General features: G+C 44.2%; 8 protein-coding genes across 10 annotated transcripts in view; 2 read left to right on the forward strand and 6 right to left on the reverse strand.

The window, feature by feature from the left end:
- The window catches only part of LOC307089700 (uncharacterized protein), a 47,305-nt gene extending 40,684 nt beyond the window's left edge, over positions 1-6,621 (reverse strand). For both annotated transcript variants that reach the window (XM_079756108.1, XM_079756107.1), the window contains exons 1-3: positions 6,577-6,621; positions 1,219-1,317; positions 520-717 (exon numbers count right to left, since the gene is read on the reverse strand). In XM_079756108.1, the coding sequence (XP_079612234.1) occupies positions 520-717; positions 1,219-1,273 (253 nt within the window). In that variant the 5' untranslated portion in view covers positions 1,274-1,317; positions 6,577-6,621. The remainder of the gene's footprint in view (positions 1-519; positions 718-1,218; positions 1,318-6,576) is intronic.
- A 422-nt stretch (positions 6,622-7,043) lies between these two features.
- LOC307089745 (transmembrane protein 230-like) lies at positions 7,044-9,975 on the reverse strand. The gene is made up of 4 exons (XM_079756160.1): positions 9,847-9,975; positions 9,290-9,401; positions 8,558-8,680; positions 7,044-8,165 (listed from the first exon to the last, which is right to left on the reverse strand). Exons 2-4 carry the CDS (start codon positions 9,386-9,388, stop codon positions 8,025-8,027), a joined length of 363 nt encoding a protein of 120 aa, XP_079612286.1. The 5' UTR covers positions 9,389-9,401; positions 9,847-9,975; the 3' UTR covers positions 7,044-8,024.
- A 7,047-nt stretch (positions 9,976-17,022) lies between these two features.
- Positions 17,023-20,982, forward strand: LOC307089689 (alpha-1A adrenergic receptor-like; the record flags this gene model as incomplete). Its single annotated transcript, XM_079756093.1, has 2 exons — positions 17,023-17,935; positions 20,537-20,982. 2 exons carry the CDS (start codon positions 17,023-17,025, stop codon positions 20,980-20,982), a joined length of 1,359 nt encoding a protein of 452 aa, XP_079612219.1.
- An 11,053-nt stretch (positions 20,983-32,035) lies between these two features.
- LOC307089191 (dihydropyrimidinase-related protein 2-like) lies at positions 32,036-48,290 on the reverse strand (the record flags this gene model as incomplete). 2 transcript variants are annotated; one of them, XM_079755349.1, is made up of 14 exons in its annotated part: positions 32,036-32,127; positions 32,660-32,837; positions 33,290-33,469; positions 36,012-36,182; positions 36,706-36,847; positions 37,334-37,490; positions 37,642-37,762; positions 38,330-38,398; positions 38,520-38,600; positions 39,023-39,084; positions 39,686-39,850; positions 40,160-40,344; positions 40,800-40,888; positions 48,024-48,290. In XM_079755349.1, 14 exons carry the CDS (start codon positions 48,288-48,290, stop codon positions 32,036-32,038), a joined length of 1,959 nt encoding a protein of 652 aa, XP_079611475.1. The 2 variants fall into 2 exon arrangements, with proteins under 2 accessions (XP_079611475.1, XP_079611476.1); XM_079755350.1 differs by lacking the exon at positions 48,024-48,290 and adding an exon at positions 46,536-46,666.
- A 4,881-nt stretch (positions 48,291-53,171) lies between these two features.
- LOC307089297 (BCL2/adenovirus E1B 19 kDa protein-interacting protein 3-like) lies at positions 53,172-66,955 on the reverse strand. Its single transcript, XM_079755503.1, has 6 exons — positions 66,725-66,955; positions 59,618-59,864; positions 57,855-57,933; positions 56,778-56,881; positions 56,241-56,390; positions 53,172-56,020 (listed from the first exon to the last, which is right to left on the reverse strand). The coding sequence occupies exons 1-6, from the start codon at positions 66,807-66,809 to the stop codon at positions 55,972-55,974; spliced, it is 714 nt and encodes a 237-aa protein (XP_079611629.1). The 5' UTR covers positions 66,810-66,955; the 3' UTR covers positions 53,172-55,971.
- Positions 66,956-67,356: 401 nt separating this feature from the next.
- On the reverse strand, positions 67,357-80,376 carry LOC307089670 (serine/threonine-protein phosphatase 2A 55 kDa regulatory subunit B alpha isoform-like). Its single transcript, XM_079756059.1, has 10 exons — positions 80,124-80,376; positions 78,770-78,841; positions 76,174-76,271; positions 75,015-75,180; positions 74,241-74,353; positions 72,071-72,248; positions 71,216-71,380; positions 70,476-70,645; positions 69,483-69,574; positions 67,357-69,097 (listed from the first exon to the last, which is right to left on the reverse strand). Exons 1-10 carry the CDS (start codon positions 80,128-80,130, stop codon positions 68,749-68,751), a joined length of 1,410 nt encoding a protein of 469 aa, XP_079612185.1. The 5' UTR covers positions 80,131-80,376; the 3' UTR covers positions 67,357-68,748.
- A 2,826-nt stretch (positions 80,377-83,202) lies between these two features.
- gsna (gelsolin a) lies at positions 83,203-99,854 on the forward strand. Its single transcript, XM_079756092.1, has 16 exons — positions 83,203-83,340; positions 88,552-88,752; positions 89,297-89,451; positions 89,694-89,855; positions 90,344-90,493; positions 90,840-90,929; positions 92,108-92,240; positions 93,494-93,798; positions 94,176-94,309; positions 94,601-94,691; positions 96,664-96,834; positions 97,201-97,375; positions 97,681-97,802; positions 98,081-98,158; positions 98,269-98,329; positions 98,785-99,854. The coding sequence occupies exons 2-16, from the start codon at positions 88,557-88,559 to the stop codon at positions 98,952-98,954; spliced, it is 2,193 nt and encodes a 730-aa protein (XP_079612218.1). The 5' UTR covers positions 83,203-83,340; positions 88,552-88,556; the 3' UTR covers positions 98,955-99,854.
- Positions 99,855-101,576: 1,722 nt separating this feature from the next.
- Positions 101,577-107,777, reverse strand: stom (stomatin). Its single transcript, XM_079755357.1, has 7 exons — positions 107,577-107,777; positions 106,675-106,784; positions 106,420-106,492; positions 104,436-104,518; positions 103,784-103,987; positions 103,161-103,295; positions 101,577-102,319 (listed from the first exon to the last, which is right to left on the reverse strand). The coding sequence occupies exons 1-7, from the start codon at positions 107,638-107,640 to the stop codon at positions 102,131-102,133; spliced, it is 858 nt and encodes a 285-aa protein (XP_079611483.1). The 5' UTR covers positions 107,641-107,777; the 3' UTR covers positions 101,577-102,130.
- Between the last annotated feature and the right edge of the window lie 17,223 nt (positions 107,778-125,000).

Below are 125,000 nucleotides of genomic sequence, written 5' to 3' on the forward strand. Positions count from 1 at the left end.
TCTTCTCGTGTCTTGTTTCAGAAGGACGTCATGCACCGGAAGTTTGACAGTCAACAACTTTACAGCAAAGTACGCACACAACTCGGCCCTTTTGTGAAATAAATCCACATAAGCTTGTCCAAGTTATTACACAACCTACTTTTTCACCTGCTGTCATTATCAACTTAGATGCAATAAAACAAGAAAGATAGCTATCAAACTAGTGGTATCAGCTCCCGCTCAGTAGAACCATGTATTGTGTGCGCGCTGATATAAACCTTTGTGTTGATTGAGACTAGTTAATTAGTTTAGTATTATTTCAAAACTAACAATACTTTTGTTAACCATTATACATTGTCCCCGATTGTCCTTACGCAATGACAGAAAAAATTGATATATTTTCAAATGGCCCCGCCGGCTAGTGTAACTGTCCTCGCGGGCCCATTATGGCACGCGTACCATAGGTTGCCGACCCCTGCACTAGATTATCTTGCCGCCATCCATCCATTCATTAAAAAAAGAAGAGTGAGCAAGCTTTACCTTCATACTCGGGGTGCACGCGAGAGGCGTGCGCTCCAAAGCTCATCAGAACAGGGGTGTCGTACCCCCGCCGGCCCCACTCCACTATCCGGGGGGAGGCTGAACCGGGGCTGCTGGGGCCAGAGGGCAGGCTGCAGTCCAGCTCCACTGCCCCCCCCTCCTGCCCCTGGACCTCTGGGCTCCAGCCCCGACTCACGTCTGGGACAGAGGGGCAGAGAGACATCGACCTGTGAGTCCGGTTCTGTACCTGAGCCAAACCCATGTGATTGCATGCACCAGGGAGCGCTTTTTGTTTTGGTAGACAGAATACACAACAATAGGGCACGAACGGAGATAAATATCTTCTCTGCGTGATAAAGAAGAATAACGACACGGGATTTGTAGGTCATATGCCTGATGGCATTTTAACTAGACCCTATACATTATCATTACTGTATGAACGCTTTTGTGTGTATTATTCATGGGATAACCCTGGTCATGATTGAATTCACGACCTCGCTACGAAAGATACATTCCATCAATTCGATCAAAGAAGCCTCTGTGGGTAGTAGTATTATGCACACAGTATTATGCGTGCACACATCTGTATACGGATGTGTGCACATAATGTGATTCAGAACTGCATGGGAAATACAGCTATCTTATCGAGTGTGGCTGCAAGCTTTGTAAATCAAAGGCGCCGATGTGATTGATACTCACAGAACATGCAGAACAACGTGACCAGTGTGAGCCTGGGTTGGTCTGGCTGTGCCATCTCCGTCTCTTGTCAGATCTCATATGATTGGCAGCATGTCCAATCTGTCAGTCAGAGAGACAAAACACATTCGTTCCCCTGCTCAATGCACACTATTCCTCAGAGCGAGATAGACTAGGGTAGCGGCGAGGGTCTTTGAATCCCAGATGAGAAGTACTGGGATTCAACCCGAAGGTCCGCAGGATATATTACCTCTTACCTGTGTGACGATGACATGAGTCCAATATCGCAAAAGGTAATCGTTTCGATTCTGAACATCAAAACCTTAAATGTTGGTATCCCTGAGCAAGTTGGCCTAATACTCCCTGCTACTTAATGACCTTTCTCTGTATTGTCTAGGCCCTACCTGATCCTCAATTACGTTTCTGTATACAATCTAACCCCTACCTTCTCCGTAATGACCTGTCAATGTATTCACTGTCGTACCCCTACCTTCTCCTTAATGACTGATCTCTGTTTTCACTATCTAACCCACATCTCTGTTCAGTCTTACCCCTACCTGCTCCTTATTGACAGGTCACTATATTCACTGTCTTACCCCTGTCTTCTCCTTATTGACCTGTTTCTGTTTTCTGTGTCTAACTCCTACCTGCACCTTAAAGAGCGGCCTCTGTACTCACTGGCACCTCCAAACTGCTTGATAATGGCCTCTGACTCACAGAATGTTCTGTCGCTTTGGATAAAATGGCTGAACAGGTAAACAAGGGCGCCTGGGATGATACATCCGCAAAAATCTCACACTGCCGCTCCTGCTGAAAAATGAAAAGCCAAGGCGCCCAATTCTGCAGAATCTCCAATAGCTGGAATTGATCCCATGTCATTACAGTAATGGGCCAGTCCCTTCCCTGCCAGAACCCCCCCTGCCAGAACCCCCCCATCCCTGCCGTCTCCCCGCCGGCCGGTTGGCCTTTTATGGGCCCAAATTTCGGAAATGTCATATAAATCTGGAAGGAGTTGCACGTAGCGGAGTGAGATATAAACCAGGGTTGTTTGGGGACCACCGATGCAGTCATGACACAGGCTACCCATTCCCAGCAGAAGGTGAGCAGATAAGCTGGGGGGGGCGTGTGGAGAAGAGTATTGCAGTCCACAGTCAAGACCTGGTGGGGAGCTCTGGAACTGTGTGGCCCTTCTGAACGTTAGACCTCTGGAGGAGTCTGTGTAGCAAGAGCTCTTTAGGTGGCAGATGCCTCCATGCCATGCCATGTTATTAAGGAGGTAACACTTCGATCATATTCATGCATATTTATACAGCATTTTGAACGCCGCACAGATTAAAGAGGTCAGTTAGTTACGTTTACACATCTTTTGTGTAAATGATGACTGCTTATTCTTTGGGTATTTTCTATTTTTTCTTGAGGAAGCCTGGAATGGATGCATCTCATTGCTCGTAGTGACTGCTTGTATTTCCATTAATGTTTGTATGACAATAAATGTGAAACTTGGAGGCATCGTGCAGACATTTGGGGATCAAACACCATATCTTTCTACCTAGAAACGACCTAGCAAGTACGCTATCCCGAAGTACAACTACAACTCTAGCAGAGGCATTTTTTAAACCACCCCAACAAGGATATGTATTCTGCGTCAGAGAATGGCTTCCGATCAGGCTGGGAGTGGACAGGAAGTGTGATAAACCCTTCATCCTCGGCCAAAGCCTGCGCTAGCATTAGCTCACAACGGCACTGCTGTAGCAGCCTCATTAAGCTAACTTAATTACACACGCTGAAGAGCTAAAGCTAGTGCCAGAGAGCGGGAGTAACGCCAGCGACCAAATCCTTGGTGCACGTGTCAGGTCATGTATGTGCACATGTGGAAGGGTGACAGAGGATATATGCTTGAAGTAATGGATAGGCCTGGTGCTTTGGGACTCTATATGTGTGTGTGACTGTGTGTCCATGTGTGTGGGAAAGGGGGGGGGGAGGGGTAGTGTGCCTATCATAACCAACTTCCTGAAGCAACAGATCAAGAAATATGTCCTTGGTAAGCGCGATTGTATCGCAGCTAACACTACTGTCTCTCAGCAAACACTGTCTCTCAGCTGACACTATTGTTCCTCAGCTAACACAACTGTCTCTCAGCTAACACAACTCTCCCCCAGCTTACACAACTGTCTCTCCGCTGACACAACTGTATCTCAGCTAACACAACTGTATCTCAGTTTACACAACTGTCTCTCAGCCAACACCTCTCAGCTAATACTGGTGTACAATGATCCAAACAGCATGAAAACCCAGTATACAGCACTGTACCACCCAATACTAGTCCATCATAAATATAAAAAGCCTACGAGCAGCACTAGCCCAAGGCTAGTCACATAGTTTATGTTTGACTTCCAATGGAATAGACTGCAATCTGGGAACAGAAATACAGTTCTAATGCTGCTGCTGTTTCGTGAGAGTCTGTGTTGAAACAAACTCAGTGTTTCGTCGGTTCAGACTTTGCTCCTGCCATGAAATAACAAAAAGGCCATAAACCTATATGATTAGGGTGAAGAGATATGAATGCTGCACAATGTTGTAAAAACATTACAACATTTCCTTGTGTCAGGAATAAAAGGTAACGCAATACAATTATTAGGATTCTCATATGATAATTAACTGCCAGGTGAGTTAACAAGGTTGTTAAAGCACTATTCAAATGCCCTGCGTTTTCCTTAACTGGATGAAAACCCGATGGTTGCAGAGGACAGAATTGCATTTGACACAAGGTTGGATTATTTCAACAGCAGTATGAAAAACGGACTGGATTTTATTTATTTTTTTCTTTGTGGCTGTGAGAAAGAAAACTGTTGGGAGTCCAGTGAGCTTCAAAGCACCGGAGTGTATTAGAGCTGATGAGAGAGAGAGCAGAATATAGTAGGAGAGAGAGTAAGAGAGAGAGAGAGAGTAGGCGAGAGAGTAAAGGAGTGAGACAGAGAGAGAGTAAGCGGGTGAGACACAGAGAGAGTAGAAGAGTTATACAGAGAGCAGGGGAGAGAGACAGAGAGAGAGAGAGAGAGTAGGGGAGAGAGAGGAAGAGAGAGTAGGCGAGAGACAGAGGGGGAGAGTAGGGGAGAGAGAGACAGAGAGAGTGGGGGGGAGAGAGAGAGAGTGGGGGGAGAGAGAGAGGGAGAAAGAGAGAGAGTAGGAGAGGGAGAGAGAGTGGGGGAAAGAGGGAGAGACAGTGGGGAAGAGAGAGAGGTGGCGAGGGAGATACAGAGAAAGTGGGGGAGATAGGGAGAGAGAGAGTAGGAGAGAGAGTGGGGGGAGAGAGAGAGAGAAGAGAAAAATCGTCAACGAGAGCAAAACTTTGCTGTTTCTATTTTTAAGTTGATTTTACAAACTCTTATTTATAGATTTGATTGCAATATTTCAATGTTAAACACAGCTTTTTACACATGTTCTTCATTCTTCGACATCATTAATTGTATGTAGAGTATTTTGAAACATGTTTCCATTGCCAATAAAGGCCCATTGAATTGAACTTGTTTTAACTTAATTTAAAGAGAATACGAGAGAAAGTAGGAGAGAGGCAACGTATGACAGAGAGAGACAGAAAGAGTAGAAGAGAGAGAGGTGGAAAGACTGAGAGACTGAGAGACACGGAGAGTGAAGGAAAGGTATAAAGAAAGTAGTGAGGGAGAGAGGGAGAGAGATGCAGCAGCATAAAGGGTAGAAGGGTGAAAAATACATAACAGAGTAAGAACAAGAGATGAAACTATGAGAGGAGACAGGCGTATCTGGAAGGGAAAAAGAACCAGGAAGGGAAAAATAACACCTTGTTAAAGCCCCGGGTAAAATTTATATTTTCTCTTTCAATCAAACTCAACTCTCACTCTAATAGGTTCCACAAACACACACTACAGTTGATTCAGCCCAGCCATGGTAACACACGGTCCCTAGACAGTTCCCCCTGCCTGAGACTCACACACAATAACATGCAGTGGCACTAGCTTTAAATGATCATGTAATAACAGCAGAGGCTACGATACACTGCTGAGTAACACAAGAGTCTGTTCTCGCCGTTAATATGAAATAGAAACATGCCGACAATGGGTTTCAGGTCTGCTGGAGGGGAATTCAGAAGGAATTTAGGGGAATTTAGTGCTACCAGGTAACTCAACTATTCACAAACCACTGCTGCCCTTGCCAAATCCTTAACACTTGAGTTTTAAAGCTTCAGTTTCCCAATCTATGTATTTTTATTTGGCTGCTTTCATTAAATACAAATGGTACTCGAGTATGGCGAGACCATTCAGGTGGTTTTAAATAGTCCTTAATTAAAAAGATTTCATACTGGGGAAAATGTTAAGATGTTCTTGGATTCGTCTTCTTTTGAATATGTGATTTAAAATGGAATTAGGCCAGGGACTTAAAACAATGTATTGCAGGCCACATTCACATTTTTTTTTTATCTAACTCAGTCATAGAATATTGATCATCTCAGAAAACAAGTTGATCAAAACAAGCAAGAAATGCTCCAACAATCAGGAAAGATGTCATCCTCCACAGGGGAATTGATTGTGTTTTCTACTCGTTTTTACTGATCCGACGCTAATTAGACATCGGACTGTGATGTCATCGCACAGATCCTATCTGCCACCAGTGAGCAAGATAGAAAATCGCCAGTGTAAGTTCAAAATCGATACAGGATTGGTATAAATCCACCTGTAAGCACATGTAGGCCTGACATTTACTTCAAGGAAAATACATGCAAGCAAAAAATACATTCAGAAACACATTTCAATGGAAATAGTCAGGAAAAAACGAACAGGACACCTGTATGCCTACTTATATCCAGTGACTCAAACCCTTCATAGCCCTTACAACGAGCTGATTCTTAGCACATTAAATTCAAGGCGGCTCTCCACAACAATTTTCGATTAAGAGCGCCCAGTAGAACCATGCAGCTGCGTGCATGGCCTTCCAGACCTACCGGTGGTCTAATTAAATGGTGAAGAGGGGTTTCAAATAGCCTGCAGTACGAGAATTTCATCACAAAGACTATGACTACTTGAAACTAATTCAAACTGATTCAAGGGTAGGCTTTGCGTCTTCGGGTAAAATTTTATCGTTCAAAACTCTGGGAACCACAATTTAAGTCTTTAGTACTCTGCGGTTACAACGCATCCCTTCTAGACGACCTTCCTACTTCTATTACACACCCGTCTCTCAATAATAAATACACCCAGGACGCGTAGATCTTAGTATATCTCTGTGTTAAAGCAACTTCCACGCACAACTTTTTTCTAAACAATCAACCGGTAACAGCCCAGCCCTTACATATTAAATAAATAAAACAGTTTCCAGTGAGTGACTTACTTGCTTTGCGCTCCGCAGGGTGACTTACTTTGTGCTTTGCTCCATCGCTCACCACCTCCGCCCCCTTCCACATCCACCCCCACTCCTGCAATCCTGTTCGACCAATCAGGAGTCGCCTTTCCCCCTCATCTCGGTTGGACTTCGAACACATACAAACCCTTCTTGTATATTGGGGAGTTGTGTTACCTTTGACTGAAAACAGGTTCAACGTATTTAGTCCGTGCACTCTAACCAGCATCACTTCCCACATTGAAGGGAGATTTATTTTTTGCATGAGGCATAATTCATGGTTGTACGTTGACATAAAAGTTCCCTGACATAGAAATGTGTTTTTGTCCTTGTAACCGCAAAAGGGCCTACTTAAACTCAATAAAATCTATTTGGAAAAAAATCATTTTACTTGTAAAGGAAACGACTCACTCAACTTTCAAATATATATTTTAATTCAAAAGCAATTGGTGTTTTTCGAAAAGTACAAACATTCTGAGGAATATATTACTCACTCAGAGTCAAATCTTGTATAACAATTCAAATACAATCATTGCATCAAAGTATTTCTTCAAGCTTTTCCTACAAGCATACTCAACCTCTATTGTATACCTAATAAACACTTCGAATATATAAGATGTTGCGGATCTAAATCCCTGAGGATGGGATATCCTAAGTAGCATCAAGCACATTGGAGCAGTGCATGGTGCCATGCAATGCACACTAAAGCCTATATTGCCCTTCTGGGTCGGAGAGCAGCTGTTGGTAAACTGCTGTAGGCACGTCGGGTCTCTACCAGGTCGCAAACTAAGTGTCTAAGTCTTGGATCTTTAAGATGTGAAGAAGATGTGTGGTACAAATTAAAAGATATGCAAACTTGGTCAACTCGTCTGTCATAGGAGGAAAGACGCGGGCAGGCTGTCAGTTGTCGTTAGGCATTGTTAAACCTTTGGAGAGGTGCACGCAACATAAAGTAAAGGCCTCTGTGGACTAGGTACCTACACCCTATGCATCTATGCAGTAGTATCATTTGGCCATCATATAATATATATATATATATAGTGCATAACTGAAGCTACCATTTACATCAAATATTTAAATAACAACAGCGAGACTTCTGTGAGTCTGGAATACAGCATTGGTTTTGACGGCCTGAGGGTTGATAATGTCAGTTCAAGCCTTGCTACATAATCTGCAACATCTGTAAACTGCACACACGTCACAAAATAACTAGCAGTCTACTAGAGAAACTCCATCGTACCGCACGGTAAGGCGGTACGACACACCAACCAGAGTTTCCTATAGCAAAAGGCTACCTTAAAACAGAGTAGTCTGAAACAGCCGTATGTAAAATAATCAAGTTAAAGAGGCGCCGAGCCGCACGGTGCATAGGTTTGGCCAGACAATTAGCATTAGCATTAGCATGGCATCAGGACATCTACACTACGCTAACACTGCTCTCAATCCCCAAAGTCAGGGATGTCGTCGTAGGAGTAACCACGGTAGCCCTTGGACGCGTAGTAGGCGATCCTCAGGTGGTAGAACCCGGGCAGGAACACCAGCACCCCTATGATGAGGACGGGAATGGTACGGTCCCGATGCTGAAAAGGGGAGGCAGAAGATTGGGGTTTATGCATTATGATATTCAGATATAATAAGCCGATTTTTATTATTTTATCTTTTGGTCTTCTGTATGTTGATAGAAATGAGAGTGTCTATGTCAACCCACAAAATAATAGTATTAAAACACTTGCCAAAGAGGAATACTATGGGACTAGGTAGCCTAAAATGGCTCATCCTCTTCTATTTCTATTGATTTCGTAGTGGACTGAATCAGGATGTGATCGACTCTAATGCTAGAACAAGATTTTTGATGGGGAAAGCATCATTGAAACTTGTCACTAAGTAAAGATTTCCATTTCCTACTCCAATGCCTGGTTCTCATGTAATCATTTGAAAGGAATGTGTGAGAGGTAAGAGGGTTTACTCCTACCTCAACCTTTATGTATTTTGCAAGCAGAAGGGACCCGATGATGATCAACAAGGCCCCTACTACGAAGAGAAAGATTGCAAGTGCGATCGCCTTGTAGGGAACTTTAGGAGGGCTCCTCTTGAACTGAACACAAGACACAGAAAGCAATTCAACTTTAGCCATCTACCAAATAACTAAATAATTAAGTTATTGAATATATTTAAAAACACTCATATGCAGTGTTTGAGAAGTCGCTATCATGCAACCAAATCTCAAATCAATCAGCATTTATTATTCTGGTCCGGCCTTAAAGTCATAGTTTGTATTGAACAGTCATGATCGATCCAGTAAACAAACTCCCCCTCCATGTCTGACTCTGATTGGAAGTGTTCAACTCATGGCTCAACTACACCATCTGTTGGAGGGTTGGAGCAGTGAATGTGGAGGTGACACGTCATCAACAAACAAAGATGGAGCGACTTTGAGGATTAGTTCTGTTTGATTTAGCTTTATTATTCCCACTTGCCCTATTTCCAACACATTTTAATCCAGAGCTATTAGCAGCGTTTCCCAGAATTCAGAAGTGACGCACCAATAAAATTTGAGCCAAAAGTAAGTAATATTGCTAAATGGATAGGTATTCAGTCATCTCTGTAAAGAGCAGTGGTTGTTGATTGTTAATTTCAGTACCCAGTGAATGTATGCACATCGCCACCCTTATAAGGCTGAGAAACTTTGATTTAAGTTTCTCACCTGTAAGTCTATGTAGCCGTCTTCATCTGCAGCCAGCCTGGAATACTTGACCTTGTTGTTGGATGAGCCCCCTCCAAGTACAGCTCTGCTGGGCATCATGGTGGACACACAGCTGAATGGGAAAGAGCATTTCTTCGTAGGCCACCTTCAATTTTTGAAATTTTTATGTATTTGCAAATGCAATTTTATTTACAAGCACCCTGCTTATGGCTGGGAACGAGGTTACTTAACAGCCTATGGTATTTACACAGAGTTCTCCACCGGTTGAAGTATTGCATCCTCTCTCTCGCCATCGTCGTTAAGTCAATATTAAAAAGTTGACATTTGAGGATCACTGCCATACAACTCAACAACAGGCCTACGTTATCTGGTTTAGGACTAGGAGCTCACTAAATGACTAACATGACACAATATATAAGACACAACAACAAACATGTGGAGTCAACATAACTACCACAATCGCCAAAAAGGTGAAGCACCAAGGTTTATTCTAAGAGCATTAATGTATGCAAATGCAAGCGCCTAGCATCAACGGTATGCACAGAAAAACAACCTACCTTTTACAATACCAACAATATAAGGAAACGTGACGACCCTCTGGGGTCTTTGGTGTTAGTTTCTCGGAGTGCTGCGCTGTTCACATGTTCCAGTGTTGTCATTAAAGTGTTCATGCGCGTTTGTTGCAGTCTGCGAATTCGCTGCTGCACAACTTCCTCGTCGCCTGTATACAGCGCATGCGCATATTCACTGAATGTTCACTGCTTTGTCGCTGTTGTATAGTAGTCCATTCAATGCGTATGCGCATATCCTATATAGCATATTATACACCATATAAATAAGAGCACTCAGGCATCGCATTATCCCGACTGAAAGCAATAACAATGCTGCCATAAAAGCATGTGTTTTTTCCCCTAAAACAATGTATTTAAATGTGTGCTCCAGCAGAGGGCGCCAAAGTCACATACTCTGCTGCGATTAAAAAAAGAAAATCACAGAAATCAGATAAAACCATAAATTTTGCAATCGTTAGAACTAGTTTGCATGATGAACGTCCCTATAAAACCCATATGGATATGGAATTAGTTAATTTGAGACGTAAGACAGAAACTAGGCCTACTCAATAGACACTGCACGTCGTTCACAGAACTTCATGCATATCTATTTCATGAATAAAAAAGTCTTGAAGGACCTGGAGGTTCTCGTGATGTTTTAATAATTGATCATCCATACCCTAGCGTTACACTCAAACTACTCCGTATATTTCTCCGTTCGGGTTCGTGGTGGCCGTTGTTGTTGTTTTAACCGGCAGGGGGCGACCTTCACTTGATTTATGACTCACTTGGAGACACATAGCACAATCCGTTTGGGATGAATACCTTGGCTTCAGTCAACATGCTCGGGAATAATGAAACTGAAAGGTTGGACCACTGAACAAGAACAAAATTCGACATAATGTTCCTCAAATAGGCCTACAAAACTTGAGACACTTTCTGTTTAAATAAAGTGTAAATGTACCACATTTACATACATTCATAACTTACAATAAAACACACTCACAAATGACTTACAAATACAGATACAAATCTGGTTTCACAACAAAAGTATAGGAGGCTAAGAGTACCTCTTTGATGCAATGAAGAGTACCTCTTTGAGTACCTTGTTTCAGGAACTCGGCACAAGTAGTCCCTGACACCTCTGACACACAGGCACACGCTATATCACCTGCAAACACATAGATGCAGAGAGGTTTGTGTTTAAATGAGGTGACCAGAATATATTTCCTGCTCCTCTGTCAAGCTGCCCTGGAGACATGGAAGATTGTGACCAATAGGATATATTCATTTTAGGAAGTGTTACTAAATTTCTAGAATTTGCTAAAAAGGAAAAAATAACACTGTCATAAACTGAGTTTGACCAAAAGGAAACGGGAAGAATAGGGTGTGGTCGCAGTTAACAAAATACAGTCTGTAAATCACTAAGTCAGATGTTTTGGACAACAGTCTTTATTTATGCATTACTATTATTTTCTAGATTCAACAGGCCTACAAATGATTAATGTCTGTAATACTGTTGATAGATTGAAATGTCTATATAAGAAAGAAGAAATGTTGATACAGTTAAGGTTAAAATCCTATATTACATAATGTTTATTGTAATAGCGTAACAATGAGGTTTAACATTTTGCAACATATTTTGCATACAGTCAACATATCATCTGAAAGATTCAGAACTTTCAAAGCCATCCATCCTCTGATCTGATGCGGAGCCGGGAATGCCAGGTGAACAAACTGTTCTTTAGGGCATCCATTGCCTCATTTCGGGGGTAACGGCACCGAACCCAGGAACTATAAGTCTCAGTAATGGAAACAGTCCCGCTCTGCCTCCACGCTATGAATATTTCAGCATCAGTTCAATGGAGGCGGATCATAATAAGAGCATAGCTTTTCACACTCAGTGGTGTTTTCATTGTGTATTACTTTCGACGATGTGTAATAATAGCCTTGGTAATGTGGACTCTGTGAAGGGAGAAAACCGGGAGGGAGAAAGATGGTGTTGTGGTGCTGAATTTATTAGTTCTAGCCATTTAGCACAGTGATGTTCAATCTGTGGGGCGCGACCCATAAGTTAGTCCCAGTTGGGGACCAAAAATGCTGCAGGTTTTCAATTGTATTCCAACTATGTTTGAGGAAGGAAAATGGGAATACTGTCTGTAGTGAATTACAATAGAAAGAAATGAGATGAGAATTGCTTTATATTGATAATGTCTCATGAGAATGAGAAGGCATGTTATTTTACTGCATAAAACCTAACAAGCGGACACCATAAGTGTAGGCCTACTCTTGAAATATGTGAGACTTTAATTGGGCTTTTAGGGCAGCCATAATTTCACCAAACACATTTGCAAAGGTAATATTGTTTGTAGGATAATGTACAAGTGATTAAACAATGAAAATAAAATTGCTGAAAATACCACCTTTACTCAATGTCTCATGGTCATGCCTTTATAAATATTACAAATATGTAGGATATGGTTGACCACTCAGTTATATTGGCTACTACAGCGCCATCTAGTGGCATCTTCATCTTAACTCCAAACGGCTAATTTTAACCAAAATATATTCCTCTCATTTTGTATTATTAGGCTAACTCTTGCACACATAAAATTATTCTGATCAAATTTCCATCTAAGAATGAATAATTAATAGTTTGAAAGCATTAATTTATTATAGCTCAAATTAATGTTTATAAAAGCAAAACCTCCTACATCACATCGATTTACGATTCGATTCAAAGTAGGCATATTCCTCTCGTTCATCAACTTACTTAATTAATGTCTAGGATGACACGTAAAGAGTTATCGGCAGTTTTCTTAACGAACTCAGGACCGCAGAACGTCCCATTAACTTGAAGAGCACAGTGCGTTTCCCTCACGGTGTATCGCGGAGGGCGTTCCTGGTGCCTACGCGCCATACATGCAGGGCGGGATCCATAAAGTAACTTAAGGTGAGGCGGTCGGCAGTCAAAATGCTTCTGTCAAAGTCGGTGTGAGAAAGAGAAGAAGAAAAGAAGAAGAAAGATATTTATCGTCCCCCCTCGCCCTGTCTTGAACGCCGTTACAGGGGAATGGCTGGGGAAGTGGATACCAGACTGTTGCACTCTTGATAAAGGTAAGGCACCTGCCTCTTTGAACTCTTGAAGTAATGGATCTACTCTCTTGGCTTGAAGACTATCGGAGGTCATCGTTCCTCGTTTAACTGTTTGAAAACAAAAGTTTTTAGGTTAGGTTAGGTTTTAGGCTTTTCATAAAGCTAAGTGTCAGCTTGGGCTGTTTTTGTTTTGTTTTTTTTGCAATGTGTTTTATATATTTTTCCTTTAAAAAAATGGTATAATGTATGTAACCCTAAATGTAATTCATGAAAAACGAACGACGGTTGGCAAGAAGATAACTCTAAAGGATGCAACTAATTTAACACACATTTACCTTCAGCAGGTGAAGGTAAATTATCCTGATCTGAGGAACTTCTGAGGAACTATAACCTATTCCATTTTAAAATGACTATCTGGAAAATGTCTTCATAATTTGCTACAAAAGACAAAAGGATTAATTATCAATAGTATGACTTCCAAGTTGACCTCTCACCCCTTTTATCTCTCTCTGTAGAACAAGTACACCTGTACCTAAACAACATCTTTCTGTGTACAGAGCCTCCTAATGATTCACAGTATCTTGGCCAACACATCCTTTCACTTAAGGCCTATTGGCACTTTAATGACATACAGCCAAAGATATCCACTACTGACCTCCTTATTGTTACTTGATATTTTATTCCAACCCTTTTTTTTTAAGAACATTATACTGATGACTAACTCTGCAAATATAGTCAGGAGCGAGTGTATTTCCCGTCAAACAAAGACAGTTATCGGTTTGACAGTTACTTGGTCGAAGGCCTTACTTATAGTTGCTACAGTGGAAGTGAGGTAGCGACACAGGTTCATAAGGATGGAAAGAGAAGAGAGTAATGTATTTTAAAGTTTTGCGTCATGGCTTGAATAGATGCAGCTGGGACAGTCCATGATCTTATGCTTGCCAAACCACTCATGCAAGAGCCTCTATAATTTTGAGTTGAATTATGTGGATTGATGGTGTCTTATCAAATTCTGTCTAAAAGAGAAAGTCATGCTGTAGCACACTTAAGAAGCACGTCTCCCCACCAGACACCCAGCTATAGAGATATAGCTGAAACGGATTCCTAAGTACCCCTACACACTGGTAGTTCATTAAAAGGACTAATAAACATCGTTCTCATGTGCGTATGACAGAAACAAGCCAAAAACAAGAGGGTTGATAAACTAAATAATACAATTGATCAGTATTCCAGAAGCGTACGCCAAACGGCTCTTGCCAAGGCGGAATGTTCTTTCGTTGCCACAGGACCATTATCAAAAAGGCACTTGTCTTCTGGCGCTTTTCAAGGACGTCGATGGTTAAGAATGTTAGATGTGCAACAAGGCACCAAAGGTTTTTGTTCTTTTGTTTTCCAAAGAATGAACAAATTTACATACAACGTACAGTATTTATTCTGGGAAATATAGGTCAACCATAATTGGTTGACAGACATTTGACATGACGTAACGATAGATGGCTTGCTTTTCTAGTTTCTAGCTTTTGGGGTTGCAAGATATTTATTTTACTTGTTCATTTGTTAATTCAACATTCTTTGTTTTCAAATTGTCTATCAATATTAAATATTATGTAAAACAATTATTTGACCTCTCTAAATTGCCCTGCATGAAAAAATAAATAAATATATATATTTGAAAGCATAAGATGTAGCTATAACGCCCCCATATCTACCATTAAAACTTGTTTTAGCAGATATTAACTCTTTATTTTTTTTGTTATTGAAGGCACATTTTTCACCAGCACATAAAGATACACACTCATCCTGGGACATTTCCGGGAAAGACAATTCTGAATAGCAAAGCCTATTTGAACTAATTTTTTAGTTTTAGTCAAAGTTTTAAACAAATAAAAACAACTTTGGAAATGGACAATGTTTGTTATCAGCCAAACAATTATATCTCTGTGTGACGTTTGCTACTGGACACAAAGCTAGTAGTGTCACTGCTATTTGTGAACCAATATACCGATATGAGGGGGAGGGGAGGGCTTGTGAAGTATAGTGCAGTCGGATCTTAAAAGTAACGTGTGATAAGCAGACAGAACATCCTGCATGCCTGTATCTCGGCTCCTCTGTTGGTACTAAGCCAATATTTATCATCCTCCGTGACATGTGGGATCTACTAACACATCCCCCGAGAGGGGGCCTATCAGAGCCAGCCTCAGACCAAAGGAAGAGCGGGCCACGTCGTTTACCCCCTGCTGAACTGTTACTGCTAAGCTCAAAGCACAACTGCACTGTCACTTATCTCTGTGCACCTCAAAACTACTTTACCACGATTGTCCAACTTATGCGTCAATGACGCGTCTGTGTTGTCCACCATCAACAAGGCTTTTTTTGAATGGCCTACAAAGTGGTTATAACTGCCCTGATGTGAGCCAAAGAGATTATCAGTAGTGGAAATTGCACCCTTAACCCCCACGAGTGAGCAAAGCCCCCTCAGTTAAAATGTTATACCCCCTTAGTTTTGTATCCATATTTCCTTTTACACAATCTTCCTCCTCTGTCATTCTCAGCCGATTTGTTGTGTCTGAGCGCTTCATTCAGCCAGCTCTATTGCACACATGGCCGTCAAAGTTAGACATTTTACCAGCTGAAAGAAATATTTGGATTGTCCGGGTTGAAGGGTGGGTTGAATTTGACCGTTTAGGTTTACTTTCAAAGTTATGTACTACAAAAAAGAAAAACTTTCACTGCGCAGCTCAATGAAATATCTGAATCACAACTCTTTTGAATCAGGGTAAGAAGAGGCAGCTTGGTTGGGCTTGTATTATTTTGTAGCTTTTTGGAAACACGTGGGAAATAATCAGTTAAGAAATCAGTATAAGCGTAGACATTATTTCATAATTTTTATTGCTGCCCACAAATGAATGTGATCTTAATGTTTTATATGCTAGAATAGCTAATTGCTTTGCACTACATCGATGAGGTTTGGCAGATCTTGACCAATATTGACCTTGACCCTATTATTGTCATTAGCAGCTTATTAGGGCACGCATGTGGCAAGAGAGCCCGATAGTGAATTGTCCATGTCTTTAAAGCGGTGCAGTAGCCTGTATTCTTTTTGATGCCCACATGCCACCTGTTCTGCATTTTTTCCAGAGAAGGCAAAGATATGGATGAAGTATCCGTGACATCACCCATTGGTTTATGCACCACCATTATGAGGGTGAAGAGCTCACATTTATGGAGTGTCACCTATTTGGGAGGTTCTGACAACAAGCAATGGAAACTTTCCATATTTTGCACATTGAGGGCATAATATGAAAGTGACAAGCCCCTGAGATCCTAAACAAGGGAAAAAATAAATGCTAGATCTTTCCACCCAAAACCCAGGAGGCAAAATGGGCAGAGGCTTGCCTCCTCAATAGCCACCTGTTCATTCTTCCCCCCGCCTCCTGCTGCTTTAATAAAGGGTTGGTTTTCAGGAGCTGTCTGGCCATCGCTGAGCTCACAGATATCACACCTTCAAGGGACTGATGCTGGGCGTCTGCTTCAATATGTCTGCTGTTTATTTACGCCCTGAGAGGAAGCCAGCTATTGTTTGATGAGTCTTGCCGCTCTCCCAGCTCCCGTGGCGGTCTGCAACTTCCATCTGCTGACGTTTTAAGAAAAGAGCTCACAGTGTCTCCTTCTGTTCAATGTTATCCGGCACACTCCCTCTCTTATTGTCCCGGGTTTAATTCGTCATTTTCCATTATGAGTTACATGTTTATCTTGCCAATATTGTGTTGGTCCCAGAAAAACACAAATTCTTCTCCGGTCTCTCCGAAAAAAAGAATGACCAGGACAACCAGAAAATGTTCTTCCCTTGTTGTGCTGTATGAACAGTAAACTGCTGAAAATGTTTGCAACCTATCGACCCGACTTATCAATCTGTATATGTGCATATGGGCTATGTGCTGACTGTGCCTTTTTGTGTTTTCATAGGTAAAGCCAGAGTTAACGTAGTAGAGGTCAAGGAGATCCATTCCATCTTCAGTTCTGGCCCTCGCATTCCCCTGACCACTAGCCTGTTTCCTTTTGTTCATCCTCAAACCAAGGATCAAAATGGTTCACACAGATGAAAACACCACTATCCTCTCCATCATGGAGAACTGCACCAACTCCGCCGATGCCGATCTAGACATGGACACAACCAAGACGGTGGCTCTGTCCATAGTGCTGACGGCCTTCCTCTTCTGCGGCGTCCTGGGCAACGTCCTGGTCATCCTGTCCGTGGTCTGCCACCGCAACCTGCGCTCCGTCACACACTTCTTCATCGCCAACCTCGCCGCCGCAGACCTGCTGCTCAGCTCCGCCGTGGTGCCGTTCAGCGCCATCTCCGAGGTCCTCGGCAAGTGGGTGTTCGGCCGGGCCTTCTGCACCGCCTGGGCCGCGCTGGACGTCCTCTGCTGCACCGCCTCCATCCTCAGCCTGTGCGTCATCTCCATCGACCGCTGCCTGGCCGTCACCTACCCCCTGCGCTACCCGGCCATGGCCACCGAGAAGCGGGGTCTGGCCGCCGTGGTGGTGCTGTGGGTGGTGTCGGCGGGGCTGTCGGTGGTGCCGCTGTTTGGCTGGAAGGAGAGCGGCCCGGAGGACGAGACGGTGTGCCTCATCACCGAGGAGCCGGGCTACGTCTTGTTCTCCAGCCTGGTGTCCTTCTACGTCCCGCTGGCCGTCATCCTGGCCATGTACTGCCGCGTGTACGTGGTGGCCAAGCGCAAGTCAGGCAGGAACCAGGGGGGCTCGGCCGGCGAGGGGGTGGTGCTCCGGATCCACCGCGGGAAGGCCCACGCAGCAGAGAAGGAGGTGGAGGTGGAGGCCGCCGAGGTCGAGGTGTCGACGTGCAAGCGGCGCATGCTGGGGCTGAAGAAGTTCCTGACGTTCTCCCGGGAGAAGAAGGCGGCGAAGACCCTGGGAATCGTCGTCGGTTGCTTCATCGCCTGCTGGCTACCCTTCTTCCTGGTCTTGAGCATCGGTAGATATTCTGTCCCTATGTCTGCAGAGCACACTCGGTGTTCTCTAAAATGTAATGTTTAGATTAGGCCGCTGAAGATATGAAAGACAACAGCAGGAAATGGATAATCTTACAAAAGTCATCATTTTGAGTTTCTGTTTAGTTGATAGACAGCCACTGCAGATGACGTTCAAATGGATCATTTGAGATGTATGAGCGAACATAACCAAAGTGACTATTTACCAAAAGGTAGTATTGCATTATTTCACCCCCAATACCAGAATTCATTCGCAGATCCCCCCAAAATACTCTCTTTATATATTATCTGTAGTCGTTTAGGCATTGACTAGTATTAAAAGGGGCCCATTTTACCACCAGGTGAGAGTGTGATTAGCCATTCAAATCTGTTTCAATATCTGCCCTGACATAGTGAGATCATGATTGGGAGCTGAATAGATCAGTCACAAGGGCAGGGCAGATTTAGAAACAGCTTGTAATTTTACTCACACCTGGTGGTAAAATAGGGGCCCTTTAATACAAGCAGTTTTACATAATCAGCTCTTCACACTCTCCCGGCAGACTCTATGATTGACTTCAGGAATTTAAACCACTGGCAGCAGAACAGGGCGAAGACAACTCACTGGAGGAGGATTTGTTTTTGAGGACAGACTAAACTACTGCCTGGCCTTTCACATGAGGAAGGCTGCTATACATAATCAGAATAACCAGACCTTGTATGTGCTTTGGCTAGCATTCGCCCATGCTAAACCTCCTTTGGTGCCTGAAGGCTAGAATCCATCTTCAGGGGACCATTTCAGCATTCAGATTTATACAAATCTCTTGGCCGCCCAACAATGACAAACAAAAAGGCTCTCAAGTCTCATGCATTGGGCGTGAGACACACGCATTTCAACCCATGCACACGCTCGTATTTCTCACGCCCACCAGCTTGTGCCGCTATTTAACAGTGGAATAGGTAGGAATCAAATGGGTTCCCCGTACGTAGGGTGACCAGACGTCCTCTTTTGCCCGGAATTGCCCTCTTTTTGAGACACTTTTAAAAAAATGTGTCCGGGCGGAATTTCAAAATCGTCCGGGATTTTATTAAAGCCTCATACATGTTCACATTCAATTTGTGTTGCGTTTCTCTGGGTCGTTCACAAACGAGGGCTATGCCCTCCCCTACTCTGTTCTGTTCTCTTTGCATTGGTGGAAGTGACTTTAGAGTTACCGTCATATTTTGTATATATATATATATATTTTACCATTATTGTTTTATAGGGACAAACATTAACAAATTTCTCCTACAGGGGACTGACTCCCCTTGCAGGGGAAAGTTGTTTCTATTGAACAGAAGGAAACACTTGGTCATACTTTACACACACTTTACCACAGCATTGGCCTACTGAATGCCACAGATATATTTTAAGCATTGGACTGAATGCCACATAAATATACAATTATTTTTTTGTTTGCAACGTTTACAAGTTCAGGGAAAAGTATATGCCTCTACTGGTGTTGCTTAGGCCAATAGCCTTTTGAGGCAGTGTTGTTTCTGAATATTAGTGTTAAGGGCCAATAATGCTTATTATCATACATTAGTCACCATGTCCTTATGGCACCACATTTGTATGCAGTCACATGTTAATATACAACCCCCCCCTCTCTTCTGCTCTCCCTCTTGTCCTCTCATTTTGTTTTCCATCTCCCTATTAATTTCTCCTCTCCTCCCCTCCCCTCCCCTCTGTTTTCCTCTTGTCTCCTCTCCTCTCCTCTTGTCTCCTCTCCCCTCTTCTCCTTTCCTCTTCGCTCCTCTCATCTCATCTTGTCTCCTCTATGTTCTCCTCCCCAGCTCCTCTCATCTCCTCTCCTTAGATCCCCACCTCTCCTCTCTTCTCTTCCCCTGTTCCTCTCCTCTCCTTCCTCTCCATATCTCCTCTCCTCTGTCCCCCCCTTCTCCTCTTCTAACTTCAAAACATCTCTTTCCTGCTGCTCTTGTCATCATCTATTCTCTAACTGCCTTCTAATTTTATTTTGCTGGAAAACGATTTTCCTTTCTAATGAGCCCATTGTATTCATGCATTCCCCCCCCCCCCCCGCCTCCATGCACACGCTCACCTATCCTATTTAACAGTGGAACAGTTAGGAATCAAATGGGTTCCCCGTACGTAGGGTGACCAGATGTCCTCTTTTTCCCGGAATTGCCCTCTTTTTGAGACAGTTTTAAAAAGGTGGTCGACAAAATCACACTCTGAACTCAGTTCAAAACTTGAGAGCCCTGTTGGTTAGCTCCTGGGGCTACAAGTGTGATGCTATCAACAGGAAAACAAAGAGGAAAAACTTGGCTGGGCAGTTTTCTTCAAAAGAATCAAACTAGTGTATTCTCTTTTTAATTGGTTTATGTTTTTACTAAACATGTATAAACACATGCAGCTGGTCTGTTGGTCTGTGGGCTGTAGGTTCCATTAGAACGATTTCCTAAAAAAAAAGATGCAAGAAGTTAACTTCAGTATCCACAAAAAGCCTACTATTTGGAAAAGGGTTGACATTTAAATACAAATATTGCAGAACCAGTCTGGGAAACATTACGGTAATATGCATTTTTTGTTTCCTTTTTCCAAGGGTCCTTCTTCCCATCATGCAAGCCGTCTGACACAGTGTTCAAAGTGTGCTTTTGGCTGGGCTATCTCAACAGCTGCATCAACCCCATGATCTACCCCTGCTTCAGCCAGGAGTTCAAGAAGGCCTTCCAGAATGTTCTGTGCTGCCGCTGCTTCCGCCGCAGGCGGAGGCCCTCCCTCGGCCACTCCAAGAAGGACGGTGTTTCCAAGGCGGGCCACATGATGGTGTTAAACACACGGGGGTGCTCCCCTTGCTACCGGGGCCGGGGCCGGTCCACTTCGTCCGCTAGCGGAGGAAAGTGTGCTCGTTCACTTAAGGCCTGGTGCTTCTCTGCACACGACAGCAGCGGGACGCCCCAAAATGACCACAGCACCACCACCACAACCAAGGGAGAGGTGGAAAAAACCATGCAAGCCTCCCTGGAAGTGGCCGGTGATGCAGTGTGATCTAGCTATTACTTCTATGGTTAGAACTACAACATTCTAGTGTTCAACCTTAAACCGTCGCCATTCCAGCGTGTGTTAACAAGACAGGCACTGGATTTCATGTTGCAGCAGCCAAAAGCTGTTGAAGTGATTAGAGATCAGCCAAAGAACGCAAAGTGAATCGACAGTGTACAGTTATCAATAGTGTGTATAAGGTCCCCTTTTTAGCGTTGTTGACATAGACCTAACTCTGCTAATCTGTTGAAGTGGCTGAATAGCCTGCAGCAGAGTAATTGTTGATCATGTGTTTTTGTGCGTTCCTATATTGAATCGATGGACATCAATGTTCAATGGGGGGTTTTTCTTACATTAGGTAAAGGCACTGACTGAGAAATATTGTAACAGACTCTTATCGATTTCATAATGATACAATAAATTATATATCGATCATCCTGGGGTGTTAGCTTAGTTTAGAGATGCCATTGGAAAGAGTCATCTCTGTTCACCGGTTCATCTAAATGACAGCGAAGCCCCCGGCTGGGAAACTAACCAAGATTCAGACCTTGTACATATTCTCCTTGTCTTTCTGTGAACACTAAACAACTCCACTGATTGGTCTCAAGGTGAACAACATTGTGTTTTCTCTAGTCTTATGTTGCGTCAGCAGTGTGAAGACAAGAGCTCTGTAACTCAATACCACGGCAAGTGATCTTAAAAGTCATTTGGATGCTATTTTGCTCCTGTGTGACTCACTCACGTTCCACTGATGAGGTTACTCGCTCTCGATCTGAAGTGCCGAGAGAGACGTTTTTGGTTTTAGCGTGGTGTAATGAGGAAACAGAAAAAATGCATTGACATCAGTTGATGTAAAAGTGACTGACAGGCCACATTATCAGAACAGTAGCCTGATGTCCAGCGTTGCCACGACGATGTATAATTTCATCCACAAACAAACTATATTCGTCTTAGAATGATGACACCACCATTATACAATTCATCGTCACATTAAATTGACGACCAATATTATCATATGTCAGGGCATATGTTATGTATAGGAAATTATCAACAAAGAGTTTGTGAGTGGAGGATCATACGCTGGGAAAAGAGCCAGAACGCCAATCACACCCAGCGTCCGTTCTCTCTGTGAAGGCATCGCTCTTTACTTATTGCTCACTCTTGATGTCGTCTTTAACATTCTAGGTGCACTGTATGATAGCCACACTGCTGATTATTGCTTGAAACCTTTTGTATTGATTGTTGTACAAGTGCTATATCCAATAACTAAAGATAGAATCAGAATTTTGACTTTGTTTCCTTATTCTTCTTTGTTTCCTTATACTAAATTCTAAATTATTCCTTATTCTTATTCACTTTTAGTATTTTCCTGTTTGTTTTTTGTTAAGTGTATCTACACTGTGTAATAAGATGATACAAGTTTGACTTATACTTTGCAAGTTAGGGAATTTTTCTGGTTTGTTCAGACCCCAGGTTAAATGTTGAAATTGTCTAGTCCAAGTTTGTCATTCGGAATATAATGGACGTCAATGACTCGCCATTATAGCAGTTAAGATATTTCTGTATCAAAGTTGAAAGATTTAACACCATATTAAGAATCTCAAAAGGTAACTATGTACTACAATGTGCTAAACTTTGTTCATAAAAAAAGAATAACCGTGAAAAATAATTGTGTTACAATTTACAAAATACCTTTGTAAATTGTAAATTATAGCCACTTTATAATTTACAAATTACACTGTATACTTTACAATTTTAGAATTTAGAATTTATGCTGTTAATACCATCTATATTTGTTTGCCCTATTTGTTGTTGTTGTTGTGTTTGTCTTGTCTTCTGCTTACTTTTATCATTTAATTTAGCATTTACCCTTAGTGTCTACTTTTGTTTGTATTAGTACTTTGTATTCTTATTGTATTGTAAATAAAAAAATAAAATACATTTAAAAATAATAATAATTGTGTTTAAACAAAAGGTGGAGGTAAATTGGCAATGTTTAACATTGAAACAGTTTATGTAAATATTCAGCCCTTTCCATGATCGTATTGATTAAAAGATATGCTTGTTTCATTAATATAATAAAATAATAAAGCTTAAATCCATGAAGAAGAAAGAAGTTGATGAATTTTTAACATTAGATATTAGGTCTCAGTCAAAAAATGTATTAATCTGAGAATAGGAAAGAGAAGGAATTAATGTAATCATGTTACATTATACTTGCATTATACTACACATTAGACAACACTAAATAATATGTGAGAAAGCCAACCAGTTATAGATAACTATGACCTTTCTCAAGTGGTTGACGACCTTAACACATGTTGTTTTGTTATTTCTCGTAGAAACCACGGTTAGCTGCATCATTTTGAACATGCTAACACAAGTACTTATACTTAAATACTTATACTATAAACAGATGCCAGTCCCTCCAATACTTGAATCTGTATCTATATTTTTCGCTGGGATGCGAGGTAATATTAATGTCGCAAATATTTGCTTGTGTTGTTGTCTTCGTGGGGAAAAGCAATATTAATATTTAGTTACTGGGTTGCTATAACCTTAAATATTTAGAAGGGATATATTGCTGATGGTGTACCATTGCTCAGAGCTTGTCAGGCCTGTACACATTAGCCGGAAATACGGGGTGTGGCTATTCATGAGATAGCATCAGAATTGCCCAATACTAGCCCAAATTGATTTTCTTTCAAGAACTTATTTTCAAGAGGAAACGATCATGAGGAAGTGTACTGTTCTAGGTAAACATTCAAATTACAAACAAAATAGCACTTATATATATATATATATATAAATATATATATATATATATATATATATATATAACTTCAAAATGATGCAGCTGTGGTTCCTACAAAAAATAACAAAACAATATGTGTTAGGGTCGTCAATTGCTTAAGAAAGGTCATAGGCCTATATCACTGGAAGGCCTGCTCGCGATGCAATGACAGAGGCATGTGATCCCTCAGCAAACCCAACCTCGACATTACACCTCCGACGCTAAAACCAGCTCTCTTGTTTACCAACTGCCAAACTACAACCTCTAATGCATTATCTGGTTCAAGTTGACAACCACCAAACTTGTCGAGGCGAGTATGTAAATAGTCCTGGAGCCTTCTGCCGATGTGTGACTGAGCTCACTAAGTCAAGTTTACAGTCACGTTTATTTGATTAGGCATATATCCTATGTACAATATGAAAGGGCTCGACAGGAACTTCAGCTCAAGTTCATTTGGATAACATCCCCTAACCATTAACCCTAGGATTTGCGAGCTAATGTTGCCGAAATCAGGGAACAGGGAACAAGAAGTTGGCTCAAGCAAACGTAGCCCTATAAACCAGACTAGCACTTTAGGGTACTTTGAAAAAGGTAATATGTGGCAGGAGATGGAGCTTCTATTAAACAGCATTCCAACCGCATTATTCTTGATCAACGGCAGAGGCTTAGAAAAGAGGTTCAGTCTATGCTTGAGCACAATATCGCTGCGGCAAGCTTTAGCTTACAGAGTTCTCCTTGTCCTTTGGTAGACAAATCTGACAAAAGTGATCGCTTTTGTAAATATTTTTGTAAAAGTGAATGACGTCACAAAGCCTCTCCTAGAGGAATGTGCTGATTGTCTTGGTAATGGTAATTTTGGGCCAAACTGGATTATTTAAGAGGGTATTGGCAAATCCCCTTAACCTTTAATGAAATAATTGATCAAGCCAGATAATACATACAGTATACTGTTGATATGTGTATTGTACCTGCTACCTTCCAGATGTTGGAGACCACTGTCTTGTCTGGTCTGGCCGGTTGTCACTAGGGCTGAACCTGAATATTTAGAACATCTGGATATTCATGAATTAGAAAGGTATTGTTTGATGACTTCTTTTTTTTAACGTTTAAGCATATTTGGGGACTACTGGGTTAGGCTAGGTTAACTTTCGTCTGAATATCCCAGCTTTCAAATATATATGTAGGGCGCTAGACGTCCGAGAATGCTTCACATCAACGCTTCAGTTGAGGTAATTGCAGCCATCATCAGAATGGTCTCATACAGTGGAACTCATGCGAGTTTGGAAACTTGTAGGCTGCGATGAAGCTCTGCCGTAACCAAGTCGAACTCACACTGAGGAGTGGATCCAAAGGCCAATGACCTGATATTGTTATTTTGCTATTTTGTGTTATTAAAAATGTGTTCGTGCCAGCCGACCACATTAAGCAGCTTGCCGCTTTGTTTGATTGTTTCTGCAGTGATTACAATTAATCTCTCAAAATGTGAGTTTGGCCAGGAAACAGTTATATCTTTAGGAAAGGCTTTGGGCGGGGGTCAGACCAGTGCCAACTTTCTCACAATTACTCTACTATTGAAAAATAGTTTTTCAATAGTGCTTTTGCACTGATTTGGCATTGAAAGACTTTGAGGTGTATGTGGGTTTTTGTTCTCCATTGCTTTTGGTGTACATCCAGCAGTTGAAAAACACAAACCAGAGGAGCGTGCAGTGGAGCCTGGGTCTGCAGGACTTGTATGTGGCGGTCAGGCCTATATGTGGCAGGAACACGGGGTTGGCTGACACGCTGTTCGCGCTTGAAGGTCAAATTCACTAAACTGTGGGGGTTTTAGGCACTCCGGCTTTGTGTTCCCTTTGCGTTGTCTCCCTCTACCTGTACCTCTCTCAGTACCTGTCCCTCTCTCGACCTGTCTCTAATATACCAGTCATCATCAGAGACTACTACACTTTGAGAAGTGAGCTGTCTGAGCACAACGGCCTGGTCACAGGGGGACACCGCATGGTAAAACTGAAGACTCTGAGGGAAGATATCCATGATAGAATACACAAGGAACATCAGAGCTAAAACACCTTGGCTTGGTGGCTAGGGGTGTCCTCAAAGATTAAGCCAAGGGTTTCGGTGATGTAAGTTTTGTTGTGAGCCGAGAAGAACAGAGCAGAGAGCTAAAGTTTGACGCAACCATCAAAGGCAGTGCCTGACACCGTAGGACTGAGAAAGAGAAAGAGAAAGGGGAAAGGACTGCCTCTCCTAAGCAGCAGATATCCAGTAAAATGATAGAACACAGAGGGCCCAGGAAACTGTTAATCCCCTGCCTGACTGAGGGCCGATACCTCACAGTAGGTCTGGAAGGGTCAGCCGGCCAGTGGACAGACCAGACTTATGAGTGAGGATAGAACCCAGACCTGTGGTCACACAAACAGAGACTATGGTCTAAATATTGGTAACAGAGGAAAAGGGGGGAAGAGAGTGATTATGTCGCCAGGGTGTTATGTTGAACTGAGAGGGAGAGCAGTTTATGTTCTACAAAAGACGAAACCTCTGTCTGGAAATTGGATATTCTTTTGGACAGTTATTTTATTCAATGGTTTCCAACCTTTTGGATCCCCATGATCCTATTATTGAAGTTCTAAAAATGTCCATACATTATATAGATATAGCCTGTCAACAAGCCCGGGTCCTAACATACCTCTAGTAGACGAGGAACCATTATCCATAGACTCCCCAGCATCCATCTTCAAATGCAGCTTATTCCCACTGAATCACAAAGAGATTCATATACACGCTGTCTTCCAGACGCATTTGTTTACAATATATTCATTGCACTTTATAGAGCTATTTGTTGTGTCATGTCGATCGACATATGTTGTCTTCGACCTTATGTTGTGTTGTCTTCTTATGAGCTGTTTGTATATATATATACAGTATATATATATATACTGTTAGAGGAGTCAACCAGCCTCATCTGTGTGGTCATTAAACATTAAATAAACTCCAAAATCACTTTTATTTGCGTCTCACAAAGTGTTGTTGAACAATTCCCTAATATCATTGACCAAAACCTATGACGTTGATGGGGAAGGGTATGGGGTGGCCATTTTGATGCCACCGTCAATCTTCACACTCAATGAAGTGCCCTGACTTCACATGGTAGCCTACAAATTAAACAACAAGTGAACACACGCTGCCGTCCTGGACTACAGCCGGGTGTCAACAACACAATACACCTATTCAGTGGTATGTATGCATCAACTTTTTAGGATGTTAATGTGATCATGTTAACTCTGTGGACCCTTTCATAGGCTTGTCAGGAGGGTCGATGGAATTGCAGTGATACCACTAGTTTCACCCCCTGCCTAATGTGTTAACATAGAAATTGGAATTTGTAATGATTTGAAAAAGGGGATCTGGGAGTGAATGGTATTGCTGCAATTATAATTGATTTATTATAATCTCTTTCAGGGCCTAGTTCATATTCAACACAACTGCATTTTCTTTAATTGCCATCCATGTTTGTTCTTCTTCGAACAAATAGTAGAACAAAGTCATGCGAGACAAATGAAATAACTGTCTAACGAGTGAGTTACAGCCCCGAGAATAGCATGGCAAATGATATAAATACTATCAGTGTTTGGGTAGGACGACAAATTGGGCCATGGAAAGTTTAGACTGTTTAGTAGCCATCCTTTCAAAGAAGAATTATCAGTTTTATTATTATCATTATATTATTAGTCAAATAATTATTAAATATATTGTTTTATGGAGCATTAACCCAAACAGTTTAGGGAGAGAAATATAAATTAAGCAATGAAAAGAGCAAGTGTATTGTTAGATTTACAAAATTATTATTAATCTGGTTTAAAAATATGCAAAATATTAAAAACATCAAAACAGGCATACAAATATTAATAATAAGGAAACAGATCACGATGGACATCGTCGATGTCTGAGTCAACCTAAAGCCAATCAGAGTTTGCGTTACATCTTGCAGACTTAAGTGGCACAGTCGCAGGCTCGCAGCAACTGTGTTGGTTATTTGTGAGCATTAAATAAAAGGCTCTTCTTTGTTAAAATAGCTTGGGAGATGAATTGCAAAAAGGAAATGCATTAAATGACCTACAAGGAAAAATACTGACAAAAGGGATTAAACATCCTTTTAAAAGAGTGTTTAAAACATCATGATGAATCGACTGATTTAACCATCATTAAATGCATTTTAAAAAAATATCAGTGTCTTTATATCTGCTTTATATATGAAGCTGCTTCTATGTATTTATATAGATATATAATGTATACTTAAATCTGATTTAAAGAAGCAGGGATTTTCAATTAAATACTTTGTTTTAATTTATGCTCCATATAAAAGTACATTAAATAATTGTTTTACCAGTTATTTGTTAAAACAGTCTTTAAAATGATAAGTTACTATGCACTCATTAATTCTCTCTTTCCTCCATAAGGAAGGACCTGCTGCAGGCAGGCCTGCCGCTCCATACACACAGAGTGTAGGGCACCAACTACCTGTGGGGGTACCAAAAATTAAGCTTTGTAAAAAAATGAATAATAATAAAATAAAATTATTACATCATTGAATTAAAAAATATATTTATCAGTTAGTTATGAAGAGGCCCACCGTTGTTTTTTCTTAATTGTATAACCTATCACTCAATTTCGGCAAATTAGATGTTTTTACCTAATATATAAAAAGAGGCTCCCCTCACCCCCCCCCCCCCCCCCACCCCGCTCGCGTAGGGCACCGAAACGACCAGCAGCGGCCCTTGCTGTAGGCCTACCCTGAAAGAGAAAGGACTGACCTTTAAGGAATGACCACTTCAGATGCGCATGGTCATATGTTAGACGAAGTGTTGCTATTATTCCCTCCATTAAATTGGGGTAGTGCGCTTACCTGATTTCAGACAGATGGGCTTGATTGTTGTTTTGCAGCCGGTTGGCTGCAAAACACGGATGGATCGATCCCGATGGAACAGACTTGTGCTCATGCGCACTAACTTTTATTCAATGTTACATGCCTGAAAAAAATTAAATACTATGCGATGCGAACGGTACAGTGGCGCCCCGTAGGGGTACAAAGGGATATAACCGTTATGGTTGGTAGTTCTGTTTTGTACAACAGTTGTCACTGTATGCAATTTGTGGTCCTGAGAACACAATCAAATTGTATGCTTCTGTGTTTTTCCTTCTTCTCATTGTAGTTGCTAGAGTATAAAACTGTTTTACGTTTCTTTTCACGTTTATTAGATTCAGATATATTCAGATGTGCGTCACCACCAATTTACGTCATGCATGGATAAGGTAACACAGAAACACAGGCTTTTTAATATCGTTTATTAACTCATCATTTCTTTCTCTCTCTGTTCAAGCAACCAAAGACAAGCATTTCCTATTTTTAATTTCTTTATTTTTCATTTCAAGTCTTCATACATCTTTACATCATCTATGGGATGCAACCCCACAGCCATCCGGACAAAGAACGCGCCATGAATCCAATTACTCTCACAATGGGAAAGGCTTTTATCGTGGGGGTTACAGTAGGGTCTGCAGCATGACGAAGCACATAATAGTGAGTCTGTGTGTGTGTGCGTGCATATGTGTATGAACTCCAAACCCTCTGAACTCTTGGTTTAAAAACATTTTAAGCACCGTGAGCATGTTGCATGTTAAATAGCAAATGTGTTATAACAACATGAGGTATATCGTCAGGAAATAATGAAGACAACACTGTGTGCGTGTGTGTGTGTGTGTGTGTGTGTGTGTGTGTGTGTGTGTGTGTGTGTGTGTGTGTGTGTGTGTGTGTGTGTGTGTGTGTGTGTGTGTGTGTGTGTGTGTGATCAGCACCAGTAAGGAGGTTTTGGGCCTTATGGTAATCTATTATGGGACCAGCGTTGCCATGACATGATCACAAACAACAGGAAAGAATCCAGGGCCCGGTCGCCGTGACAACCACAGTACACAAAGAAGAAGCCAAAGGGAGAAAGCGAGAGACTGAGAATAAGTCTGTGTGGAAAATCTGGAAAAAAAGGGGTGCATGCTTTCAGTCTCTGGAGAGCCCCCTACCGAGGGAGACCCTGTTTCCTCCTTCTCTCCCTGCCTCACTCCTTCTCCCGCCATTTTCCTCTCTCTCCTTATCCTTCTCACCCATCTTGCCTCCCCTTCTTCCCTCTCCCTCTCCTCCTCCCTCCAACGTCATCTAAGACCCCTTATAGGAGGCGAATAACGGTAGGGGGGCGGACGCCTGGAAACTATGAGGCTGAGACACAAGATTCTTTGTTGAAGCCTGCCCCACCCCAATCCTAACAACAGACATGGACATCCATTTGCAAGAGGGTCAATAGGGCACAGAGTCACCTGGTTTGTGTTTTTATCCTTTTTGTGGTGACATGCAGTTTCAATGTCAGATTTGTATCTTTTTTTTAAGTAGAAAAAGAAACATTTTATATTCAGTGTTTAACAAGCAAAGTGAACTGTGTCTACTGTGTATAATTTAAACTCTTAGCAAGTCAGTCAGGAGTAGGAAACATGAGACGTTGTGGGAAAGGGGTTCCTGTTTATCTTTCAATCTTTCCCTTCATGTTTTCCGTCGGATTCCTTAAATAGATACGCTATTAGTAACGCTAACATGAGAACAGTGTGTGTGTGTGTGCGCGCGCTTCTGTGTGTGTGCACGCACCAGGGTAAGTGTGTGTGAGGGAGTTAAGGCAAAAACAAATGGAAGGGGAGGAAGTTCAGTGATTCGTGGTGATGACATCAACATGGCGTTGACACAAGAGCAAAGGGTAAAGACAAACTGAAGGATTTATTCCTGGCTTAATAAGAACCAGACCCATGCAACAAAATCGAATCAAACGAAGAGCGTATACAACTCTTCCACTTTGAGGCACCAACAGCCCGGCGTATATATACAGCCGTGAGAGTCCTACACACCTCACACACCAACACCACACGCTAGTCAACAAACACGTCAGCTCATGTCTACTTTCAAGCGGGAAATTAAAAGTGCTCAGCCCTAAGGCCCCTATAGTTACAGGACGACACCATGTAGCATTGTAACGACGGCTAGCTAAAGTAAAACAAGAAACATTTCAAGATATCGAGCATAGTCATAACAGAGGCACTACCCATTGTCGAACAGGCCCCTGCGTACGCACAAATCTGGCACCTTATAATCGGTTTATCCTGGCTATTTTACATTGTTTATCTTACAACCTCTTCTCCAAAGAAAGATGCAACAAAGCCAAACGATCAATACATCTTGTGGATTCAGGCACATAAATAGTTAAAGGTTGAAGGATGGATGTGTATAAAAGAGGCAGTTGTAAATGATGATGATACATTCACTACTCTAAGTTTAATGGATGGCATCTGTCATTCTCTAGGGCAACAGTCACGATGGCGGTTTGTTTAATTTCTAGACCTTAAAGGCTAACTGAAATAAATATGTGAAGTTTGAAAACTAAAAGGCTTTTGAAGAATAACTAAATTATTTTAATTTAAATGTGGTTTAAAGTTTTTTTGGATTTAAAGATGTTGTGAAGGTTACGAGGAAGGAAAAGAGACAGCAATGAATGAATAATTCAACTTCGATTAATCCGATGGCACCCTATTGAAGTTGATTTAAGACTGTTAGCATTGGCTAATGCAAGGGATTATCCTATTGGAACAAAGTAATGCTTCTGAGTTCAAATTGAAGAACCAAAGTGTACACGAACTTAATGGCATTATTGAAGATGGCACTGTTTGCAACTCAAAGACAATGTCCCTCAAAATGTCACCTCTTCCAGTGAAAAAATATTAAAATTGATTAAAATCTGTTTATCTTCAGAGAAAGGACGTAAACTTGTAAACATTATCTGTCTTTCCGCTGTACCGTAGAGTACAACAGGAGAAAACGACTTCGTTAACTAAGCAGGCTAGCTTGCTATTCCGTTAGATGTTCTTCCTAAGCAAATCGATACTGATGTCACTTCTTCTTTGCCGATTTTAACTTCACGTGTATCATTCCGCTGCTCTTATCAATCTGAATCAGTTTAATGCTTGTGTGGAAATTTCCCTTTAATTGTAATGTTATCAAATAAAACTACATAATCGAAAAAAACGAAACGCACCGATAAAAAAAATACATGACGGGTAAAAAGTACTGTATAAAACCCTCAAATTATAAGTGTTCATAATACAAAGTGCTCAAATTAGTGTTTTCTTCGTCGTCTACGTCTTAGTTTTTCCAGTTGAGGGTGGGGCTTCAAGTGCAGGGATCTATCCCAGAGTGGTGATATTGGTCCTGCCACCAGGTGGCGCCACAATGCGCTGAGTGTTTCGACGAGGAATGTTGTCGTCAACCTGAGAGCCTAGGTGTCAAAAACAGACCTCACATTATTGTCTATTCACTTATTAGTCTCAATATCTTTGCCCCAAGCATGAAAAGCTTTTAACGATCAGACGTGAGGGAAATTCGTCATTACAAGCAATTTTGTAAAGTCCCGGCTCACATTCCTTGTGAATGGACACTCCCACTTCGGATGTCACAAGTGGATGGATTCTGATATGGCTTGTAGAGACGAATCAACCTCACAATTCCAATCATCTGAGTAATCACGTTTAATTGTTGCGGTCAATGTAGCTCATTAATCAGCGTTTCTCATGCCATGGATCGAACCAAAATTGGGTTTGACAACGCACAGAACACTCACAGGAAACTCAAGACCACACCACGCATCCTTGGTTAAATGAATCTACAACAGAGTTTCCTGTGTGTGGTTGGGTCCCCACAGACGGAAAGAAATTCTCTTTACGGTGCCCGAGAATAAAAGGGTTGAATAAATAAGAATAAAAAGAACAGTGTCCTGATGAGTGCCAGTAGGTGAAGGCGTGTCTACTGACCGGACAGGCTGAAGCCGGACTGGTGGAGGTTGCGAGGGGGTTGGGCGCCGCCGGAGGGGGCGTGCTTGGCCGGGGAGGCGTTGGTGGAGGGGGCAGGGCTCGCGGTCCTACTGGCGATGGACACCTCGCACACGGGGCCGTCGTACAGACCCCTGGGGACGCCCCGCATCTCCGCCAGCTGGGGGACAAGGGGGGGGCGGGTTGGAGAAAACATCCACCCTTTATTAGTAATGTTGTCTTTGGTCAGCATTGCAGCGTTGGGCGGCTTCTTGAACGGCATCTTTGTGCCAGTTTATAAATGCTTTCTCTCACTTAAGTTAGTTACATAGATACAGATGTGTAGCTTCGACTAGATCGTTTTCAAATGATGTGCGACAAATCTGTTTGTTAGGAAATGCTATTATTGTGAGATCGATAATAAGATGATTACTTCAAATACCGAAATAATCTTAATAATCTTAAAGTTTGTCTCACTACAGACTCACTGCCAAATATGTTACACTTTATCGCGATGATCATGAACTTTACAGCATATGATACCTAACCTAGAAATAAAGTGAGAAGCAAACCACACGTGTGGTCCACGCCTGGCCTTCGACAGCCGGGGACGCAGTGGGTCGGACCACTGACCTTGCTGCGGGCCCGTATCCGCTTGTACACGTGGTCGATGAAGGGCTTGCGGACCACGTAGCGCCCGGCCCCGGCGGTGGTGTGGAGGTCGCCCTCGTCCAGGACGATCTTCCCCTGGCTGATCACCACCAGGGGCCCGCCACGCACCTCCAGCCCCTCCAGGATGTTGTACTCCACCGCCTGGGGACGAGGGAACACTCAGTGGCGGGGTCACGAACTGGCTCAGGTCGGAGAAGGCGCATGTTCAGATACATTTTTGTAATCAATTTTTAAATCTTAACATCAATAGATTTAAATAAGAGCGGGAATTTTTGAATGGATGTACGTTTTTCAGTAATGAAGATAATCATGTAATTTCGGGGAGGGTACAGAAGCTGAATGATGAAATTAAGAAAGGCTTTCGTGACAATGAGTCCTGAAAGCAGCCATAATGTTGTACAGTAGTAGTCACAGGAAGGGTAGGGATATATTATTTGTAATTTGGGTAAATTCAATACACACTTTCAACACGACTTCAATCAAACGGTTGTAGACACCCAATATCGACTGATACACGAGCACGTCAGCGTTAGGCGTGGCCATTGTGTCATGAAGACATTATTCTGATGAAGTGGTACTTTCAGCCCAAACCACGCAATCCATTAGAGACAGATGGCCTTCCGGAACATTACCACCGCCCCGGCTACGGTTCCGGAGCCGACCGGTGATTCCCAAGGGCTCCACTGCCGGGGCTGATGGGTAATAATCATAACACCACAACCACATGGAGAGACATGGCTCTAAAGGGGGAGGGTTGAGTTCGATAGCGAAAGAGAAGCCTACTGTTTCGCTGTAATGCTGACTAACAAAATAAAGATAGAAGTCCTGAATGGTGTGATGTGATGTCATGATCCTTCCTCACTGAGGAAACTGGAGCCGAGTCAGGGAGACAGAACGATCTCATTTGGGAATAATTCACCAACAGTACAGGCTTGTGTTTGTGTGTGAGTGCATGCACATGTGAGGTGTGAGTGCATTTGTGTGTTTGCGTGTGTGTGTGTGTGTGTGTGTGTGTGTGTGTGTGTGTGTGTGTGTGTGTGTGTGTGTGCATGCCTGGGTATGTGAGTGCATGCACTTACACATGTGTCTGCATGTACAGTGTGTGTGTGTTTGTGTGTGTGTGTGTGTGTGTACGTGTGTGCGTGTATGCGTGTGTGTGTGTGTGTGTGTGTGTGTGCGTGCGTGCGTCTACTTGCGTGTGCATTGGTGGGTTGTGGTCAAACATCTTGTTTATGTGTGTGTCTGTCATAATGCTGTCGAATGCATGGCTTTTGTTGATACATTTGTGTGTAAGTATGTATGTATCATAGGGGTATGTACGTTCATGTACAGTATGTGTGTGTGCGCGTGTGTCAGTCTTTCATAATGCATGTGTTTATCCTACATGGTAACACAAGCTGTAATGTTACTATTATGGATCTGCTCCCAGTCCCATTGACTTCTTCCATGATGTCATGGGGGAAAGTGCTCAGATGATGTATGAATGTCTTTAGACGGGTGACCTCATCGCCGGGCCTAACTAGCTTCTATTGGCTTACTGGTTGCGCTCACATACACACACTCAAACACACACACACACCCAAAAAACCCAAAACACACCCACACACACACACACCAACACACACACACACCACACACACAAACACACACAAACACACACATACACACACACACACACACACACACATACACACACACACACAAACACACACACACACACACACTCATGCCTGAGCCCTCCTTGCTCCAGGATCTCCAGTAACAAGCTTACGATAGGTTGCCATGTTCTTGAACTGGCAGATTCTTAAGATGACATCATTCCCATGGGCGTCGTACAGCGTAAAAGTACGAAGAACACGCCCTACTTCTGAGGTTTTAAACCAATCAGAAGCACTTAGAAGCATAGAAAACGGTGAAGAAGTCATCGGATAGGCCGGTAGAACAGTGGGATGTATTGTGCTGTCTGCCAAACTGAATTAGAGGAATTACAGGCCAGGGTAATGTCAAGGCTTGTGTACGTGACTAAGGCAACTGGTTAAATGAGCTGTGGGTAAGAATAGTTCTCATACATAAAAATACATTTGCAAACCAGAGGGCATGAGTAAGGTGAATGTACAAGGACAAGAGCTTGTTGCCATGCGTCACCACCAGATGTGTGGGTGATTACACGGGCATCACTAGTGAGACTGTCCATCCAGATGTATGATGTGTAGGTCAACACCTCTGTCACCTCCCTGCTGGCGGACTGACACTCCCACTTGTGATGTCACAAGCGGATAGCGCCAAACAGGCGTGCTGATCTGTGATCCACACACCATTCTTTGGCTTCGGTCTATGACTTCACATTAACTGCCACTACAATCGGCCACAATGACACAGGTAAAGGAAGCAACAGGTATGTGTATTATTATTATTAAGAAATCGACTTACAGAATAGTGGATGTGAAACAAATGGCTACTACTTGTAGGGGAAACCATCCCCCTCGGGTATTTTTAAGTACTGTTCATATGCAAATCTGTTTATAAGACCAGACGCTCAGATGTGGTTCTCAAACTAAAACAAAGGTGGAACCTGGTATAGAGTGTTAATATTAATAAGCCGGATATAACGAGCTGTGGATCTGAAACCCAATGCGAAGGTGGAACCAGGTCTGGTAATTAATATGAATAGGACCAGACATACTGATTGGTGGTTCTTGGCGGAGATGATCTTGGTGACGTCGGGGTCCCAGAGCACCAGGTCAGCGTCGGAGCCCACCGCCACGCGGCCCTTCCGGGGGTACAGGTTGAAGAGCTTGGCCGCGTTGGTGCTGGTCACCGCCACAAAGTAGTTCTCATCCATCTTGCCAGACGCCTGCAGGGGAGGGGTCAGAGGTCAGGGGGGAGGGGTCAGAGGTTAACAGAAACCCAGGGGTGAAGTGAAGATGATAAAATGTTGCTATAAAAATCGATATTACCTCGAAGCCGATGAAGTACTCTATATAAGCTTGTAACCTGTGGTCGCATAACAACTCGTTTTTTGTATCACTGCACTGCCAATCTTGAAGTATGCCAGTATGTGTTGCTTGGCAACCATTCCGCTGTCTTGAGGGAGCATATTGCTGGGCTGAAGAATGATGATTGGTTTTTAAAAAATGATTGCATTTCAGGTTGTCACGTGTTTCTTTTGGTAAATCGCATTGGGCCGTCTATAGTAACCATTTTAATAACCATGTCCCTACACGATTAGGTGATATCCTAATGCTATAAAAAGCCCTCGGCCTGCTCACATCACGGGAGGGCGACCGATTCCCCCAGCCACCCTGGGAACCTGTGGCTCACCGCACGGCCGCAGGCTAGGATCAGGGGGTTTGTACGGACAGGGAGGGGGTCCTCACCACACACTTGTCCCAGATGAGGGCCATGCGCTCCTCGGTGCCGTTGACGCCCTCGGGGATGAGGGTGAAGTCGTCCTTGCCCACGGCGCGCTGGGCGGTCATGAAGGGGCAGTGAGCGCTGCCCGTCACCTGGAGGTCCCCGCTGCAACGCGGAGGGGAGGGGGTGAGAGACCGCCGCGCAGGCAGGGAGGGGGGGGGGGGGGGGGCAGCTCGCTCGCTGAGCAGGTAGAGCGGCACAAAGTGGCGGTGTGCACGACCACGTTCCGTCACATTGGTCACACGACCATACCTGAGGTTGCTCTATCTCATGGGATGTCACGTGACCCTACTGGGATGTCACGTGACCCCACGTGCCTTCAGGTGTATATGGTGCTTGCCCTGGTCATGAATCATTCCACCGTTCTGAATGACTCTGCTATGCTGTGCGTTTTACAACATGCACACCTTGACCCTGTCTTTGAGACGTTCTAATGATGCAATCATGCAACAATGGAAAGCTTGCTACTTTGATTTCTGGAAATGGTTATCTTTAGACAATATAACATTAAGTCAGTTATACAACCTCCTGCAGTGTGTGTGTGTGTGTGTGTGTGCGTGTGTGTGTGTGTGAGGGGCGCTGGGGGGTTACCAGGAGAGCAGGGAGGTGAGGTAGTCGGGGGTGGTGGGGTCGGGGCTGAGCGGGGGGGAGGTGACGTAGGCCGCCGCCTTGGCCCAGTTCTTGTTCCAGTAGTGGGAGCCGTCCGTGCCCAGACTGGCTGTGATGGCCTCCCCGAACACCACCGTCCCTGAAACACAGCCAGCAACCGCCTTCAGCCGGATGGAGCTCTCTCCCCTCCCCTACCCTGACCGCTTGCGTTAGACCGATCGGCGTCGCGCTCGCCTTGGGTGTATGTTCATGGTCAATGGTTGATTTTTTTTGGACGTTTCAGTCCTCACCCTTTTTCCTGGCCTGGGCGATGACATCAGCAGCACTCTTGCTCATCACCTTGGTGATGTAGAGAGGACAGTTGGTCTGATTGGCTACCGTCACGGCCCGGTTCACTGCCTCCGCCTCCACCTGAGGAGAGGAGGGAGGGAGAGGTGGAGGTGCGATACATTACATTCGATTACATAAGATGGGGAAGAACGTATTGGGATGAATAAAATACATTAGAATATGATAATATAAAACCAGCAGCGGCAAGCATTCTGAGACCATGTGAAATATGAACATAGTTATGATTTTAACACGGGAGGTGATTTGGTATAAAGTGAGTTGGGGAAATAAGTGTCTATAATCTGCACAGCTCGTTTTTTGCATTAGTTTAGCTACCCTGCACTGTGTCCAGGTGTCCTTTAGAAACGTGCTTCTTTACTCTAGCCAACGGGACAGACCCGACTCCACTCCCTGTGTCTCGTTGAAAGAGAAACATGTGCAGACAATCTTCAGCAAAGCACACAATCTTTTAATGATTTTCCTATAAATCTGTAAATCTAACTTTAAACCTGTCCTTTTTGACACTGTAGTTTTGATACAGAACTTTGTCAATAAAGCAAGTTTGACTTCAGCTGACTTGACTGGGGCTTCACCGGTCACCTTGGGTTATTGATGGATGAAGATCATTCATGTGTTCATGTGTCTCACCTCCTCTGGGTGGCTCAGGACGTGGCCCTCGGGCCCGGTGATCCCCATCTCCAGGACCCTACGCTGCTCCTGCACACACACGCACACACACACACACACACATCATCATCATCATCATTTTTAGTATTAGCCTAAACTCGAATGGGAAATATCTGATATCTGCTAATGTTTTAGAGGTCTGTTGTCGTACCTCAGCTATGATGCTGCCGTTCTCTGCATGGACTTGAGCGATGGCTCCCAGATCACGGAGAATGCTGAACAACTCGTACACCTGCAGGATCGATGGACAAGTAAAAACATAGTAGGACATATAGTATAACTAATAAATCACCAAATTAGTTCATATCAACTAGCACACGCTATATATGGTCAATATATAGTACATATAAATACTATAAGTATTTAATAATCTCAAAAAAATCAAAGTGATTATACTGGGCTGGTTATGTTATATAGATAACATGATGGATCATGCCATGACCTATTTTATTCACGTGTAAAGGGTGATATTTTGACTTATGGTTTTCATGTGTAAAGAGTGATGTTTGTAATTATTTGGTTCATGTGTAAGGGGTGTTATGGATGTTTTGACTCGTGTTATTCATTAATGAAGGATTCACATCATTTGAATGCAACTATCCACATAATTTCATTACTGAATCAAATGAAATCCTTTCACAGTAAAAGTCTCACCTGGTTGTCCGCGATCTGCTGGTCTTCCTTCTGAGACAGATAGACCAGGAAGGAGTTGACACCTGAGGAGGACAACACGCCCCGTGATTAGGGGAGTCTGGCACTCTTTATCGCTGCTTGCGTGCCTGTATTTCCATTCCACGCCACACTGTGCATAATAGAGTGTACACAAATGTCTTCTGCTGCAGGAGATATTTATATGAACATCTGGTTGGGATCATATTATAAACATATGCTGTAAAGGAATGAACACTCAAATGAACATCTGGTTTCAGCCGGAGTGTGATTGGTTGTGGAGGAGTAGGTGGTGGTGGTGCTGCAGCACAGGGGATGGGATGGGGAGGAGGGGAAGATTGGGGGAGGAGGGGAAGATTGGGGGAGGAGGGGAAGATGGGGGGAGGAGGTTGAGATGGGGGGGAGGGGTATGAAGATGGGGGGTGGGGAGGAGGGGAAGATTGGGGGAGGAGGTGGAGATTGGGGAAGGAAGGGGGTGGCGGAGGAGGAGGTGAAGATTGGGGGAGGAGCTGGAGATGGCGGGGAGGGGTATGAAGATGGGGGTTGGGGAGAAGGTGGAGTTGGGGAGTCGGGTGGAGGTGAAGATGGGGGGCAGGGGGGTAAGGTGGGGGCGAGCGTGCGATAGGGGGGGGGGGGGGGGTAACGCACCGTGGTCCTTGACCAGGGCCTCCATGTCGTCCAGGAGCCCGCGGTGCCACTCGGTGATGTCCACGTGGAGGGAGTAGTCGCAGCACACCTTGCTGTCGGCCCACTCCCTCCACTGGTTGAACGCCGACAGCAGGCCGACTCCCGGCTCCGCCACCACATGGTCGACTGGGCGGGGGGGGGAGAGAGACGCGGAGCTCTGAGAAGCTGTTGGTTTTCATTGAATCAGGTGCTACCGACTGATCCACGAATGTCTCTCTGTCCACCCCTCCCTCCAGCCGATACACCATCCAGCCATCCGTCCATTCCATTTTCCACTCATCTATTCATCCGTTCGTCCATCCCCCCCAAACCCCCCCCACATCCACCCAACACACAACCGCCCCTCCATCCCTCCACCCTGCGGAGCCACAGCCTGGATGACTCCGACGGTGACCTAATGAGGAGCAGAGTGGAAGTGACAGCCCCCCTGCTCACTGATCATGGTGGTGCCCCCGGCCAGGGCAGCCCTGGTGCCCTGGTAGAAGTCGTCAGCCGAAGTCATGCCTCGGTCGGGCATCTGGAAGCGGGTGTGGACGTCGATGCCGCCGGGCATCAGCAGACGGCCGTGGGCATCGATGGTCTTCACCCCGCCCGGGACGATCAGGCTCTCCCCGATTTGCCTGGCGGAAGGAGAGGGCAGAGATACCAGGATGTAGAGGGACAGAGAGAGAAAGCCAGGGTTGGGCTAAAGCAGAAACGTGGATGAGTGGCTGTAGCTTCGCACCAGAGGAAACCGTGAGATTAACGTATTTTGCAATGACATGAAAAGGGGCTGGCCCCCGCCTGGGGACATGGGTTTCACTGCTTGAAGACACAGGGTTGGACCAGTGTTTTCAAACGTTGTCGTCGCCACAAAGTTGTCGTAGGATGTGCGTAGGGAGATTGGCTTCTTAAGAATCGTAGCCATAACTCAATGACTTCTTAAGTGTGGTGCGATGTACATACACACAGGGTCATTGTCCTTCCGATGTGGGGCCAAGCAGATACACAAAAAAAGATGCATGGGGTGACCTTGTCAGAGCTAGAGATGAAGTCACAGACTGGAGAGAGGTTGACGAGCCCTGGATCCACTCACTTGATGACTCCGTCTTCCATGTAGACGTCGGCACAGAAGGACTGGTCATCGTTCACGATCTTTGCCCCCTTGATCAGTAGGCGGTCGCTCTGCAGAAAAACAGAGGACATTTTTAATTAATTATCCAATTAAATAACTAGGAGGGCCGGCCGGATTGGTCAGAATATGAAGGAACACCAGTGAAAATGTTTTTGAATCTTTTTGCTTTCGTAACAAATTGAACATTCCATGCACTTGTTTAAGAAATACTTTGAATAAAGCTGCAATTTCAAAGATTCTTCTGTAGTTTGGTGTATTTTGACAATAGTCCCACTTTTCTTTGCCATATTTTCCTAACTTATCTCTCCTGTATTACGATGACTGCTGCAAGCTCCTTATGAGGTCTGATATCCCTCTGTTCTATATCTATTCCACATTTGTTTTAAGAACAATTTAAGAACCTTTGTCCACTTTCAAATGTGCATACACAACAAATTAGAACAGAACCAGGGTATGCAGCTGGCGTAACAAAGACAGTGTGAACAGTCTGTGTGTGTGTGTGTGTGTGTGTGTGTGTGTGTGTGTGTGTGTGTGTCTGTGTGTGTGTGTATTTGTGTGTGTTATTTTACTGCTGTACACTGGTACAGCTTATGACAGTACCATACAAATGCTAATGGTTATTCTTCTCAAATACTTATTGTCCGTTATAATTCCATCTGTGCATTCATTGCAGCTAAACTGCTCCTTTGAACAGGCTGGCATAGAAACTATCCAGGGGGAGAGTCTTCCTGTATCAATACATGCACACACACACACACACACACACACACACACACACACATGCACACACTTTGTCTCAGATTCTTTGTGTGTCTGTCACCGACACACACATACACACACACAATCACAAATATACACACAGCCTCTGTTACCCTCTTCCGTTCTTTCTGACACACAAACACATTGAAACTCTCTCTCAACCCCCCCCCCCCACAAACACACACACACACACACACACACGCACACATACACACTCAAAGTTGTAGTCACAAGGACTGAAGCATCCTGCGGTAACAAAGGCTGCAGTGTTAGAGGTCTGTCTGGAGCCTGGTTCCCATCCAGTAGGACAGGCTATTCAGCTGCTCGCTGTCTCCTCCTCTCCACAACCTCCTCCTCTACTGCCCTCCTCTCCTCATCTCTAAACCTGCCTCTGTCCTCCTCCTCTGAGCCTACTTCCTTGTCTCTTTCCCTCCTTCCCTCCTTCCTTCCTTCCTTCCTTCCACAACTTCGCCCAAAGCCCACACATTCAGACCCCGGAACCTCCTCACTGCCACGGAATAGTCAATATGCACACACACGCACACACACACACACACACACACACACACGCACACACACACACACACACACAAGTACGGCCTCACACAATATGGGGAACACCAGGGTCATGACCACTAATCCATTAGCGTGAGGGGAGTGGATGTGTTCTACAAGGTGTGGCACTTCACACAGTGGTATGACGAGTTGAGGAGCATGTGGTCGTGTCTCGGTACAGAGAAGACCCTCCTGGCAACGAGCTCTGCAGAGAGAGAGAGAGAGCTCTTCTCTCTCTCTCGTCCTCTCTCTCTCCTCGGCACGCTGCCAGACAGCAGCAACTGCACTTCAAATGTGCTTTCAACATCACCCCACGTAGATCACTTGACCCTCAACAACACCTTGACAGGATATTATCACATTACTGAGGTTCCCAATCCAGCAAAGAAACACTGTTCTATAGTTCTATGCTAACCCGGTTCTATACTTGGCTGTTCTATGGTTCTAGACTTTTCTGTCCAAAATGTTCAGACAAAGAGTCACTCCTGTTTGTTGCTCACAGAGTATCATAGTATAGAATTATATTAACACCATGTATGGGAGTGCAACTCAGAAAAATATGTTCCTGTTTCAGTTTTAAACGGGTGTTCTCCAGAAGAGATCCATATTGCCCTTTTATGGCTGGATTGTTGACCTTATTTTGAAGGAAGAAGGGAATTGGTTCTGTCCCGCCCACTGGGACTATGTGATGCAGGCCCATCATACAGAAGAGTCTGTTTTAGAGGAATATACAGTGAGTTGAAGTGTGATTGAATGAATGCTCCAATGTAAACGTAGAATGACAATAAATGATTATTGTTGAATCAGCACATCACAACAAAGGTTTTGAATGCCAAATAATTCATTGCTGAAGGAGGGAAAATGAAAATACAGTTTTTCCTCAGTTGTTTTTAATGCAAGAAATTGCTGTAAAAAATGTGGCAGTGTTAGCATTTTACATCATGCTAACATCTAACGTTTTCCTGGGACAGGTCATGCCATTGAACCAACACACATTATATCGTGCGGAAGGAGATTTGCTTTCGATTCTGTTGGCTTATTTAGATGTAACCGCAGCAACCTGGGAAAAGTGTTGTCTTCCAAACTGAATGCTCAAAGCAAACTGCTGAGTCAGGGGGGAGTGATGCTGAGTCAGGGGTGGCCAGTGTTTATCTTGGACATTGAGCACTAAGGCAACGGTGGAAGTGCCACATAAATCCACTAACGTCCTCCCCAGGGTGTAGACAGCAAAATAATTATTCATACCTGTATAAAGAGGACATGTATAGGTCGCCACTAGGCACTGCGGTTTGGACACATTTATTTGCTACATATTCGTCAGCATACAATTGTTAGAATTGGGCCATCGTTAAAAAGGTCAATACAAAGCATTGGAGGTTTTTGTGAAACACACACACACACACGCACAAACACACACAGTGCATTGGCTAAGTGATGACTACAGCGGAAAAACAGCATAGTGCAGGTTCCAACAGTCTATAACATTTTACAACCGCAGTTTGTATATGAGCAGAAAACAGTGCTGTTTTCTGCTCATTTTTCTGCTGCTTTTCTGTCAAAATATGACAACATGAACGTTGATATTAGTAACGCAAAGGCCCGGTCTGCACCAGAGTGGACCCACCAACCCGACTCTGTACTATGTCATCTCCAGCTCCGTGAGTCACCATACAGGCTATGTTTGGTTCATGGTATCAGTTTCCAGGAGATGGCTGAACTAAAACAATGTTGAGATTGGATAACATTGTAGGAGAAGTCTGAGCTCACCTCAACTGAATTTAAACATTTACATGGAAGAAAGATTTCATTACAATTTACTTAGCATGTTCAAGAAAATATCAAACATGCACTCATGCAGGAACGTTAATTCTGCCTGCCTTACAGAAAGAAACGGTTTCCTCACACTCACAAACCAACGGCCTAACTATGGTGCTCTGTCATTTTCCCACACAATGTTTACTGATGGAATTGATAGAGTCACAAATGACCTTTCAAACTTTGGATGGCTGCCTAAAATTCCCGAGTGAGTTTTTTAAATGAATCAGGTAAAATCCATGACCAAAATTCCCAGACGGCTACCTCAACGAACTATAAACACATGCCATCTGCAGAAGAGCTTTGCGCGATGAATCAAAACATCGTTGGCCCTTTCCCACCCATCTCTGACACTTTTGTTCAAGAACAGACGCCGCAAATCCATTTAGTTTCGGATTATCGCTGTTTGCACCAAAATGTCAACGTTAATCCCCAGTCTGATTGCCAGACAAGCGAACGGTTAGTTCTGCCTCGACAGCGACCCCTAGAGGATCAGGACGGAACGAATCAGAACAATAAAACTGCCTCTCCCTTGTGTGCACATTATATTCACTCACAATGGAAATGTTTTCTCACATTTTAGTTATTGTGAGAAAACATTTTTCCTCACAATTTTAGTTATTCAAGTGTGCTGTTAATTATATGACAATATGTATTCATATACAGCTGTTTGTACCTATGTCACATATTCTTGTCAATATTATTGACTATGGAAGATGCTATCCTAAACTGTTGCTATGTAGCCTTAGCTTCATGCGGTAGCTTTAGCTTCACCAGACCTCGCCCTGCTGGCTCACTTGGACCAACTGGAAACAACAACTGCAGAACACAGATAGGATGTTTAGCTGTGACTTTGTGGGCGTGGCTGTGTGTGTGTGTGTGTGAGAGCCCTATGGTGTGAACGAGTGTGTGTGTGTGTGTGTGTGTGTGTGTGTGTGTGTGTGTGTGTGTGTGTGTGTGTGTGTGTGTGAGAGAGAGCCCTATGGTGTGTGTGTGTGTGTGTGTGTGTGTGTGTGTGTGTGTGTGTGTGTGTGTGTGTGTGTGTGTGTGTGTGTGTGTGTGTGTGTGTGTGTGTGTGTGTGTGTTCTATTTGTGTGGGTGCGTGCATTTTTTTATTATGCAGATGTCAAATGTCATGGTATATGATATTATGTTATCTGGTGCATGGATTTTAATGCCATCTGAACAAAACTGGAATATGAACAATGATTACCACCATAATTACTTTGTCCGACAAGTTTCAGCCAAGTCACATAACGTGATGGCAATGAACCAACCAGTCATGAACCAAAAGCCTTCACATAAATGATTCACTCCAACATGCATAAATATATAAATACAAACGGGTAGGCTTGCTAGGCCAATGCATAAATAAAAGGAAGCCTAAGACTAGTGTTCTCCGAATCTGGGTCAGTGCTTGGAGGTTTCACAAACAGAAAGCCTGCTCAATGCACCATGCACCACCAATCTGGACATAACAGTAGGTAAACTATAGTAGCCCACTACAGTGTCCCCTTGGCAGGATATGTCATCTTAGTTTGTTGTCGTAGAGGAGCAAAAGCAGACATGGAAGGAAATGCGAGGGCATGTTCCGCTCCCTTCCCCTGTCTCACACCACCAGCACCACCACCACCACCCCACCTACTTTCCACTGAACCGCTGCTCGCAGTGAACCCGGCCGCGGAGCAGCTCTCCCAGGGAGGGGTCGGCTCGATACCGGCCGCGGAGTGGAGCGGACGGGCGGATGCGGCGGAGCAGCATTGGCGCCCCAACTGTTGTCGTGTTGGACTACAGTCAGTGAGGCTCAGCTTAGCTATTGACTGAACCGCGCCTCAAAGAACATTACAGACGCAAATGAGGGGGAAACTCGATACAAACATAAATCATAAACTCTTGAACATTTAGCGACGGCGTGGCGCGATGGTGCGAGCAGATTCTCCATGGAAAAGTAAAGATATAAACTGATTGGAGAGCTTGTCGCAACGAGGACGCTATTAAAACGAACAGTGCTGCACACTCACCACCGCAAGCCCTCAACCTGTCAATCAAAACCACCAAGCCATTAACCTGCCACTCAATACCACCACAAAGCCGGTGGATCATCCGTCATGTGCTTCAATTTGACCAGCAAAACAAGTAAACGGTAAATGGACTGCATTTAAATAGCACTTTTCTAACCAGTGGCCACTCAAAGCGCTTCACAATAATGCCTAACATCCACCCATTCATGCACACATTCACACACCGACGGCTGTGTCTGTCAACCATGCAAGACGAGCGCGCAGTGCCTTGCTCAGGGACACCTCGACACGGCTAAGAGGAGGCGAGGATCGAACCAGCAGTCTACTGATTACCAGCTAACCCGCTCTGTCTCCTGAACCACATGCCGCCCCAAAACAAGCATGAACATGATAACTTAACACATCCGTTTGCAAACTAGGGCTAAACTATGGACTAGTTTGACTCCGACTAAGTTCTCCGTGCTTCTAAACAACGACCTATTCAATAAATATGAATCAATACAATTCAACATAATCAGGAAAACGAACCCAGGAAGACCCGACTCACTGTGATGCGGGGGATGTTCTTCTTGCCCTGATAGCCGGACATCTTCACGGGTCTGCGGACCGCTGCTAGTGCGACGGGGTGGTCCGATTAGAGCTGCCGTTCGCCGGGTGGAAATAACCGGTGGTGGGGTGGAGGGGCGGAGGGGGTGGGTGGGCGAATATCAGCCGGAATGTCTCAAGTTTAATGTCGAATGCACTGGACGACAATGCAGGGTGCACCAGGAGAACAGAACCGGGTAAAATGTGGAAACAAACTCACGCCCTTGACTCTCACAAATCACAAATCTCCCTGCCGATGCACCAAACCCGTCGCCGGACTCTTAGACCCAGACAGGAGGAGGAGGAGAGGAAGAAGGAGGAGGAGGAGGAGGAGAGGAAGGCCTGTCCTCCATAAATCTTTGTGTGCATGCGCAGGACCCCGCCTAGCTCCCATTCAGGAGCGAGCAGCTAATGGATGGTGATGTGCTGCTTGCGGGCCTATTGACCCATCATAGGTCATCACTGACTGTGGCCTGTAGCCTATCTGTGTTGTAACGGTTTGTTTATCTGTGTACGGCCGAACCGTAACCTTGCACAGCATGGTTTCCATGACGCCCCACACACGCTGCGCCTCTATCCCATAATATCAGCCGTCCTCCAGGCTTCCCCTGCAGAGGATTTTTTTACAAGGGTTACAGAATCGATGTAGAATGTGCTAATTTGGGTAGGAATGTGGAGTAGATCTATATAAAAAGCCAAGCCTCATAACATTTAATAAAAAGCCTCATAACATCACTATTTAATAGCGCTCATATGTCGACGTGATGTATGTCAGCCTAAATATACAATTATTCTATAACAATGCATTACAACAAATGCACGGTGCACACAGCAGGACACAATATAAAAGTGACGGTAATGTCAAGTGATTGATTACTTGTGTCGCTATATTTCCTGCAAGTCACTGCAACTGCAAGCATGCATCGTTCAAGCAGTAAGGGTATAAACCACCAGGGGGAGGGGGGGCTGCCCCTGTGCCATCTAGCAACCAACAAACGTCTCAGTTTCACTGTTAATCCCAATAGTCTACAGATGGCCCTTTTGTTCGAGAAACCAACCAGTGGACCTTCAAGATGCTGTGGATCACTTGCGTTAGCTCCATGATGACGTAACGCGCCACGCCCTCTCGAGGACTTCAATCAGCGCTCTAATTGACCACGTAATGTCGCAGTGCTCGATGGGAGATGTAGTCACACGGCGCCTGCCGGCTAGAACAAAGTAAAGTTCACTACGGCCAATCCCTTTATATGCCTACAGGCCATATAGCCTAGACTTTTCAGATCGATTCATTCAATCAAGATAAAATAATTAAATCCCGCCCTATGTGGTCGAAGAATCCGGGGGGGGGGGGGGGGGGGGGGGGGGCGGCGGGATGGACACGTAGACTATGAAAGAAAGCAGAAAAGAAAGAAAAAATAACGAAGAAAATAGTAAATGAAGGCTCATTCACCTTTTTGTCGAGGTTCTGCAGGGCTTCCTTCCCCTTGCACTCGTGGATCTCCACCCTCCGGGGCTGGGAGATGTCCGTCTGCCGGTCGATGACCCGTCCGTCCGTCCCCGGCGTCCCCCGGCCGGACACCCCCGAGTCCAGGTCGAGGGTCTTGCTGTCCGCCGAGCCCTCCACCGGGCAGAACATGCCGCAGAATTTCTGCCTCGCTCGCGGGCTGTCCTGGCCCATGGTCTTAAAGAAAGACGGGAACTCCCCGGCAGCCGACATGCTTGCAGCTTGCAGACGTGGAGGAGGAGGAGGATGGTGGTGGTGGTGGTGGTGGTGGTTCGATTCTGGTTCACAGACGAGACGATGTGTCTCTATAGTGGTGGTGGGTTGTGTTAGATCCTCGGACAGCCACCGCCTTGCCGTTTGGGGGGTGCAGGTGGGGCGGTGTGAATAACAATAATACTAATGATAGGCTGCTAATCACGGCTAGTGGTGATGCATATCCGGACTGCAAGACAAAGCACACACCGATCCACCATTAATATTGATGATGCTGGTTGGGTATGCCATTAAATGAAATAAAAAGACGCCCCATCAACATTCATCGAACCAACAGACTCCACAGCCAAAACCGAATGTGCTTACTCATGAAATAGGATGTATTGTAATCAGCCACTGGCCAGTACCCGATGGAGTCTGGAGAAATGGACAACCTAACGTCAAAAAACCCATATCGTCCGACATGCTATAATGAAAGAAATGTGTGCAGAATATAATAGTAGGTCTACCTGTAGCTTGTTTAAACCGGTCCTCTGCCTGGAGTCCTCTCACCAGTGTCTAAATGAAAATACCTCCTGCTGCCTCTTGTCTTACCGCGATAACTCTGTTCCATTAGCCGTGTGATCTCCCGGGCTCCCAATCAATAGCTGCTGTTTGACTGGGAATATTGGAAACAGAGAAAGAGGGAGGTGAGGGAGGTGGATAGAGCGAGGGAGAGAGTGAGAAGGATGGTTGGGAGAGAGAGAGAGAGAGAGGGGGGTGGGGGGCAGAGAAAGAGGGGAGCTAGATAGAGGGGAGGGAGGAGAGAGATAGGAGGAAGGGAGGGAGAAAGATAGAGTGAAAAAGCGAGAGTGGCAGAGAGAGAGACAGGTATAGGAGCAAGGGAGAGAGAGGAAAGTGCATGATGGCTTAAGGGAGGGATATGGAGAGAGAATGGAAGCCAGTGAGCCCCACCTTGTGTAGCGGATCAGAGGGATGGGGGGGGGGGGGGGGCATCTAGGGGTCAGAAGGCGACCAGAACCCTGGACAGCTCCAGGTCCCACCTTGGTGCACCACAACAGGGTGCTGTCTCTTCAGCACCCCCGGGCACACAGCTGATGGGCGATAGGTCTCAAGATGGGGAGGGTGTTTCCCCAGCGCTGACACGTGAACCACAGGGTGCAACCTCTTTAATCTACACTAAATATTCTTCAGGGGTTGGAATAACATTAAGATCAGCTGATGTCAGCACCTACCTAATGATGGTATTTGTGCTGTGCAGTATGCACTGGAATAACAAACACAACAGGAGATTTAGCTGGTGTTTCTCTAATGGACAACGTCCGACCGGAGAATCCAGATGAAATCGAATATTCAATTCACGTTTTCATTACATTTAGTCATTTAGAAGACAGTCTGACCCAAAGTGACTTACAAGTACAAGCTGAGAACAATTGCAATTTAAACTGCAATAGTGACCAAAAAAGGTAAAACTGTATTCCTCATCTTCCAGTTTTTATTTGTTTGTAGTTGTGTAGTTTGTTTGTAGTTGTCTCTTCATGCAGTATGAAATCTATTAAAGAATCCTTCATAGCTATACTTTCCTGTGGCCGGCCATTCTTATTCTGTGTGACCTTCAAATATTGAAGCTCTATTGACTAACATGACACTGCTATCCATAATGCAAATACGGCTTCACACTTCAGCTCTTCATCTCACATTCATATTTCTCTATGCACATTGTCTTTATTAAACAATTGTTGGCTTGATTCCATTAAGAAATATTTAGTTTATTCACAATTTTTCCATTTATATGTATCATCATACATCATCAAAATCAACTGGAGGTGACTACTGTGTTGTACAAGTGTTGGATTGCCCATGGTCAGGTCTGTGATCTGGGCATGCTCCATCACTCTGAACTGTTCCCTGATGATGTATGGCTGGGATGTGAAACTTCTCTCCTGTTTCCATAACAACGCCCAGTGTTGAACATGGATGTGAGCCTGCTATTCTCATGGTGGCCAGTGTGTGTGTGTGTGTGTGTGTGTGTGTGTGTGTGTGTGTGGGCGGTATTCTGTGACAGTGTGCAAACAGGAAATAAAACAAACACCTTGATATGTTAACTACATGCTGACTGAAAATAAACCTGAGATGGTGGTTGTGTTGGTAGTTGTGTAGGTGGTTGAGGTGGTGGAGGTGGTGGAAGCAAGGGTTGTTGGGTAGAGAAGGATTAATGTGGAGGGAGTGATGATGTTAGTGTGGATGGGGGTGGCGATGGCGTCGGTAGGGTGGAGCTTGGGGAGGCGGAGGGTCGGTGTTTGTCCTCTGGGCACCCCAGACATCAGATTGATATTAAAACGGGCTTGGCTTCAGCACATGTAAAACATCCTGTGTAGAATAGAGCCATTAAGTCTGCACAGACACAGAGCTAAAGTCATTTGTGTTGTGATTCAAAACACACCATAAAAATATGGTTTGACAGCAGTAGTAATTTTGGGACAAAATACTCATTTTGGCACTTACATTAAATGAATGAATGAAGGAATTACTTAATTATTTCATTCATATTTGAATTATTTAATGAAGAATTTAAACAGCTGTACCTATGGTGTTATTTATATAAACACCTCGACTGAATGCCACTCCTCCCATTCAACAACACACAGATTAGAGGTTTCCTCCTTCTTACAAACCATCCCTCTTCACCTTTCCTCCTCTCCTCTCTTCCTCTCCACCTCCTCTCCATCTGTCCTCTACTCCTCAACAGCTCTTCTCCATCTCTCCAATCCTCCTCTCCTCTCCTCCTCTCTGTCTCCTCTCCATCTCTCCTCCTCTCATCTCCACCTCTCCTCCTCTCCTCCTCTCCTCCACTCCTTACCATTTCCTCTCCCTCTCTCCTCTCCTCTACTCCTCACCATCTCTACTCCTCCTCCTCTCCTCACCGTCTCCTCTCCATCTCTCCTCCTTTCCTCCTCTCATCTCCTCCTCTCCACCTTCTCTCCATCTCTCCTCCTCTCCTCTACTCCTCACCATCTGCTCTCCATCTCTCCTCCTTTCCTCCGCCTCCCTCCCACCTTCTTACCCAAGCTCAGAACACCTGTTCTCAGCCAATCCACAGGCAGCACAGTCCTGCTAGCTCCGCCCACTGCAGCTAACCCCGTTGCCATGGGTTACAGGGTAGTGTCCACTGCCTATGTCTGTATTCCCTCAGTGGGTACACTGCATAGGAGAGAAAGACACTACTTTGTCGTGGGATGTAGAGGTGTGCGGTGGGGTTGATATCAAACAAAACATAGGAGGGTCTGTAGCTTAGATAGAAACGAAAGCGATAATGGAAAGTGAATCATAGTGCCCTCACTCACACACACACACACACACACACACACACACACACACACACACACACACACACACACACACACACACACATACACACACACCCTTGCTCTTGGGGAGTGATTCTGCAGAAAAGATAAAGGGCTGATTGTGCAGCCCTGATGCGACCGCAGACTCTGATCATTTACACATCCATACCCATCCCCAACCCAAACTAAGTGGCCATGATTAAGTACATGGTAGTAATATCAATAATTATCTTCCAATAACATGCACATTGTAATAGCACAATAATGTAAAAAAGGTGAAATATGCATACTTCAAAACCGGTTTCATACAGGAGGTGAGCTGTTGATTTGAACGATAAGACCAAAAGCAGAAAAATCTATTACGGGTTACTCAAGGGAATTTCAGAAATTTGAGATGCCAAACTATTTAACATATTTTCGAACCAGTTAAGATAAGAGGCATACAGTTCATTTGAATGTTTACTCAAGGTTAAGGACATCAAAGTGGCCAAACCACCGTCTATTTTACATATTTTTTTAACCTGTTTCAGATATGAGTCGACTGTTGATGAGCAACAATGAAGACAAACATCAAAATATCTCCATGGTAACAGGCATAACAGCACAGCTGGCAACGTTAAACAATCACATATCGGTAGACGGTGGTGTTCAACACAGAACAGATGTGTCCATTTGTCTAATCGTAAAGAGACCCAAGCTGCGCTCACATTACCGTAATGATTCATTCACATTTACTTTGATTAAATTTGATATTTAGCCCTGATTGCTAGTGCAGCAAGTCCAGAGAAGAATTATATGAAATAGTATCAGATCTCATGAAAAAGTGGATCTGATTGGGACCTATCAGATTATATATAATGTGTGCTATCCACACTGCTTTCAAATCAACAGATCTCTGTGATATGGAGAGGAATCAGGGTGCCATACCCTTTGTAAACACCAGAGAGAGCTACTTGAGTTGCTAGTGGTTCGACAGCCACCTCAAAAGAATATGCTCAGAGGCCCAGCTCTGAGTGGAAATAAATTATGAATGGAAAAGATTTTTAAACATGGTCACAGAACCCTCCGAAAGTAAAGCACCCAGACTATGCAGTTTTAGAAAGTGCATGGAATATCAAAAACTGAGATCAAGCTTGTGTTTGTATTGACGTGAACGTTAGGCTCCTTTCCAAGAATATTATGAACGGCTTCCAAAGCAGGAATCAGGAACAGAAGAATAAAGTTAACCTCTTTTAAGTAATAAGTGTTTCAAATTGTTGTCATCTTATACTATGACATAACCTGCATGAGAAAGTGAGCAGACCTGGAAGGGAAATGCCACACATTCCTTTTTTAATTCTCCCTGACTGTAGGTCCAATTAGTTAAACTGCCCTTTACCGTATCTGCCTCAAATATGCTTTAACTTTGAAGGCCCTTTGAAGAAACTGTTAAATTGAAAAGTATCTGTGAAAGCAGATTTTTGGATCAACTCGATTGGACCAATGACTGGGAAACACCAAAACAAACACTGCAACTTGCTTGATTCAGATAATCTTTAATGACAAAATGTTTATCAACTTGTTAATGAAAAGGGAGAAAATTAAAGCAATACACATTATTGTGGTAACTATCGTTACCTTAGTGGTGAGAAAAATCATATTTTCTACACGCTTCATTTCCTTTCTTTAAAGCAAGAGGCCTCCTCAACATCGGGTTGTTCACATCTCATATTTTGGTTTGATTGTACAAACAAACATTGGGATCATTCCACTTACAACACACTGCTTGCTCTGCATGCATCGTCCATCTCCGACAAAACAACACAAAATAAAACCAAACCAAAATATTCCTCAACAACCAAGAAAACAAGTAGAGTAAACAAAAATGCTATACACTTTTTTCTCAAATGTTGCCATGGCCAAAACACACACAAACAATCTGCTTTGTGGCACAAAAAGGTGGCAGAGAGACAAAGAGAGAGGAGAATATCTGTGGCTTCCCTAACTGTAAATAAAGTCTCTGAAAAGCTCAGGAAGTTTCTGGAAGGCTCCTGAAGCCTACACCTGGATTCCAGGCTCATCTTAATTTACGAAATGAATACAGCTTCATAAAAAACTGAAGGAAAAAACACACGATTCAGAAATTGGTGATTTTTAACAAAATCACTTCCAGGTCAGATGGCAACCTCCCATTGGCTAGACTGGGGTAAAATAACAAATAGATGGTTCAAATAAAGTGTGTAAACAGTGTGTATAACTTATGAAAAACTATTGACATTTACTGTTTATATTTTCTGGCAAACTTTGTAGGAGGACCATAACTTTGTTTATTAGTACCATTATTACCTGGGGCCAGTATAGCAATCATAACAGATGATAGAAAAGATGTAGTAAAATATCGGTTTAAGTCACACAAGCTACACTAAGCTTGATCAAATAGGCCACTGTTTACACAACCATCCCTTCTGAAAAGATCCGGCAAGAAAGTCTGTCCGAGCATCATGTTCGTTATTACATTTACTTTAACCGTTTTAAATCATGCTTTAAAAAGGTGCTACCATGCTAGTCACGTACCAGATATAATAAATATAGTCAGAGGTTAGGAGGTAGGGGTTAGGAGTAAAGTACTTAGGGGTTAGGGGCTAGGAACTAGGGGTTAAGGACTATAGATTAGGATTTAGGGTTCAAGGGCGGTTTCGGAGTTAGGGTTTGGGGAATTAGGGTTCCGGATTAAGGGTTACGGATTAGGCGGGGTTGAGGGGTTAGAGATTGGGGTTAGGGGGTCAGGGTTAAGGGGTAGGTTCGGCCAACATGGCCACTGCCTTTGGCTGAATCCACTGGCTGAAAAACCCTCAGAAGAGCAGAACAAAAAAAAAAACCTTCTTTCTATCCTTTTCCGCTCAGAATGCTGCCGGTACAATATAACTTTGGTCTGTCTGTTCCAGCTCATTTTTGGTAGGATTTTAAAAGATATGAATATTTCATGACCAAATGTCTAGGTTTTATAAGGTAAGTTATTGGAATCAGCTTTAAAAAAAGATATTTATAACTAAATTCCTTTAGTGAAATGTATTTTTTATATTATTACTTTTTTATATAATCACTCCAAACATCCGGATTTAAGAAAATCTGTTGTTTTGAAAACCTTTGAACACTTTCAACTTTGTCATTTCACTTCCAAACAAAACCAAAAGAGAGAAACATGAGTATACTATTAGGTATAGCAGAATATAGGTAAAATTAAATTCACTCAGAGGGGGGAAAAAAATCATAATTATTACTTGAGGGCAGACAAGCTAATGGTAGGTAAAGGATGAGGGTGGGTGAAAAGCCCAGTTTGTACCAATAAAAAAGGGAAATCACTGGGACATGTTACAGACACCTACAGCATCGTTTCACGGGAATGGCATCAGCATCAACTCACAAGAACTGCCGAAGAACAGAAAGGTTTGTGGACATCGCAATATTGGCACCCAACAAAACACATTGTACGGTTTCACACCAAGAGGGAACACAACCTCCTTCAAAATACAGCTCTAAATGACAGTTGAACAACACGGGGTGAAACGGGGACCCTCATTCGGAGATTGAACGGAATACTCTTCATGGTGGTGCATTACAGTAATACAGACTGTTTTCCGGCAGGATAAATTAATTTAAATAAAATCTCCAGTGCAAGGCAAAGCTATAAGTGGACTGTGGCTGTTATAACTTAAAATCTCAATAGCTTGGGTTCCACAAGGCTGTGGAAAAAAATTAATAGATACAAAGCCGTTAATAACGATAACCTCCGAAAGCGACCGTGTAATCGCTAAACAAAATGGCCGCCTTCAAAAGTAGGCTCTCGGTCATTCTCCTGTCCGATTGCTTGGTTTGATTAAGTGTTGGCACAAGTCCTAAATCCTCTTGCTTCTCCCTCTGATTCCCTTTAATGGTTGACTCTCCCCTGCTCCACCTACAGCTCATCAACACGTACATTAACAGCAGTAGAAAGAAAAAAAAGTAAAAGTAGAGGAGTAGGAGTAGAAGTAGAACTTGGTTTAGTTGTTGTAATATCGTGCCCATGAAAACAAACGACACAAGAAAGAGAGAGACAAGTATGACCTCGGTAATCGTCATTCCATGAAAAGCGTATACAAAATGGGCTAGTGAGGGGTTGAGATGGGAAGGGTATCTACACAAGGAGGGAGAGAGCGAGAGCGAGAGAGAGAGCAAGAGAGCAAGAGAGCGAGAGAGCGAGAGAGCGAGTGAGAGAGAGAGTGTCAAGGAAGAGAGCTAGGAGGAAGGGGAGAGGGGGAGGTCATGACCTCGTCCTCCTCCACAGAGGCACCCCCACCCCTTCAGATCAGGTGGTCCTAGAAGGAGCTGGTGGCCGTCGTGGTGAGCCGCTTCCCAATGTACACCCTAGAGAGGGAAGGAGAGAGAACATCAACCATCAAATAGGCAATGGTTCTTGCTTTTCTCCTAAACTCGTATATGAATGATAATACATCTAATATTAAATCTGCACTATTTCACTTCGTTACTACAGCTATTTACTCCATAAACAAATATCTGAGATAGAAATGTTCTCCAGAATAAAATAAACCAATACCAAGAAAAATCATGGATTGACAATTTTTACCCCAATCCGAGTGCCAGGATGTGAGATATTAGCAGCGAAGGGATGAACACTTTGAGGAACTCAGAAGAGAAAAGGCCTCCCTTCTTCATCGCCCCAGTATTCCTCATGCTGAGTGTTCCTGCTCGCCGTGGGTGACGGAAGTTGAACTCCCTGTTGGAATAATCAGAAAGATGTTAATAACCGCGCGGTTTGTACAGTTATTGCTAAAGAGTCATCAGCTGGTCAGCAGTGATTGTTGTTGTGAATGTTGATGAGTATTTCGTAATGTTGTCTTTAAAGTAAATGCCTCAGGGTCAGAGTGTAATCTAAAAATAACCCTTGCTGGTTGCCTTTTGGATAATTCAGTAAAATGTGGAGTCACTCTGATAAAGATTGAATGGTTTGGTTAGGTAAATGTAGGGTGTCGTTCCTTGCTTTCCCATTTCAATTGTTGTTAGTACACTCTTGAAATGAAGCCTTTTGTGGCATATTGGATTAACTAATAGATCATAAGATCATATTTTTAAAGTGCAGCAAGGCCAGTAATCAGACTCTTACTTTGGAGGAATGTTTTCTGGTCGACTCGACCAATCAGCGACCCAGTCTGTGTCCTTCATCAGGATGTCCATGTCTCTCTCCTTATCCACCACCTCTTCTTCTGACTACACACACATTAACAGAAAAAAAATCATAACAACAAACGTAACCAAGAAGTCTCTCTCATTATATCAATCATATACAACAGGCAGGAATTTATCACGACGTCCCCTGCCTTAGCTAGGACATTATGGACCACACACACACACACACACACACACACACACACACACACACACACACACACACACACACACACACACACACACACACACACACACACACACACACACACACACACACACACACACTGATTTGGCCAGAGCTATGTCTCAAAGGTTTGGGTGTTTGGGTTGAGTGTGTGCAGTTTCCTCAGAACTGGATTACCATAGCTCCACGTGTCCAGAATCCCAATAACAACACATCTAATAATAGCTTTGTACTTCCACACACAAAAGTAGTTTGTAATTATAATCATAATAATCATTTGTTTTATTATTACTAATTATTATTATTTCCCCCACAGAGAAAATAGCCAGCATCAGATAGAGATAGAGAGAGAGCAAGAGAGAGAGAGAGAGAGAGAGAGAGAGAGAGAGAGAGAGAGATAGAGAGAGAGAGCAGAGAGAGAGAGAGAGAGAGAGAGAGAGAGAGAGAGACACACACAGAGACAGAGAGAAAGAGAGACAGAGACAGAGAGACAGAGAGAAAGATACAGAAACCTAGATAGTGCCAGAGACAGAGACAAAGTCAGAGGCAGAGGGACAGAGCGACAGAGACAGAGACAGAGCCAGAGAGAGAGACAGAGAGAGACAGAGAGACAGAGAGAGAGAGAGAGAGAGAGAGAGAGAGATACAGAGACAGAGAGACAGAGCGACAGAGACAGAGAGAGAGACAAAGTCAGAGACAGAGGGACAGAGCGACAGACAGAGAGACAGAGCCAGAGACAGAGAGAGAGACAGAGCCAGAGACAGAGGGACAGAGCGACAGAGACAGAGACAGAGACAGAGACAGAGCCAGAGGGACAGAGACACTCACTTGGCTGCCTCTGTGGCTGGTTGCGTCCACATCGAAGATGATCTGGCCTTCTTCCTGAGGGGTGTGTGGCCTGGGCGGACTGGACAGAGGAGCAAACAGTTAAAGACACAAACAACTTATCCTCTACACAAACCCTGCATGGAAAATGAACCAACCCCACTGAACCTGTTAGACACAAACTACCCCCGAATGTAGGTCATAGTTCAGAGGATCTCCTGCCACCAGTTAATGAACTGGTTTAAGGTTTAACATGGCAGCTCAAACTAAACCTTAGACCATATGCAAACGTGTGTTTCACCTGCACCAGAGATTGTTATTGCATGAATCCTATCAATATTGTTAATTTATATATATATATATATGATATATATATATCCATAATTTATTAGCATTGGGTCCTTATTGATGCAGTTACAAATGCATGTATAGTACGCAAGTGCAATATCAATACAAGACATAAAAGTACATGCCAATGAAACTAGATGATACAGTCCCTGCATTCATTTAATCTAGCACTCTGATGCGCTCTGTAGATTATTTATACATTTTTAATTTATTAAGATTTTACAGTTTGAATGTTTTTAAAGAGCAACCAAACAAGTACATAAAACCGCAGGAACAGCACCCCCTATGGTGAAGCACTGGTAACTGTGGAATTGTCACCCAGCAAAGGTAAAGTGTTGCTGGGTGACATCACTCGTATAGTAAACTATGGAAGTGAACTTGCAGTAACCTGGGCTGTGTCAGGTCCTAGTGGCATGAGTTTAGAGTGTGGTCAGCCTCTTGAGTGTCGTCAGAGTCTAAATTAGCATCTGCAGGTGAGTCATCAACAGCTGACGGTCACCGTTAGCTGATAAGCTGTGTTATATGATGATATGAGTGTGATGCTATCTGTGGCTTGAGTTTACAGAAACAGGGTTCAATATATCTAAATTAAGTCCTACTAGTATTTGTTTTTATACAGCAGACATTTATAGGTTTGAATAATTTCTGTTTACTTAATTACAGCAATTAGCCATATGCCATTAGCCATGTGGATTTGTTTTGGGTCAACTGAAGGTTCAAGAGCTTTTATCCTCCAGGGTTCTTCCTAGGAATATTTAAGTGCTGTGGGAATTGGCATTGGATTATTATTAAAAAGATAGGCATTTATAGAGATAGAGTTGTTTTTTCTGCTGAAACTACCCACTCAAATGTTACCAGCTAATTTTGGGCCTTAACACAAATTCACGTCTCAGAGACAGTCCTGTTTAGCTCTGTTTTGGGGAAGAAAAAGTATACCAGTGAAGCAGTTTATTTGAATACCAGGGAGGCACTAATGTGTAACTCTAGATAATTAGCTTAACTCTCCAGGCTGTTAGTAAACCTTATAATAGGGGAACTCTGCCTTTGTTCACATTTCTAAACACTGATCTTGTTGCAGCCACAGAGTCTAAATAGTAGTTACCATCTCGTTATGGTTTTGTTGGCGCTCGTTTTGAATAAGTGACTCATCAACACATATTTAAAATCCTTGGAAAGACATTCAAAGCGTATCCCCTAAGATGAGCCGGAGCTAGGCTACTGTGGCTCTGCAAGTCCATGGGATCAGCTTACGGAAAGCAAATGCTAACCTAGCAAACTCCCCTGCTGGACTTGCAATGATGAATTTGAAATCAAACAACATTCATCTCAATCTGTGTGTGTTCAGGTAAGCTCTAATGCACAGACATCTCGATGTATCCCTTGGACCAATCAGAATAAAGAAGAACCTCCCCCCTCACCTATCACAGGAGGAGTTACTGCGGCTGGATTCGTGCTGGGCGTCCAGCAGGATCTTCTCCATGTCTCCGTTGTGGATGGAGGCGGAGGAGGGCACGTGCTCCAGACCCGCCGCCATGCCCTCCTCTTCCTCCACCTGAGGCAGGAGGGGCAGGAGGGGCAGGAGGGGCCCCGAGGCCTGGGGCCCCTCGGGGGACGACTGGCTGAGGCTGGTCAACCCCCTGTTCATCTCCAGCTCCACCCAGGAACCTGGGGGAAGGCCAGAGAGAGACTCAGCCCCGGTACATCACCAGGTCCTCAAGGCAGGATGCTAGTCTCTTTGGGTGATTGCGTTTTATTGGATTTTTTATAGCCTTTTCCCTGGTTCATGTACATTACTTTTAATTCAGATTCAGAACATTAAAAAAAATTGCTCTTAATAAAAGGACGATGCGTTTCATGTCTACTGGCCTTTACTAGTTGCCAAGTTTTTCATAATAGTAGTCATCTAGTCGTTATTTAGGAAAGACAGAGAGGGAGACACAGAAGGTTCAAGCACTCTACTGTGAAATGTCACACAATAATCATTTGGTTATTAAAAATAAGCAAATGTAAATTGACTGCATTTATATAGCACTTTTCTACCCAGTGGTCACTCAAAGCGCTTTAGCCCCTTTAATCAGACATTCACACACCGACGGCAGCGTCAGCCATAAGGGGTGACAGCAAGCTCGTCGGGAGCAGTAAGGGTTGGGTGTCTTGCTCAGGAGTTTTTTAACCTCATGGAGAGTCCGGCCACCCAGGGCATTGGCTCCACTGGCAGCTGGGTAGCCGTGACGACAGACATAACAGACGCATAAACATTTGCCTAGCATTTGATATTGAGCACGATTGGTAACGTCACATGTATTAAACACTTCAACAATGAACAACAACAGCATTTTATAGGTTTAAACTCACTCTAAATCCAGTGTGTTGGTCAAAACATGTTACTTGCTGACATTCTCCAATGTCAATGATAGAGAATGATGCATTCCCTATAATTTATTTGATCAATTATGTTGTCCACGACTAGAGATGGGCGATATTGCCTAAAATCCATATTGCGATATACATTGCAGCCTCTTGCGATAACGATATATATCACGATATAAAATCATAAAATAACCGTTTCAGAACAGGTTACATAGACCCTAAGGAAAGCCAAACTGCTAAATGTATTTAAAAAAAAGAGAAATATAGTATGTCATTTCAAGAACATTTATTGTGAAACACTGTAATCATACAACATAATGTTGCAGATAAATAAAATTAGTATTGGGTTTCTTTCCTTTAGTGCAAACTATTCTAAAAGGCACTACACTTAGTTTAAGTCCTTGGTTCTTAAATGCCACCCAAGATGCAGAGAACCGGAAAAACGGGTGTCTTTCTAGATAAGGAACAGACACTGTACTGACAATTAGGGATGGGCATGATTAATTGATGATCGATCATTGATTGTTAAGACTTTTGTCGATTACGTGATATTTTTAACCATCAAAAGGAGGTTGACCCAGCCGGAGAGGTGGTCTCGGAGACGTTGCTCAACATGGAGCAAAGAGGATATTTGGGTCCGATATCCAAAAGACATTCCGTCTCCTCTTTGCTCCATGTTGAGCCACCACCCGACGGTCCGACAAAAGCAAGCAAAAAGTATGATGCAAAACATAACTTAAAAATCCCGATGCATTTAACACATTCCGAGTCAGGATGAGGGAGAAGGAGTTGGACCAGTCCGCAGATCAATGTATATCACGCTGGATATCCATGATTGTTTACTTTCACCGGTGCTTCCCCCCCCCCGCCCCACTTTTTCTTTAACGCTTTACAACGCCCCAGACCTTTTTGTCCAATGATTTAACCCATTCAGACAGGATCACGCCTCTGTGCGTGTTTACCTTTAAGACCGGATTGCACATCAATGCGTGTTTACCATTAACCCATTTGTACCGGCTGCGCGGAGCAACATTGTATCTACTAGATACAATGTTGCGCCGCACAGCAGCCGGTACAAATGGGTTAACGTTCTTTGCCCACATGCAGGTTTGTTGACGAATTCTGGCACTGTTGCGAAAATTGCAATGTGAAAACGAATTGCACCAAACCAAAAATTAAACATTGTATTTTGCGTCATCAACATGCATTATCGCGATAGAGCAATAGAATTAAAATCTCTATCGTAGGCCATGTTTTTATCGTTTATATCGTATATCGTTTATATCGCGCATTACTATCCACGACTAGTTGTCTAGTTGGTGAAAGTCCTGGTAAGTAATTGACTAGTTGACTAAGTGGTGAAACTAGTGGTTAGTAATCAACTAGTTGACTAGTTGGTGAAACTGGTGGTAAGTGATCAACTGTTTGACTAGTTGGTGAAACTAGTGGTTAGTAATCAACTAGTTGACTAAGTGGTGAAACTAGTGGTTAGTAATCAACTAGTTGACTAGTTGGTGAAACTAGTAGTAAGTGATCAACTGTTTGACTAGTTGGTGAAAGTAGTGGTAAGTAAAGGACTAGTTCACTAGTGCGTGAACCCCCTACACCTAGGCCTGCTGTGTTTTTTGTACTTATGGTTGACCTTTGCCTCTGCACATGAAGCTCACCATACATAACGACCACGTTGAACAAAACACAAAAACGACAACATCCCAATGTGATCCTTTACAAAGCATTCAAGAGCAGCAGTGAGCCGGAGCTTCCGTTGGCTGAAGCCTGGAGTCTTCCCTGTGTGTTACTTAGAGGAGCGCAGAGCCCTCCTCAGAGACCTTGGGGGTTCCTTTGGCTGAGCAGACCTCCCCGCCGGCGGGTACGTGACCCAGGGCACGGAGCGCAGACCACGTCTCAGTCCGTTTAGAAATGTAACACAGGGCAGGCGAAAGAGGGCAGGGCATGTATTTCTGAAATGTACGGCCAGAACATAACGTCTCATGCATCAAAAAAAAAAAAAAAAAGGAGAATGTTCCCGTGTTCCGCCTAGGTGTTTGAAAAGCAGCAGCGTGCACGGCGGGTCACATGACCCTACGGTGCTAAATAAACACCCTGGTTCATGTGAGGTGGCCTGGCAACCTTTAAGTGGTGGGCAGCACTGTTGTTTAGTCGGGGGGGGGGGGGGGGGTCAGTGACCCACGCCCAAACCCTGGATAGTAACTCCTAGTAACCCCGTACGTAAGAACACGCACACACACACACACACACACACACACACACACACACACACACACACACACACACACACACACACACACACACACACACACACACACACACACACGACTCAGCAGATCGCCCTCATGCTGGATTAGTTAACATGCCAGGCCTTGAGCCAGGTTGCCGTGTGTTGACAGCCTATTGTTCCCGCCTCGCCAGCTCCAAACGCGTTGCCATGACGCCGAGCGGGCCGAACGTTCCGGCCACGGAGCAGTTATCAGCTGCTCGAGACAGACAGAATGTCACACACACACACACACACACACACACACACACACACACACACACACACACACACACACACACACACACACACACACAGTCTCTAGTTTGATCCCCTTAAGTCTAAACACAGAGACTAGGATTGTTTTGGTTTAGGCCTTAGCATAAAAGTTAAAAGCAAAGCCCTCTTCAGACCAAATATACTTACTGGGGACTTGGTTGCAAGGCTTTAACATTTGGGGTCAACATGTGTGCTGTTTATATATTAGATATTGCGTCAAGGACGGACAAGACTTCTGAATGCAAAAACGCAAACAATAGATGTAGACAATTGACCTATTTCAATGTATGCATACACCAGTCTTCTCTCTATTAGAGTGAGTTCACAGAGCCTTTTATTTATTTATTTATATAGCACTTTTCATACACAAGCCAGACTCTTGTTTCTCTTGTAAACAGTCTCTCCCCCTCCCCCTAATGCATTAGTCCATACATCATGTGAGGGATATGTTGACTCACAGGACTTTTCTGGTATAGACAAGGAGGTCCTTTAGACCGGTTCACCCCAGGGAAAAGGTAAACTAAGTAGAACTAGGTAACACCAGTTAACAGATGGTGTGGCCAGATAACCCAGCCTGAAGGAAACCAAGCGTACCTTATTAAACCTGAACAACATAGGATTTCTCATCAGAGTGCTGGCCTCTGTACACACCTGTGTTTCCTTGTAAACCAACACCGACGCAAAAGCTATTGACCTGACGATTGACTTTGAGGGCTCCCTTTGGGAGATGTTGTGGTCGTGTTTCACCACAACTTGGGGGGGGGACACTGACTTGACTACTGAGAAAACGGTACAGAGGTCTTTAGGAGGTGTTGAGAGGCGGGCTGGGTGTTTGATTACACAAGGTTAAATTCATTGAAATACTGTGTGTGTGTGTGTGTGTGTGTGTGTGTGTGTGTGTGTGTGTGTGTGTGTGTGTGTGCGTGCGTGTGTGTGAGAGAGTGTGTATTACACTCATTTATCAGTGAGTCATTGGCTTTTGAAACAAGATTGACTTAAAATCGAGTTCAAATCCTTATTAGCCATGTATCAACATGTAGGTGAACAAACACGTCATGTAATATCTATTGATAGCCACTGTGTGTGTGTGTGTGTGCGTGTGTGTGTGTGTAAATTGAAATCCCTGCACACCACTAGAGCATTAAAATTCATTTGGCCTTATATCAAAAGAACCTGACCCGCGCTTCCTCACCTCCTTAAATCCTGGTCAACTCAAAACCGTCTCCAGAAATAGTCATGACACTGTCCCCCCCATGCTGTGGTCAAACACAACCCCAACCCCCCCTGAAAGCAGCCCCCAGAGTATCATGTCAATAGTTTGGGGGTTGGTTGTTGGTTTACAAGAAAATAAAAGTGTCTACACAGTCCCAGGACACAAGTTGACCAAAACATCAAAGTCCCCTATAAATATAATTGGCGTGAGGGAGCGTGGCTTGGGTGAGGGGCTAAATAAGTGATCAACAATAAAGTTCATGCTCGTTCTGCTCTCAATAACAATGAGACCAGGTTCAATGCCCACCTGACACTATTTGCTGTGTTCAGTGTTTATTCCCCACTAGCCAACGGCAACATGATAACGTCTGCTGTGAGTGTCCTGTCCATCATTGCCCCCGGTCGTAGCAGTAATCCATTGGACAGCTCAGAGTGTGGCAGAATATGCAAAAAGAAACATGGCTTGAAGATCCAGCAGACTGGGATGACATACCTCCGGTCCCTGTCTCCTGTCCCTTGTCTCAGCCTTTTCTTCCCCTCCCTGACCCCCCCACTCAGCTTCCCGACCCGATCTGCTGGCCTCTACCCTGAGCTGTGCCTAAAGGTCACCATGCAGGCCAGGCCCAGTCTGGCAGCGACCTGCGATGAGCTGAGCTGATTGGTGAGGACAGAAAAAGGTTGACGTACAACTTGGCTGTACACAACGTGCGCAAGTGCAAACTAAAAGTCAGCCACCCCAAAAATAAGCATTGGTTTCATCAGGACCTTGGCTAAATAAACTAAGATTGAGGGATCAATAGAGAGAGAGAATAGACAGAGAGAAAAAAAGTTATTTAAAGGTCCAACAAGTAGAATCGATTGGCATCGAATGGAAGGGACTTGGGGCAGAAATGGAATATAACCTTCATAAGTCTGTTTCAATTAGTGTTCCCATGAAAATAGAAAAATAGTTGAGATCTTGTTACCCTAGTTAGAGCCCTAAATATCTACATGGGTGTTGGGTCCTCTTCCATGGAGGCCGCCATGTTGCACAGCCATGGTTCTATAGTAGCCCAGAACCGACAAACAGCTCTGGAGAGAACACGTTTTTGGTACGGTCATTGTTGTTAGAATTAGCGATTTTTGTCAGTGCGCCCCCCAACATGGTGTATTACTATGTATCCAAGCAGCTTAACCCTCTCGTATGCTGACATCAAAATCAACTGCTGACCAGCAGCTTAATACACCTTTCAGTCGCTCACACACACACACACACACACACACACACACACACACACACACACACACACACACACACACACACACACACACACACACACACAGACAGGCGTTATTCTTTAAGTGTCCTAGGAACCCCCTCTGTGTGACAAGGACACTGCCGCACAGACAGAGCTCCACGTGTCCACAAACACATGGCGTCATATCCACGTGTCGTAAAAGCTAAACCCTCTCTTGGACGTGGACATCAACTGCTCCTCAGACGGAGTTCCCCACATCCACATACACGTGTCTTTAAAAATAAGTGTGCTATAAGCCTAAAGCTCTCTTGGACGTGGACATCAGCATCAATCTCTGCAGAGATGGGAGAATGGAAGCTACGACCTATAGTTCTACAAACTAAATAACGAAATATAAAGTATCTGCTGGCACATTCCACAATACAGGCCAGGTGGGAAAGGGGGGATTTAGTTGGTTGCAATCTGCCACCTGACCGCTAGAGGCGCCCTACATTCCCCACACTGGACCATTAAAACACAAACGTAGGCCTATTGTTTCATGTTGTTTTAATGCAATTAAGGACATTCGTCCGTCTCTCCTCTCTTTAATGAATATTAACCGTTGCATTATCTTAAACAAATTAACAAAACATTTACTAAAATTGCTGAGGCTCGACGCGTTGGCCGACAGTATGCATACAAATCATAATTACCTATAGGCTACACAAAATACACAATTAGAATCAATAACTTTGTTTCCTAAGCCTATTTTTTTATGTTTTCTTATATTTTAACGCATTATAAGAGTGACCATATTTAGCTATTTTTATTAACCCGTTTTTCACATAAATCTCTCTCCTTGTTGACAACATCTTTAGCCCGCCTCCATATAACGGCAAGGATCACCGATTGGCTTTTTCGCTCATCAGTCAAACGGAAAGGACACTTACTCAAACGCTATTGGCCGAGCGGCTGTCAATACACGAGAGGAACATAGCGTTCCTGCTCCTCCCCCCGAACCCTTCATTGAAAAACCCAACCTGATGAGAGACTTTTAATTGTGAATTACTTATATAACCCTCCATAAATTCATCGACATGTACTCGGACACATCCACCAACAAACACAACGAATGGCAGACCTTTACAGTAAAAAGCGACGTCTCTATTTACCGTTTAGTCCCGCGTCTCCGTGGTTATCTGTGGACGAAGTGGAAGGAGCGTCCGACATGGTGTCTGATGACTGGCTGTTTTGCATTAGAGAGACAGTCAACGCAACACACTATTTCCCCGGGCGCACATGCAGACGTGCGCAACGCTGCGTGCAACAAACCGAACCGGGAAGAACTGTATAAACTATGTTCGAGAGAGCGGTCGTGCAAACCAGTGCAGTGCAACCATGAGCTGTGGGGCGTGTGTGTGACGCGCGTCTTCCTGGAGCTGTGTGATGACGCCGGCACAATAACAAAGACGAAGACTCCCATTACGCAGAAAATAAAATCTGACCCCACCACTCCTGGCCCAGAAATTTGCCCGGAGAATGTTAGAACAGTACAACAAAAACCATCCCTTCTATAGAAATCTGTGCTATGATTAATTATTAGCTCAGGCCCGTCATCTGTGACTTATAACATGCCATATATTTTATTCGATAAAGATTCAATGTGTAAAGCTTCTCTACCGTTCCACATGATTGAAAAAGTCCCACACAATTGACATAATCAATATGAATTATGTTAATTAAAATAAATATGAATAGGTTCACATAGCTACAAATGCATCAAAAATCAGTCATTCACAAAATGGAAAAAGTAGTTAATTTATTAACTTCTGTTATATAGATTAAAATGAAAACGCACTTGTCTTTGTCAAATTCATAAACAGGAGACAATATTGTGAAAATTTGCTAACATTTAAATGAGGTACTAGGAGACATCAACTGTTTTTAGTGCATCCTATATTGTACCACAACATGATAACAATATTGTCTACAGTAGTTACAAACATCTTTAATCAACGTAATGCCTCGAGCCAAGAAGTTATTATGCATTTAAAAAAAGGACACAGAAGACCAGGTCCTTTAGTTGCCAGTGCAGCGATGGCATCCAGTGTCAAGGAAACAATATGGCACCGATCAAAGACAACTACTGTATGTTCATATATTTACGGTATTAAGAAGAACTGATTCAGCGTTTTGGTATTCTGAGAAACGACGATACTTGCGTTAAGTACAGGAAGGTCAAGCTTCATCGGACACATTAAATCCAGTGCGGTATTTGTTCCTTTCCATAAATACAACACTCTGTACAAGTTTTCGAATATAAACCTGACTTACTTTCTCCTTTTTATAGACAAAACTAAAAAAGCGGAAAAGAATACAAAACATGTCCAGAGAGACACAGACAGCACACGCCTGTGTCTGAGGTATCAACACAGATCCTCTCGTTGAATGGTGTCCACCGGGACCCACCGGTACCTGGTGAGGGGTCCGCCGGGTCCGCGAGGGAGATGTACCCCTCCCTCCGTGTCTCAGACTTGCGTTGAAACAAAACAAACGCCCTCCAAGATGGAGGGTGTGTTAGGGGGGGATGGAAACCTAAACAAAATGTTGTCATGACTGTGGCGGGTGTGTGTGGATTAGTTGTAGGATAGAAGGAGGATGATCTGTATAGAAAACAGAGCAGTGCGGAACCGTTGAACCCATACACTTTCTTGCTAAATGGGAACACATCATCACGTCATTTTGTGAGGAAATAATAAAAAAAAAAAAAAAAAAAAAAAAATGGCACAAGATAAAATATATAACCAAATCTTCGTATGTTTTCGAAGAATTTTCCTGTTATTACAATAAATTCATAGAAGTAAGGACAAGAAAAAAAATAGTGCATCCGGTACCAGATAGACAGACAGACAGACACCCAATAACTCATGACTGGAGGAAAGGGGGCGGGGCTAAAACAGGTAACGGGAGTTTGAGCAACAAAATGGGAAACGAAACGAATGGCACGTCATTGAAAGGTCGGAGGGTTCTAGTGTCGCGTTGCCACAGACACGCCCAAGGGAGAGACTTTACCCCAGCGACCACTGGTCTCAACAGTGAGGGAAACGCGTGGGAGTCGCGGTCGATGACGGGCTTTCATGAACAAATGGGATAAAAAAAACAAATGGGAGGAAGAGGAACAAAATGGCCGAGCGCCTCAGATCGTACACATCATGTCGGACGCGGAGAGGTCGTCCGCGCTGTCCGGGTCGCTCACTTTGTCCTGGAAGATGTAGAGGTTGTTGATGGTCGCCACGGCGATGATGTTGTCGTTGGGGTGCCAGGCCGTATGCAGGATCTTCTTGTTGAAGTCCAAACTGTCCACGCTGATCTCGTCCTTCTTGCGCTTGCTGCAGCCGCCGCCGCCGCCCCCGGTGCAGACCCGGCGCGGCTTCAGCAGCTGCAGTGGCAGGCTGTGCTCGCGGGACGCCTCCAGGGTGGCGTCGCGCCGCTGGGCGCGGTCGAACATACGGAAGAAGTTGTTGTACGAGCCCGTCATGACAACGCTGAGCGAGGGAGGGAGAAGGGGGGAGAGAGAGAGACAGAGGAGACGAAGTGAGTGTGAGAGAGAGAATAAACAGCCAGCAACAGAAGGACAATGCAACTTAAAAAGGCCCCTATTTTATTCTTCGGAGGAGTCATTACAAGCCATTTCTAAATCTATCCACTTAGGACAGATGGATCAGTTAGGGTAGTCCATTTAGGGGACCATAGAGTTGACCTACATCCGGATGGACACTCCCACCGGGGATGTTTCAACGTGGACTCATTTTCCAATGGCTTGTAATGGCCTTTACTCAGCAAGTCCTCATCATGGTGGGGAAATAGTGGCGCTTTCAAACGAGAATAGAAAGAGAACAAAAAAAAGGTCTAACAGTATTTTATGCTGACCTGTCGTTTCCGTTCCAGCAACATTCAAACTTGTCGAAGAGGCAGTCGTTCTCGTAGAGGGAGCACATCTTGCTCCTCAGGTACTCATGAACCTGAGAAGATTGAGAAAGAGAGAAAAAAAACAAACGGATTAAAGTGTAACATTTCAACTAGCTTGTTGCTTCAAATAAACTGGACATATCTTGAGTTTAACGCTGATCGATAGGGAGTGCAATAATGTCCTCAATAAAAAGCTAATCCTAAAACGTATACATTTTACTAAGAAAACAAGGCTGGCCAGTCCGCACGTCTCTTGGTTTACAAGAATCTTACTGTGGGCACTCCCAAAACCCCTCCCACTCACGCCACCCGGCCGGCCCAACAGCTCCAGGTCTCGTCAAACAGCCGCACAGTGAGTCAGAGTGGACAGAACACGGTGCTCGAGTTCATTCTGAAAGGCTCCAACCTGACACCCAGGAGGGCCTCAATCTTACACATTGCAACTTTAACAGTGGTTCTCGTGAATGTATTGAAATACAAAGTCAATCTTAATTTGGGTAATTCCTGAATTAAATCAGGAACTGGTTTCATACATCACTGGTCAGAAGTTAATCTCTGGAAAAGCATTTTCTTTCAGGCTACTGTGGCTAGGACATCCTCTAGTGGTCAGACATCAGATGACAATAAAATAAGATATTCTTCAGGAGGTACAGACAGGAAATGAGGGATTACGTGCATTGTGTTTCAATCATCTTCTCAATGAACACAATACTGAAATGATCCATGAGGAAGACGCATTTAAATGTTAACATAATATAAATATATTTAAATGACGTGACTCCTCTTTGAAATATTCAAATATGCAGACCGCAATCGGATTCACCTCAGTATCGGGCTGCCAAATTTACAATCGATATTCAAATATTTTTGGACTGGTAAAACACCTTTACATTAAGATGTCTAAATTAACCAACATAAAAATGAAAACATGTCCTCGGTGCTCCGGCCCCCCACCTGGTAGGTCTCGATGGGCCGGTTCTCCATGTTCAGATCCCAGATCTTCACCGTCAGGTAGTCCCGGGTCATCAGGTAGCGGCCGCTGTGACTGAACTTGACGTCCGAGATGGAGGAGATGATCTCAGAGAAGAAGGAGCGGTTGCTGGGGTCCTCTGGCTCCTCGAACACTGGGGGGGGGGAGAGGCGGTCGCACGTTGAGTCAGTGAACACCGCATTCAGAACCTTTAAACACAATCATAAGGACTCTGGTTGGTTTCTTTATTTCTTAGATATCGTTAACTTATCTGAGTGTTAAGTATTTTGATACTTTTGCGATGCTGTCGCAGAAACACAGCCGGTCAACATGTCCGTAAACCATTAACATGTCTACAATCAATCAGTAGCTGATCAAATGACATCCTCCTACGTTTTGGTTCTGTCCCAATATACCCATTTGCTACCTGCAAATGCTGCGCAGTACGGAACGACAAACACTTGGCATGCTGTGTCCCACTAGCCTTCCGCCCATAGTCAGAAAATCTGTTTAAAAATAATCAACATGTCGAACATGTCGAACATGCCGATACTAATGTTGCATCATTTAAACATTCACATTGAGCAGACATCAAGCAGAGTCAAACAAGGTACGCTAACGCGCCTCGTGATCTAAACAAACCACATCAAATAAAAACAACCAAAGGGCCGGGGCCCCGATTCACAAAGACAGCAGGTGTGGAGCCGCTCTGGGCGTGACGTACGCTTGGTGTGCTGGTCGCAGAGCGCCGACGCCCTCATGTCACACAGGCGGATGCTGCCCTTGCTGCTGCTGTACACCAGCATGTGACAGTGGTGGGGGTGGAACTCGGCCGCCGTGATGATCTCCGTCAGGTCCTCCATGTTGGCCGGCTTGATGTCCACGATGTCTGGGGGGAGGGGTCCGAGGTCAAGGGGAAGACGAGGTAGGAGGCGCGGGGGTTGTTTGGTGTGCGCGACCGTCGCATGTGACGAACACAAACGCAGACACTCGAAGAAAAGACTAAAGAGGTCAGCTAAACGCGGCAATAATTATACTGTACTTTGTTGTACATTGTGTTTCAAGTGTTTGCTTTGTCACACTACTATGTATGTCAATTATGGCACCCATTGCACTCCAAACAATCCAATGAAGGAGGGATTTAGGGAGTTAGGGTGTGTTGTAAATATATTGCCCGTAAAGCCCTTTGAGACTAAATGTGATTAAGGGCTATTTCAATAAAATGAACATGACATGTGGATCATACTCTGCATTCCCTACATATAGTAAACATGCTAACACAATACACTCACGATTTTAGAAGATCTTCCAAAAAATGCGGTTTGGATATGAATACAAACCAAACCGATAGCCATGTTGAGTGGGTGGGCCACCTGAGATAAGAATATACTTCAAAACAGTTCCACCGCTCTTCTAAAGCTAGATAAAAGGTGTAGGCATTTGCCGTTATAATAAGTCCCTAAAGGATAAAGAGCCAGCCCCCACACACAAAAACACCCAACCAACACACACACACAAAAACACCCAACACACACACGCAGACGCACACACACACACACACAGACCACACGTAGGATACTGAAGCTGCGGTCGTTGATCTCCAGGTTCCAGAGGTTGACGCGGAGGTCGTCGGCAGACAGGTAGGTCTCGTGGTCGGAGTTGACGGAGATGGAGTTGATGTGGTAGGTGTGGGCGTTGGAGAACACCCTCCTGGGACTGGCCTCCACCATCAGGTCCATGGGCCGGAACACCGGCACCTGGCAGGAGGAGGTGGGGTTTAATGCTAAGATCCATGGGGGATACCATTGCGTTTGTATAGTGTAGTAGTGTGTGAGTGAGTCAGGTGTGAGAGTGACATTCAGTGCGTTTACATGCAGAGTCATTATCGGATAAAGAAACGAATAAGACGAAATCGGTACATGAGCGGACAGGCGAGATCGGATAAGAACACCTAGATAACTTGATCATAGTCCGGTTTCTACCTGCATGTAAACCCGCATCGTATCTCGTATCGGATTTTGCGCTCTGTGCACACTCGAGATCTTGCGCCGGGGCACGTGAGCCGGAAGTAAAAGGAGACGATGTTGATGTCGCCATAGACATTTAAACAATTCCTATTTCTTTCTAAATAGAAATATTAAATTGTTTCTTTATATGTTTATGGTTGTCGCCGTCGGAAACGAGAAATGGCGATATATTTAAAAAGGTGACTCAGAAGATGGAGGAAGCCGGTGTCATGCCATTACAAGAAGTGTATCATCATCAAGATGCATTTAGTACACACCACGCTTCGATTTCCCCCAAGGCTGAATTAAAAGTACATGTTCTCCTAAACATTGGTCATCAACGAGGTTGTAAAGTAGTAACTTCGGGCACATCTGACAAAATAAACGTTTTTTTTCTTCTGACGTGTATACGATCTTTATTCATTCATTGCGCCGTGACCAAACTCACGGGGATATTCTCTGACATTATGAATCTTAAAGACTGCGTCGGGTTTTCTGACTCTCTGGTACTTCCACAACAAAGACTCGTAGTGGGGGTTATCTCGGCCATGGTGGAGAAGGAATTGGGGGAAAGGAATTTTGGCTTTGACTCTCTGAAGTCAAGATTGAAACACTACATGGAGGAGAAAGGGATTGTTGCCGTATGCGGGACAGCGGTCAGTTCACTTTGGCTCCATGTCATTTCTCTGACGCTCCATTGTTCCGAACTCCGTGTCGTATGCGGACTCTTCCGGCTGGACTCCTCCCGCTGCTCCGCCGCCGGAGGAGTCCGCATACCACCGAGAGGTCGGAACGATGGAGCGTCAGAGAAATGACATGGAGCCCAAGTGAACTGACAGCTGTCTACTGAAAACATCTTTCTCGAATGCCGCCTGTGTTTGTTGTTGCTGGGACGTAGAGGTCAACCGGAAGTGTCTCTATAACCTCTTGTTGAAAGGGCTACAGCGCCACCTAGGGTTGCGGAATCAGCCATGCTCCGGCCACTATCCGATCTCTTAAAGGCCATGTACGTTCGGATAATTGACACGGTCCATTTGAGTAGCAAAATCGGTATAAGGCTTAATCTGATCTAGCTGTCCCATGTAAACACACTGATTGACGTGTAAAACATTGGCAGAAGGATGGTCCAAGAATGTGATGACCATAAAAAAACACTATTAGTCAGACTATGTGAATCAAGAATGGGGAATAGAAATTACAGGTATGGAGGTTTTCTAAATATAAAGAATGGCTTTCGAGTGTACAGACTGAAAGGAATGTAGTACAGGTTATCCTTCTCCTAAGATAACTAGGAGAGCAATTACAGGCAGACAGAATCAAACACGCTTGACACGAAACAGGAATTCCAATCGAAATGTACTATAGAAAGGTCATTGAATAATACAACTGTCCATAATACGATGCTAAAAGAGTGACGTGTAACGTGCGTTGAAGTGCATTTTCTCTGGAAAGTGTCAGAGAAGAGTGAAACAAACCAACAATGGCCAACATACAACACCAAACACAGATTTTGATCGAAATCTAGGTCATATGAAAAGGTTACAAATCAAATTGGCCTGTTTCCTCAAACCCTAAATACTGATGCTTAAGATAGGTACTTTGTTCATTCCCAAAGGGAATTAACGTTTGTTGCCGGAGTTCTTATAAACCTTCAAACTAATAAAAATGGTAAAGTAAAAAAATGAGCATTGTAAACCCAGCAGGTGGTGATGCTCACTGTCAGTGCTAATGTGGATGACTCACCCTCAGTGATGTAACGTTACCGGGGTTGATGTAGCGGCCGTCTTCCTCCTTCAGGTTGTAGCCCTCTGGCCTCTTGTCGCGCTCGCTGATCTTCCATAGCTTGATGGTTTTATCTGGAACATTTTAAAAGAAAGTAATAATTTAGGTCAACTCAAAATAAAATAAATTGAGTTGACCTTTTAAGACAACATACATGGGCACGGATTACGTAACAACTAGAAAAAGGCACTGAAAGTCCTGAGTTCAGACCTTTATTTGTGTAATTAAAAGCCTGTTTGTGGATGGGCCTCATGCTGAAGGACGTATGAAGGTTAGGCTACAGGTACAGCAGAAGCATTCTTGGTAGGGACAATGTTTAACAAATTGCTGCGGCAGGGATGAATAGAGCGAAACACAAAACATAGATTAATTTCAGCCACAACACGGGCGCCCTGCCAATATAAAGTGGACCGGTTTTATTTTTAGATGGGGGACGGAGGGAGGCAGCATGGCCGCCGCACACAGGCTGAAATCCCAGCTCGCTTCAGAGCACAAACCGAAACATTTATCCCTTGGTTTGAAGTAAAAGGCACGGTTAATATTTGTCTGATGAGATATATAAAATAAACAAAAGGAATAAGCGGGGATATTTCTTTGGAGCGATAGAATTATGATAAGCAGGAAAACACCCAAATATGGCAGCGTCCCAGGATGACACACAGTGATACATTGAAAGCTTATTCAACAGTTGAAGGTGGGGATTAAAGTGAAATACAAAAGAAACAAGCCACCGACCATTGGTCGACAACAGAAACTGCGAGGCGTTCTGCTGGGGCAGCCAGCGGATCTTGTTGATCTTCTCCTCGATCTCCACGCTCTTCAGGTAGTCGAACTCGGCCTCGTGGCTCTGGAAGGTGCTGTAAACATTGTACTCGCTGCGGTACTCAGGGACACTCTTGTTCTGCAGGGGCCGTGGGCGGAAGAACAGGACATCAATAGGTTTCAAAAACACACTCACTCAGAAACACAGGGTTAGAGATAGTTGACATAATTAATTTTGGCAGATCTGTGATTAACTTTTCCTGTATCTTTTCTCCTTATCAATTTATTTGAATTACTATGTTCCCATTTGCATTTACGTTCAAAGAACTTGAAGTCACACATTCATATTTACCATGCTATACATTAATAGAGGGATTCGGGACAAGATGTCTAGAAAGGAGGTTGCCACATCATTTGATCATGAAAAGGTTAAATTAGCGGTGAAACTATGGGATTTTCTGGATTTATCAGAGCAGAAATAAACCAATGAATGGCTTTCCCAGCGAGGTGAACAGATCCACTTTACTAATGACACAGTCTCCCTAGTCTCTTTTGTGTTGTATTCTTTGACAATATACATCCGTGCGAGCGTGCGTGCGTGCGTGTTTGTGTGTGTATAACAAAATATAAGTGCACAATTGAGGTCAGTTTTCCACTGTAAAAGTTGATAATGCATAATAGCCCATTCATAAACTGACACCCAATACAACATTCACTACTCGTATAAATTCAGTCATGCATCGGAAACAATAGCATGTAATGAGGCTAGAAGTCAGTCGATGAGATGTCAGGCCCACTGTGTCTTCACTGTTAATTCATGACAGACTGTAATAGTATCACCATGCTGTGCTGAACCACACTCAGAATCACAGAGGAAAAATTGCTGAGACCCACAACAATTCAATGCAGTGGTCAAATTGACCTTTCACTCTGAACCATTGTTCTCTACTTCCTATTGGTATAAGTATATAACTAACCTTTACTTCATGTGGCTACCTCTACGTCCTGTTGGAATCAGTATGAAACACAACTCTACCTCCTGTCGATATGGGTATGGAACGCACCTCTACTTCCTGTCGATATGGGTATGGAACGCACCTCTACTTCCTGTCGATATGGGTATGGAACGCACCTCTACTTCCTGTTGGAAGATGACCACGCGGCCCCCTCGGTCCCCGGTGGCCAACAGCTCTCCTGAATGGTTGAACTCCACCGTTGAGATGATGTCCGCTGTAACACACACACACACACTTAATTTGCCCTTTCAAGTCTCAGGAGCGCTTCACTGCCCCTGGTTTAGTAACAAGAAAGCAATTATCAAGGTTCTATCAAACCAAAAGATGGCTCATCACAATTGTTATACATAGTATAATGTTTGAATATAACAGAAAAAGGGTGCAACTGGTCAAATATCCAACTAGTATGCCATACATTTTTCCAGAGGGTTGTGGTGTACATTGAGTGAGTCCATTGTAAGAAACAAGAAATGCACAGTTCCTCCCAAAGGTCTTCGGTACCTCCCCCAGTCTCGACATAAAACACTATTCAATTGTTATCTATTGCGCACCCCAGGTTATGTTTTACCATTTTAAGTCGTATTTCACATTACCCGGGCTAAATTCCTGTAGAATCAACTATGTCACACAGAGACATTGCTGCAGCAGTGACAATGTGCTTTAATAGGAGTAGTTCTTTAAACCACTTTAACTTCCAACATAAGCATCAGATATTAAGTTTCATTCCCAACTGAAAACTGCTCGGTTCTCGGTTGGGCCGTGGCCATGATCTCCGTACAGCTGGCAAGGCTTAGCCCCAGTCGATGAGGAAACGGGCAGGTAGTCACGGTTACCCCTGACGATGTGGTCCATTCTGGCTGCGGGGAGCCCAGATATGGCTGGTGCATCTGGGTTTCAACATGCAAACAACTGCCATTGTATGTTCTAGAATGCACTGCTGGGGGAGCTAAGACTAGTGTTGCCAAGCTAGCACTTTGTGCTGTTTTCACAAAGAGATAGTTTACATTGTATCGCCCGTTTGGGGTATCGTAGAATAACGCTAGATGTCTAATTTACAGAATGAATGCAGTGTTTCCCACAGACCAGGTAGCAATGTGTTGTGCCCAATCGCGCACAAAATACTTTTCAAAGTGGATCGGCCCACTTCCTGATCTTCCCGATCTCCAGTCCCTGCTGCAGAGCGAATTCAAATCGCCGGCACCGCTGTCAGTGTGTGTGCATGTATCAGTGATACGCGGGTTTAACCAATAAGTGGTAGTGTACCCGCGCACGTATGTATGCGTGCGCCGGCATGTATGCGCGCTTGTCTCTGTGTGCGTGTGCATGTGTGAACTATAATGACAGGGAGAAAGAGTGCTATGCGGAGATGAATGAACGGAAGGATATTTATATTTCAAAATCGCGTAAAAAACAAAAAAAAAGCAGAATCAATTTGTGGCGCTCGGTGTTCATTCTGTGGCCCTGCGCCACACATTGGTCTATGTATGGGAAACACTGGAATGAAGCCCGTTATACATATTGTTATAATACATTCAATCATTTATTCAGCTTATTAATGTACAACCGAACAACCGAATGTTGCTCCGTGATGCTGAGAGGGGGTAAAGCACGGCATTGTGGGTAACATAGGAAAATAGCACACTGGAGCAGATTAGGGAAGACAGTCAGAGACAAATTGCCAACTCTAACCTAATAATGTACAATATTATACCTATTTCAAATATTGGTCCTGGGGTGTGTTGTACAACTACAACAGGTTTTTCTAAAATGTTGTCAGTGTTTTCAGGCTGCATTATTACTTTAGGTAAATATCTCTGCAACACAAAATACATATTTGTCATAACTTCAAAACGGTAATTCCTTCACATTCTGTTGCTATTGTCGTTCACTTTTGAATGTTTCAAACTAATAATCTGACACGTTGCATAATATACCCGTACACAAAGTGCATTAATAAAAATACCACGATCAACCGGCGTTCAGTTAATCCCTCGTTTGTTTAGCCGTCAAGGAACCAGAGTGGTCCTCCCAGCCAGGCCGCGGGCATAAGGATGTCAGGGTATGTAGTGCAGACAGAGAATTAGAACTAACCTACTTCGCAAACGCACAGACACAAACACTAAAGGTTGTGGTTGGTCTTCTTTGTGTAGGCTATTGCCCTGAAGCTCTGTTGGCAGGGGGTTCAGAGGGAGATGGTCCTGCTTCTGAAAGCCTTTGAGGACCTAAGTGAGGCTACACAGCTGTCCCTGACCACCTCCATCCCCGGTGTGATTGCAGACAGGAGTGAAACGTGTCACTGGTACACACACGGTCAGTGATTATGGACCACTGGGTTTGTGGAACGGTTCACGCATAATACTATTCATAGTTTTAGTATTTAACCTATATTTATCCGAGGCATTGGGAACATATTCTTACTTACAATGGCAGACCTAATAGAGTTCAAGATAATTCAGTGAATTCTACATGTTCAATACAGTGTGTGCTGTTCCTAATCCATGATTACACTGACGTGGAGCAAAGTGAGACAGATCCCTCAAATCAACCACACACAGTTATGTACTGCAGCCCTCAGAGAACATGCATTTCCATTCCCATTAATTCAACCTGAGCTTCAGTTCCACACAGACTCAAGTCCCAGCACCAAGACCAGGCTGAAGGACCGACCGAAGGCCAGGAATGAAGAGTGAAATCCTCAGGTGTGTGTCTTACCTTCAGCCACATCATCGTCGATGGCTCCCTTGACCTGAGAAAAACACCACTGCATGTCTTCACTCCCACCTCCTATACATAAAATATAGCAAAAATGGTGTCGCAGTATTAAAACATATCCGTTTATAACTGTTTAATCCAATGACTACTCCATCCCAACAAGATACCTTACTGAGTATGCATGTGTTGATTGATAATAATGGATAACATAGATCAGGATCTATGTTCATGTGCAAATTCCAATATGCCACACCCCCATCAGCGATGAATAACTGCCTAGGTTCCACAGAATCTCACATTATGACATAACCAACATTTTTACATGGTAGTGAAGACTGCATAAATATGCACTGACTTCAAGTTGAAACACGCAAACGTCTATTTCCCTTAAGGGCCTAACAGGTTATACACTGACAATGCACATTGCACAACGATACACTCTGCATTGTTTTGATAAAGTAGGGTATATTACACAATTAAACAAGTTAGATACTGCCATGATCTCACTATCCAGTATTGCAACAATGCATGGAGTTGCTAAATTTGACACACGGTTTAACATGGAGAGATATTTGATAATATGCAGAAACATGCAGATTGTAAACTTGTAGTACATGTTCACAGTCAGAAACAAATATGTAAGGTATGCTTTGCAAACGGATACATATTGCATCCACACCCAGTCTATATTTCCTAATCCTTAATTCAGGCTGCAGTCTGAACATCGGATAACGCACTCGAGTGCACTTAAGGCCGATTCATAAATTGAATATTATAATGTGATCAGTCAAAGTGGGCCCGGCATGCTGTCTAGCAGCAGTGCTGCAATGTCAAAGTTGATGCTAGCGCTGTCTAGCCACATTCTCCATGTTCAGGTCCGTTCAAAACTTTGTCAATCAACTTGCAAAAGCTAAAGCACACTTTGCATCCAGCTCTCAGTGTGGATGTGATTTGCCTCAAACGCACACGCACACACACACATCTCTAGTAACCACACCTGCAGAGAAACACACGCTTTAACTTAGCACCGCTAGCGTTAGCTTCCCGGACCCAACGCCTGGCCAGTGAACGCGATAACGTTAGCTCCAGATCACGCTAGCCAGGGCTAGCTTCCTCCAATGCAAAGCAATGAAACTCTTGAGCTTCGGATAGCTCATTGATAGCTCAAGCTAGCCAGGAGTAAGTTAGTTTGCTGGCTAGTGAGGCTAAACTGCTCCGCTAACGTTAGCAGCCTCAGTCATTGCAAACACATTCCGACACAATCATTAGAAACTTTGCATACAAAATAAAACCGATAATAATTAATTGACTGGTGTGTCATGTGTTCAATAAGTCCGTCTTAACGTTGTATTACCTGCCATTGTGAGAGTGGGGCTCGTCTCCGTCGGTCACGATCTGTCCTCCCACTCCCACGCGTCAAGACACGGGAACTTTTCCAGTGTTAAAGCCCCGGTGCGTTCAACTACCACCAGCCAACCTAGTCTTTAAGTCTGAACCCTTAACACGTCTTCTAACTGTATGTTTGTTAATAATTATTTCGGTATCACTAGCTCGCTCTATATCTCTCTCATCTGCCGATACTGTCTCCCCACCACTGCATCCGCACAAACTCTCCTTTATTGTTGTGCACACGCACACGCACGCCCGAAGGCACTCAGAGCGGCGCGCAAGACAATCGCCATTCACTGCCAATGCATGGATGGATGGAGGGGCTCCTGCTGCCCGGGGATCCTGGAAAGGAGATGTCAGTGTGTAGATGAATCCCATATATTTATGACATCCCCCTGACCCTAGCACCCAAGAGGGCAACAAAAAAATCCCTTAATTAGCAAGGAAGATATCATCAGGAGGAACGCAGATTTGGGGATCCCTCCTTCCATGGATGATCATGAGTGAATGGTTGCCATAATTGACATATATACAGGCAAACTGTTCAAACTACAGTGAGTGTATGGCAGTAGCAGCGATATTTTATTTAATGTGGAGTCTTGCAACGTCCCTATCTGGACTGTACAGAATATTCATTGATATTTTGTGAAACAATGATCTCAATAACGATGCTAAAAATATTCAACGTAAAGAATATTTAGGGAAAGACTAAATAAAGTGATGAACAGAATATGAGCCGTAATTGTAATATCACCACGTTCACTATTTTTATTTAGGTGCTTTATTATGTTCATCCTTTATCCATGCAAGCCGTGTCAAAATGCCCTTCGACCAACAAGGGGTGCTGTAACTTTTGAGGAGTTGAGGGGAGTATGGCATAAGCACTGGCAGCATGAGGGGTTCCATTCCCACAGACACCAACCACGCTGATTGTACACAATTGAATAGCAAGACACTTGGTATAGAAGCACCCGACCAAATTATCATTTGTTTCAGGTTAATACGGACGGTCCAGCCATGCTGCTTTATGCTTTGTTCGAAAACTGAAGATTAATTGTTAGTACAGGAACAGAAAAGTTTCGAAAGACACTGCCTTTGTTTTCCTATGTATATATATATATATATATATATATATATATATATATATATATATATATATATATATATATATATATATATATATATATATATACATACTTACATGCACACACACACAAACACACACACCCATGCACACAGACACACGCACACACGCACACACACACATACACCCACACACGCACGCACACACACATACCCACACAGTAAAACCAAGCATTGTAAACGAAAACCTTACCACAGAAGGTAGAAAATAAACACACACACACACACACACACACACACGCACGCACACGCACGCACACACACATATGTACTGAAGCTGAAAATATTTGTGCCCTTGTAATGTATTTTATAAATGCGGACACAAATAAAGACATTGAAGTGTATGTGTTTGCATCTATCTTTCTCTGTATGTGTTCGTTGAGAGGCAAGCAGTTATTTGTTTTATTATTATTTGTTTGCATATTGACATGCAGTAGGCTACAAATCGGACAGCAACAATATCTAAATTCACATCACTCATCGAATGGGGTTATCAATTGTGAACGCTTTAATGGTCAGTAATGATTAATTACACACTTTAATTATTATTAATAACTATTGTTTAATGAGTGATCTTCCGGTTGAAGGCTTTTGGCGAAAAATATGAACCATTCTCGACGGTCCTCTCCTCTCAATGTCCGCCAGTGTTGTACCTACAAGATCTGAAACGTCAGAGTGAGGCGCCCCCTAGCTCTCAAAATACATTATATGAATTTACGTCTTACATTCCCAGGGGAAATGCAACCCAAGTTTCAACCAGGGCCGTTGGGGGACTCAAGGTACGGCCAGACTGAACGCGTTACGCGCGTAAGATACGCGTGTAACGCGCCTAACCTGACGCTTGATCATTGTGTATCACAAAAAAATATTTAAATTAGTTATGAAGAGGCCCACCGTTGTTTTTTCTTAATTGCATAACCTATCACTCAATTTCGGCTATTATATGTTTTTTACCTAATATATAAAAAGAGGCTCCCCTCCCCCCGCTCGCGTAGGGCACCTAAACGGCCAGCATCGGCCCTGCATCCACGCGCCTAAACCAATGGTTCCCTATGCAAAAATGCCGATTTTCTACGCCTCTAACGCGCGTAACGCGTTCAGTGTGGCCGTACCTTCAGAATATGCTCTTGCCTGTGCCATCACCACCAGGCTATGCACACTCCGGTTTCACCACAGAGGGTACGACTTCCTTGTTAGTAAAAATTGCGTGGATGGTTTAATAACAATTAGAAAACATACGCATTGTGTGTTTGATGACCACAAAACATTGAGATGAGAGTCCAATACCATTTCTCTGAAAATAAATGTATCTGAAAAATATTATTTTACAAAATGATTGCACTTATTGTGTTGTCCTCAAGAGGACGCCATTGCATCGCCATATTCTGGTTGGAGGAATGTGCGAAGCATTTTCCATATTTTTTTGAGTAGTCCATCTTATTTGAACAGATGGATACACTTAGTTTCCTTGCTTAATAAAAAGCTACTTGTAAAGATCCACCAGCGGTTCCAGTTTATTTCCAAACAAATATTAAACAATAAAACCGGTCAGCAAAAGGGGTGTATTTATCAGGGGTGCCAGAAGGTGACACTGTTGTTCTTGATGCTGTTGTGGATAAAAGCGACAGTCTAGATTATTTATTAATAGTTTTTTCCTTATTAACCAACTGACCGTTCACATGTTGTTTGTCTGACTCTGGAAGCAACCAAATTAAATAGATATTGGCCATGGGGCTGAACTGGATGAGACTATTATAGCGTAATAAGCACCCTTGGGGGGGGGGGGGGGGGGGGGGGGGGGGGGCGCTTCCATGAAATCAGGGACGGTAGAGTGTGTCCGGGCAGATCTGCGCTCTACGCCCCCCTACGACATGGTAGCACCACTGCAGCCGCCAGTGGGACAGACCCGGGCTGTGTCGTCACGGGGATCCGCCCTGGCCTATAAACTACAGACGCTGCCGAATCAAAGCACTTCTAATCCCGCAGCAGCAAAGACGTGTCCCCGTTGAAAACCGGCCTTTATCGTATTCGTCAATAAGGTAAGCGGAAAATCAAACATTTAATTGACATGGCCTGCATTGCATAGCTAAAAGTCTGTTAGTTTACATTTTTACCCTGTAATATGATACCCGATGACATTGCATAGACCCGTTGTTTCTTCCACGCAATAACAAACGCAAAGGGATGGTTGGACGTGGAATCCAGTATGCAGCCCTGCAGTGGCGTTAGATGACTTAGACTGCTATATCTTATTTATTTAATCGTCAAACACGAGAGAAACGTCAGGGCTGTTTAGAGACGAGGTATTGACGAGAAAAGTATATTATATATATGGAATTAAAAAATACGTCTGTTGCCAGTCTGGGTGGATTGTTGTGTTTGAAAGGGTTGTGTGCGTGTGTGTGTGTGTGTGTGTGTGTGTGTGCGTGTGTGTGTGTGTGTGTGTGTGTGTGTGTGTGTGTGTGTGTGTGATAAACGCCTACAAAACCAAAAGTTTCACATGCGTGATCATCATCCACAGGCCTACTACTACGTAGATTGGACTCGCTGCATTCTCCCACACTGTGTTGTTGATGATGGGACGCCCCAGGTCTCCATAGAAACAAGGAAATAAATACTGGGCGAGAGAGGAAGTTGTTATATATGGTCACACCAGATGAGATTTTCCGTGTACATTTATATTGTGTTCACACTTCCTGTTACCTAGGCAACTGCCTCACACACAAGAGGGCCCTTTAAAAGGACAAAATACAAGACAGCCTTGAATGAAGACAGCCAGACGCACGCGCACACACACGCACACATGTACATGCACAAAGGCATACACACAAACACAGATGCTTTTTTGTGTGTGTTTGTGTGTTAGACCATACATATGTCTGTATGTGTGTGTGTCCATATATGTTTGCGTATGCACTTGAGAGTTTGTTTGTGTATTTGTCTATAAATGTGCGTGTGTTTCCATACATGTGCGTGTGAGTGTGTGTGTGTATGTGTGTGCTTGCGTGTGTATGTGTGTGCTTGCGTGTGTATGTGTGTGTGTGTGTGTGTGCATGTGTGTGTGTGTGTGTGTGTGTGTGTTTGGCCCTGTGAGCCTGTTGGTAACAGCTGAGGAGGCCTTAGCCGATGATGGTCAGGGAGAGAATGAGTCACCCTCTCCTTCCTCCTTCAGGAAAATCTTTTCACCACCATAAAAAGACACTGGAGTGGCCCTCAGACATAGAGGAGAAACCTTAAAACTGGGTTTGTTTACATCCTAAGTGCACATTTTCCCCAGTGGCCTTTTAATAGTTTGTAATCAACTTAGATTGTTATTTTTTCTTTTGCACTAGTTATCAATATGGCTTTCAAAATTGTTTGTCCCTCATTTACTGGACTTAATTGAAACCCTTTTTAGCACTTTTCCTTTCTTCTCATCTCCTCTACCGTCCTCTCACCTCCTCCCTTTACTTATTCTCCTCTCTTCTCTCTCTTCCCACTTTCCCCCCCCCCCCCCCCCCCCCCCTCTGTTCTGTTCCCGTCCCCTTTCTTCTCGTCTCCTCTCCTTACCTCTCTTCTCTTATCGTATTCTTTATCCCCTCCCCCGGTTCCATTCTCTCCTCTTTCTTCTCACCTCCGATCTCTTCCCCCCACCGACCGTGTTTGAGTGGGACTCTCAGCTGCCTGCTTGTGTTGGAATGGACTCCATTGATTCATTACGCACCAAGAATGTGAGCGTGTGTCAGGGGAAGGGGTCTATGCCTATCCCCCCGGCTGGTCGGATCGTTTCACGATGAGACGCAACCCTGGCAGTCATGTGACCTATTCTATTCATGCCTCAACCCGCGTTTAGACCCCGACTGACAAACTCAAACCAAAACAGAGTTCAATGGCTTTTTCTTTGGTAGACTAAAGTGATTCATCCAGATGATTTTACCCTTTTACAATTGCTTTTATCCAATGGGAATTTGATACAGTGAATTATCCTACATGTGATTAAGGGGCAGGTTTGGGTTTAGGGGCATCTTGTTTCTGACACTGGGGATCAAACCCAGAACCTTTCGCTATCCTGCACCCCATTATATCCCCGAGAAAAACTCAACAATGAATGCATAGTGCAAAAGATTGGTTTGTCTACTGTCTTGTCTCGGTAGAAGGCAGGGAGAGAAGCCTGCTTTAAAAGACACTGGTCTATTAAATGCTCAGATCTTTGAATAATTGACTGAGTGGGATTCTGGTCTCTCTCTAAGCCCCTCAGACAGGGGGATGTCTCCGTACTAAATTGTTGACAGTACCGGGAATTCATATTCACTTGCAGTGTGGGTAATTGAGTTGACTGTGTGCACCGATAGACACTTCCTCTTCCCTTCAGCTGGCTCAGACGCCAGTCACGCTTTGCCCCTGAAGGTACCGCCACTTTTGAGTCAGAAGTCACTCAAATAACGTAGCCTGAAATGCTATCAACTGAAATGCATTCCGAAAGAGAGTTACCCAACGCTCCCCTGTTGGGCCGAAATCCCTTCTTCTCCACACAACTCAACATTTCACAAGATTTTATAAAAGCCTTTTTTTGTTTTTTTGGGGGTCGACCAATGGGAATTGCTTTCAGTGGATCCAAGGGAATTTTCATGTCCTTTTAAGGGATGATGTAAAATGTCAGTCTAGCTGTCAGTCTAGTTTAACTGAAAAAGGAGAAAAGAGAAATGAATAAAATTATTTTGGCAATTTGATGTCTCTGTGTGACATCAGGGAGTAGTTCTTTATGGGTTCACAAGATTGTGTCTACCTTCAGGTTTGGTGTATTACCATTTCATAAACACTTTAATATAGTTTGGTTTTGTTGAAGTCTGTTTACTTATTTTGTTTGTACATCCCAAACGCTCCTGCTACCCACCCCATCCACCCACACAGTAAGTCTGTTGAACAGATGAGCTCGATGTGTGCATGTGTAGGTGTTGGTGTGTACACAACTCTGAAATTATAAAGCAAAACGGTTGGATATCAGGGATTTAGTTCCCCAATGATAGAGGTTGTTTATTGTTGCAATTATCCAGCAGAACCTGCATAACAGCAACTTCTTGGTGAAGATAATAACTATGTACAAAGGAAATCAGAAATTACTAGGGAGAGTTTGTCTATTTATTGGAGAGCTAGGTGGATATCCATATCAATATATATAAATGTGATGCTAAAGTATTATAATAATATGATATTATTTTAAGAAACGGATTCCTGCAGCACATGGAATTATTTAGTACGTACTCAAAATGTGGTCTCTTTAGCTAAAAGCATCTACTATATATGCAACTCGAGTACTAAAACTTAACAGCCAGACTCTACATGTCAACGAATCAAGTATATAGGCAGCCAGTTGGACATGGTAGCCTTCATACAAACAAACGTACCGGGTTTCCGAGGTTTACCAGACAAAATGGGGTGAATTTGGCCTTGGCACGGGGGTCGAGAAGGGAACCCAAATATGGAGGCTTGGTTTCATGAAACCGCTGCCCAGAGCTCCAGATTCCTCCCGTGTTTGTGGGCAGCTCGCTATGCAGAAGAATCGTCTCTCTTTGCTCAATCACAGAGGGTTACTCACACCACATTGTTTCACTCAGCTGTCCCTCGTATACCGGAGGTCAGAAGTTCTCATGAAATCGAGAGACGATGGCTTATTTTGTCTCTGTCCTTTCCCCAATGCACAGCACTTCATAGCAGCCTCAGACACAGCAATGCATGCCACAATAATCAGCTTGTCTTTTCACTTTCCCACTGTATCACAAGCTCCTACTTCAAAACACTTTATTCAATGCCGCAAGCCGTCGTCAATGCAGTGAAAAGATATGGCTCAAGTGTGTGTGTGTGTGGGTGTGTCTCTGTGCGTATGCATGCAAGTGTTTGTGTTTATTAATGCACATCGAGATTGCAAGCACCTATTGTGCAGCATTTGACAGCATAGTCTAGTGGTTCAACCAGGTTGCCGACTCCCAGCCAAAAGGTTCAGGATTCAAACCCTTATGTCTTAGGTTTTTCCATCCTAGAGAGAGATATACCTAACCCATTATTTAGTCTTTTTTAAAATTTAAATATTCAGATGTATCACTTTGGATGAAAGCATCTGTTCCTACACCATGCATCTCATGCACCATGCATGTCCTGCACCACATATCTCCTGCACCATGCCTTGCCACACACAGCTCATAGTCATTCCTTCACCCTATACCGAGTCAAAGCTGCCACCACCCCTTCCTGCCCTGAGAAGGAAGTCCTTGTCACAGGGCTGTGTGCCACTGAGTCACCCTCCTGCTTGTATTAATAGCTAACTACATCCCCAAAGTTTATCTCTGTTTCCATGGCAGTGCCTCACGCCTAAAAAGGCAGTGCCATAACAAGAGTTCCCAGAGTGTTGTGGAAGCGGTAGCAGGCTGGTTCCTCGGGAGCTATGGCAACAGGGTTATAATAATAAAAAGGGTTATTGGGTATATTATTTTTGGCATTTTTATACCTTGATCATGACAGATACAGTGAGAGTAAGACAGGAAGGTATTTATGAATCAAGCCTTAATTGTACAAATTGTACCCAGTGAGCCACTGGAGCGCCCAAAGTGTACCCTCTAGGTCATCATTTAAACACTATGCTACGCGGTGCAGTACGGTTTTCCCCCAACTTTTTGGTCGGACCCCATCTTGAGAAAGCCACATATGATGTTAGAGTGAGAAGGCTGACTTATAGATATTTGAGGGTATTTGAGATCATTTATTAAACGGTTCAAACGGTCTTAAAAAATAGGTTGTCTTTTCTTTCAGGACGAAGAAATAAGAAACCTACAACTCCTCCCAATCGTGGTGCAATGCGCCATACACTCCCTGGAACATTGATTTTATGGGCAAATGTTAAAGGGGGTTCCAACAATGTGTGTGGAAGCAGACACACACTAGAACATAAGAAGTACGGTGTGGCAGACTCACAGTTCACAGGCCCAGAGATTTGACATCCTTTTTATCTGCCGATTCTGCCACCAATTGCGCTCCTAACCATTTGTGTTCCTTCTTAAGGACAGAGTAGAAATAAAGACGTAGAGGGAAGTATAGAGTAAATATTATTATTATTACATTATTATTATTTGATTATTGTTATATTGGTATTATTTTATTCACCATATCTGGAAGGAGTACTCCCTCTCCTGAGTTCCCTTTTAAGGTTTCTTCCCTGAGCTCTAGGGGAGTGTTTGTCCTTAAGAGGGCTCAGGTTCAACTCCTTCCTGCCCCTATAGGAAGCATGGCAGCGTACCACGCCGAGTTTGAGCGTGCGGGCCAGAAGCCGGGGCTCCAGGTGTGGAGGATTGAGAAGTTCGACTTGGTGCCGGTCCCGGAGAACCTGTACGGGGGCTTCTACACCGGGGACGCCTACCTCATCCTCAACACCATCAAGCAGCGCTCGGGGAAGCTGCAGTACGACCTCCACTTCTGGCTGGGTGAGCAATGAGGGCGAGCGCTGAAACCTGCTCCTATTGGCTGTTTCACGAGCCAATGGTTGTGATGTTGAAATATTAGGCATAGGTTTAGGTATCATGGCTTTTAATGGGAAAGAAAAGAGCCAGAAAAGAGTCTAAACGATTGTTATTGTTTATCTGAGCTGCAACTAGACTTTGAGTATCATAATTGTTTAGGTGTTGATCTGGGCCAATCACTACCCTCAGCTTACCTTGATGGGAGAATGCCTAATGACATAGTTAAGATATATCCGAAGCAGCTTCTTCTGCAGCCACTTTAGACCGTTTCTCTAGCCCACTACTCTTTTGGAAAGTCGGAACCATGGAGATAAAGGAAAACAGTTTAGGAAGTGAGCGTGAGTGAAATAAAACAATTTGAAACTAAGATTGGAGCTTAGCCTGTGTACACAGAGTCTGTAGAACCACAACAACCACTCTCCTGTCCGTGTAGCTGTGTGGTTAAGGCCTGGTTCCTCGTTGGGCTGAGCGACTGTTAACCGTGATCCTTGTTGTTTGGACCCACCAGGGGACTTCTGCACCCAGGATGAGAGCGGCTCAGCGGCCATCTTCACCGTCCAGATGGACGACCACCTGGGGGGACAGCCCATCCAGTACCGCGAGGTCCAGGGCCACGAGTCCAAGGCCTTCCTGGGCTACTTCAAGACTGGCATCAAGTACATGGTAGGACGCCAGCACCCATCTCGTCGGCCCATGCTCAATGACCCTTATATGACCAGTATAAGACCTAGCAATATATAACCAATACTAGTGAGCATTGCCAAATACACTAGTGTCATAATGTTGACAGTTTGTTTTTTTATTAATGTTGATTATGTTTTATTATGTATTTATGTCTTCATAATTATTGATTAAAACTACTACCACTATTTGAAACCGCAGGGTGTGTTTCTGTTCCATTCCAGATTGGGGGCGTGGCCTCCGGTTTCAAGCATGTTGTCACCAACGAGGTCATTATGCAACGGGTGCTCCAGGTCAAGGGTCGTCGCGTCGTCAGGGCGACGGAGGTGCCAGTGAGCTGGGACAGCTTCAACCAGGGAGACTGCTTCATCCTGGACCTGGGAGCTGTACGACCCCTCTTTGTTTACTAGTCCTAGACCCAACAAGTGTGCTTGCTAATCCATTGTATTGTTGTTGGAAGCAGGATAGACTAGCAGTGGTTTGACTCCCAGCAAAAAAAGTTGTGGGTTCGAAAACCTCAATGTGTCTACCTGTAGAGACCCATGAGCAGAATGTCCTAACACGCACTTTCTTATTAATTACAAAATGTCACTGTAAGTAGCATTAGATAAAATCCTCATGCATTAGATATTCTGACAAGAAGTGACTTGGGATAAAGTTGTCTGCTAAATGACTAGATACATACATGTTTGAATGACAAATTGTTGTGTTCCGTTTATAGATAATAACTGGGCGAGGTGTAAACACATATGACTGCAAAGTGACACTATCGTCCGACCAGTGTTTAACTTATGCCCATAAACTCTCCCTTACAACCCAATAATCATAAACCCTGCTGTGTTGACTCTGTGTTCTGCTCGTCATGCCTGTCCAGGAGATCTACCAGTGGTGTGGATCGCAGAGCAACCGCTTCGAGAAGCTCAAGGCCACCACGGTCGCTAAGGGTATCCGTGACAACGAACGAAGCGGGAGGGCGCGCGTCTACGTCTGCGACGAAGGGAGTGAGAGAGAGAAGATGCTGGAGGTAAGGGGGGGGGGGGGGGGGGGGGGGAGGGGGGAGGAGGGGGAGTAAGGGGATGGAGGGGAAGGGGAGGGCAGGGAGGGGATGATATATGATATGATATGATCTGTTAATGATTTGTGTTTATCTATCGACTTCCTTCTGCTATCCCCCCCCCCACACACACACACACAAACACACACACACACACACACACACACACACACACACACACACACACACGCATATACACTTACACAAAAGAACACACACGTGCACGCAAACACACTCGCAAATGTACACACATCCACATGACACCCCCACACACATGTGTGTGTACTCACCCAGACACTTGTGCTTCTGTCTTCAGGTTCTTGGCCCTAAACCAGATCTGCCTGAAGGTTCCTCTGACGACATCAAAGCAGACGCCTCCAACCGCAAGATGGCCAAACTCTACAAAGTAAGACCCAGAATATCTCTCACCATTCAGTCCTATCTTTGCTTTGGTTTTATTTTCAGTTACAGTAGAAAATAATTTCCATCTTGAACCTGTGTATCAAAGTATCCTGACCTGCAAAACTTTTACAATTTGAAATATTACATTACTGTTAGTTTTTTTATTTTATGACTCACTTGTTTTGGTGAAAAATAGGTCAGTTGCATTGCCAGCATAACAAAATAATTTTCTCGTTAAATAAAGACAAAGTGAGCCAGTAACTGATGAAATATAATATAATAATTAAACATAATATAATAATACTATGATTCTGTTACAATTGATACCATTATTAAGTTAACTGTGGTCTCGGTGTCTAACATGGCCATTAAATAAGGTATGGTTATGATGGTGGTTCTATTAGCTACGATTTTGATGATAGTTTTATTAATTAAGGTTATGACGGTGGTTATATTAACTATGGTCATGATGATGGTGGGTACATTAACTATGTTCGTGATGATGGTGATTATATTAACTATGGGGGTGATGATGGTGGTTATATTAACTATGGTCAGGATGATAGTTTTGTTAACTAAGGATATGACGGTGGTTATATTAACCATGGTCATGATGACGGTGGTTACATTAACTATGTTCGTGAGGATGGTGGTTATATTAACTATGGGGGTGATGATGGTGGTTATATTAACTATGGTCAGGATGATAGTTTTGTTAACTAAGGTTATGACGGTGGTTATATTAACCATGGTCATGATGACGGTGGTTACATTAACTATGTTCGTGATGATGGTGGTTATATTAACTATGGGGGTGATGATGGTGGTTATATTAACTATGGTCAGGATGATAGTTGGTTAACTAAGGTTATGACGGTGGTTATATTAACCATGGTCATGATGACGGTGGTTACATTAACTATGTTCGTGATGATGGTGGTTATATTAACTATGTGGGTGATGATGGTGGTTATATTAACTATGTGGGTGATGATGGTGGTTATATTAACCATGGGCGTGATGATGGTGGTTATATTAAATATGTTCGTGATGATGGTGGTTATATTAACTATGTAGGTGATGATGGTGGTTATATTAACCATGGGCGTGATGATGGTGGTTATGTTAACTATGGTCACGATGATGGTGGCTCAGTCATGTGATCCTGGTTGTGGCGTCCAGGTCTCTAACTCCGGCGGGGACATGGCCATCGCCCTGGTGGCGGCGGAGAACCCATTCTCCCAGAGCGCCTTGGAGTCCAGCGACTGCTTCATCCTGGACCACGGCTCCAACGGGAAGATCTTTGTTTGGAAAGGTCAGTCTTGTGCGGCTTGGCATGACGTCTGAATGCCTGTTAAAGGATGCCCCTATGTGTGGCGTCAATTAGCCATTCAGAATCAACTGGGTGTGACCGGTCACTGTATTAATACACACGCCAAAATCCCCTTCTGAAAGCTTTGTCTACTTGCACGAATGAGTTTCCCTTCGGTAGAAATCGCCACATCAATTTTTGGCTCCTGGCCCAGGCTCTGTGCTGTCACCCATCAGAGGTTCTGCTGTAATACAGTAGGACGGCTGGATCCCAGATTACAACCATCTCCATCACACAGTGGTCTACATTATAAACGCCACGTCTGGAATTCCCTCTGGTCCCACTAAGTAAATTGAAGTGTGCCAACATTTGCAAAGCAACAGTCAGTGTTGTTCAGGCTTGGCTCAGGCGTTGGCCCCCCCTCACAAGGAGCAATTTAAATGTTGTGTACTCCGCCTGTAAACAGTTCTGGGCTCCACACTGGCGCCTCTTACAGAGTGCCCATTTAACCAAGAGCTCACCAGGTTGCAATATTTATTCAAATGGTCCAAAAAGCCAAAGACTTTGCTCATTATTTCTATGACCTCACAGATCCACTAAAAAACACAAGAACATGAACACACCGATTGTCAGAGAGACATAAATCTGTTCAAACCTTTCCATTGCAGTCTAATCCATCATGTCCTCCACAGTTAGTGTGGAGGACACACTAGCTGTGTTGTGTATTCCACTAACTGGAGTTAGTGGAATACACAACACAACATGCAGTGTCTTCGCATATATTGCAAGTTCCTACCTTCAGAAGAATTGTAATGATAGTAGATAGATAGTCAGAGTAATAGGAAGATAGTTATAGTGACAGTAATATAGTAATATGGTAAAAGTAAGATAGTAATAGTAAGATAATAATAGTAAGGGTAATTGTTTGTTTCTGCCAGATGAAACCCACCAACTGTAACTTTATTTGCTCATTTGAGCTTTTCTGTTGTTTGACACATTGTTTGTAAACATCCTCAAGATTTAAATTGATTTGACTTAATTGAATTAATTTCCGGTTCAATCAAATCAGGTCAATCCAAATCATCTCTGTTGTGTCATGTTGTGCATCCAACGCCTTTGAGCATTCTAACGAACGAACACAGGTGGCCAACATGAAACTAACAAGTAGTCATAGGGCAGGACGGTTACCGAAGAAATGTCCTTTCCTCTGTCTTTTTGGCTTTCGCTTACAACGATGACCCCTGACCCCAAACCAGGCAAGGACGCCAACCTGGAGGAGCGCAAGGCCGCCATGAAGGCGGCCGATGACTTCATCAAGAAGATGGGCTACCCCAAGCACACGCAGGTGCAGATCCTGCCCGAGATGGGCGAGACGCCGCTCTTCAAGCAGTTCTTCAAGAACTGGCGCGACCGCGATCAGACCGAGGGCATGGGCGTGGCCTACATCTCCAACAGCATCGCCCGCATCGAGAAGGTGGCGTTCGACGCCGCCACGCTCCACGACTCCGCCCCCATGGCCGCCCAGCACGGCATGGTGGACGACGGCACCGGGGAGAAGCAGGTGAGAGACCGGGCTGAGCTTGGATATCAGGGTTTGTGTATCACGACCCTTCATGTTATACTGAGTGATAATACTCCCTTTTTGTGATGAGTGGTGGTCTTGTAAAGGTCTGAATGAAGGTAAATGAACCATAACCTAGGCTGAAACTTAGTTTGCCACGTCTTGCATGAGAAACGGCTCTGGTGGTTTGAAATACAACAAAGTCGAGATGCAGCCGGTCATTGGGACGTGACGTCAATCCCTATGACTTCCGATCTGTCTACCAGTCTGTTTATGGGGTTTGTCAGTTGTTTTATGTTTGGCTGTCTACCTGACATATTTTTATTTATGTTAAATTGTTTAGTGTTTGGCTGTTCACCCTCTGTATCTTTGTACAGATCTGGCGTATCGAGGGGTCGGACAAGGCAGCGGTGGATGAGTCCACCTATGGGCAGTTCTACGGAGGGGACAGTTACATCATCCAGTACAACTACCGCCACGCTGGACGCCAGGGTCACATCATCTACATGTGGTGAGAAGGGCAGCCCAATCTATAGCATGTGCCAGATGTGAACATGCTAGATGTTAGCATGCTAAATGTTATCATGCTAGATTTTAGCTTGATATATGTTAGCATGCTGAATGTTACCATTTTAGATGGTAAGATCTTGGTATTCTAGATGTTATTATGGGAAATGTTATTAGAGATGTTGGCATGCTCAATGGTAACATGCTAGACGTTAGCATGCTGAATGTTCACATGCCTAGTGGTAACATGCATATTGTTAAAATACCAGATGTTAACATGCTAATTGTGTCCTAGGCAGGGAATGGACTCCAGCCAGGATGAGATCGGAGCGTCGGCCATCCTTGGTGCTCAGCTGGATGATGAGCTTGGTGGTGGGCCAGTACAGGTAACCCACCAGTTGACAGACCTACCGGGCTACCACCTGGAACCTTTAGTCTGTTTTAATTTGCTCTTCTATAATATGATCTACTCCATCCTCCTGCTTCTCCAGCCTAATGACCATTGCTTTTTCTGCTCTCCCTCCTGATCTCGTACCCCCTTACGGTTCTGTTCCCTCCATTGCTCCTGCCCTCCCTCCCTGTTCCTCCCTGCTCTCTTCAGGTTGTTGGTGCTCCCATAACCAGCCAGGTAGAATCTCTCTTCTCCCTTCCTCTCCTCCAAAACTCTCAATACAGACCCAGGAAATGTAATGCAACAGAGGTCATATCTTTTGGGCTCTACATGTTTAACTTCTAGAAGTCGCATTTCTTCGAAGAAATCTTAAAATGTAGTCAAATGATCTGACTCTGTCATATTGGCTTTGTCATCTAGAATACCCCTTCTAGAATAGTCTACATCTCATAATTCTCCCTTCTAGCATCTATATTCTAGGGATATGGATTTGCTTTGTGTGCTCTCCGAAGCAAGGACATAACTGAGAATCCAGAATTTTCACTTCTAGAATCATGCCCTTGTTTCCATATTGAGTTTCTGTAATCCTAGAATCTAGAAGGAATAAGGCTCTTTACATGTTTGGCTCTCGGATGCAAGAAAAGTTTATTCTAATCAATGGGGAAACAGTGTGGGGAACACAGGGACAGGATGTATCAGCTCAGATCATTACAAGGAGTTTCCTTCTTGTAAACACACACACACACAAACAAAAACACACACACACACACACACACACACACACTGATGAGCAAACTCAAATGTAGACCACACCCTGGCTCTGTATAGGGGGAGTTCATCCTAGTCATTCCGTCCATTTCTTCATTCGGTTCCCTCCCTCTTTCTTCCCCTCACCCCATGTTTTTATTCAACGTGTGTGTGTGTGTGTGTGTGTGTGTGTGTGTGCGTGTTATCGTGCATGCCAACATGTGGTCAAACGATATGCTCCGGGTCCGGTCCAGACCGGTGATGAATGTTTTCATGTGAGATGGTCTTTGTTCCAGAAGCTTCCTAATCACTATAACTAAATGGAAACCAGCTGACTCACCAGCATGAATTCACCGTGTGGAAGAGTTCTCAAGGAATGGGCCACCCTCCTGGCCGAATGGGTTTTACTGCATGAAATAGCAGTAGCAGAAAAATACATGCAGTCATCCAAACAAAATAAATTATCTATTTATTTGTTTAGTTTTAAAAATACCCACACTTTTAAATATTGTTTTTCAGCTACACACTTAATACTCTGTCAACCTTAACAGAGTGAAACAGAGAGCACGGCAGTTTAAACCAATATCCCAGCATTGTAATCTGTGTTGCAAACAGAAATCTGCTTATGATATATGTAAGCATATGTTGCTTCCACAACTGATCTGACAGACAAATCCTTCAGTTGAAGATAATCGTTTAAAATAGATGATAAATATAGTTGCATCTAGACACATGCTACGTCTGTTGTTCATAGACACATGCTACGTATGTTGTATATAGACATATGCAACATCTGTTTAGCCTTGAAAATATGGTCTTGACTGATGTAGCCAACACTGCCCCCTCTTGTCCGGGATACAGAATGTTTATTCCGTGGACTTGTACGATAACTAATGTGTAGCTCAACTGCGCCCCCTTGTGTAGGGAGAAATAACCGAGAGGATTGCAAATTAAGCTTGAAAACTGACCACGACAAATTTAGCGCATTTAGTCAGGGTTAACCCTATAAGCAAGATTAAAATTATTCAAAACCTTTCAAAACAATCATGCATGATTTCTCGCATGTTACAATATAAAATGTATATAATAATGTATATAATTGGTTTGATTAGTCTAAAATGTTGTGCTTGTGTATGTGTGTGTTTATGTGTATGCATGTCATACGGTTGTGTTCTGTCTATCTTTACCTGTGTCTGTCTGTGTGATTGCTTGTGATCCAGGTGAGGGTGGTCCAAGGCAAGGAGCCGGCCCACCTGATGAGCATGTTCGGGGGGAAGCCCATGGTGGTGTACCGGGGGGGGACCTCCAGAGATGGAGGTCAGAGTGAGCCTGCAGAGACACGTCTCTTCCAAGTCCGTTCCAACTCCACCGGACACACGCGGGCAGTGGAGGTACACCCGATGTTCATATATCCACCGGGAAACACGCCCAATGCTTCACTTTGTATACATACCCAATAAATATATTTTTGACTTTTATACAGTCAAGTTAGAAGTCTTAACTGTAACCATTGTAAACATTAACAGTACATTACACATTATACACCTTTATCAAGTCAATGTGATATTCATTATCAAATGTGCAGTATAACTAACATATTCCATCTTTGATTCATTTAAATCTATATTTAATAACTGGTGAATCACACAGATTTTTAGAGTGTGAAAGTCGGCCTTGCTCCAAAGCACTGTATAAACAAGGTTCAATTTGTTATTGATTTGTTTGCTGTTATTATTTTTACGTTTGCGTTCATCTAGCTCGAAGCAGTGTCTTCCAATCTGAACTCCAACGACGCTTTTATTGTGGTGGCCCCTGGGGGCTGCTTCCTGTGGAGCGGGCAGGGGGCCAGCGACACAGAGAAACAGGGGGCCCTCCAGCTGTGCGACATACTGGGGGTGTCTGCTGCAGAGCTGCCCGAGGGGGGAGAGAGTGGTGAGAGAAAACACACAGGCACTGCACTTACCTATAAATGCCTGTAGGGCTCAGGATTTTTTCCCAAAACAGCAGCTTTAGAAAATGATGGAGCCGTTTAACTATTTAAGAAATAATTATAATGTTTTACTTTTTTAAGACTTTAAGATTAACAATCAGATCGTCAGAATTATGTACAATAATTCATTTATCCAAGATGTTTGAATGGAAAATAATGGAAACTGAATTCAGAGGCTTGAACCTGCCTTCATCTTAATTGACTTGTGTGCTTTTATTGGTCAACTCATTGGTTTTGGCATCCACAGATGACTTCTGGGAAGCCCTCGGCGGGAAGAGCGAATACCGCACCTCCTCCCGCCTCAAGAACAAGATGGACGCCCATCCTCCCAGGCTGTTTGCCTGCTCCAACAAGACCGGCAACTTCATCGTACGTTTTCCTCTACCACGAATCTTAACAATCGCTAGCAAGAGCTGAACCTACCAGAGCTACTTTAAAGAGCCAGTGGGCCCCACTGTTTCGGATGTAGAACTATGCTAAGCTAAGCTACAAAGAGCACAGTCACTGTGCCCATCATTGCACGTTGCTAACGGATACTGCGTCATCCTCACCTCAAAATGAAAAGCAGGATCAATAAATAAAAAAACCCAATCCCCATACACAGATGAATAACCCCCTTCATCCTTCTGTTCTCCTGCCACACACAGATCGAGGAGGTACCAGGGGAGCTGACCCAGGACGACCTCGCCACCGATGATGTAATGATCCTGGACACCTGGGACCAGGTGAGGCAGCCGGCGGTTTGATGCCGGTGACACACGCAGCCTAGACAGCCCACGAACAGAGACACAGAGGATGTTAATAATTCATTGATCTGACTGCCGGCGTTTTTCAGGTGTTTGTGTGGATCGGAAACGAAGCCCAGGAGGAGGAAAAGACTGAAGCAATGGCCTCGGGTAAGGAAGAGAGTGTATGTGTGTGTGTGTGTGTGTGTGTGTGTGTTTGTGTGTGATTCCAAGTGTGCCATTCACATCCATATTTAAAGAGGTCTTCTGCCACATTTTGATTGATATTAAACATCTGCATTCTCAGTTATTAATATAATACAGTATTGACAAACACACTGATATTTACTAGTCATTTAGCAGGTGCTTCTAATCAAAGCGACTTAAGGGGATTAGATACACCTTAAGGAACAGGTCGGGGTTAAGGGGCATCTTGCTTCAGGATGGCTGCAGGTTAGGCTGCGGACATCGGGGATCGAACCCGTGACCTTTTGTTTGGGGGTCGAACACCCAAGCACATGCCCCCCCAGCCTGGGGCAATGTGTGTGAGTGTTTTAAACATGAGGACTGGGACTGTGAACCTGACGGGACCTTTCTCTCCCCCCCCCCCCCCCCCCCCCCCCCAGCAATGCGCTACATCGAGACGGACCCCTCCAACCGGGACCGCCGGACCCCCATCGTGAAGATCAAGCAGACCTTCGAGCCCCCCACCTTCACGGGCTGGTTCCTGGGCTGGGACCTGGACTACTGGACCACCGACCCCTTGGAGAGAGCCATGGCTGAGCTGGAGCTGTAACGCCCACTCTAACCCCGGCCCTGCGCTCCCCCTAGACCCCCCCTGCGCTCCCCCCTTCCCCCCCAGTGCTAGTTTTGCCGCTCTACTACTGCCCCCCATCCCCCCCTTGACGCTCAACCTTAACTTCAGCCAGTTAGATCCAGCCCTGAAGAGTTCTCTCAAGGACTCGTCTCCGTTACCATGGCAACTAATTAGAACGCCATAAGATGACTTCTTTTTTAATTTTTTTTTAATATTTCGAAGGACTGCCGATATCTCTGGCACTCGTGGGCACACACAGTGGCTTAATTTATTGAAGTCTCCAAGTCTTGCATGCAAAGTTATGCTCCAGTCGGTGCTAACAGAGAGGATCAAGGGATATGTCGTTTCACGTGACACACCCCGGTTTCCGCAGGGAAGCCCTTTTGCACATTTTGTCCACAAAAACGTTTTGTTGATGTGATTTTTCATTGTATTCCCCCGGTACAAATAAACCCTGTAAAAGGTTACGAGAGGGATAAAGATATCACGTGAGGTGCAAAGCCATTTGTTCGTTGGTTAAGTCACTGCCAGTAACACCTTTCTAAGCCTTTCCAAAGCAATACAACCAATGCCTTAAATTTCTGTTTGCATCCCAGGGTCTTGTTTAGCTTCTCAAGTATGCTTTAATATTTACACTGCTGCTGAATAACAACTGTTGGATGCTAGGATACTCTATAAAGGGGGCGTTTTGCTCTGGGCCTTTGTAGCAAAGAAAACAGTTCTTCCCGCTAGTTGCCTGGGCCTACTTCTCGGTTTGTGACTGGGCCCTTCTGCAGGCTGCTCTATTTTTAGCAGGAATCTAAAGCTTTGCTGCTGACAACAATCAAAACAAATCTCTTCCAGACAGGGCCTTGAGGTAGTGCCCACACCAATCAAGATGTTCCAATAAACTTTTGAAAGAAGTGTGTTTGTCTCTGTATGGATTACTAATTACACTGGTTCCATTTTGAGTCACAACCATGTCAGAACAGAACACACAGTTGTTCTTATATGTTTTATTATTATGATCCAATACAACAGGATGACTCAACATATAGTGAGCGTTTACATATTTAAAATAATCTAATACTAGCATGCAATTGTAAACTTAAATTCATTGACTACAATACCCTTGGCTTCCACTATTTTGAAGTGGTCAATTAGGACGTTCTTCTCGTCATTAGTGAATCAAAATCTCGTATGACAGACAGACATGACTAGACATAAAGATATAATGTAATACTATGTACCTCTTTAGGAATAAGCAGGACCTGACTAGCTGGCCCACACTGAGACATCGGTCCACCTTAAGGCACACAAGCTCTGTAGTGTGATGTTTATATCAACTCTACTTAACCTGGCTAGGAAAAGAGACAAGCCTCCTGCTTAGTAGAATAACAGGTTAAACATTGGGACAGAAACTTGGCAAAAACATGGTGAGTACCGTGACATGCTATTGAGCAAACCATGGTAAATAGCTAGACTAAAATTGAACTTTGGTTATTTGCAGTGTAAACATACAAGTTAGAGCGTCTATCACATTCAAACGTGGTAATCTACAACAGCACAACATGAAAAAGAAAACATGTCCAAAGCTTAATCCAACTGACATTTTTGCACGGTAGGTATTATGTGTCGTAATTTACATACACAAATCTGAAAATATTCAACTTGTGTTATACATGGATTTCAAATCTCAATGAAAATCGGTTGAAGGTGGAAATGCATAGTATCTGTAATACGAGGTTGTAAAGTGAATCTGTTGCGATTAAGGCTTTAAGCAGATATAAGAGGTTTTAGTTCAAACGCACGTAACATAAGAAATACATGTTTATGTTAATACATTAAAGATATTAGTGCTCAAACAGCTTTAGGAAGAGGAGCAGTTAGCCCAATACTTTACAAAATGGCAGTGGTTAAAATGTAACATGACTGGAACTAGACAATGTAATCTGAGTGTAGGAGCCATGAGGATGTGCACGTGTGCAATGGTGTGTGTGTGTCTTCCACGGTGAATCCTGTTGCGTGTCAGTTTAGTGTGTGTTTGCGTCATCGATGGGGCACGCGGTCCCTGGGGTAAACAAACGAACCAGACACTAGATGAATGGACGAAGCTTCAGGCAGTGGACCATGAGTTTTCACAGCTGCATAGTCGGCCGCCTACCCTCTTGCTTCCATATCGTTGTTGCGGAATAGATATAAAATCCTGCAGTATTTTGGGTTCCTGGTTGGCGATATGACTCAAGTATTATCATATATTAAAGGAATAGGTATAATATAATATAATGTCGATATTTTGGTTGTAGCATTAACAAACGGCACAAGTGATTACTAAAATATTAATGTGATACTGCGTATGATAATTATTTTACTCAGCTCAGCGAGGAAAAGTTTTATTGGAATTACTGAAATATTCCGATAACCACAATCTCGGATGACATCTGATCTCGCAACGTGTCTTGTTTTGCAAATAGGCGATCGTGTTGTGACGATCATCACAACATCGGACGGCAGTTCTGTTACGAGAGGGCCGTGGCTTCATGTCCGCCACAGACAGGGGGGTGTGGCTTAAAGTTGGCTACAGACAGGGGGGGGGGGGGGGGGGGGGGGGGGGGACGGCATAATCAAGGGGAACAGAGGCAGCCGTTGGAAGGGAGCATGATGAGGAAGCAGGACCTAAATACTGACGTATGTTGTGCTCACTCTCGGGCAGTGAGGTCGGGTCCTGGTCCGTGCGATCATAGAGGACGATCGCAGGACCTTTTTTTAAATTTAGCATATAAACGTGTACTGTACTTTACCGATTGGCCGTGGAGATCGGGCGCTCTCTGTCCCCCTCGACCTCCGTCATAAAGACTCGCTACAACGGCTGACTTCTTCATTCCCAATTAAAGTAGTAGTAGCACCGACTTTGCTACAGTGGTATATTTCCCTTTAAAAATAGCATAAACTTATGTCTGGGCAATCTAAGAGAAGAGCGTATGTCGTAGAAGAGTATACGAAAAGTATGTATATCTCTGTCAGCATCTTTGTGTATGTCCGCATGTGTTTGAATGTCAGTACGTGTGTGTGTGTGTGTGTGTATTTGTGTGTCAGCATGTGTATGTTTGTTAGCGCATTAGTGTGTGTGTGTGTATGAGTGTGTGTGTAGCTGTATGCTGCCCTCCTCCTCCTCCTCATTTCTTCATGAAGGCCTGCATCATGTCCATGGGCAGGGGGAAGATGATGGTGGAGTTCTTCTCGGCGGCGATGGTGTTGAGCGTCTGCAGGTAGCGCAGCTGCAGGCCCGACGGGGACTCGGCGATTACCAGGGACGCCTCCTTCAGGGCCCGCGACGCGTTCATCTCCCCCTCCGCCGCGATCACCTGGACACACACACACACACACACACACAAACACACACACACACACCATTGTTCATCTCATTGACGTTTTTTTCGTCATCATTTTCCTAAACAATTTTTATTTGTTGGACGATAACTTTAACCAAAACAAATTCATGATTAGAAAAACGATGACAAAATCGATTGACGTTTGGTGAGGACCGGCGGGAATCGCGCAAACCTTAATACAATTCCATAATAACCATTGTTTCTTCCAGCAAATGCAATCTTTTTCACGCACAATTTGCTGTACAATGACATCTCACACTAAAGCCCTGGATATTTCTCTATTTATAGGATAGATGCACCTGCCACCTGTACCTATATTTATCTATTCATATATGTGACACCATTTCATGCCGTGTCTGGGGAGGGTTGCGTAGTGGGCGAGGGTGTTTGACTCCAGCTGAGAGGTTCTGTGTCCAATCCTCAATTTCTGAAGATCTGCACATCCCAGAGCAAGATGCCCTAGCCCCTACCTTACCATTGATCACATGTAACTGAACTCACCCTGCGTCACTTTCGATAGAAGCTTAGTCACTAAAAATGTATATAAGCTAATGAACGGGGGCAGGATAGGCAGCCAGCTGTTAGGGGTGCTCGACTCCCAGCTGAAAGGTACTGGGTTCGATTCCCAATGTCCACAGCTGTATGCATCCTAGAGCAAGATGCCCCCTAACTCCTACCTTCTCCTGAATGTCACAAAGCTGAATTCACTGTAAGTGGCTTTGGATAAAAGCATCATTTTTTTCTGACTGACCAAATGAATGACTGAATGAATGAATGAACAAACGATGGATGAGTGAGGAGAGGATGAGCCCACCTTGGCGCGGGCCTCCCTGCTGGCCTCTGCCTCAGCGGCCATGGCTCTCTGCAGCTGCTGAGGCAGTTTGACATCCTTGATCTCCACCCGCTCCACCTTGATGCCCCAGTCGTCGGTAGCATCGTCCAGTGTGCACTGATACACACAAACACACACACAAACACACACACGCTTGGTTTTAGTCCGTGCATGTGAGGACCAACCTCCCGACCCATACCGTCATAATAACAAATAGTTATTCAAACTGATACACTGTCCTTGTCCTGCTGGTTTGATGTGTGCACCCCTGGCTTCCTTTGGTGCACTTAACAGGTCATTGAATGTACAACATCCACAGTTGATAGCGCCACCCATTTTCTTTGGAATTGGATGTTCTTTTAAGTGCAATTCAATAAAGTACAATTATTCAAAATAACGTTGTTAACCATGATGTAAGGCTGCAATAGTGTTAATTTTGCAATGCAACCCTTCCTGCATGGCAAAATAGAGTAACCTAATTAAAAAAACTAAAATTCCCAAATTTCTTGTAATTAGAATAAATAAATAAAACAAAACAATAGAGTAGTCGACAACCAAAGATGACATCCACACCCAGCCCCTCCGGACCCCCCCCGGCGACCCACCTGCATGCTGTGGGCGATCTCCTCGCGGTCCGACAGGATCTCCGCCAGGTTCTTGGTCCCCAGGACGTTCCTCAGGGTGGTCTGGGCCAGCAGGCGCGTGGCCGCGTCGGCGTTGGTGATGTTGGCCACGGCCAGAGTGGCGTTCTGCACGCGGTAGTACACCACGCCGTCCACGCTCACCGTCACAGAGTCTTTGGTCAGCACCTGGCACCACAGAGCAAGGACACGTCTGTGTGGAGGCTGAGGCACTGGGGGTTTACTGCAGCTCACACCAGTGTGTTTGCGTGCGTGCGTGCGTGCGTGCGTGCGTGCGTGCGTGCGTGCGTGCGTGCGTGCGTGTGTGAGATGAAGTGCAGGCCGCGTATTTCCGCGCGTGTGTGCTCTGTATAGATTTATAGATTTATGTTTGAGTGTGAAGATGCATGTGTGTGCATGTGTGTGTGCGTGTGTGTGTGTGTGTGTGTGTGTGTGTGTGTGTGTGTGTGTGTGAGATGAAGTGCAGGCCGCGTATTTCCGCGCGTGTGTGCTCTGTATAGATTTATAGATTTATGTTTGAGTGTGAAGATGCATGTGTGTGCATGTGTGTGTGCGTGTGTGTGTGTGTGTGTGTGTGTGTGTGTGTGTGTGTGTGTGTGTGTCCCTGCATGCTGACCTCCTGCGGGGGGATGTCGAAGGTGATGGTGCGCATGTCCACGTTGATGAGGCTGTCAGTACAGGGCAGGATGAAGAAGAGCCCTGGGGAGGAAGGACAGCAGCAGTGTGGGTCAGATGCAAGACACACACACACACACACACACACGTTTAACTAAATGATTACATTATGCTTGGTTTGGTTTTGGACTTCCTGTCACTGTGGTCTCATAAAGATGTTTAATCTCAAGATAAACATATTTCTTGCTCTCCATTCATTGACCTTTTGTTTCAGCCCTCCAACAAATGCTCCTTTTCTGCATTACTCTCACAATCGCTGTCCATCTAGTCAGGAGGCACACTGGGAACACCGCTCACAACCACAGCCAGGTTTTATTGCCTACATTCTTCACAGCACTGCTTTAACAGGAAACACAGTAAAAACTCCCTGTACCCGAGTCAGACATCAAACTACCATGCCTGTGGTTTTCACACAGCTCAGTAGAACCTGTGCTGGCACAACGTGAAGCTTCAGGACCAAACATCTCTGTCTGTTTGTTTGTTTGTTTGTGTGGGTGTGTGGGTGTTGATGTGTTTTGGTGTGTGTGTGTGGGCATGAGTTTCATAAACCAGGGTAGAAATAGACACCAAACACTAAACTTAAATTTGGCAAAGGCTCCTGAGGAACGCTGGGAATTCAGTGGGGGTGGGGCTGAGCATCTGTTCATGAAATGCCCCTAAGAATTCTGGGAGACGCCCGCTCCCAGGCCTAAGCTGCAATGGGACTTAAACTGACCAATAGGGGAACTGAATTGCCCTCAGACAGCCGATCGATGGGCCCACGATCAAGATGGTCGCATGGATACAGACCTGCGTACATACAGTCCCAGAATGGGAACACTAGCATTCCTCCACGTATTCAGGGCAACGACAACATTCACCTCTGCATGAACAACTACAAAACATCACATATTGAAAATAGAGGCGGCCTGGCAACAGATGTCATCAAAGGAAGGGCTGGGCCGTCTACCATTCTATTAAATGGCATTAGAGAGTACAAGGGGAGAGGTCAGGGGGCATGTGGGTGTTTTGACACAGCAAAAGAAAACGCAGAGCAACCAAGCATCCCATCCTCATCTTGAGTCTGCACAGAGCTCAGGGATAATGTTCTCTTGTTTGCTGATACAAAGCCACTCACAGTTAATGAAAATGCAGCACCATTAGGGAGCGGTGCACAAAAACAACTTTGGCTGCCACTGTTGGCTACACCTCAAACAGAGACTCATAGCTACTATACAGAAGTATAAATGAAGCTTTAGCCACACCAATGACTACACTCCAGGCACTATCACTAACAGAATCTATTTGGCATGCAAAGGAAGCAAATGGAGTATTGTGCCTTAGAATTTAAGGCGGTTCCACAGGAAATGTGATAAAGACCACAATACCCGGAACATGGGATTGTCTGGTCTGGTCCATGGGTTGCATTAGCTAGCATTGTTCCCTCTGGCTCTCCTGCAGGTACACTGTGCCTGGGACAGTATGAGGAGGATCAGGCTGTGTTGCTGGTTGAAGTATTCAGTGTATTATTACATGTGAAATGTCCAATGCCACTCCCGGTGGGAGTGAGAGCAAAGCTCTTACGATCCAGGGTATCCCCAGTAATGCATGTTGTATTGGAGATCAGAGGATGATGTCAATCTGTCATTCGGATCTTGGTGACCTGTTGAAGGTTTGTGTTGCAGTGAATCAGAGTGGTGTCCTCCCAATGCAACCTCTTCAAAAATAGACTGACAGAAAAACTGATGGTATTGGAGAAATTAACCAAGGGTTAAAGGTAGGATTAGCATCATCTTACCTCCATGACTGAAACCAATGTGGGAAAAGAGCAGAGTCAGAGCTGGCCCTAAAGGGTGGCCGGTGACCGCTGAGGCTGTAAACCTATCATGTGAAGCACATTGAATTGACATTGGTGCATGTCACACCATGATAAACAGAGGACCCACCTGGGCCTTTAGCGCCGCCTCGCAGGATACGGCCCAGGCGGAAGATGATGGCTCGTTCGTATTCCTTCACGATCTGCAAGGACCACAAAGTGCATCATGCTGTTTAACTATCCGTTAACGAACCCATCTGCTGTTTATGTTGATCAGCAACTTTTTATCATACTTTACAATGGCGGTTGGTTAAAAAGCCCACTCCAAGTCAATGCCTGATAATAGACATAACGTGTATGAGTGTAGTGCAAGTAGAGGCCTGACCTTGATGCACATCCAAATGGAAATGGGGAACGTGATTATGGTCAGCAGGAGAGAGAACAGAACCAGGACCCAGCCACATACTCCGAAGGAACCGTCGTGGTTGTCTAACGCTGAGGAAAAAGATGGACACAATCAATAAAATGGTTACACCTTATGTACAATAATACAATCAATAATGTACATTAATGAACGTTAGTTAGTGCAGTTATATGCATTGTTATATAACATTCGGGGGTTAGGTTTAAGTTAGAGTTAGAGTAAGGGTAACCCTAACCCTAATAGATAATGTATAAATTAATTCACCTTTAGTTAACACCTAGTAAACTATTATTAGACTATGGGTTAACTGGTACTTAATGCTTATTACTGCATTCACTAATTCTGACTAATTGTCAATGAATGTACCCTTAATATAAAGTGTTACCAATAAAAATCACACATGTGTTATGTGCATTAAACAAGTCGATTTAAAAGTTGATACAAAGCTGTACATATTGCAAGCCCAACGAATTAATATCGTTCGTTTCTAATCAATCAATGGATCATCTTTGATCATCACTGTTATTAGGGTTTTGCCTTTGGCATGCCCGTGATGCTACTAATCAGGTAGAAGCGTTACACACACAGTATCACCTCATCTGAATCTAAAGACAGTTAAATCTGGTCTTGAAACCAGTTTTAACGTCGAAGTACTATCAAACTAAGGCCTCCCAGTCCTCCCAGTACCCCAGACCATGAGGACTATGGTAGAAGGCTAACAGTGAGCACAGTGTGCATCCTGACGAGCCTTAAACCGAAGTGACATGGGTATCGTGCTGGTCCTTTAGGCTGATTAGCTTCATGCACACCGTTAACCTGATTGTTTACATCGGCTGTATTCGCTCTGCCGTTCATCCACATACCCGACTGTCGTTCCCGTCTCCTCTGTTCCTTCATCTCGGCGGATTCCCTCGCGTCTCCGGCCATAGCTAGTCTTAGGCGGATGAACTGACTAACGGTTCCTCTGTGGTCTTCTCTCCGCGCGCTGATTCTGTTCGGTTATTTTCCTCGGCTCGTAACTCAACATGCCCCGCCCCTATCGCTGTGATTGACAGGCGATCATACCACGTGGTAAAATTATTTTACAAGTCGATTGGACGCATTAGACGGGCTAGGTGTTACGCAGTTTTTTTACCAATGTAAGACGGGGCTGGCTGGGGAGAGGAGGGGGCCTGGGTTGGTAGGGTGGGCCCCCTACGTCACTATCCAATCCACGCACGTCGATAACAGCGATGGCCTTTTCCAATCATCCGTATCCTTTTTTTGTTATCTATTGATTATTGGTGACAATGTAACATTTTTCTAATCGTAAACACCAAGTATAGATAAATGAGATCCTCAACATAAATGCTATATTCACTGATGATATTGAGATTGATTTTGGGGGATACAATACGGGGTGTGAATTACACAAAAGTCGCAAATAAATGGATAGCAATCTATATATACCCACTTAAGAATGAGCAATTTTCTATAGGGCTTTGAGAAAAAGTGCCAATTTCCCAACTGTTTTGGTTCAGTAAAGATAGGAAGCACATAGTTCTACATTTGCCTAAACACAGTGGCTCCCACTTCAGGAACTACAAAGTTTCCCACTCAGTTGGGCTCATCCACGGGCCCCTTGCGGACGCAGACCTCATATTTATTTATGTGAATGTAGGCGCCAACGGCAGAGTTAGGGGTTCTCCAAAGCAGGACCCTCGAGCTACGAGATCCAAAACCTCAGCTACCCAGCATACAGCGAGCCCTTACATCCTCATGGTGTTTGATGGGGCGTTTGCCCTCAAGACAAACGTGATGAAAGCTTTGTTTGACCAACAATGAGATTAGTGTTCAACTACATTTCAGTTTTCCTATTTATTCCCTTGACAATAAGAGTAGTGACATATGTGTGAGCAATTAATACCAGCAAGGCTTATTAACCATTACAAACGGGTACATAAAAAAACAGACCTTGTACAACTATTTAATTAACAGTTTTGACCATAGGCTTTCTTTTTTTGACAGAAAGCAGAGTTTACTGTTAACGAAAACTATGTACTTAGAAAAAAAAACCATAACATTTCGGTGCAGATGCAATTGTTTAACAGCTATGGCATTGAGTATGTGAGAGGAACGTCACAAGCCTCTTATGTCCATGCTGTCTTTTCCTGACCACTAGGCGGCAGCGATGACCGTTCTGTCTGCCTGTGTGCTCTTCTTAATAAGATCTCATGACTGCAGCTCCTGCTGAAACCTGTCAATTCTGTGCCAGATGTGGGAGAAATGTACAATAACATTTAAAGGAAACATATACTCATGATCTTGCCTACATGCTACGTGCACCAAATAAGAGTGGAAAAAGCATAGACTCAGCAACAGGGCAAATCTCTGTATGTTTCAATGGAGACCAAACGTTGCTTCAGAGCGTGGAGGATTTACGACATATTAGCTTGGGGCGGCAGTAGCGTAGGAGGTAGAGCAGGTTGGCTTGTAACCTGAAGGTTGCTGGTTCAATCCCCGGCTCCGAGTGTCAAAGTGTCTTTGAGCAAGGCACCTAGGCCTAACTGCATCTGACGAGCTGGCTGTCACCTTGCATGGCTGGCTCCGCCGTGTGTGTGTGTGTGTGTGTGTGTGTGTGTGTGTGTGTGTGTGTGTGTGTGTGTGTGTGTCAGTATTGTTAAGCACCTTAAGTGGCCAATAGGTTAGAAAAGCGCTATATAAATGAAGGCCATTTACATGAACCATATACACACTACAATTTTGGCCAGAGTTCTGAGAGGGAAAATCCAGAGAATCAAAATCTGTGCAACTCATCTTCCTGCACGCCCTGACGCCTCTACCTCGAGAGCGCCTTGAACCTGCAGCTGGTGTAGTCATCCAGTCCTGTACCCGAGACCCAGCAGCTCAAAGGCCATGACCGAGCAGTAGCTGAGGCCATTCTGAGGGCCGCCGCCGCCGCCGCCGCCACCGCATCTCCCCTCCTATGCGAAGGCGTTCCAGGTGTAGCCACTCGCGGTGTCGACCGGTACAAAGAGCTGGTGCTGGTGCTCTGCAGGTGCATCGATGATGCCTGGTCTCCTCCCGCTTCCTAACCCCGCCACCCTCTGATCGACGGCCAGGTGCTGGCCGGGCTGGAGGGAGGACTCACAGGCGGTGGCGACGCTCCTGTAGAGGGGCTTGATCGAGCCGAGGGTCGGCTCCTGGTCTGAGTCATCGCTGGACCTCGATTTATTACCAAAAGGTTCAAAGGCATTTTGAATCGATTTATTACCAAAAGGTGATATATGGATCTGATGCAATTGAAAATAGGTGTATTCATGGTTTAAGTCCCATCCCCATCTTGGCCCCATTAAAGAAATACAGGTGTGTAACCCTGACATAAAGATGTATAGTATTCATTATGTGTAAAATAACCCAATAAATGACTCACGGGTCTAAAATGGAATCTGGCCCTTCTGCTGAGAACGTCTTGTCCTTTGAGTTGACCTGGGACAGATCATCTGATTCATTGCTCTCCCATATAACTTCTGCCTCTTCCTTCTTTAGCCATAGTAAAATCACGAGATGATTGGAGTCAAAATCAAAAGTGTCAAAAGTCAGAGCACATACAATAGTGGGTGAAGTTTATTATTATTTTATCCTTGAGTCACATGTTCCAGAAATTGTGGAGAAAATGCGTCAGCACCTAGTGTTACTTAGTACATATTCGATCGTGTGGAAAGCTTACTTAATTGCCCAGTTCCACTCTAATCTCAGCGGCTGCTCCTCTTTCTCCAGTTTGTGATGAACTGATACTTCCGAAGGATCCATCTTGATCGTCACAGCAAACTGTGACGATCAAAAAAAGAGCATTCTGATTATTTCTAGTGAACTATAGTCTTTTCTGGTTAATTTGTTGTTTGTTGTTGCTATATGTATTCTTGGCATCATTAAAAATGAGGGTCTGCCCCTAAATTGATTCCTGAGAAGTCAATAACGGTTGAATGAATGAATGTAGGAACTTGAAACCAATGCTTAAAAAGATTTTTTTCATTGCTAAGGGTAACAAGCTAACAGCTGGTGACATATAGGGATAATCCACACATTAAGTAGAACTCCTCATTGCTTGATAAGTCTTCCCTTTGAGAAAACCACTGTTCACTCAGATAGGGATGTAGACAAATGTGTTACCTGTTTGAGACGTTTGTTTGGGAAGCTTTCTTCCTCCTCCCACGGTTTCATTCTAATATGGGTGGCTTCGTTCTCCTCCTTATAATGGCCGTCAACTGACATTCCCGTACTGACACACTGTGTCTCGAACGTCACAGCCTGTGTCTAAGTAGTTAAAAAAGGAAAGAAGGTGAAAGAATAAACTAAGATGGGGATGAGGCCACAACACTGCAATATTGGCTAATACAACGTTTACATCGATTTCTTCTCAGTAACATATAGTCCAATAGCATTATAGTCCAATAGCAGCCAATAGCATTGCAAGTATACTTAATGTATTAGTGGTATATGGCATACAATCCACAAGAGAATTATGGAAACTATAAAGATAAGAAAAGCAATGAAGAAATATTATACGTTAAACTCCCTCTACAACAGAAGTAATAGATTACATATCACGGGGAATGTTGGTCCATATGCCGTCGACTTGTCAAAAAGAACATGACATGCCAGTCCCAAAAGTTTCAGTGCATTCATTTGGTTGAGGTTTTACGTGTTTGCAGAGAAAGACGGCGCCACGCCGGTCACGTTCAGTGTACCCCCGGAATCGATGCACCTCTGGCATGGGAGGTGATCATGCGTCCCGCTCACTTTGGCGACAAAGCCATTGGTGATAGTGACGCACCCTGTCATGATGATAATAATAACAGCCTAATAATAGCCACAAGTGACTAAGAGTATGTTAGCATCAGCCTTCGTGCATAGTGTATTGCAACCTCTAAGTCGCAGTGCCTTCCATAGTGACCTGTTCATGAAAATCTCTTATCTGAATGTAGAATATTATATGATATTTTCACCTCTACGGACAGCTTGCGTCAAACTCTCTATATCAGCATGCCTTTGGCTTCACAAAGAGTTGCCACCTAGGGTTTTTGGACAAACACGGCACTGGGTATGTTAAAAACATATAAAAAGCTATAATGTATTAAACATATGTAATAGGTATTGAATTCCAATCTATGTAAAGAACCAGAAGGAACCTTAATTTCTGCCTGAACGCACAGTTCTGTGTCAGTCCGCGGCCTCTAGATGGTGGCAGAGAGCACACGCAGGAGTTATGCCGCGTTCGAGATGAATCGAACACCACGATAATAATACAAAAGTGCATACCTTTGCATATTAAATGTGAATACTGCGTGCACTTCCAGTATGATTTTCTTTCTTGTTGATGTTCTCGCATGTAGGTAAACCGTTCGTGTATCAACAGCTTTATTTCCGTAAGGGGAGCTGACAGGATAAGGGCTCCATGGCTGCCCTGGCCCCCCGGTGCTGTGTGCACTCCTGGGCCTGGAGGTGGCATGGCCCTCAGTGCACGCCGTGCGTCAATGCCACTTTTTGGTGGGATATGGTCATGCCTCCGCTCACTTTGGTGACCAAGCAATCGATGACAGTGATTTTCCCTTTGTAATAAATTGTATTATATTAATAATGATGTTGTAGAAGTCCGTAAATGCGGATAAAAGCAACAGGGAGACTTCTTCTCTTCGTTTATTAGCGGCTTGTTGTACTAACTAGATGCATACCGCCACCTACCGAACCGGCGCATATAGATCAGGATTTAGTAAGCCTTATTCTATAATTAAATGTACTATATCAAGTTATATAATGCAGTATTTATTAAGAAATCGAATGCCCCTCTGTTCCCCACAACTCAAGGGTTCATTTTAACCCTTCCAAATACGATCTCAAATGAAGAAATATAACGCAAACCTATTGAAGGTTAAAGGTTACGATCACATCAGAGCCATGCTGAAGGAGGATTTAAACAACTTTGAAATTCAATGAAATGTAAAAAAAAAAAAAAAAAAAGGAATTTTCAAAAAGAATATCCTTTAGTAAAAATAAAAGAATGGTCTGATCCCAAATTATTTCAAAAGAAATCTTCTCTTTCTACAACTGTTTTTATAGAATGTCATTCTCTGAACAGGACTGCTTAACATTTTTTGAACTGATAAAAGAAAAGATTCCCACAATTATTAGAAAATATTTGTGATGCAGTAATATTGCTTATATTTCCTCAAAATTTGTTTCTTAAAGTGTGATTACAATTTCACCAAATTATAGGAAGCAGGTTTTATTATGGGGGAAATTATTTTACAGTCACCACTTCACACCACATAACCCCACTATCGAACAACAAATATATACATACCTCACAAAATAAAATATTTGTAGGAACTTGTTTAATGGGACTATTTCACATGGACTATTCCAACAACAATTTATAACCTGCTCATTCTTGTTGCAAATAATATTCACAATATCATTGTTCAAATGTATCTTAATTGAGACCAAAGATCTTCAGGTAGCTGGTATCACCCCAAACATAACACATTCACTACATGAATAACTTCTACCCATAGCAAGTCTTTAAGGTTAAGGTTTGGCATTGAGAGCAATGAGTGTTTGTTTTTTAAACAACAGAGCTTTGTTTCATGCTTTCATCCTTATGATATAGAACATTATATCATTATTTGTGGTGTCTTATTAGAAGACCAAAAAATTGACAAATGTTACAATTTACAAATTCTTTCTTATATAAATACGTCACATCTCTGCACACGCTACTTATGAAACTCTGTTATTTCCCAGAAATTAATGGAATACAAATGGTCCAAATATCTTTATATATATATAGGCTATCTATACAAATATATAGAAAACGATCCAAATCTTTTTTATGAGTTTTTTATGAGTGTCCTGCTTAATCTTTTCTATTTTTGATCAACCTTTTTTGTATTGTCTGTGTAAATTTTATGTCACATACTATTTTTATTTAATGATGAAAATATAATTAATTGTAACGATTGCCTCACTGTGAGGTTTTCAACCTAAATGTTCAATCAATTCTACGGGTATTCCTGTTTCCAACATCATGTCAATTATTTGGTTAGGAGACAAGTGCTATCCATAGAGCCAAAGATTGTGTCAACAATGCTCATGGCTTAAGTGGTGAAGACGCAATGTAACAAGAAAACTTGATTTGTTTGTTTACAATGATTTTCCTTTGAAAAAAAAGCCTTTTTGTTTGTGCGGGAAGCTATCTTAATCGTCTAAGAGTTCCCCCCTCAATCTTCCTTCTCCATCCCATAATGGATGTCATCAACTGACATTTCTGTGCCAGTTGAAGTCACTTTTAAACCTTCATGGATGGCCTTCAGAGACGTGTAGGTTTAGATGCAGAAAGCAAAGGTTGGGATACAATGAGACCACCTGGGTTCATTTAGTGCCTTTTACAAATCTCTTGTTGAATCGCTCTTCAGATGATGAAAAGTAAGAGAGCGTGTAACTTCTTTCATTTAATTGAGCCTTATGTTGACGGCTCATGGACCAACATTCCCTGTGATATATGATGTATTACTTCTGTTGCACAGGGAGTTTAACGTATAATATTCCTTCATTTGTTTTGCTTGTCTTATCTTCATAGTTTCCATGATTCTCAGGTGGATTGTTTGCCATATACAACTGATACATTAAGTATACTTTAACAACTAAACACTTAAATGGGGAATGGATTCAGTTATTGTGCTGTACCATAGCCTTCCATACACTTAAAGACTGAACGATTAAATGTATCTTTATCTATTATTAGATGTGTGTTCTCCAAGGTTTTCTAAATTTGATCAATTGTTTAATGTTTGCCAGGCATGACTCACATTCAGAAATCCCCAGACGTTTGGTAGGCGACAAGATCTCAGATCGTGTGGTATAGCAAGACTACACCTCAATAAATGCATCAGTTTCACAGAATCAACCAAACAAAGGAATTTCAGCATTTGTCATTATTTTTAAATCCCATTTTCTATCGTTTTCATGTTAATTATAATCTACACTTGCTGTGCAGTCTTAAACCACCCCACCAGGGGGCGGTGTCTAAACCGGCCCTCAGACCGATCAACTGACATTTCAAAACGTTGTCTACTGAGAACAGTGGTCGACTTTATAAACAACAAAAACAGCAAATATTCCCTGACTGCAGGTCCGGGAGGTGGGATAATCCAGGAGGGAGGATGGTTATGGGAGAGAGGAGAGAGTGACTGACCAGGGACGGCCTTCCTCACCATAATCCTCTTTTAATTAGGCTAAGTAGAGGGACTTTGGGACCCCTCCCGGATTAGTCACAGCACATTGACAAAACATCAAGCTGGGACCAGGGTGTGTGTACAGTATTACTGGTGGGCGGCCAGTTAGCAGGACCCAGCGAATAGCACGCGCTCATGCGTGAAAAATAAAATGCTATCCCCTTCTCCCAGAAGATACCTCGGGGTCTGACCTTCTCGCTTCTTAATGCCGCAGGACTTGTTGTCTCTGGTGGGCTCGACGGATCAGTTACAGCTCATGATTCACCTCCTTCACAGACCGGAGAGAGAGAGAGAGAGAGAGAGAGAGAGAGAGAGAGAGAGAGAGAGAGAGAGAGAGAGAGAGAGAGAGACAGAGGGTGAAACAGAGAGAGAGAAAGAGAGAGAGAGAGAGAGAGAGAGAGAGAGAGAGAGAGAGAGAGAGACACACACACAAGACATAAAGAAAGAGAGAGAATGGGGAAGAGAGACACAGAGAGATGAAGGAGAGCGAGGGGGGGAGAGAGAGAGATACACTCAGTATAATATGTGGGCACGCTTGCACCCTATTAACCACCCTCTTTGCTAATCCCAGGGTGCGTTGTCTTTCCTCATAATGATATCCCTTTTCAGGCCTTTCTCTCTCCCTCTCTTTCTCCCTCCTCTCTCTATCTCTCTGTTCCTCCCCACCTCCTCATCTCTCCTCTCTTTTCATCTGTGACCAGCTCTCCTTCCCTCATTGTGTTTCTTTGGGGTATTAGTGATGCTAGTAGGAGACCATGTGATGTTATTAGAGAGTCAATAGACTATGGTTTGCGACCGCAGAGATTCAGGGTTTAGTCGCCCTTAGTCTTTTGGTCCCCGTTTCCATTCTCTGTGACCTCCGTTAAGTTGAGCTGTTACATGTTTAGCTTTACGGATTTGCATCATTTGGAGTATCTCAGTAGAAGTGGGGGTAAGTGGTTAATGAATGTGTAGAGAGGCAGGCCATGTAGAAACATCAAAACTCTGTGGCACTATTGTCCAGGTACAGAACTAAACTTTAAAACTATGAAGCCTATATATTCTTTTATCTCTTTTTTTTGCAAAAGCCTCATCGTTGAACCAAATAAATGGATCATTAAACACATTTACAATTGTATTGATTTATATTACTATTTTGGACCTTGAATAATGAAATGGCAATGAACAAATATAACCAAGCAAATAGCCATCTACATTCTCGCTAATTGAGTTACAATGGATTCCACCTGCATCCATACAGAGCTGGATGGTGCTCATGTGTAGTCACATCGAGGGACCAGTGGATGAAAGGCACACATTTTCACTACCCGGTATTCCACTGGGTGGCAGTGTTGCACTCGAAACAAGGCACGACGAAAGGGTCTAATTATGATACATGAACATAGGGCCAGCAATTTGGCACTTTGCATGATAAGCGAGTATTTGGTTGGAATTTTGCTGAATACCACACGAAGCGTTAAACATAAAAAGTTTAAACAAATATGTTGTGTAGAAGGCAAAAATCTCTGTGCACTGTCTAGGTTTAGACAACTCAAATGGTCAGGGTAGGCCCAGACAGATACTTTCTTTAAATATAACACCTACCTGTCAAGAAAATAGTTTAGTTATATGTTGTTCAAGAAAATATTGTAAATTTATCAGTATGAAATTTGGTCAAATTAGAAAAATATTGCCCTATAGTTCAGCTAGAGACAAGCATAGAATATTACATATATACCACATGTATTGCACATTTAGTTATTATAAATTGCTTACATAGATTTTACACAACGCAACTTTAACTCTGATTTGCGATTTGGCATGTGTCAGACGACCTTCTAACAGCAATACAAAGTAGGCCCACTGTCTGGCGTGTTTCTCCATTAGGGATTTAAAAACATTTGTACATCACTTTTGTTTCATGTTTGTGGCTTACGCCAGTAGAATTTAAAACGAGATTCATACTGAACTCTCACATAAACCAAAAGTACACTTCAAAGAACACTTCAAATTAAAAACAACAAAAAAAACACAACAAAGGCAAAATGAAATACACCAATAAAGTTTAAGTAGGATTATATGTTGTTTTTCAAACCAAGCGAGGATCACAGGATCATCGCAAAAAAAAGGTGAAACACAAAAACACATAGACGCTGTATTATAAAAAGAAGTGGCTGCATTATAATTTAACACATCAAATACTGAGAAAAGCTGCCTTCCTCCACAGAACAAAACACTTAAATTCACCCGTAGAACTTTACGGCATCAAAGAGATTTAATAACTTGGAGCCCGAGAGAGCAAGCAGGGTCAATTATTAAATCACACTACATTATTTATTTTTATTTATTTTCTTCACCTTAGGTTCATTCCATTTCCACAGAATCCTACACACACACACACACACACCTACGCATAACCCCCCTGCCCCACGATATTACCATTATTATATACAACACCAGATTATCACAGATACCGGAGAACATTGTGGAACATCTGGGGATAAGCCTTCCGTGATGCGATTCCCCTCAAACAAAGTTTCCCCGCCAAGACGCGGAGGTCAGCGAGGTCGCAGCTAACGGGAGATGAGAACTTGTAAATTCTGTCAATCTGTTGTATTTTTATATATTTATTTCTTGGAACTACTGCAGCAGGGCTGTGTGTGTGAGGTGTTGTTCTATGTGTGTGTGTGTGTGTGTTTTATGGTAATGTGTGTTATGGTAATGGGTGTTATGGTAATGTAATAGCGCATGCAGACGGTGGGGCCCGTGCAGGTAGAGAGGGGCTCCCGCCATCCCAGAGAAGACCCGCGCTTGGCATGCAGACACTGGCCTGGCTGAAATCGGTAGTCTCTCTACCTTCCCCTCTCTCTCACTCTCTCCACCCTTCTTTCTCTATCTGCCTCTCCCTAACTCTCCACCCCTCTCTCTCTCTTACTCCCTCCCTCTTTGTCCCTGTCTCTCTCGCTCTCTCGCTCTCTCTCTCTCTCTCTCTCTCTCTCTCTCTCTCTCTCCCTCTCTCCCCCTCTCTCGCTTTCTCTCTGGATCTCGAGCGCCCACACAGATGTTCTCCCCCGAGTCCAGTGCACATAAAACATAAAAGACGACGGGCCCTATATGAAAAATGCACACAGAGAGCTTGAATATAATGCGGAAAGCACCCTGCTGTGCACTGGCCAGGAGAGGAGAGAGGGGGGAGGAAGAGGTAGAGAGAAAGAGGGAGAGAAAGAGCTACATAGGGGGGAGGGGGTTGGTGGTGGGGGGAAGAGAGTGAGACGAGGGGAGGGGGAGTGGACACCACAACCATCTTAGTGAGTTAGCTATGAGTTGAAGGAACAGATCCAACGTCTCTCTACGATGTACCAAACCCCTGAAATAAAAAAAAGATTCTCAGCTCAGTGGCGGCAAATCTATATGTGGCAGAACCTACCTATACATTTACCGTACAGTTCTTCAGGCTCCTCTGGGAAACACAGAGAAACCCCGGGAAAGGAAAGGAGTGTGTGAGGAAAGAGGAATCTGCTCATGACACTATAGACCCGCTAAACGTGATCTAAAACGGGTTCGGTTAGCATGCCGTGCAGATGGTCGTAGTCACCATCGCTCTCCATTCCAACCCGCGATCCCCCACCCCGTGTCCCTCACAGACCAGTAAACCAGACAACCCAGATCCACCCCGTGTCCCTCACAGACCAGTACACCAGACAACCCAGATCCACCCTGGTCCCTCCCAGACCAGTACACCAGCCAACCCAGATCTACCCTGGTCCCTCCCAAACCAGTAGGCCAAACTTTCAGAGGGAACAGGGTAATACCTGGTCGCCATTGTTTTTTGGCACAATTTACCGTAATTTTTTCCATACCGTCTCTCAATAAAATACATTTTAAAAAGGGAATATATTTTGATGCATGTTGTAGGGTCAACAACATTTTAATCAGGAATGTGAATCTTTTCGGTCTCTATCATGTGATCCAAAGTTACAAAGCACATCCCAAGACGACATTTGAACTAAAAATTCTCTATAAACGATACTAATAATAAGGGCACCACGCAGTAGAGCAACCAGTTGTTATTATTCTAGAATTGTGTCGTGAATAGGAGGGCTTTAATAATGGTGAAAAATAACCAAAATGGCGGCTTGGAATGCGGACACTAGTTTGTGTGTGTGGGGGGGAGGGGGAGGGTGGTGGAGGTAGTTGAGGTGGAAGAGGGCAGGTGCAATGCGGGCAGGTGGGTGGGGAGGGGGGCGTGGAGGTCAGCACACAGGATGCCCAGAGTTCTACTGCTCTGATCTTTGAAGATAAGTAAAGCTCTCTCCGAGACCCCAGACAACCGCAGATTAAACCCCCCTCCCTCCCTCCCTCTGCTCTCTCTCGCCATCCTCCGCTGCGGAAACATCTTGTCGTCCCTCACCGACAAATGGGCCTTTTCCTCTCTCTGTCGTTCCCTCTCTCTTTTTCTGCTTCCCCCTGTTGCTTCTCTGTCCATCAATCTTCACTTTCTCATACCATTTATTTTCTCTCTCCCTCTTCCCTCTCTCCCCCCTCTCTCTCCCACTCCTTCTGCCAACTCTCTCCCTTCTCTCCCTTCCCTCTCTCTCCATCCCCCTCCTTTCTCTCTTTTTTCTCCCTCCCTCCCTCCCTCCCTCCCTCACATCGTTAGCATTTAGATAGGAGCGGCAGCGAGAGCAGAGGAGCCTGGGTAATAGGCTTTCCTCCCCCCTCCCCTCCCTTTCCTCCCTCTGCAAGCCCCTCTTGCTCAGATCAGCTGAAGTAAGTGGGATCAAATCAAAAAGAACAACAGTGATGATGAGAAAGAGAGGGAGCGAGGGAGAGAAAGAGAGTGTGAGAGAGAGAGAAAGCGAGAGAGAGAGAGTGAGGGAGAGAGAGAGAGAGAGAGAGAGAGAGTGAGGGAGAGAGAGAAAGTGTGTGAGAGAGAGAGAGAGAGAGAGAGAGAGAGAGAGAGAGGGTGAGAGAGAGAGAGAGTGAGCATTACGCTTGATGGGCTCTGGGCTCATTAACCGAGACCCTGACAGAATTGATGTTAGAGGTGATTGGAGATTATCACATTTAGAGGATACTTCATCCCCTTATCTCTTTCAGGACCGCCCCCCCCTCCCCCCCCCCCATCCCACACACACACCCCACCTCACACACACCAGCAGGTGTCCCCTTCTTCTCGCCTCAACACCCCTCACACCAATGCACACATTTTATTTACTCTCTCCCCCTCTTCCTCACCCTTCCTTAGTCCTCTCTCTCTCTCTCGGACTCCAGCGCTTTTCCTCTTCTTTTTCTCTCTTTCTATCCCCCCTCTCTCTCTTCCTCTCTCCCTCACCCCTGTATGGTGTTGATTTCCTCCAGGTCAGTGGCTGCTGGTTCAATTCCCCAGCAGCAGGCATCGGCGGGGCCCCCAGGGCCCATCAACACATCGGGGCCCCTGTCTGCTTGATCTCCTAATTCTGCTTCATTTAAACCTCATCAGCGCCTGCAGTGGACCGGAAGCGAGCCACAATGAAGCCCAGCCGCTTCATCCTCTCCCTCTCTTTTGTTGTTTCCATCTGATATGATACCCCCCCCACCCCCACCACACACACACACACCCCTTAACACCCCCCCCACACTCCACCTCCACCACCACCAAAGCTGCCGCTAACACTGCCACTAATACATGCTGTTAAGCGGAGCTAATGCATGCTGATATACCACGCTGATAAGCTAATACGTGCTGCTAATACCGACGCTGAGAGACGCTGCTAAAACACGCTGCTAAACACGCTGCTAAACATGCTACATGACTAATGTATGCCGCTAATGTCTGCTCGCTGGCGAGCTAATACGTGGTGCTGATACAACACGCTGATAAGCTAATACATGACGCTAATACTGACACTAAAACGTGCTGCATGACTAATGCATGCAGCTGATACGGCTGCTAATGCATTGTGCTATGCTAATGCCTGGCGCTGTGCTACATGAGTAATGCTGCTACGCATGCATACATGCATGCACGCAGAGAGGGAGGCACGCATGCATGAGACACACCTCATGTGACATGTGTGCATAGAGACACCTGCACCGAGGCCGCGACACGCACACACACCCACACACACACACAGTATCACATACGAATACACAAGCACTCCCCAGTCACTCACACAGACACGACAAAGAAACACAAGCAAAAAACAACAAACAAACACACACACACACACAAGCAAGCACACACAAACACACACGTCGGTCACATGCACGCACGCACACACACACACACACACACACACACACACACACACACACACACACACACACACACACACACACACACACAAACACACACGGACACACACAAGCAGGCACACACCCAAACATGCTCACACACACACACACACACACACACACATACACACACACACACACACACACGCACACACACACACACACACACACACACACTCAAATGTGCTTTGAAAGAAAGGGGAAACACTAATCTCCCTCCCTTCCCACACACACACACAATCTACACACAGATCTAGCCTGCTCTGTCAGCCGATGCTGAAAATGAGATTACTGTATTTAAATGACTAGCATAATAGAGAGCATGCGGTCCGTGGGGGGGATTGGGCTTTCATCTGGCGGCCATTGTTAGCTCCTCCACCAGCGTGCCACCACCGTCCCCTCAATTCCCCCCCCCCCCCCCCTCCCTCCCTTCTCCCCCCTCCCCCACTCCATCCCCATGTCATTTAAATAATATTTGCCGGAACATTGTCCGTCCAAAGCTCACTAGAGTGATTGGACACACTGGGTCTGGTCCTGCCGCCGCACTAATCCCATCTGCGCGTGTAATCAAGGGCTGCCTCCGCCGCACGGCCACTTGTTCTGCTTTTGTGGTGACGGAGTCAGGGGAAGGGTGGGGGTGGAGGGGACAGCTGGCCAGGGGGCGGGGTGGGTGGGTGGAGGAGGGGGGAGGTCAGGTACTACACCCTCCCGGGTCATACCTGAGTATCGCACGCTTCGCAGCCAGGGGTCTGTTCCTCATTGTTTCTATGTGAAGATGGGGAGGTCTGATGGCGACGGAGGAGTGTTTGGGTGATGGTGGTAGTGAAGGGGGAGGCAGTGGCGATGGAGGTAGAGTAGTAGGGATTGGTATGGTCGTGGAGGGAGGGGTGGTGGTGAAGGGAATGGTGGTGATGGTGGGGGTATTGGGAATGGTGGAGGGGATGAAGGCAGTGGTGGTGGATGTGGAGCAGTAATGATGGGTATGGTGGTGGAGGGAGGGGTGGTGTTGGAGGGGACGGTGGTGCGGGTATTGGGGAGGGTGGAGGTGATGAAGATAGTGGTGGTGGAGGTGGGTTGGGTGATGGCTGTGGTGGTAGTTGATAGGTGGGTGGTTGAGTTTGGTTGGGTGGTGTTGCTGGTGGCGGTGTTGGTGTGGGGGGGTTAGCTCCGTGGTAGTGGTGGAGGTCTTTGGTGCTGGTGGTGGTGGACTGGTTGGCGGCGGTAGCGGTTGGAGGTTATCATTGTTGGTGGAGTTGGAGGTGGGGTGGAGGAGGGACAGGGGATTACAGGGGGGTGAACACATGTCTATATATAAATTACCATTTGCTTCTTTTTAAGTCTCCTTTCTTTTGGTGCTTTAATGAGCTTTAGTCTGGGTCAGTAGCCACGGATTGCTCATGTCAACGCGCTGGCAACACTCAAACCACCATGAAACCATCTCAAAGAGTCGGAATGAAGGCAATTGCATCGTTGGGCTTTCACTTCATCCTTAATATTTATTTTGTTGCACAGCTTACAATAATAAAAGCCATGGACAAAATTTGTGTATCTTTGGGGTTGCAGAGCATTTGCTGCTGAGAAATAGAGCCTGTTAAAACCATATTTCACACTTCCCTCCACACTATCATACTATCTCTCACACACTATCATACTCTCTTCTCTCTCACACATTATCATACTCTCTCTCACACAATCATACTCTCTCTTGCACTATCATACTCTCTCTCACACCATCATACTCTCTCTTTCTCTCTCTCTCTCTCACTCACTATCATACTCTCTCTCTCTCGCACTATCATACTCTCTCTCTCACACCATCATACTCTCTCTTTCTCTCTCTCTCTCTCACTCACTATCATACTCTCTCTCTCTCTCTCGCACTATCATACTCTCTCTCTCACACCATCATACTCTCTCTTTCTCTTTCTCTCTCTCTCTCTCTCTCTCACTCACTATCATACTCTCTCTCTCTCACAAACCATCATGCTCTCTCTCACACACTATCATAATCTCTCACAAACTATCCTACTCTCTCTCTCTCACACACCATCATACTAGGGTACTACTTTCTCACAAACAATTGTGACTATATGAAAGTGGGTGAGAGAGAGTATATAGTGTGTGTGTGAGAGAGAGTATGATAGTGAGTGAGCGAATATGATAGTGATTGAGAGAGAATATATAGTGTGTGTGAGAGAGAGAGTATGATAGTGGGTGAGAGAGTATGATAGTGAGTGAGAGAGTATGATAGTGAGAGAGAAAGTATGATAGTGAGTGACAGAGAGTATATAGTGTGTGAGAGAGAGAGAGTATGATAGAGATTGAAGAAGTTAAGTTAGAAATATGGCCTAAACGGTCTATCATAAGAACACAGAGGCATCGTCATCATAGAACAAACATAGGTGTGGCTCATACCACTGGTTATGGTTCAGCTCCTGTTATGTACCATGGTGTGGGTAGTAGATAGGAAATTACCAGACCATTGTTTGTGTTATGAGTGACATCTGTGTTTGTACTATGTTGAATCCTCTTTGAAAATATTTTATTACCTTAATTCCTATTCAATATTTCCTATATTACCGCATAAAGAGGTAGAGAGAGATAGAGAGGAGGCAGGGATGGAGAGAGAGGGAAGACAGAGGAGGGGAGAGGGAGGAGGGAAGGATGGAGAGAGAGGAGGGAAGGATGGAGAGAGAGGAGGGAAGGATGGAGAGAGAGGGAAGAGAGAGGAGGGGAGAGGGGTGAGAGAGAGAGGAGGGAAGGATGGAGAGATAGGGAAGAGAGAGGAAAAGGATGAGAGAGGAGGGAGGGATGGAGAGAGAGGGAAGATAGAGAGGAAGAGAGGGATGAGAGAAATAGAGTGAAGGGAGGGATGGATGGGGAGGAGGATGAGAGAGGGACAGAGATGGAGGGAGGTGCTCTAAGGGAGAGAGAGGGAGAGGAGGGAGAGAGAGAGGGACCCCGGCTGAGAGCGGTGATGCTGCTGTTGCTTTTCCACGGCCTCCCAGAGCAGTCCATCATAGCAGGGTTTTACTCCAGTGCACACAAACACACACACACACACACACAGACACACACACACACACACACAAACACCCACACATACAAACAAGCACACACATACATACACACACACACACACACACAAACACATAAACACAAAAATACATAAACACACATAAACAGAGACACACACTCATCCTTACACAGAGCACTACAAACACCTTGGCCATCATTCCCCCCCCCCCCCCCCTTGCCTCGGGGCCCCCCTGCTGTTAGTCTGATCTATGGCTCCTCAGAGCCATACAACCACATACATCACCTGGTATACAGGCCATGATTAGAGAGGAGGGGGGGGGGGGCGGAGGGAGGGATGGAGAGAGTGAGAGGGCGGGTGAGGAAGGGAGGCGGGGGGGGGGGGGGAGAGAAGGAGGGAGAAAACGGGAGAGAGAGGGAGAGCGCAAAAGGGGGGGGGGAGGGGATGGTTGGGTGAGGAAGGGAGCGAGAGAAAGAGATAGAGACGGATGGAGAGATAAAGGGTGAGGGGGGAGACATAGGACAGAGAGGTGGAGAGAGAGAAAGAGGAGTAGAAAGGGAGAGAGAGAGAGAGAGGACGAATATGTCGGCCCGGAGGGGAGGACTGAAAGGAAGCAGGGGAGGACGGTGGCGGTGAAGGAGGAGGAGGAGGAGGAGGAGGAGGAGGAGGAGGAGGTGGAGGAGGAGGAGGAGGAGGAGGAGGCGATGGCGGCGCCCGTAGCG

The sequence above is a fragment of the Pollachius pollachius genome (genome assembly GCF_949987615.1).
Source record: "Pollachius pollachius genome assembly, chromosome: 18".
Lineage (NCBI taxonomy): Eukaryota > Metazoa > Chordata > Actinopteri > Gadiformes > Gadidae > Pollachius > Pollachius pollachius.

Coding starts and splice junctions, on each gene's coding strand:
- LOC307089745 (XM_079756160.1), bottom strand. CDS start 9,388: ATGATGCCCAGCAGAGCTGTACTTGGAGGGGGCTCATCCAACAACAAG. Junction 8,681..9,289: donor ACGGCTACATAGACTTACAG/GTGAGAAACTTA, acceptor TCTTGTGTTCAG/TTCAAGAGGAGCCCTCCTAA. Junction 8,166..8,557: donor CAAAATACATAAAGGTTGAG/GTAGGAGTAAAC, acceptor TCCCCTTTTCAG/CATCGGGACCGTACCATTCC.
- LOC307089297 (XM_079755503.1), bottom strand. CDS start 66,809: ATGCAAAACAGCCAGTCATCAGACACCATGTCGGACGCTCCTTCCACT. Junction 57,934..59,617: donor AGTAACTCCTCCTGTGATAG/GTGAGGGGGGAG, acceptor TCCTCTGTCCAG/TCCGCCCAGGCCACACACCC. Junction 56,021..56,240: donor ATCCTGGCACTCGGATTGGG/GTAAAAATTGTC, acceptor TTCCCTCTCTAG/GGTGTACATTGGGAAGCGGC.
- LOC307089670 (XM_079756059.1), bottom strand. Junction 71,381..72,070: donor GATCAACGACCGCAGCTTCA/GTATCCTACGTG, acceptor CCCTCCCCCCAG/ACATCGTGGACATCAAGCCG. Junction 69,575..70,475: donor GGCCCATCGAGACCTACCAG/GTGGGGGGCCGG, acceptor CAATCTTCTCAG/GTTCATGAGTACCTGAGGAG.
- gsna (XM_079756092.1), top strand. CDS start 88,557: ATGGCAGCGTACCACGCCGAGTTTGAGCGTGCGGGCCAGAAGCCGGGG. Junction 89,452..89,693: donor AGACTGGCATCAAGTACATG/GTAGGACGCCAG, acceptor GTTCCATTCCAG/ATTGGGGGCGTGGCCTCCGG. Junction 94,692..96,663: donor TTGGTGGTGGGCCAGTACAG/GTAACCCACCAG, acceptor CTTGTGATCCAG/GTGAGGGTGGTCCAAGGCAA.
- stom (XM_079755357.1), bottom strand. CDS start 107,640: ATGGCCGGAGACGCGAGGGAATCCGCCGAGATGAAGGAACAGAGGAGA. Junction 104,519..106,419: donor AGGCGGCGCTAAAGGCCCAG/GTGGGTCCTCTG, acceptor CTTCCTCCCCAG/GGCTCTTCTTCATCCTGCCC. Junction 102,320..103,160: donor GCAGGGAGGCCCGCGCCAAG/GTGGGCTCATCC, acceptor GTGTGTGTCCAG/GTGATCGCGGCGGAGGGGGA.